We start from the raw sequence: 144,179 nt of genomic DNA on the forward strand, positions 1-144,179 counted from the left end.
GAGAAGGAGCGGGCTCTGGAAGCGGGGGAGCGGAGGGGGGTACAGCTAATCTGCTGGTGGTGGAGGAGCAGGAGGGGTGAGGGGGTGTAGGGAGATATGGGAGTCTGGAAATAGGAGGGAGCAGAAAAGTCAAGACAGCGATAGGTGAGTACAAGAGATTTGAATTGGATGCGAGCAGCGATAGGAAGCCAGTGGAGGGAGCGGATATTCGAAATGTTTATGTTCTAAACGTGTAATAACAACTAGTTGTGTGGACCTGGAATAAACGGCACGGTAAGGGGCTAGACATAGAGAGAAGTATGTTAGGAGTAGGTTCTTCAGGCTTATAAGGTAAAACTTAAAGAAACGAAATCAAGTAGACAAATGTTTGGCTTGTTCCTTCAAGTGCAATATTCTCCAGGATAAGGCACATCTGTATATTTATGCGGTAACTATTGCTTCACTTTATTGCATGACTCACACTGGCCAGAAACAGACAGACAATTTGTTATATACAGTAGCAGCTGTCACTGTTTTCTAGTTAGTATATTATTATTATTATTTATATCTTAGCAGACACCCTTATCCAGGGAGACTTACAATTGTTACAAGATATCACATTATTTTTACATACAATTACCCATTTATACATTTGGGTTTTTATTGGAGCAATCTAGGTAAAGTACCTTGCTCAAGGGTACAGCAGCAGTGTCCCCCACCTGGGATTGAACCCACGACCTGCTGGTCAAGGGTCCAGAGCCCTAACCACTACTCCACACTTTTATATTAAAGCATTAGCTTAATACAAATAATACATTGTGTCACTGTATTACAAAAAACATACTTGTGAAAAATATATGAATCATGAATCTGACCACCTTCAACCTCATACATACGAAACAAATAGGTTAGGGAGGCATTTTGATCTTGCCTCCAACTGTACATAACGAGGATGGAATTGTATCAAGGCTTTCTAATGACACCATAAACCCTTGACAGCAAAAGCTAAGACGCTTTTACAGCCAGTACACTTTATTTGTTTTAATTAGTTGTAAATTATTTGATGAATTTCCCAGGGTTTTCTTTTCACTGCTGAGCATTTGCATGCACTTTCTCCCGCTTCAGAAGTCTTATTTGATTATGCTTATTTTGCACAGCTGTTCTGTGGCATGCAGGTACATGCTAAGTATGTGAACTTGCCTCGCGCACTGAATGCATGCCTGCCACAGGACTCCCCTGGGTCCTAAACCCTGCAAGTACAGACGGGGATTGCAGTAATCACACACCGGCCATGAATTTTGTAGACATTAAAGGTTTGCTGACATAAGGGTGTTTAACAATAGAATACGGGAGAAAATCTGTTCGGGGAGATGTCCGGGAGAAGGGTACAAAATATGGGAGACTTCCGGTGAATACGGGAGAGTTGACAGGTCTGCAGACGTGTCTTTTACGGCTGTACTCTCCTGTTGTTTTTACAGCTGTAACTACTAATTATACATTAATTATTTGGTGCCAAACATGTTACTATTAGGTAATTATTTTAGCAGTACTGAAGAGGAACAGTACTAACTGTGTAATTGCTACATTTAATATAATTATTTTTTAAAGCTAAGTGTTACATTTTGAATATAAAATGTTGCTCAGCACTGTTAAAAGTAATGACCATACAGGCGAGCATTTGAGTAAAACCGAATCACGCAACACAGCATAGGCCTACCGTATTCAAGTTTGGAAGTCTTATATAAAATGGACACTGGATGGAGCTGTTTTATGAAATGTTAACAACAGCAGAACAACCTCTAGATTGAGACAAAAAGCTGTACGAATTTCAAGAGACCGACACAAAGATTTGTCTCATTATTATTATTATTATTATTATTATTATTATTATTATTATTATTATCATCAGTAATTCTTATCAGGAGTCTAAGCCGAATGCATACTTTTTATTGAAGTTACAGCAAATTTAAATAAGAGTACAATGCAAGTACTGTGCATTTTATTGTAAATACCGCTCTGACTGTTTAAAAGTATACATTGCAAAAACAGTTCCATTAAAAAAAAACAAATTTGCAAATACACTGTAAGTTACAGTATAGTGCATGTGCTGGACTGTACTTTTAAACCGTTCCAGCCACCCTGAACTGCATTTGTCCCATGATTGTACTATGCATTTACTGTAGTCTACCATTAATTGCCATGTTTCTTTATGTTTTACCATACCTCTCTGCTTTACAATGCTTACCTTTGCTTTACAATTTTTCACTATGCTTTATTACTTTAGTACTTTTTGTTTTTTACTATGGGAAACTTTTATAATGGATATACTGTACCATACATGCAGGCTACAGTACAGTAATAATAAACACAACCACTTCACAAGTGAAGCCTATCTTACAGAAACAGCCCTCATTTCCAAATGCATACAGAATCATTATTTAAAAATGTATTTGTCTTCAGACACAAAAAACTTCATAGACAACAAACATCACTCTCCCTCCCAACACCCTGTTGTGTGATCAAAATTAAATATCAGTATAAAAAATACCACTAGATGGGGGTGATTTACAACTTTGCATTTTTTTTTTTTACATGACAATCAGGATGGCAGAATATAATAATCCTAAAAAATGGTATTACTAAAGTGCAGTGGAAAAAGTGGCTTATAGTACTGTAGCATCTATGTCATCTTCATCCTATATTACAGCTGTCATGCAGTATATACTTTCTAGACAGCCTGACAATGCCTGCCTGCCTCACATACTCATGTGTACCTTTAGATAAACTAGCCGTGGCTGGGTATCAAACTTGCAACCTCTAGACCTGCTGTAAGAGGTTGTGTGAGATTTGGAAACATTAAGTATAACATGTCAAAGCAATAGAAAAATAAGAGTACAGTACTATTTCACCCCCTTGCATTTTACACAAGTAACACGAGCCAGACTTCCATTGTTTCAAAAACATGTTGTATTCTGCATAGGGAGAGAGAAAGGGAGATGGAGACATGACTGAAGGTAGAGTTCATACAAATTAGGGAAGTAAGGCAGAGATCATTGAGCTTACAGTAAACACGTGTTACTCAGACACAAATAGACAGGGAGTTTGAAGGTCAGATACAGCAGAATCTGTCATATCCGATTTAATTGATTCCAGGGGTCCATCGGATATGTAAAACTATCGTATCTCAGAGTGAGGCGTTATACTACAGTACATTGTAGTTGCTTTATTAATGTTGGGGCATTATAAATGAACAACGTCAGGTAAATCAGTGTATCTAAAACACCAAAGTACAGTACTGCATGTGTACTATACAAAGAATATCAAAACAAACCACTGTACTAAAGTATTTGTCAATTTACAAAACAGTATCCCAAAACAGTTGTGACCTGCTTTCTTAGTCTATGCCAGAGTAATCTGCCAGTTTTTTAACCCGAGACAAGAACAAGAACAAATGCACACAAACACAACCTGGATTTGGAGGTCAGCAAAAAAATCTTGTTTCAGCTTTTTTAGCGGTGCATTATACAAATCCATTGCTTCCTTGTTTTCTTTTATTTAACTTGGTTAAACTCGACAGTTACGTGAAGCGACAGCATGTAAAAAATAAAACTGAATTCCCAGTCTTATATATATTATTATTATTTATTTCTTAGCAGATGCCCTTATCCAGGACGACTTACAATTGTTACAAGATAGCACATTATATTTTACATACAATTATTTATTTTACATACAATTACCCATTTATAGAGTTGGGTTTTTACTGGAGCAATCTAGGTAAAGTACCTTGCTTAAGAGTATAGCAGCAGTGTCCCCCACCTGGGATTGAACCCATGACCCTTTGCTCAAGAGTCCAGAGCCCTAACCACTACTCCACACTGCTGCCCACAGACCGACCGACCGACCGACCGACCGACCGATTCTGTCCTGTTAAGAGCAAATGTACTGTTTTAGACCCTGAGGCAGGGTGCCCCTGTGTGTATTTTGTGTTTTGTGTTTTATGTTGTCTGTTATATGTATTATTATAGTGGTGCACAGAGTGTGGGATTGCACAATCCCTTCACATGCAGATTAAATGGGTATTTGTATGGGGGCATGGGAAGTGCACACATGAGTTCAAGTGCTGGGATTCAAGTGAATGATTAATTAGTAATTGAATCCCGGCACAGCTGTATATATAGATGCACGAGTCACTCACTCGGTTTGGGGTGTACAGTGAGGAGGTACGAGATTGAGAGAGGAGACTTAATAACAATAACAATAACAATTGCTACGTGGGCTGGAGGATCAGCACAATACTTGTTTTCGGTTAAGTGTTCGTTTTGTTTTGTTTGTTCAGTGTGTTTCTGTTTTGTTAAATCTTTTTATTTGTAATAAACCTGTGCAACATAGATTTCCCTTCATTTCACTCGCAGTGCTGTGTGTGTTTCTTCCGGCTCTGACGTCACCACTCAGGCCAGCTTGCCACAGACCCATATAAAATGTGCATTAATCCGTTTCCATCTGTACAGTTCAAGTTGTACAGCTTGTGTAAATGACACATGCCAGAGGTCCATCGGTTAATACAGGGTATTATATCTTGATTGGGTATGACAGGTTCTGTAATGTGTGGTTTAAGACTAGACTTCAAGCTGTTTGGAAAAATGTGTGTGTTTCCTTTTTAATTATTAAAAGCTCAGGCAACCATTTTATTAGTGGTAAAGGTGTTTATCCATCCATTATCACTCAAGCAAACCAAAAGCCACCAATGAAGAAACATTTTTATAAATTTTGAAACTTCTCAGTAAATATTGTTTAAAAAAACAAAAACAGGGGCTCCCAAGTGGCGCATCCAGTAAAGGTGCTCCACATGGAGTGCAGGATGTGCCCTATAGTCTGGACATCGCGAGTTCAAGTCCAGGCTATTCCTTTGCCGACCGAGGACGAGAGCTTCCAGGGCGCAGCACTCAATTGGCCGCGCACTACCCAGGGCGGGCGGGCTAGGACAGCCAGGGCGTCCTCGGCTCACCGCGCACCAGCGACCCCTGTCGCCTCTGGGCTTGCCTGTAAGCTGCCCAAGAGCTGCGTTGTCCTCCAGTAGCTCTGCTAAAACAATATATTTATATATGGAGAGGAATAGGTTAAAAGAGGAGTTTAACAAAACTGAAGTTCTTTCTCTTGAGGCACATCATTTGTTTTCTGTTTTCATTGAAAGTTAAGGCCCTGTTAACTGAATGTGTTTTCCATGAGAAAGATTATTGGAAGGATATTGTTAGACATCAGAAAAACAGTAATAGTACTGTATAACACTTAGTTTTACTGGAACATTTCACTTCATGTAAATCCAACTGTATTAGAACAATATAAAACTGTTAGTGCACAATGCACAATGTACACGCCTCTCCGGATCACTAAAGAAAACTAAGATTGTTATCTTGTGTTTGATATACAATTTAATCCTTATACTGTCTTTTTTTTTCTTCCCATGTAAATGAATAATATAAATTTCCCATCACAGGACTTTTCAAAACAATACAACAGTAAATGATAGTAGAGCAACTGTTGGTACTGCACATGAAAATGCCCGGCTATAGAAATGGGTTTTTAGTCTAGACTTGAAGACATTGACTGAAGTGACTTCCCTAATTGTGATGGGCAGGTTGTTCCATAATTTAGGTGTCATATGACAGATGAGCTGATCCTCTTGCTCCCATATTGTTCCCACTGTTTTTTTTATTATTTATTTTATTTAATTTATTTATTTTATCTAGATTAAAATCATGTTTTTATAATACAGCTTATATATTCTGTTTTGTTTTTATTCTGTTCTTTTTTTTAAAAAAATGCTTACTGTTGTTCAGTAATATGTATTGTTTTTGCCTTTGTAAAGCGCTTTGTGGCGACCTGTTGCAAAAGGCGCTATATAAAAATAAAATTGAATTGAATTGAATAATCAGTATTTTAATGCCGATTACATTTATAATCACTAAACCGGTCGGTTGACTGCTCAAAATCTAAAACATTGAAGCTGATGGCAAGGGTAACACCACAGTTACATAAAAAAAAATAAAACAAATAAAAATAAAAAAAGTCACATCCTGCGAGTGAAAACGTTACAAGTACAAACGTCTTATTAAATCTGTACATTTTTACACAGCAGTGACGTTTAGAAGAGGAGTGGTTTTATGTGTCAACTCCCACGTGCTTTTAAGAGATGACTGTCCAAGGAGAAGCGCTTACTGCATGATCTGTCTGATCTGACTCAGTAGCATCAGTCGGCTGTAAAATGCCGGTTCTCTAAACTGCAGAAAAGAAGGACGTTGCGGCTAAATCATATTGTTTTTGAAGTCTGATTATATTTTTGTTCCTGCCGGTGAACAATGGAAAAGCTGTCAGCAGAAATTTCTGGTGTCCCTCCTCTTTTCCACTGCGGTAGATCATTGTTTTTGATGCTGTTGTTGTGTAGGAGTGCAGGGATGGACCTAATGTTTTTGGATTTCTGCTAGAAAACACGCAGAGGACCAGCGTTATATTATTCGTTTTGCATTGTTCAACAGCAGATGTATTTGGTGTTGCCATTCAAGCAGAACTATGGTGAAATTGCAAGCGCTCGCACATTACTGGCCTCTCATCCGCTTTCTGGTCCCTCTGGCAATTACAAATATAGCCATTGACCTCGGGGAACAGGTTGGTAACATTTCCTTTATTTTATATATTCTTTTTCAGCAGTCACTGGACGTTCATGTCCTGTTTACCACTGTGAATTGTGCATTATTGTTATTTTTGCCGGGTTTTTTTTCTATTACAAACACACATTTACTAAATGATTATTAACGTGTTTATCGTATAGGATGTATTATGAGTTTTAACCCGCCCCAGTCCATGAATCCCGCATCATTTTGTAGCATAACTGCAGTACCGCTACCTCAGTCTATGTAGCAACGGATAAAGACGAACCATTGTTTTTGCATTATTATTTATTTATCAATTATCGAGGATCGTACTCCTTTTGGAAAGTGGGGGGATGTGAGATGCAGGTTTCTGATATTACCGTATAGTATTTAACAGATGACCGTGCAGTTTTTGACAGGTTGACCGTGCTGTCACAAAATGCGCACCAGCATTTTCCGATCGGCTCAAACCGATGGCTAGTGAGTTTTCAAACTGTTATCTGTAGTTTTGTTTCAATAAAACATTTTTTTAATGATCAATCCATTTAAGTAGATCTCAAGAATAAATTTGTCTAACAAAAAAAAAAAAAACGTCAATTGTCTTAATACATCTGGTGGGAAACTGCCGCCTGTGGACTTGACAAGTCCAATACGGTAGTGCTGTCTGCGATGTTCAGGTTCAGTGGGATAATCCTAGCTGTCAGGTGGAAATTCTGTATTTAGAAAATGAGGCAAACTCGTTTGACGTTCAATTAAATAGGCTACCTAACGGCAGGATTGCTGGAAATGGTTCAATCTGTTTTACTTGTGTGGTTTTATAGGCAGGTACTGTAATATCAAATAACCACAGTAGTACAATACCTTATTTTCTGTTTCTGAGAATATCACAAAGCTTCAAGAGTGTAATACCATCAGATAATACACTTAAATGATTACTTGTCTCTATGACTGATGAATCACTCTGACTTTGTTATATATTTATTAATAATATATATTATAGCATATATAATATAGCACCTGCACCTGAGCTCCAGTGGTCCCCCCAAAAAACCAGGACACTTTTGAGTTGGTGGATTTGCATTGAATTATATATTCTAAGAAATGTAACGTAAAAGTAAAGTTCAAACCCATTCAGACAGTTTCACCAAGTTGCTCGCTGGCTGTATGAAAGCAATGGAAGAAACTGGAATGGAGGCATCATTATATGCCTATATGGTAGCCCAATGCATATTTTCCATACATTTACATACATACATACATACATTTGAATGACATTTGAAATGTGGAGTTTCATAGATGTTACTGGTATTTCTTAACAGCTCTGCTGCTGGAGATGTTATGCTCTCAATAAGTGTATTGCAGTTTCAAGAGTTCTGTATTATTTGTTTTTTATTAGCTGCTGCAAATTATCTTGAACATAATTCGCTTTGACCATAGCAAAGGTTTATTATTCTTGCACCGAGTTTAACATACAGTGGGTGTTAAAGCATTGCATAAGATTCTTTTGTACCTCATTTTTAAAAACCTGTTTTCTCCCACACCCGTTTGCTAAATCAGAAGTTTACATGGTTTGTATTGTTAAGTCTACTGTCATCTTTGAAAGAGGAACATTTGTTTAAAGTACTGTACATTATTCATTGCTGTGTACAAAACCTTTACGTTTTGCATTAAAATGCCTTAACTTAATAATGAGATGTACAGTTGAAGGAATGAAACCTAGAGATTAGAATAATATTTATTATGTGGATTAAGATCTCTTATTTTCTACATAGACCTAACAAAACAATTCCAGTAGACCTCACCTAATATGTATAAGCATTACTTTGGACATCTCACATTTTGCTCTATATGTTTTGCTATATATGTTGAATGTGTATTTTATTTTGAATGTTATTTTTGTTTTCATACCTATTCGTGAACAGATACAATGGTGAACGTCTTTTGCACTCTTTTCAACACTGGTTCCTGTCACAAAGAAACGCAGGAGACACCCAAGTTGCTTCTGGGAGTAATCTGTTCCAAGCCTTTGAAGTTCAAAATGTACCCTTTGTTGCAGCCCTAAAGGCTGCTAACCACCAGACGCGATGCAGCAAGCAGAACTGTGCAGCGATGCGTCCAAATAAATAGAACTGAAAATGTCAATAGGAAGGTTATTTGTCGATTCATTGATAATCAAACACACAATCTGCTGAGTGCATTAACAGTTTTGTCATTGCATGATATATTATTATTATTATATCCAGTGCGAATATATATTGCTTTATAAAATGCAGATACATCATAGCAGCAGGGGCAGAGGGCGTGGCCCTGTGTGTGCGCCTTTATTTTTCAGCTAGACCTTACAATATGTAACACGTTAAAATAGAAACATATCCCAGGAGTAAAGAATAAGTTGTGTAGGACTTACTTTACCCCAGTGAATTAACTACAAAACAAAGGATGCCAAATAGCAGTTCAAGTTAAACGTTGTTTTGTTTATTCCCGAAATAAATAGTACATAAAGTTGACAACGCATTTTATTTATTTAATTTTTTTTCATTCCTTGCCATTGTCGTTTCTTCACAGTAAACAGTGGCCATCGACACATTTTCATAAAGTAATAACATGAGGTTTACTTGTGCCTTTTCGTAGCTGAACAAGCAAACGAAAACTGAAATTTAACTTTAAACACTTCAAATTAAACAAACATGGAAATTGCGTTGTAAAGTGAATGGGGGGAAAAAACACCGTTTTGGTTATTGTTTATTACATTCCACATAACATATTACATTCCACATAAATTCGCAACAATATGTGTACATATATATATATATATATATATATATATATATATATATATATATATATATATATATACAGCCTATATAAAAATCACTATACAACATTTTCAGGAAGTTGGGTACTGTTTAAGCAAGGCATTTCAGAATGACCTACTTGCCTTTTATCTGTCCCAGGAGATTCTGGCTTGCTCTAAAGCAGCACAACGCATTTTTGTCCCAGATGGCTTTCCATAGAGATCACACTTGTTTACTTTTTGCTGTCTAAAACTTTTAAATAGAGGCTCAAGAGCTGCTGTGTTGATTCTGTGGTTTTTAAAATATTTTAAAATATTTTATACACAGCTCTTTTTCATTTGCCAGTTTTTGAAACTGTTGCGCAAATTCTGGTGAGATGGTAAATAAGTTAGTTTGAATATTCAGATATTTGTCCCAGCACTAGTTTTAAAGTATTCAGAAAGAATCCATGCTAGGTTCAAGTCAGGAAGGAGGGCTATTGCATAACTACACTGGGATCAGGGTGGTCAACGTGAATTGAGTAACCATTTCCAGTGTTTTTCAATTTTTCAATTGGATATACACGAGTTCATATTTTTTTGTATCGGGGGGTGTTTTATTGGTGTTTATCGGTTGAAACCAAAAATCAGAAGCCCACGATATATAAACAGTCCTATTATGTTTCTATGGGCTTGCCCTTGCCTCTCAGTTTGAAACAGTGTGAATGGCTTGGTCATTCTGTCATTGGAATTGAGTGAATATTGGAATTGAGTGAATAAAATAAATTCAATTCAAAGGTTTATTTCAGTTTTCCAAGAACTGTTTAAAGAGCGTCCAAAATGACCCAGTGTAATTAAGATAACAATAGGAATGCCATTCAGTAGTGCTTTCTGTGGGAACATCACTGTGTAGAACAATGACTCATTTTTATGGACAAAAGATACAAACAACAGGGTGCAAACATACAGTATAAAGTAATACTGGGAGACAGGGCTGGTTGTTTGAGCCGTTTTGAATTTTAATTGTCAAGGTTAGGTGGTTGCTGGATCATCTTTGCTTGCTCAATATTTTTTTGATTTTGTAGATTGAAATAATGTTGATGCTCGCAGTGACTTCTGACCTGCATAATAACCCAGCAGTGGGATAAAGAGTGTAGTGGGATTGGATTACTGTTTTATTTGGCCAGCTGTGAAAGTGCAGGGCTGCCTTTTATTATTCAATCATTTAGACTGGCTCATTTAAGTTGTTTGACTGCTCAGTATTGTCCTTTGAGAGGAACTCATAAATGATATGATCTTCAGTAAGGTGTGTGTGCAAATTTATATTAATTGTATTTGATCTAGTGATGTGTTATATGAATATTACTGTGGGTGACAAATATTAAACAAGCTATGAGATTTCTGATTTAAGATTTGGTTTAGACAATCGGTAATTATCATATTTTCTTGGTGGCTGTGCTGTGGGGATATTCCTTGACTGTGATGTGTGATTTTGTGGAAGGGTGTGGGTATTCACTGACACGGGAGATAGAAGAGTGTATTTGACAACACCGCACAGGTGACCAGTTTTATTTATTTATTTTGTTTTTTTTTCAAGTGCTTTAGTTTAGCCCGCAGAGGGCGCCGTTTCCGTGGCTTGAATACCAGCGATGGTAGACAGGGCCACAGGAATACCCACAGGTAAACAGACACGCTGACGCACACACAGGTGCTCTACAATAATAACAACAAAAGGCGAAATCAGAAAGAGAAAATAAAACACAGTAATCAAAAACTACAAAGAAAAGGTGCTGCACTTGGCAGCGTTACCCCGACCGTTGCAACCCGCACAGCCCAGGTCCCCGTCCTACACTTCACCGCTCCCTCAGCCTGCTTCCTATACACGTATGGGGTCTGCCCAAGGTTTCCACACTCTCAATATATTTAATTTTCTTCTCTTTGGGGTTTCTTTTTCCAGCGTTCTCGGTCCTGGAGCAGAGCTTCCGCTAGCTCATTGTTTCGTCGTACAGGGGCAGAGCTGAGGGAACAACAGAACGTTATTTTATAGGGCCAGCAATCCCCCCAAGACCCGCCTCTCAGCCACTCAGAGAAAGGGAAAGCCCACTCACCCTCTCTCCCAGTGCTATGACTGACAGGCAGATATTGCAAGGCTGCTGCCCTCTTCCTGCAGCGCTATGAACGCACCAGAAGAGTCAGCACAGATCTCCCCCCTGTTACAGATTAAAAAAAAAATGTTATAGGCCAAAATGTGCACAGCAGGGGCATTAAGTGAGCTTGATCCACTTGCTTGAACTAATGTTAGTACACTTGCAAATCCAAATTGCGGAGGACCAAAAGTTGATTCGCTCATTGGGATCATCACAGTTAAACTAGATCAAATTTAGTACTGATTGTAGCGTACTAAACTAGCTCCTTGAGGTCACAAAAAAGATCCACCTGAAGTGGACACATTTTTATTTCAATTTGATCAAATTTTGCATTTGACTTTTTTTAATTTAATGGTTTCATTGTTAATTTTTTGTGTGAAGCGCTTTGGAATCCTTGTGATGAAAGGCATGAAATGTGAATTGTATTGTATTGCACTGAAGCTAATTTCACCAAAAGATAGTGAGAGCCGTAGTTAATTTGTCAGGACGAGAAAGATTCTAGTTGCATGTAATATTTGCAATTTCAAGAGTTTGGTAGCATTCCTGCTTGCTGAAGCAAGTTAGGTTCAGGGGTTTTGTAATCAGAGATTTATCAACACTGCATTACTGAGGTTTTTTTCTGTTGGTGTGTGGTTTTTATTTGTACAGCTGACTGTCTCATACAGGAACACTGTATATCTGAGTACTCAAACGTTCTCCAGGAAAGAGAGAATGTCTCTTATAAGAGCGGTCAAAAAGCGCAGCTGACCTCTAAAGCTCTCGGGAGGTGGATGTCAGCTTGAATCGTACAGCATCCTATACCATATTCTATGTGTCAAGAAAACTGGAAGAAAACTGGCACTACTTCACAATTTTTTTGTAAAATAAAACCCTTAATTAATTTCTTCTTATTACTGGGGTTATTTATATATGTTTTTATTTTTTCAAAAAAGACTAGTAAATAATAATAATAACAATAACATATCCTTTTTTTTAAAGAAAAAATGTTGCCACCAATTTTTCTGAACCTTCTCAACATGTAAGGCTTCATGTCGAGTTGTACATCAGTGGGGATGTTTTAATTATAAGTTGGGCTCTGTGCCAAGGGATGGTTTCATTTCTCCAGGGGTCAGCTGTCTGTTCCATGATCAGGCAGTTTCCCTGGGTGTCAGTTTTAATCTCACACTCAAGTGCTAGTGCTCAAAACAACCTAATCAAAAGCTACTTTTAAATGTATTTGTGACCCCAATACCTGATTCATCTAACTGCTTTTACCAGCCCCCACCTCCCCAATTCCACATTATTGAATTTCTAAATAATTAATGTCACATATCTTGGCAAGGGCACCATTTTTCTGGGGAGCAAAACCGAAGACAGCTGTCGGTTCAAACAAACCTTGTCTTCGATGGCACAGATCTTACACATTACCATCTATTGTATTACTCTTAATTATTATTATTATTATTATTATTATTATTATTTATTTCTTGACAGACGCCCTTATCCAGGGCGACTTACAATCATAATAGGACTACCATTACTTTCCAAATGGTCACAATGCTTCGACGAAACCTTAACAGTAAGCAGATATTTGTTACAACCAAAAATTAGAAACCATAATATTATCACAACAGATGTCTTCTAATATCATACTGTGGTATACCTTGGTAAACGCAGAGAACAGTGTTGCATATTGAAAGCATGATAAAGCACAAGTAAACATGGTATAAATAACACAGAAGTATGGGGTAATTCCTCAAGTTGACTAAGGAGAGGTTGCAGGAGAGGTTGCAGCCTACAGTAGGGAAAATAAATGCGGGTTTCCACACGGCTTAGAAAGTCATCAATCTCTCTCCACAGTCATTATTTATGTGACACACTCTATAGGAAGTGTGCCTATAAAACATAGTACCACTTTAAAAGGGTGGGTAAATCGCATTCTCACACTAACAGGCTGTACAATTTACCAGAAACTCGGATTCTTTTGCATGGAAACATGTCTGGAAGTCACACAAGGCCAAATTGGGAGTCAGACAGAAACATTTAAAAATACCATCCCGTATTTTAATATTCATTAGGTTATTTGCATGGAAGGAGAATTTCTCTGGCTTAAAAAAAGCTACATGGAAACACAGACACAGAAAAGTACTACCAAAATAGAGTGAGAAAAGATTAAATGTATTTTTTTGTTTTTCCATGGAAATTGCCCCACTGAAGATATTTTGGATATTTTTATTATTATTTATTTGGCCAAAGCCTTTATCCAAAGCGGCTTACAGGTGTTACAATCCTTTGTGTGACCATGGGCCCACAAGTCACTGCTGCATATGAGCGATCAACTTATGCTTATAAAGAGTGATCTGATCACTGGCACTTCCTCTTCAAAGTACACTATTTTTGTAATATTACTAAACTTTTACCAAGCAGCTCAGAAGGTCAGTGCAAGGACTCAGGAGTTGGTTATGTTTGGTTTATTTCCTTTTTCAAAAAAAAGTGGGGAGGGGTCCTAATACGCTTTCTGTATCCTATTCTGCAGTAACTCGACAAAATAATAAAAGATTACCTTTTCATAGCCTATACGTTTCTTTGAACTTTGCCCAAATACAGCATGCATTAAATACAGCTACAGCTCCCCACTCTGCGGGTGTGAAGAAAACAGAATTCAACTCAGGGACCTTACTATACTTGAGCGATTATGTCATGGCGTAGTTTGCGCTGTAAGTAACTGTTTTGCTCACAGCAGATATTAAAAGTCTGTAAGGCGGGTTGTTTATGGCATTGTGGTTGACGAAGTTGATTTACAGACAGATGGCGTGCAATTTATTGAGTTTATATTTTAATAATAGAGCAGACAGTTTTGTCTATATTTAGCAATTGATCCTCTGAGCATTGGTTTTTAGAATCCATTGTAAATGTACAGTATTACCTGTTCATCTGTTCAGTATCACTATTATTATTTATTTCTTAGCAGACACCCTTATCCAGGGCGACTTACAATTGTTACAAGATATCACATTATACATTTTTTCACATTATTTTACATACAATTACCCATTTATACAGTTGGGTTTTTACTGGAGCAACCTAGGTAAATTCAAGAACTACAGTTATACACACTATAGTTATACACACATTACTGGCTATAGTTTACGCTCTCAGGATTCTGTTACTTTGGCAGTCCCAAAGGGCCGCACACGAAGATAGAATTTGACAATCTCTCCTTTTCTGGCTATAAAGATCGTATTTGGGGATTGCGTAGAGCCTCTTGCCATTGTTTTTCCTTTAGTCCACATTAACATATAGATATGTCATATTTATGTTGTTGTTCATTGTAGGCTGCAGACTAAGTTTGAACCACACATGTATTTATTGTGTTGTTTTGTTGTCTAACAGGACCCTCTTCTAAATGAGGCCTTGTCTCAATGGGTAAATCTCTTCTGTATAAATAAAATAAAAAGAGCACTTACCTCGCACTGACAAATGAAAGAATGCTTTGTATATATAAACAGGGTTGGGCTATTCATTCAGGGTGGCAGGCTGTAAAAGCAGTTTGTGTTATTTACTGCTGCCAGAGCAGAGCTGGGTGAATCTATATCTGTATCTGTACCACTGAAAGCTGCATCTCCCATCTAAAACCAGAGGCCTGTTTTGTTTATTTTGTGTTGGAAAACAATAAACAAACTCATCTGCATTTAGGTACATTCATTTGTTTGTTTTGATGCCCGATTGCCTGTTGTCTCAGTAGATAAAACTATTCTTACTAATTGACTGTTATACGTTAGAACAAATTATTGAGGGTCATTACGTCAGACCTGTGGCAGTAAAGTATTTGCTATTTTCAGAAGCTGTAGGCATTGCCTACAGTTTGTAGACAGGTCTGGAGCCTCAGGAAATGAAACATTTACCCAGCCCACCCTCGTCAATCTTGCCATCAGGTTTACTTCTGTGAGGTTGCTTGTTTTGTGAGATTAAAATAAAAATACATGTATCTAAAAAATAAAAATGTCATGGGGGCCACACCCTGCCGAGAATGTTTTTTTTCTTTTGTTTTGCTAAAGTAATTATAGTAATTGTCACTATGATAGGTAATCCCAATGGTCCTTAGTGTGAGGGATTGGATTAAATTGTTGTTTCCAACCTACATAAACTAAATCAATATGTGCCCCAATTTGGCATTTTAATGTTTTAGGTCCTTGGTCCTCCATCACTTCTCTGGTCCCCTCCTATAGGCTGTGTTTTTATTTTCAGCAACATAGGAGTTGTGTGAATTCCTGTGGCTAGTTCTTAATTCCATTAACTTACAAAAGCTGTGTACTTTAGCTTTCATGTAAAACATTATGCTGTTTTGTCCCTTTTTTATGTTGAACTTTCCAGTCACGCAAAAATGCATTCAGTTATTTGAATTTAGCCACAGGCAAAAACAACATGCATCCCAATATACAAGCTTACATCCAGATGCTTAAAAGACAAACAACCTGAAACCTGAAAATACAGTATATTAAATCTGGTGCCTGCAGTGGAATACCATCTGAAAAATAAAAATCACTTTATTGACATATGCAATTGACTGATGCATTTTAATTAAAGGTCTCTTCAACTTCATGCATGATTTCTTGCATGAAACTCACTTGCAATGAAAAGCACAATTTTGATAGCAGGCTACAGTGTAGATATGATGTAAATGATTAACTCATTTTGAAAACTTGCACATGCAACTGTACCATTTACACTGGGTTACTTGAGAGTGTAAACTGTATTATCTTCATAATGATGAGCAAAACTATTGTACTTACGTAAATATGTTCAAGATAGAGACAGCTTGTTCACCTGTAAAAAGATCATTGTGAAATACACAGTGCCAGACACATGCATGTTTCAGTTGAAATGTCTATTACTGGAAGTACTGCAGCAACAGCAGCTTACCAGTTTGCTCACAGAGCTCAGCAGGTTTTATGCAGAGAGGAACTTTGTGTCCATACAGCTTAGTTTCCACGCAGCTTAGAAAGTCGTCATTCTCTCTCCACATTCATTATTAATGTGACGTAGCACACTGTGGCGGGGTCCACCTGCCCCTGTTTGTATTTTGTGTCATTTGGAGTTATGTATGTATTGGTGCACGGGGTGTGGGGGGAGGGGGGGGGTGAATATAGAGGTGGCAGGGAGGGAGTTAAAAACACGTTGGAATGTGGCTGGAGTCATGAATTGAATAAATAATTAGTCATTAAGGCTCCAGCCAAATAAGGTGATCATGGGTATTAGCATGGTCAGTGTGTTAGAGGTAATGCTGGTGTTAGAGGTATGTGGTGAAGTGTTTTTCGTGTTCTGTGCCGTTCATCCTGTGTTATTTATGTCTGTGAGTGTTTTGTATAGTCCTTTTGTTTTGGCCCTTGTGCCTTTTATTTTGACCAGTGTGTTTTGGTTAGTGTTTTTGTACCGTTTTGTTGGGTTGTTTGATTTAAAAACGCAATAGCGTGTTTAAACTTTCCTTCTCTGCCTCCTGAGTGTCTTCCTGATATTCACACACACACACACACACACACACACACACATACCACTCGCATTTCACATGCTATAGGAAGTAAACATCTAAAACATTGCACGACTTTAAAGGCTTGGTAAATCACCTTCTCACACTAAAAAGCTGTACAATCGACCCGTTTTTTTTTTATGGTAACATGTCCGGAAGTCTTACTGTACATTATGCTCGAGACTTCAACAGTAAAAATTCCATTTGTGATGTAAACTTGTGACACTTTCTACTTGAAATAAAGGCCCTACCAAGCAATTCTTTATTGTCAAGCTTTTTTGACCAAATAGGAGGAAAAATAATAAGAGTGGCTTAGAGACCTCTTCATTCAGTATTATATATATATATATATATATATATATATATATATATATATATACATTATACCATTTATTCTGTGTTTTAGATTATTGTCATTTGACTCATAAAAAGTGTTTTAGAGTTGTTTTAAGCAACGTTATAAAAAATACTGAAGCTACTACAAATCAAAATAAAAAAAAAACATTGCAGTAAATACATAAATAAATAATGAAGCCCTTCTTTACACTTCCTATTGTTATCTTCGTCATTGGTCATCGGATAGCTGATTGCTTTAACCAAGATTGTTCTGTACCCCTTAGCAGCAACATGCAATTTGTTGTACACTAGCTTAAGTACCATTTATCATGGGTACCTAAAAAGTCATGCTTGTACCAAAATGTGTGTTAAATTAGTGTATCTGTATTACTGCTGCCGTAAATCTTGCACTACCACTGAAGGATTCAGATTTAGGTATTTTTTCTTCTTCTTCTTCTTCTTCTTCTTCTTCTTCTTCTTCTTCTGTAGTGGAAAGTGTGATTTACTACTAATATTTAAAAAACATACTGTACTAAACATTTTGATTGGATAATTTTTATATCATTAACCTGAAGTGCTGGTACAGTGTTTTATCTCAGTTAGTGGACTTTAAGTATCAAATCTGCTGAAGCTACTGTCATGGAGTGACCCTAAAACCCGTCTTCCCTTGTACAGGGTGCGAGCACCTTTTTTGATTTGAAAGGTATATGTGGCCGAGATGTCTGACTCTTTGATAGAAACAGTTTAATTTATTTGTAGTCTTCCCAAGCCCAGCTAACAAGATTTAAAGGCCCTGGTTGCCTACACCTCTGCTGTGCGAATCTTGACACTACGGTTTTGTAAGAAAACTTGTACATGTATATGTCCTTTGGATGAAACGTGTGACTCTGCAGCAGCATTTGCATAGATCACCATGTCTTTGTCGTGTTGGATAAAAGCATCTGCTAAAACGAAAGTACTACCAAAATATAGGGGGCTGTGTGATCCGGTGGTTAAAGAAACAGCCTTGTAACCAGGAGGTCCCCAGTTCAAATCCTCCCTCAGCCACTGACTCATTGTGTGACCCTGAGCAAGTCACTTAACCTCCTTGTGCTCCATCTTTCAGGTGAGATGTAATTGTAAGTGACTCTGCAGCAGATGCATAGTTCACACACCCTGGTCTCTGTAACTATCCTTGGATAAAGGCGTCTGCTAAATAAACAAATAATAATAAAGGCGCCTGCTAAATAAGCAAATAATAATAGCAGTGTGGAGTAGTGGTTAGGGCTCTGGACTCTTGACCGGAGGGTTGTGGGTTCAATCCCTGGTGGGTGACACTGCTGCTGTACCCTTGAGCAAGGTACTTTACCTAGATTGCTCCAGTAAAAACCCAACTGTATAAATGGGTAATTGTATGTAAAAATAATGTGATATCTTGTAACAATTGTAAGTCGCCCTGGATAAGGGCGTCTGCTAAGAAAATAATAATAATAATAATAATAGTGAGAAAAAGGTGAGACTATTTTTCTTTTTCCATGCACCAATGTGACAGGGTATTTTCTGTCCCTCTCTGCTCTGCATTGTGGCTATGTATATGCACCACACTATTTTATTTCTACAGAAAATAAAATGTATAATATGGTATTATGTGGAGCCTTTGGGTCTTCCCAGTTCTCTATCACGCTCTAAAAATAGCCTCCTGCAGAGAATTAGAGAGAATTAGAGAGAACAGGCAAGACTCACAGCTCTTTTGTTGCTAAGTATGCTTAGCAATGGAATGTATTTGTGACATGAGAGGTATAAATATGCATGTTATTTGAATGATAAAATATATAGCGGATTGGGTGCTTTTTTTCTCTTCCACTAGCACCGTTTGCTGCTTGTTTTTACTTTAAAGGTACTGGGATTCCATTTTTAGTTAACTACGATGTGCTGTTTAGCTTGATGAGTAGAAGCCATTCAAAAGAAGAAGCATTAAAAGCACAGGTGTTTTACATTATATCAAGCCTGGATCCCAGAGGAAACTTCAAACAGTTCAAATATAACTGGTTAGCAATACTAGTTGGTTTCCCCTCAGTCTGGACTGCCATAGGGTGGAGACATGTGGAATTGCTTACGAAATATTAAACTATTTTAAATAATTTTAAATAATTTCACTGGTAACAGCAAAAATACATATTTTGAAGCAAAAACACATAATTTGAATGCATTTCCTCCATTCTTTAACTCCTATTTTTTGAAAAGGAGAAACAAACACCTTGAGCGGATTATATCACTTAGTTGTTTGGTTCCAGTTTGATAAAATTAACAGGTGTATTTCCATTTTCAAAAGATCAGCGTTCTTACACGTGGTTTTAAAGAATGTAAGATGACTTGGCTGAGCAGGTATCCTGGGGCCACCTGGATGTCTGGCACTCTGCTTTTAAAAGTGTATTGCTGGGAAGAACAAAGTTAATTGGTTAAATCCACAGCTCTTGCAGAAACAAGGAAATGGTTTAAGCCAGAGAAGCTCAGCAAGCAGTTCTACACTGACCTGAGTAAAAGTACATTAAAACACATACATCACTGTTTAATTGCTGTCAACTGACAAAAGCTGAGTGGGTGTGCGGCTATATATAAAAAAAAACGTATTTCTGTATATGTGGAATATATTAAAAGTATATATGGGTCAAGGTGGGATGTTGCATCATCAAGCAAGCTCTAGATAAAAGTACAAAAATAAAAATGAGTATGGCCTGAGTGTTCGCTGTTCTTTACCACAGATTACTGTGTTATTTTCTCATGATCACAGATTGCTGTTATTTCCTCATGGTCACAGATTACTGTGTTATTTCCTCATGGTCACAGATTATTATTATTTATTGTTATTTATTTCTTGGCAGACACCCTTATCCAGGACGACTTACAATTGTTACAAGATATCACATTATTTCACATTATACACATGATACAGATTAGTGTTATTTTCTCATGATCACAGATTACTGTGTTATTTTCTCATGGTCACAGATTGCTGTTATTTTCTCATGGTCACAGATTACTGTGTTATTTCCTCATGGTCACAGATTACTGTGTTATTTCCTCATGGTCACAGATTATTATTATTTATTGTTATTTATTTCTTGGCAGACACCCTTATCCAGGGTGATTTACAATTGTAACAAGATATCACAATATTTCACATTATACACATTATACAGATTGCTGTGTTATTTTCTCATGGTCACAGATTACTGTGTTATTTTCTCATGGTCACAGATTGCTGTTATTTTCGCATGGTCACAGATTACAGTGTTATTTTCTCATGGTCACAGATTGCTGTTATTTTCGCATGGTCACAGATTACAGTGTTATTTTCTCATGGTCACAGATTGCTGTGTTATTTTTACATGGTCACAGATTGCTGTTATTTTCGCATGGTCACAGATTACAGTGTTATTTTCTCATGGTCACAGATTGCTGTTATTTTCTCATGGTCACAGATTGCTGTCTTATTTTCTCATGGTCACAGATTGTTGTGTTATTTTCTCATGGTCACAGATTACTGTGTTATTTTCTCATGGTCACAGATTGCTGTTATTTTCTCATGGTCACAGATTGCTGTGTTATTTTCTCATGGTCACAGATTGCTCTGTTAGTTTCTCATGGTCACAGATTACTGTGTTATTTTCTCATGGTCACAGATTGCTGTGTTATTTTCTCATGGTCACAGATTGCTGTTATTTTCTCATGGTCACAGATTGCTGTGTTATTTTCTCATGGTCACAGATTACTGTGTTATTTTCTCATGGTCACAGATTGCTGTGTTATTTTCTCATGGTCACATATTACTGTGTTATTTTCTCATAGTCACAGATTGCTGTGTTATTTTCTCATAGTCACAGAGTGCCGTTATTTTCTCATGGTCACAGATTGCTGTGTTATTTTCTCATGGTCACAGATTACTGTGTTATTTTCTCATGGTCACAGATTACTGTGTTATTTTATCATGGTCACAGATTGCTGTGTTATTTTCTCATGGTCACAAATTGCTGTGTTATTTTCTCATGGTCACGGAGTGCCATTATTTTCTCATGGTCACGGAGTGCCATTATTTTCTCATGGTCACAGATTGCTGTGTTATTTTCCCATGGTATACCACACCAGACTTTTGTAAGGGATAGGACACCAGCACTACTGTGCAGTGCATACAGAACAATGATCAATGCTGTGGCTGTGTCTTTTGGTATTTTCTAAAGTGATACAATATATTGTTAAATAAAGTTAAAATCTACTGCTCAAAGTGCTGTTTGTTCTGTGTATTCCCCTTTGGAAAGAGATGCCGTATGTGCAGCACGTGTCTCTGGGTATGAGAACAAAGGGAGCATTTACAATATAGTATCCAAATTGGTGTGGTTATTTGTTTAATTGTGTGTTCCTGAGCAGTAATATCATTTAACAAATAATTTTATACCACTAATAACCCTTATTAAAGTTCCCCACAGTAAAAGCATAACAAAGTGTAATAAAGCATGGTAAAGCATAGTTAAGCATTGTAAAAGAGAGGTAAGGTAAAGCATATAAAACATGACAAACTATGGTAAATGCATAGTATAATCATGAGAAAACTGCAAAATTACCTTGGTAAACTTTTATAAGGGAAAGAATGCCAGGTATGTCTGACAGACACAGTGGGGGCTGCAGGCTGCTGTGAGTCAAGAATTATTGCCCAAATAAAAATGCAGTGCAAAGCTATCGTATAGGCATACATTTCTGTTAGGTTCTGTACATTTGTTTTTATTGTAAGTGTTTTTTTCTTTCAAAGAATCTTGGAAAAGTATAAATTAAACAAATGCCTTGAATAGTTCATGGTGCCTCATGAAATAAACTTTTATAATTGAAACCCTGCATGTGTTACTGTATTTTTTTTTTTATTTTTTTTTTTAATTGATGTATGTTTTCAAAAATAGATTAATCTCCTAAAATAGTCATTTTTTTTACGCCCTTACCTTTTTTTCTTTGCAGGCCTTGAATAGGGGCATTGCATCTGTAAAAGAAGATGCAATTGAGATGCTGGCCAGTTATGGGCTTGCCTATTCCTTGATGAAATTCTTCACAGGTCCAATGAGCGACTTCAAGAACGTAGGCCTGGTATTTGTGAACAGCAAGCGGGACCGCACCAAGGCTGTCCTCTGTATGGTCGCAGCGGGCACTGTGGCCATCATTTTTCATACACTCATAGGTAAGTGCTATGAAAATGCTGATGCTCAAGACAACAGATGGGCAAGTCATTATTCATAATCTCCCTGTTAATACTGCGTACTGTTAAATTTAGAGTAGGCCCCAATGAAGATTGTTAACATTGCAGTGCACAGGTGTAGAGGTGATGTGATTACAAAACAGAAGACAGACAACAAAGTTCACGATCCAAACAGACATTTAACTTTGTAATCCCGGTCTGGCGACCGCAAAAAATAATAAAAATAATGTGTATTGCACTGTTCTAAACAACGGGTTACAGTCCCGAAATAATAAACACACACAAAGACACACACGCGATCACAAGTCCAGAGTGAGTGCTAACGTGCAAGTGGTGAAATACAATTTATTAGTGTACAGTTGTGAAGTGTTGTCCAGGTTGGTGCTGGCCTTTAGCGACGGCTCCCGGTATGTGTTAGCCATCTAATAAGCCGTCTAATAAACAGACATGACAAAACAAACAAACACTAAACACTCTTACAATCTTAGTTCTCCTTTAGAGGTTTGCTCGCAACCATAACCAAGGAACAGATCGCTTAGCCACGTCCCCTTTTGTACCATCAGTCACACCCCCTTGGTTAGCGAGTGCAACCGTTTCTCCTCCAATCCACGGTTGCCACATCTCTTCCCTTCTGGAGCGATGACTTGGTGTACCGTGGCACCGCCCCCTTTCTAGATGGCCGACTTCCACCTTTCCCTGGAATGAATGGTCAGACCTTCAAGTCCGGGGCACTCTGTTCCCTTTACACAGCGCCCTAACAGGTCGGGAGGGAGATTTATAACCAAGATTCATTCTTTCTCTGTCACAGGGATGCTCATGGTAGAAAGTGAAGACTTGATTTAGTTCTGTTGGTTTTTACAGCTTATACCAACCAGGAAGATGCCATCATTGAATATTTCCTCCTAGCCATCACATTTGTGTTTTTAAGGTGATATGGATTTCATTTTTTCTTCTCCTTCTGTTTCTATTTGCAGCTTATACGGACCTGGGGTATTACATCATTAATAAACTTCATCATGTAAATGATTCAGTGGGGAATAAAACTAGAAAGGCCTTTCTGTATTTGGCTGCCTTCCCACTGCTAGATGCTATGGTGAGTTACTGTTTACCTTTACTGTTCATGAGGAAAGGTTGTTCAGCAGTTTCTGCCTTTCTTGTATTTAAAGTGAAAGACCCCTTTAAAATGAATTATTCTTATTATTTATATATCTTGACTTTTCCAAAGACTGGGTTTAAATGTGGGACGAGATAATAGGCACCCAGGACATGACAAAATTGATCACTATGACCACTATGTCCAATTATGTACATGTAAAAATAAAAATGTGACATACAGCCAAACATGGAGCCTCCATGAACCCCAGATTCTGATCCTCTTAAGGTCTTCTTTCAGTTTTATCAAAATCGCATGAGTGGTTCTCTAAACTATATAAAAAATATCAGTGTGTGATACAGACAGGCAGTTGGACAGACATGCATACCCTCAAGATTATGATACATTAGGTTACTTGGACAAGTGGTTATCTATGCAAAACTATAAAATTACATACTGTACAGAAAGTCAGTCAGATGGACAGAGATTCATGCAAATTGTAAAGTGTGATCGCCCTTTTTTTTTTTAAACATTTTTACTGGTCTGACCAGTGTCAGGCCGCAGACGAATCTCTGACAGACCAATAGGACATGAACGATGCGCACTGAAACACTGACATCAAGGCTTTTATAAAATACAGTGAATCAGTGAATGCAGTGAAAACATGTAAATATATAAGTCATTGGTTTCGCAGCAGTAATGTGATAAAAAAAAAGAATCCTTCTGAAATGGGTGGTCATCCCAACTATCCTCTCCAATGGAAGAATGTGTGGTTTGAATATGCATACTGCCTGTGTGGTTTGAATATACATACTGCCTGTGTGGTTTGAATATACATACTGCCTGTGTGGTTTGAATATACATACTTGCTATGTGGATTGAATACACATACTCCCTGTGTGGTTTGAATACACATACTGCCTGTGTGGTTTGAATATATATACTGTCTGTGTGGTTTGAATATACATACTGTCTGTGTGGTTTGAATACACATACTGCCTGTGTGATTTGAATATGCATACTGCCTGTGTGGTTTGAATATACATACTGCCTGTGTGGTTTGAATATGCATACTTGCTATGTGGATTGAATACACATACTCCCTGTGTGGTTTGAATACACATACTGCCTGTGTGGTTTGAATATACATACTGCCTGTGTGGTTTGAATATACATACTGCCTGTGTGGTTTAAATACACATACTGCCTGTGTGGTTTGAATATACATACTGCCTGTGTGGTTTAAATACACATACTGCCTGTGTGGTTTGAATATGCATACTGCCTGTGTGGTTTGAATATACATACTGCCTGTGTGGTTTGAATATACATACTGCCTGTGTGGTTTGAATATACATACTGCCTGTGTGGTTTGAATATACATACTGTCTGTGTGGTTTGAATATAAATACACATACTGCCTGTGTGGTTTGAATATACATACTGCCTGTGTGAGTCATGTGAAATTAGCCTATTCTTTGGTGGAAACTTCAAGTTGTATATCACCCTGGAAGCATTATTACTAATTAATTACATTTATTTATTTTTTTGGCTCCTCATGTCTATGCTCATTATGTTGTTTTCTGTATTTTGTCTAGTGTGCATGCTCTGTTCCAGGCAGAAGAACAACCCCCCGTAGATATAACAGTGCTTTAAAGTTCTACAGCAATTAATCTCATTACAGATTCTTAAGAATGGTGTGTGCAGCATTTATGAAATGTTCCTCTGTGACAAAACTAACTAACAGGCATTCAATTCCAATTAATTTAAAACCATGAAGAAAAAAACACACACATCCATCTACAGTATGGAGATTTTAAGCTATTTAATGTTATGTTCAAGGATAAATGATCATATAGTACAGTATGTATAGAGGATGCATAATGGATTTCAGTGATAAGCCTGCTGCCATCAGCGTGTTTAAGTCATCTGGTAAAAAGCCCCTTTTTGCTGAGCAGCTGGCCCTATTCACAAACAGTGGTTTGAAGATCCACACTGTTATGACCATTAAAGTAGACCCCATTCTCTTTTCCAAACTGTCCCAGTACAATGAGGCAGTAGTTGTTACATGTTACAAGTACAACCATTACAAACTGGGAACACCATTCATTAAAACAATATTGCAAATAATGACTGTACAGGTATCAGGTAGTATTTAATCTAGTGACCCTAGTAGCTTTGTGCTTTGTTTCTAGTACATTCCAGTTCCACACTGTTACTTTTGAGTATAAATACACTTCTGCCTTTCTTAGTATATTTATATTTTACATGCCTTTGATGGATTTAGCACTGCTGAAAAAAAGGAAGCATCATTCACCCCTGAGGAACTTCCTGTCCAAATGTTTTGTTTTCTCACTTTTTTACTAAGATTGTAGTATCATACATCTCTTCAATGTACTACAGTGTTAAATCATTCATGTATTTGAGCCCTTCTACACTGATCTACCCAGAGCTACGCTTAAACTCTGGATGACAGATATTGAATCCTAACCTAAGACCTGTAAACTTTAACACTACTCCCCAAACCAACCAAAGCAAAAAGAGGAATTCTTTCCCATAGACTAAACTGGAAAAGCGTTCTGCCTTGCTTGATTTCAGTATTTACATAAATTCAAAGGTGCAATCGGATACACAATACTGGAGATTCACAAAATCAGCAAGAAGTAATGAGTTAAGAAAACTCAAAGTAGTTTCTTGTAACAGGAACAGTAAGACACTGGAGAAGCCTTTTCTTTTATTTCTTAGTAATACTTGGATATAGGTCATAGTGAGCATCTCTGTATTTAAAGTGTATGTATGAACAATGCCTTCTGGAAGTGCTCCATATCGCTGCACAACAGAATTGTTTTCATGTACAATACCTTACCTGCTGTCATTCAAGACTCTTGAAACCTATGGTTTTCTCAAATACCTTACCTAAATCCCTAAAAGAAATTCACCAAATGACCCATGAATTTTTAATGTGTCAAAACCCTAATTTAAAATGTTCTCTTATCATTGGCAGTGGGTCTTTTTCGCTTGTGCTGGGAGTAATGGAATAGGATGGCACTTTTACTGCACTGTACTCACCCTCACTTTGTGATTTTTGTCTTTTGTTTTTTAAAATCGTTTCCTCGTGTGAAGACGGATACCGCACTATTGTATTAAAGCGTAGAGTGAAAACAACATTGGAGACATATGGACAACTAAAAAGATTATATGAAATACATTTGTATGAAATACATGTGTTATTATATTTGATAGACCTATTTCTTTCCTTACAGGCCTGGACTCATGCTGGCATTTTGCTGAAACACAAGTTCAGTTTTCTAGTGGGATGTGCTTCTATCTCTGATGTCATAGCTCAGGTATGGTGTAAGGTACTCGGCAGAGGGACCAAACTAATTAATTCAGGTTTTCTCTAATATTAAAGATAAAAAAAAAAGCTCTTGGTAAAAAGCCAACTCTCTTTTAGACATATTTTTATTTTTTTTAACCAAAAAGCCATGCCTAGACTGTGTACATTGATAGTGTTGTATGTTGATGCTGCATATACATTACCCCTAAACTGAAACATACATTGGATTCTATTAAATGCACAGTACTGTATTTTTAAAATACACAGAACTGGATTCTCAAAGATGTTTTCTCAAAATCTTCATTAGAGTTGTGTCCCGTGTTGTTCGTATCACAGAGTTAAATTTTTAAACATATTGCCAACTATTTTGAGTACATCATGGGTCATAAGAAATCAGCCGTGGAATACATTTCTCAACATTTGCTTGTGAGCATCCTCCAAGAGAAAGAGAATGTTTCTTCTAAACTGCTCAGTGTATCCAGATCATGCTCCCTCCTGCAACAAAGTTGATTTTCTGTTCTCACAATGTGCTACTTCATTTCAATTAGAGTGCCAGCATTGTTGCAGGAGGGAGCATGATCTGGATACACTGATGTTGTTTTTTTTTCTCCTGGAGAATGTTTCTGATTACAAATATTTAAAAAGTCATTCCGTAGTTAGTTTACCTGATGTGTGAATGAAAAAGGTAAAAACAATAAACAAAAGGTAAAAACAAAAGGTAAAAAAGGTGAAAAATGTATCACTGCAATACAGACCACATGGGATACAGCAAAGGTAAAATAATGTTAAGATACATAAACAGTGTCTAAGTGAAAGGTCATGGGTGCGCTAACTGAAGACAATTTGATAGTATTTGAAGAAGACCGTGCTTACCATCTAGATGAGATCACCAGTCATGACCTATCTAACATTGCGATACAGTAGGAGTAGGTTTGTTTTGAGCAGTGCAGGGTAAATTTTTGCTCAGTTTACAAAAAGGAAATTGTATTTTTCTAAATGTAGTGTCACAGACATAAGACATTAAATAAAGCAGGAACCCAAGGGAAAGATTTTATTATAAAACTGCAGCAGCTAAGCTTCCAGAAATGTTGCCTTAATCCGTACAGCTATGGCCAAGTTTTGCCTCATCCTATAGAATTAACTAATTTGGCCTCACCCTATAGAATTAACTCATTTTGCCTCACCCTATAGAATTAACTCATTTTGCCTCACCCTATATAATTAACTCATTTTGCCTCACCCGATAGAATTAACTCATTTTGCTTCATAGTGTCAAATGAAACCTGCTGAATAATGTTACACTAACATATTGAATTACATACCACTTTGTAGTTTTCCATATACTTAATAAAAAACTGACAAAAATTAAAAAATGTGACATTTTGAAATCTAACATGAAATACTGTACTACTATTATGGCTTCCGATAGACTTTTGCGACATCATTATGTAGTTTCTTTGATTACATCATGTTAAATAAAAGATAATTTTATGTTCATATATTTTATTTTATTTTTAATTACCGGTATGTCTCAATCTTAAAATTCTAGGTGATGCAAAACCTTTGTCCATAGCTATAGCTCCTGCTATTTGCAGGGATAACAAAGAATCATAATACACAGATGTCTCAAAGTTCTCCTCGTTCATATTTGCAAATGTGTTCACTATTAGAGGTACGAGATCATGAAATGTTCTGGCTATGAGTACTTCAAACAGTGGAGGATAACTCAGTTTGCATTTATCTGCCAAGGGGGGTAATTGTCCTTTCAAGGCCTGAGAGAGTTTGGCAAGGGAGATACAGAAATGTACTACAGTTGCACGAGGAGTCCTACTGAATATGCAGCAGAGTGTAGAGGTTTGGATCACACATCTCTCGTGCATTTTATGAGACCCAATTTTCTTAGAAATGCTTCTGATAACTTCCAGTCTGGCTCTTGTCGCAGCTCTCAGATCCTGTGGGCTAATATATATGTTTCGGCTTCTCTTACAGATTGCTTTTGTAGCCATTTTGCTTCACAGTCATCTGGAGTGCCTGGAGCCTCTTCTCATCCCTATACTGTCCCTCTATATGGGAGCCTTGGTGCGCTTCACCATTGTGGGCCTCGGCTACTACAGGAACATCCATGACACAATCCCTGACAGCTGTGGGCCTGAAGTTGGGGTATGATAAACATCACAATCATTAATCCTTCCACCCCAGTTTGGTATTGACTTTTGTTCAGTATTCTTAACCCATTAAGTGCCAACGTCCTCATTATATGGAGCAGTTTTAACTGGCATCACCGTACCTGTTATTTTAACTTACTTACATTTAGCACTTAATAAGATAAGCCAAGTTTGTATTCATAAACACAAAACTAAGGCGTCAAAGCTTTGTGAATAAGGTGAAGTCAGGTAACAAAATGGGATATGCTTTGTGTTTGGAAATCCAGCAGTATAACGGGGTGATTGTCCAAGCTTACCCCCACCCACAATCACATTATTTACTCAGGACCACAGAGGTCTTTAAAACGCAGGAAAACAGCAACCTGGTAGTGTTCACAGGTATAAAAATAATCCCCAGCCCACCTACTCCTAACAGGATTAATTATTCAATAAACACTTACACCTGGAGTGATGTTATACAACAATAAACTCTTATTTAGCATTCATACTTTTACAATAAAGCATTCATATATTTTATGTTAAATATATTTCTTCTCATTTATACTGTACATATTTGTTTAACCTGCATGAATATTGTCTTTGTTTACAAACATGATTGTTATATTATATTGTTTACTCATTATTATTATCATTGTCATTATTATTCTTTAGTCCTTAAAACTATTACCAGTAAAGACTGAACATTAGCATTACCACTTCTCTTGGAAGATTACCAAACATATGGCTATAACAAAACCCTTGTCCCACATGTATAGCTACGACAACTTCATTAGGGACGTGCCCCAATCTAAATACAGCAATCCACTGTCATATATCAAACACACTTGATCAACAGCATGCACAATACATAATATACCCACGGCTCTATCGCCAGTTGAATAATAATCACAATAACAGGAAATATTACATTTTAAAAATACATTTTAAACATGTTTTTGATAAAACATATTAAATCATTCATTAAATATTATGTGCATGTTGTGTAAATATAATTTGTCTTCTCATGTTTTAGGGAGATGCCACATTCAAAAAGATGCTGAATTTCTGGTGGCCATTGGCATTAATCCTTGCTACCCAGAGAATAAGCAGACCCATTGTCAATCTCTTTGTATCTCGTGATCTTAAGGGAAGCTCAGCAGCCACAGAGGTAAGTGAGTTTTCAGAGGGCGGGCACACCAGTCAATAGACTGCAGCTACAGTGAGATTAATAAGGAAAAGCAACCTGGTGATTAGCTAGTTGGATAAACAATAATTAGTGCAAAACAAAGACATAATTAAACTTAAGTAAATTGCTAAACGTGTTTCTGGTTCAAGTTAAACACTAGAAGTGGTTCAGCAATGTTTTGTTTTAGGCGGATCATTTTTTAAGCAGCTCTTCGTGTGTTTTTTTACTGGGATGGGGAAAACCATGTCTAGAGCCGAGGGTCATGCCAGAAACTCCCCTAACGCCGCTCAGGTAGAAATGTCTCTTTTACTGTATGAAGAGTGACCTCACCATTGCCAATCCACCCTTCTATGTAGCACCTGCTATTTCTGTCTTTTCTGTCTGTCTTTTTAAAAACTTCAAACCATTATATGTAGGACACACTGGCAGATTTTTATTTGAGGGAAACCAGGAATGTATCCAGTGCAAACCAAGTGTGCTTGCTTATCTTTACTTGCTGGCTGTCTAATGGTATATCTCAGCTAGTAAGACATTATTATTATTATTATTATTATTATTATTATTATTATTATTATTATTATTGTTATTATTATTATTATTATTATTATTATTATTATTATTGTTATTATTGTTATTATTATTATTATTATTATTATTATTATTATTATTATTATTATTATTATTAATAATAAGAATGTATTTATTTATGAATGTATTTCTTTATTGAAAACAAACAAATAATCACTGAGTAGTCAAATGTATAGAATGTTATGTGGTCACATGACCAAGCTGTGTGGGAGTTATGTGCTGAAGGATTTCAGTGATTTGCCCTTGAAACCAGCTCATCCCTCAACTGTGACTATATGGACCAACAAAAAGACATCATGACAGATCACGCCTGCAGAAGTATGCAACGTGTTATGACAAACTACACTGGCCTAAATCACATTAACCTTCAACACTGGACAAGACACACTTGGGTCGATTGCAATGTACTACTTACTCAGACCATTATGGTACTAAATTCGAGTTTGGTTCAACCCCTGTTAAACCATTAAATTGGTCTGAATTAAACCCAACTCCAACGTACCAAACACTGAAATCAATTAATTGGTTTAGTAAGACCCACTTAGTGGTTTATTTTATACCCGTTTTAAACAAGCTCTAGTGAAAGACTAATGCCACAAATGAACTGTTCCTTGTGAATTCATCTACACAGTAAGTACGTTGTATCTTGATTTAATATTGATTATGCTTATATGAAACCTAAAACAAAATGTAATGTAGCGTTTAAATGACTATACTGTACAAAAAATGCTATTTTGTGGTTAGTGGTATACCACATAGTCCGGCTGCATGCATGCATGCATAGTGACACCAATGCCATTTAGCTATAGCTGCACCTATAGAATTTTACATACTGTTTTGGTAGACACTGTTAATATACATAACCCCTTTTCATGAAAATCTAATTTTGCGCACAATATAAAATAGACTGCAAAATGGGCTTAAATGAAGCCACTGCTGGTTCGTTGAAGCTGAAAAAGCCTGTTGACACCTTGTGCTCTAAATTGGTATGTTGCAATTGACCCACTTGTGTCCACTCGTGCTGGGAGCTTCAGGGTCCTAGCAGGCTAGTCACTTTTAAGTACTTTAATTCCAGTTGTATTCTAAACATAGCGTACAACTGGTAACCTTGGCCTTCCTGTGTTGTCTGCTTTCCTCATAACTAGCCTGTTTCATTCTTGTTTAGGCCGTAGCGGTCCTGACAGCAACATACCCAGTGGGTCACCTGCCCTATGGCTGGCTAACAGAGCTGAGAGCAGTCTATCCTGCATTTGACAAGGTAAGCTTAATTAAAAAGCATTGTGGCATCATCTTAATGTTTTTCTACATGTATGTGCTTATGTTTAAAAGCTAAGGGATAATGTTGTTTTTTAACGCGTCACATTTCTCTTTCTGTTTTAAATATTGCAACATGCTTTATTTGCCGACATAGATAACCCAAAATATTAACAATATTTAAACTGCATGTTAAAGATCATTCTGTAGATTTTTTTTTTATTATTATTATGAAAATTACTGTTTTTATATTTTTGGTAAAAAATGCCAATACCAGCTTTATCATACTATACATTTTTTAAAACAGTATATTTTGGTGTCAGTAATTCACTGAATCTCATGAAGGAGAGCACTAACTTTATCCTTCAAATATCAATATCCTTTATCTCACCAAGGAGAGAACATCTTGCTCCAGTTAAAGCTTTAAATATGCAGATGAGCCTGGCTCGTTTGCATAGCAGTTAAGAAGCTTGCAGTGTCTGGGTTGCCAGTTCACGCCCAGTCTCCGCCCGTTACACATAATATAGAATTTATGCTTTGGCTCTGTTACTTGAACCTGGCACACAAAGCGTTAACTGTATCATCTTTCAATATTATAATTTATGTTACCTATTAAATGAATCGTTATCCAACAGTATCAAAACCAGAATAAAAACAGAGCTGGTAGGTAGAATTTAGACTGTTGGTATGAAACAAGGAGCTACATAAGCTACTTAATGTGAATGACCTCAATGATGGAATCAAAAAATAGCTAGTAATGGTGTTCTCTGTTTGTCCTAGAATAATCCCAGCAATAAACTGGTGAACAGTGGAACAACTGTCACCAAAGCACACATCAAGAAGTTCACCTTTTTCTGTCTGGCGCTCTCAGTGACGGTAAGTTGGTTTTCTGATGTGCTTGGTACAGTAATGCTTTCTAGTGGGTGGAAGTTTGCATATGTGACGCATAGCATACTGTGTTAGAATAGCATTTAGTGTGTGACATTTTGAAAAAAAAAATTGCTTTTATTCAAAAAAGGCAAAAAGAAATCCAAATTGGCTCCAAAGTAATCTGAACGAGCTCATTCCTCTCAAATGTGCCCAAATGAAACCAAAATGGGACAGATTTGATGAGAGTCCCAGAGGTCAGTCATTTCTGTTGAAAACAAATGTGTCATGTATATAATTTTGCAACTTCTGGTCAGCAATAACACTCGCCCACAGTCTTCAGTGTGGTGCTCCAGGTTGTGTTTTCTGTGGTGGGATCTTACAACCCATCATTTGCAAGCAGAGGGGGCTATCTGTGGGTGTGATGAGCTTCTATAACTAGAATGAGATACTGTAAGGGAAGTTTTTTTTTACATGGTAAGGGGGTAAGCCACTTCCTGAATTTGCTTAGCTTAGTAAAAACAAATTATACCTTCATAATTATAGTGATGAGTTTAAAACAAATGTCCTGTACCAGTGCTTGATAATATTAGAACGTTATGTCATGTAATACCACGCACGTGTACAGCTATGGGCAAACGTTTTGCATCACCCAGAATTATAGGATTGAGACATAATACAAAATAAACTATATGAACATAATTTAGATATTTTATTTAACATTGTCTCATTAAAGAAACGACGTGATATTGCAAAAGTCTACCGGAAGCCATAATAGTAGTACAGTATTTCATGTTAGATATATGGAAAACTACAAAGTGGTATGTAATTCAATATGTTAACAGTATTCACACTTTTGTTTGCCAATGTAGACACATGTACTCAAAGGCTTTGGCTATTGCTTCTTTAGTGTAATTGTGATTTCAGCTCTTTCTGGGGTAGTCTGGCTCCTTCCCTCTGGATGACAGTTAGGAATTGACACTCTCCATGGGCCATTGAAAGTTTTTACTTATTTTACTTCATAAAGCTGATTTTGAGATGTTACGCTGTTGCTGAAGAGGTTAATGACAGTCTAGAGCAGTATCATAAAAAACAAACTGGATTTTATTTATATAAAAACCACAAAATTAATGAGCTTCCTTTTAGAAATGTGAGTGCCAAAGTGGTGAAATGAAGAAGTCTAAATACTAATGTAATATTGGAAAAGGCAGTTACAACACCCTCATAGCAGTACCGCTCTTTAATTGATGTTTTTCATTTGTGAGAGTCTCAAAGGCTGACTGATCATGTGGAAACGAGTAGCAAAAGGCAACTGAATAAAATATGAATTTACATTTGGCTTTCAAAAAACCTGCTCCTCTTTCCTCTGTGTCTGCAGTCAAGCAGTATACTCTACGGTGTTGATAAACCTCCAGAATTCAAGGGCATTACATTAATTTCACTTCAAAGATAGAAACAAGCAACATTACAATGTATTAAGAGGTTTGTGAGAATTTTTAGGTGGCTGATATACTTTATATGCACCCACCTGTTCTCCCAAAACATGCAGAAAATAATTAACAGTGAAGAGCTCCTGTAGTCCCAGTGATGAAGAAAATGTCTGATACTCTCATACTCTAACTGGTAGATGATTAAATACACGTACAGTACAGATACTCTCATACTCTATCTGACGTTTCCTCTGTGTCAATATGGTACTCCCTCTTCATCTGCCGCTACATTATGTGTGATCGGGGGTAGCACCGAATAGTAGACTAGTCAAATAGAAACGTGACAGTCAACCTCAGAAACTGGTAGCCAGCTAATCGCACATCACGTAATTGTGAAGCATATGGTTTTAGGTGGTCTGAACATTAATACAGCAAGTTTTAAGAAACCAAGCAGTTTTAAAAAAACAGTGCACAGCAAGGTGTTATGAAACAGTATGTTTACACAGAGCACCAGACATATTTATCTCAAATATTTGACTCTGTCAAATTGGTAGTCATTCTGCTCCTATGGGAGATATTTCGTGGCTTTATGTAAAATATCATTAAAAAAACTGTAGTCTATAAGATTAGACCTGGGGAAAGATAACTGTTTGCAAGTTTGTTTTATGGAAGAAATCAAAACCTCCCCCTGAATTAAGTATTTAAAAACAGACAACCACTGCACAGAGACAGAAATAATTTGTGCATCAGAGCAGTGGACCAGCAACAGACCCTGCTGGGCCCTTCATAAAGTTTTAACTGAAGAGGTTTTGCACAATAACTCCACTCAACACAGCAGTTGCTCTTATAAAACCTTCCCAAAGTAAAATCATAGCAAAGTGTAATGAAGCAGAGGGAAAGCATAATAAACCATTGTACAGTAAAGCCCAGAGACATGGCAAAGTGTGGCTTACTATGGTAAATTCATAATATAACCATGAGAAAAGCATGGGAAAACTGCAAAATTGCTTTGAAAATGTACATGGTAAAATTTTACTAGGGTGGGTATGCCCTTTCATCATTTTTGTAACACTTATTTTTATATAAGACACACTGTTACAAAAAACGATATTGAATAGGGGATCTTACTAGGGATGAATACTGTGTTTCCCAAAAGGAAACCAACATTTTCATAAAATTCCAAAGTGAACGATACTGGCAAAAGATCAAATGTAACCAAAAATGAAATTTGTGCACAATGAAGAAGTGTTGACAGCCTCTAAGGCAGCATCATTTTCGGAAGACAGTTCACCCCTTAGTAATTGAATATAGTAACATAAATCCAAAGTTATGACAAGACACCTGATTGATTCTGACAGCCCCAGTATCGATAACCGTGGTTTCATACTTAGTCTGTGTGTTCAGATATCCAGAGTGGGGTCAATTCCTGTTTTTCAATTCCAAATCCTTTTTAAAATCAATTCCCAATTCCAATTTCTACAAAAGAATTGGAATTATAATTTAAATTCTAGAGACATAATATTTGTTGTTGTTGTTCAACTGCTTTCATTTGAAGCAAATTTAATTGACTAACAGTGACTTAAGTAATTGACACTTTGAGAAGGTCATTTTAGCAGAATACTGCTTGATCAATAATGTGTTGGAATTGATTAAAAGGACGGAATTGGAACTGGGAATTGATTTAAAAAGAATTGGAAATGGAATTGGAACAGGAATTGCCCCCAACCCTGCAGATGTCCAGAGCTGTTTTATTAAATACATTTAGTGTGTTAACTTACACCTAATAAAAAAAAATAATAGTAATGATGCTAAACTGAAAAACAGTGAAATACAAAAGTATTGAAATAAATAAAATGTTAGTTGAGGTCCTGATCCAGTGTGAAACTGGAACAAGCAGTAAAGTGGGCGAAAAGGGAAAGGCATGCTGCATGGACCAACTTGAGAGTAATTTGAGGTCGCTTTGAAGTCAACATGTGATTAAATCATTTCAATTTTGAAAACCATGAGCTGTAGTTCTACTCGGATGTGACTTGCACGTGATTTGCCACTTCTAACCGTCCGTGGCAACAATGGGAGGGTACCAGGAAAATATTTAATATAAGTTGAATGTCTCTTAATATATTATTTGATTCTTTCTACATTGTATCTAATTGTATAATGCATTAGTATGAGTGATCCAATTACACTGTATTCGGCACGTTTATCACAGTTAAAAAACTAAACAAAAAAAACACATGTGTAATAATGGTAGGTCCCGTTCCCTTGGCTGCAGAAATTCAGTCTGATTTTTTTTCCATTTTAAACTTTCATTGGATGTCAAAAACCAAACCGATCATAACTGACTTGCATCCCTAGTTATTATTTTATTATTATTTATTTTTTTAGCAGACGCCCTTATCCAGGGCGATTTACAATTGTTACAAGTTATCACATTATTTTTTACATACAAGTACCCATTTATACAGTTGGGTTTTTACTGGAGCAATCTAGGTAAAGTACCTTGCTCAAGGGTACAGCAGCAGTGTCCCTCAGCTGGGATTGAACCCACGACCCTCCGGTCAAGAGTCCAGAGCCCTAACCACTACTCCACACTGCTGCCCTATAAAGGACAAAAGGGATTGAATGGTAATTCATTCTGGATATGTAATACTATAAAAAGACATTTTTTTCAGTAATGAGTCTTGAAGATCTTGCTGGAGAAAAGAGGGCAACAATTAATATGTAAGCCAGTTGTAAGAAATTCGGGTTGATTACTTAGATGTTTTTTTTCTTTTCTATTTCTTTGCTTTTGTTTCCTTCTGCAAGTCTTGCTTCTTGCTTCAGTGTTTACATACCAAGAAGCCCCTTTTGAGCAAGGCAAAGCAATGCTCAGCACTCTCCTCACTCCCATCACAGACAGAGCACACTATCACAAAGGAAAACAAAAATTATCTTTTGATTGATGAATTCTACGACTCTTCTAACTAAAAGTGGCTGTGTGGCTTTGCAGAGAACAGGAGTGCGGGCAGATATATTGTTGATTAACAAATGCACAGTTTGTGTTACGAATCCACATAAAACTGTTGCTTCGTCAATTAAACCAGAGTCGGAACAATTCAACAGAAAAAACTAATACCATTTTATTACACAACAATCATTTCAATAATTACTTAATTATAGTATTACACATTTCAAATGTAACACTTATAAAAAAAGGCTTGCGATTTCAGTTTAGCATTTCATATTGTTTGCTAAAAGTTATACAATACTAAGTAATACATATTGTCACAATTTAATTACAAATTGTGACAAAGCTTCTTTATTTACAGTATAACTTTGAACTCAATTCTGGGTTCCTAGCACTATCTTTGGTGGATAAAGCATTCTTGACAACAAAGGACAGGTTTAAACAGGACGGTACCTGTATGTTTATTTGTTCTGCGGTGTCCCATTTCCAGTGTGAACATGGCTTCTTTAAAAAAAAAAAAAAAAAAAATCCTTGCTCCTGTTTTGGAGCCCTAGTATCAATTAGGAAGAAATGGTTTAATTAGCATAAACAACAAAGTGTTGAATTGGTAAGAAAATAATTCACAGAACTCGAAATAGTGAATTCTTTTTTACCGATTTTAAAAAGCTTGTCATTGATTATGTGTTACGTAAACGCCAGTGCTTGTAACTGAAGGCTCTACACTACAGTCTTGCAAGAGTGATAACAAAAGTGAATATCTATCAGTACCAGTTTTTGTGATTCATCTTTAACTTAAAGTCTGAAGTACTTAATGCTGTTGTTGAAAGACAGGTTGCATTGTAGAGGTAGCACAAATTATATGGAGTTAATATATTCATATTTTATATCATGTCAGAAATATGTATTTGTTTTGTCTGTTTGTTTCTATGCACGACTTTGAGGGTTATAACTTCAGTAAGCCTTGGTGGATTGACCTGAAAATGTGTGTGTATAGCTTCATAAGGATGAGTGAACAAAACAGATTTGTACACCAAACCGCCCACCATAAGTTAGTTAGGGTGTTTGCAAACTCACATTGGCTTGATTTGCCGTGTAGGGTAAGAACTCTTGTAGTTCAGTTCTGTTATTTCATCCTGTTGTTATACCTTTTAAGAGTGATCCACTGAAACCCCCCTTGCTTTACTGGCTTATCTGAAAAATAAACTGTATTGGATTGCATTGTATCACTCTCCTGAAGTAGCTTTTGTTGAATAACATTCAAATCTGAGTCTAGAGTTCATTGAGGTCAGTCTTCAAAAACACAGACCTGAAATGCAACGGGCAGGACATGAAATGTGAATTTCAAAGGTAAATACAGTCTCTTTCAGGAGGCGTACACAAACTGCCCGCCCCCTGCCCCTGTGCTGTTGTGAAGCAGCTGTCACAGAGATTTCTCCTGAAGAGCTGAGATGCTTGCACCACATGGGAAGCATATTGTGCTGCTAAGCTATATTTTAAAGTACCTCACCAGTATAAACAGGCTAATGTAGAACCAAGGTTGTTGACCGGTAATGTAGAACAAAGGTAACTTCCAAATGTTGTTTCAGTCCCTGTTTAAAGTTTTTCAACAGCTGTCGTGGTTGCCAGGTAGCATTTTACAGTGTTTGCTTTGCGCAGACAATGAATTAACCCAAAGTGGATAGCAAAGTAAACAGCTGGTATTTCAAACCTGTCTGCAAGTGTAGGCAGGTTTTTATAAAGGGCGCTTCATTTTTGGTGTTTGTTTTTTGAAGAGAGCACAAAAAAAAAACCTCACCTTTTTTAGAGTGACGCATTTGTTTTGAGCAGGCAGGGTTCTTCATTGGAACCTGTGAATTGTCAGTTGTCAGCACTCAGTGTGATTATGGGCAGATACAGATTAACGACAGAAAAGCAAGTTAGTTGGATGGAAAACAAATCTATCAACTTCAGAGTTTAACCCTTGCATATTTTTGTAATTGCAGTTGCTTGATTTAAGCTTGAATTTATCTTTCATGTAGAATCAAGAACATACTCCTATCTTCAGTATTACAAACACCTTGATGTTTTCATGTTCTTTTTTGTCCCGCCATATGCACAATAAATCTTCTAATATGGACCTAGGGGGACTTTCTACATGTCTTTCCAATTCACTTTCCGATAGGGCAGGTGTTGGATATTAATAGCATGTTTACTATCTTGGATATCTCATTTACGTTTTTGCATTAGGTTATACTGTCTCTACCAACCTGTTGCTGAATAAACAGGTTTTAATGGTGTTTCAATGAATTACACTCAAAATAAATTTGTGAAGGTCCTGTATTTTGTGTGCACCCAATATGTAAAATATCATATTTGTTTAATTAAATCGGGGGAAACTTGGATGCTCTTAAGGGAATTAAAATGTAGGTCATGGTAACATCTGAGATTGGTTGGGTTTCTGAAGGCGGTATCTTCAAAACTATCCTAATTACAGCAGATTAAACTTGGGGTGCAAGATACACACATTGAAATGTTTCCAGGCAAAGTGTGCTTGCTTAACACACAACATAGACGCAGAAGGACAGTGGGTTTTGAAAATTGCTTTTAACCGATGACTCAAATGTGTGCATGTCTTGATGTGTGTTATTAGCAATATGATCCAATAGGAGATGTAAAAAGAAAAGGATCTCTATAGTCTATCATATAGTACTGTGGACTCTGAGGTACTGGTTACAGTACATCATGTAAAAGACCACTTGTTTCTGAATGGTAACAAAATGACAAATTAAGTGTTTGAAGAGAAATGTCTGTCAAAACAATTTCCAAGTACTATACAGAGAATTGATAAAAAACACTGTTGGAAGGGAGGCAGGTATACATACTATAAATATGAAATCTGTATCTGTGTTTACTAGAGACAATGCAGACCTAGAGTATAACAAACACATGCACAGCCAAAAGGGTTACTGTTTATGGTTTGGGTTGAGGGAGAACACAGCTGTATTTGTTATTAGTTAACTCAGATTCATAATACAGACATGACAGGGGTAAGAACAGTGCGTGCACTGGATCACTGAATGTGTAGACATACATTTGCTTTTATGTAAATAAACAAACTCAGATGGCGTATTTAGGTTCTCAGAGGGTGAACTTGAGATGGCTGGGGCCCAGCGGGTGTAGAATGCAATAGTCCAGGTTTATAACTTGCTATAAAAGAAAACAAAAGGTGTGAAATACGGAGGTAAGTAGAATATTGTAACAAGATTACATTACATTTGGTAGACCGGCTTCTTGCTGCAGATGGGAAAGGTGCAATGTATTTTTCTGCCTTGGTTTAGATGAAGCTTAATACATAAATGTACATTCTTTAAATATTTTAGTATAGTAAACTAAGTTCTTTTAAGGATCATCGTAAATGTTTTAAGGAAAAAATTAAATAACGTTTTTGTTATCGTGAAGGTTTGCATCAACGTTTTTTCAAATCAAAGCAGATTTAAAAAAACAAAAACAAACAAACAAAAAAAACCACTAACTGATATTACTAAATGCTGTCAGACTCTGATTACAACCCCAAACCCTAAACATGTCCTAAATACCTAGGATTTTGAGTTTTCTTGTGCGGTTAGGTAAGCACTGTGAAAAGGGTTTGATGTTAATAGGGCAAAATCGCTTTTGGTTGTGTAGCAGGCAAAACAGGAACAGGGGTTTAACAGCTGCTGCCTCTGCCAGATGTGGAATCCTTTTCCTGTAAACAAAGAGTGATCTGCACATGCAAAGCTGAGAATGGGGCCCAGACGAACCAGGGGGGGCTGCCAAATGAATAACAGGGCTGACCACTTCAAAGCCAAAAGAGGTCAAGCTAGAACAAACCCTGCAGGATCTCTGTCTGGCTCATGGGCAATGTACAGTACTACTGTTCAGCTAGCTGTGTTGTAGCAGTGTTGCATAACTAGTTGGTTGCAGTCTACACAGAAAGGCTGTTTACAGCTTCAAAAAAAGGAAATAAGAAAGAAAAGGAGACTTGGATGGACTTTTGGGTCCTATTTTTTTTTTTATATATATAATTTAGTCGTTTCCAATTAGTTTTTATTATTTTCTCCCCAATTTGAAATGCTCAATTATTTTATTATGCTCAGCTCACCGCTACCACCCCTGCGGTGACTCGGGAGGGGCGAAGATGAACATACGCTGTCCTCCGAAGCGTGTACCGTCAGCCGCCCGCTTCTTTACACACTGCGAACTCACCGTGCAGCCGCCTCAGAGCTACAGCGTCGGAGGACAACGCAGCTCTGGGCAGCTTACAGGCAAGCCCGCAGGCGCCCGGCCAGACTACAGGGGTCGCTGGTGCGTGGTGAGCCGAGGACACCCTGGCCGACCTAACCCTCCCTCGGCCAATTGAGCGCCGCCCCCTGGAAGCTCCCGTCCACGGTCGGCTGTGGAATAGCCTGGACTCGAACTCGCGACGTCCAGGCTATAGAGGGCATCCTGCACTCTAGCGAGTGCTTTTACTGGATGCGCCACTCGGGAGCCCATTTTTGGGTCAGATTTTATACAAGAACAATACTTGTTGGTTGCATAATGCTGTACAGTTACAATTGTGCTATTAACTTCTGTAGAATAATAATATTAATCTGAAACAAAGCAAAATACCTCTCTTCTTGGGGAACTAAATACTCTTTTCTAACATACTCCTACCTACAACAGGACGGCTGAGCCGTTTTCCTGTGATTTTTAAGAATTCGTAAACCTTTATTTACCCTACACTCTGCCACGCCACTCTCATCTTTATCCTTCTTACCGCCCACCTAGAGCTATTTATACTTTAACAATCAATTCATTTGTTTATTTTTTTATCTTGCTACCTTGTTGGCAGTTAAGCTAAGGTGTTGCTCTGAGCTTCCTAATTTTGACAGACAGTGGATACCTAGTGGTCATACATACATACATACATACATACATACATACATACATACTGTACATACATACATAGCTGCAATCAGCTGTAACATTGTACAAGGTTACAAGGTCATAACTTTGTTTATGAGCAGCACACATTAAAAAAAAAAAACTTGTAATAACCATTATGTTACATTTGGAGATGTATCAGCAAATAAACAATGTGCAAGGTAACTGAGAACTGCTCAGTCTGAAGAAGGTAAGAGCTTGGCCAACAAATTTGTACGGTAGTTGTACAGTAAAAATGCAAGCAACACAAGCCAGTCTATGGTGTTGAAGGAGGACACTGAAGCCAGTAATCCACCCTCAAACACCTGAGTCTGGTGTCTGAGCCCTCCCTGTTTTCTTTGTTGTAGAGCCCTGCTTCAGTTCCATCAGTATGTGGCCTTAACTGGCCCTAACTCTGCCCTAAAGGGTGCAGCAGTGCTGCCTCATAGTCTGACACGTAAGCCCACCTCCCTCTTTTACATGCTGATGGACTGGATCCCAAACCCATCCTGTGTGTCACCTCTCAATAATGTAACATAAAAAGCACAGTCTTAATTTACCAAAGTTAACATAGAGGCAAACATATTGTTAACATAGAGGCAAACGCCCCCAGGCAGGGAGACGAGTGTCCTAATGGTGTACTTGTACTGTCAAACTGCTCCATATGTCCAAAGACTATAGGGGACCCCTGGCACTCTACCATAGATGTTTATAATAAGATATGATGCAATTTATGATCATGTGAAGAAAACCATAACACCTGTAAACCATAAATCTGCATACCATTAACAACAGTGCATTGTCATTATAGCTGGTATTTGTACTTTTTTATGCATTTCTGGGAGACCAAAGTTGCCTTTGAAACAGGAGTCACCAGTAGGGTTATACCCAAAATGAGTTCACTGAGGCTGTTTGGCACAAAGTCAAGAAGTTAGAATAATCATGCATGAATTAGAAAGATCACCAGGTGACCAATTCGTTACCCATTGATTTTTGTGGAGAGAAGATTGACAACCCAGCAGTATAAGGTAAAAAAACTCAATATGCAAGATAAATCTGAGCTACTAAAACAATATTGCTTGACCTTTCATAGCCTACAATCAGTGCATGCAGGCTGAACCTGGTCTTATATGCCAGAATGAGATGCAAAAAAAGATGAAATCTCTGAAAGAATGAAATCTTCTGCAAACAGAATCTGCCTTTTAATGTGGATTCGTTTATAGATGATAATATATATATATATGTATATATATATATATATATATATATATATATATATATATATATATATATATATATATATATATATAGCACACAATAATATAGTTCTAGGCTCAGATTTGATTTTTAGGGTGTATCCTGACTGAGATGATTGATTCATGGGAAGTAGACTGGAAATGATATTATAATTTTTTACTGCATCCTGTGTGCTTTAATAATGCCTAAATACATTAGGCTGGACAAATTATTTTTAATGTCAATCAGACATCCTTTATTTCTGGCATTTATAGCGTATTATTTATAGCAACCTGAAGCCTGCTACTGTGATAGAACTTAGATGAACATTTATACAACATTCTTTTCTAATTGGCATGTCCATTTTTTCAGAGTAACTTCTCTCAAGACATTAGTTCCAGTTGAGGAATAGTCACGTATCCTCCAGAACGATGTACACACCTTTCAGACTTGTCATGTTGAATAAGTCTCACCCTGGCCATTGTTATGTCAGATATTGCAATTTTATTCACCTACCATGTATTATGCTTATGTGAGTTCTAGGGTTGTGCAGGTTTCCAGAAACACAAATTATAGAAACAAACTTTCAGTAAGAGGCAGCTGTAGATTGCTGTCAACACAAAATAAAGGTTTGCAGACTGCTATAAACACTGACTGGAATAGCAAATAATTGCTTCCTGATGCTCAAGACAAGTGTATGTTTGTCTAGAATCAACCAAATGCATACAGTAAAATAATCCTTTGGAAATGAAAAGCTAGCAGGAAACTAATAGCACAATATGCTCTTCAGTATAAATGAAGATTTTGCGAAGCTATATAAAAGCATAAATGATATCTGAATATATTTGACTTGGATGCAAGCTCATTTGCAGATGCAGCTTACACTAAAACCAAACTGAATTGAACTTGCCCATAGCTGGTGCAACTGAGCTCTGCTCTTGTTCAAAAGGATGCATGGGAGTCTCATCCACAGGATATGAGCTCAAACAGGAGGAGACATTGATTGAGTTCTAGCTCAGAAGAAAGAGAGCCCTGTGCTAAACCAGTAACACAACGTCCTACAGCACCTGACGGTCTTTGAAGGTCACCCATTCAAGTTCTGTCCATCCGAGATGAGGTGTTGTTTTTGTATATGTTTCTATGCTTTGTCTGTGTATTTTCTTTAACTCAGTGTAAAGGCAAGCTTGTGGAAATGTACTGTACTGATAAAGACATTCCTTATTCGGGTATGATATATTGTCAGTGCTTAGTAATCTCTTGGACCAATATATCGTATTAGCAGGTGTGTGTCAAGTGCATGGATTACGAGTATGTTTATCTTATAGAAAATTACAAGGACCAAGAGAGAAAAGGTACCTCAGTATACCAAGCTGTACTGGAGAACATTTACAAAAAGAAATAATTGTTGAAGAATGATGTAACCACAGGATAGGTATAAAAAGGCTTATTTAGTGCTCTTTTATTAGACCAGAGGAAGACGAGAAGACATTTTGGTGTGTTTTAGCGCATGTTAAAGTTCAGTGTAAATAAGAAAGTAAGAGAGACTGAAACTACATCGAGTGCAGAGACTGTATGAAACCACAGATTAAAATGAAATGTCTCCTTAAAAAAATCATCCCGCATAAGAGCTTGACAGAGCGTCTGTAAATCTAGGGAAATATGCTGACATAGCACGTATGCAGGCATGTGTATTTATCTTTCTAAAAAGATCAGCTTTCAAATGTTACAGAATACATGTCAGGGGTTCCATTTGCATTAAACAGTCATGTGAGTGAGAGCCCAGTTACACAACAGGGATGGAAAGAAGACTGAAGACTCCTATTGCACACCAGCTTCCTCAATCCAGGTTTTAAAATGAGCCTGATTAGCCACAGTGTATAAGTAACAAGCCCAAGCCCAGGTGTGTCTCCTAGTAAAACCGTTAATCAAACTGCTATGCAATGGGAGTCTTTATGTCCATCCCTGGACAACCTTGTGTGCTTCAGATGGCAGGTGTATTAAATTGTTTGTTCAGCACTTGTTTGTGACACCCTAGATGATTAATGGTACAAACAAGACAGTGGGCTAATGCACATGTTGTAGTTTAAATCATTATGAACTTGTATAACAAAGCCTTGGTGTTTCCTCTCCTAGACAAGCTTACAGTGGAATACTGTACCACAGTGAGAGCTTAACAAAGTGTAGAAACACATGACACAGAGAAGCCTGTGCAAGAAATCACAACTCAATTTTGTAAAATATAATAGAAACTATGATTAAACACAATAAAGCACTTTAAATTAATACGATTAACATGGGGGAGGAGGGGGGGGGGGGGGGGGGGGGTATTTTTCTGAATTTACCACGAAAGCATTTATAAACGTTACAGGCTGCCCTTAAGCCAGGATAAAGTAACAATAGTTACAGCCAAGCGAATGTGGATCCACTAAATCACTCACAAATGCAGTTTGCAACTGGAGTTATTTCTCATAAACCCCCACAGCCAGATTCACTACTGAACCTAAATTATTATACACTGTGCCATCCCTAATGAGGTAGAACGGAGCAGGCCCAGTGTCTTGTAGCCAATGGTAACACGTGGGCTCCTGGGATCTGTAGGGCTGCATTATTAATAGTGAAGACATCCTTGCAATTATTTTTCAAACCATGACTTGGAGTAATACCCACTCCATGGCTGTCATCTGCATTATTGGTTATAAAAGAGGATTTCTCACTTATATTGGGACCATCAAATGTCTGTGAAGCTGATGTTTTCTGTGTTATTTCATGTGATGTATGTTATGTGTTTTAATAATAATAATAATAATAATAATAATAATAATAATAATAATAATAATAATAATAATAATAATAAAGTTTTTCCTGTATTAAAGATTTAACTGTAAAATGAGATTTACAAATATGAATTGGAATAAGTTACATGTTTTGTGTCCTTTTGAACATGTTGATGTGAAAAAGCATAATGGGATGGAGGTTGGAGAAAAAATAAGCCTTTACAATTGGATAAGATTTTTTTTTTTTATCTCCTGGCTGAAATTTTAAAATGAGTTTTAATAGAAACATTTTAGTCCTTTATTTGTTTCTCGTTTTCCAGCTTCAGAAGACAATGAGAGCACAAATTACCAAAGTAACTGGATACTTTGTACCATCTACATTATCTAAATCTTTAATTTCGTACCTGTTTAATATTCTATTAAGTATGTGTATTGTCTATCATTCTCTATTCCTGACCACATGTGGTGTGCAATGTAAATCAGAAATGACAGCAACAGTGATCATTTTTCAAAACACTTCATTTCAGAAATTCAGCTTTCAAAAGTAGTCTATGCATGAACAGCAATAGAGAAGGATGGAGAACACACATTTCAAACATGTAGAAAAAATAAACATGAGATTGCAGAATTAATATCCCTTGATTTTAATTACATCGTAATGGCAATGCAATGTTTCTGTGGTATTAGCCATTGGTTAACCATTGTTTATTTATTTATATATATATATATATATATATATATATATATATATATATATATATATTTAGACACACCCCAATGGTATGACACTGGTAATCCACTGCAGAACCATTATAGTAAGTTTCTGAAGGACAATACCTGGGTAGTATGATGGCATCCCAATCATATTTTTCAAAAATCTCTGTAATAGCAGGACTGGCAGCCAGAATACTTTGCCTATGGCCTGTTTGTACACCCCAGGTTCAGGTGGCATCACTGACCCATGTTTTTTTTTCCAGTGATGCAGCAGTATGATGCAGTGTTGATCAAGATGCTTTATCATTGCAGCTGTGCTGTCCATTGAAATGAAATTAGAAGGGATTAGGGATTTATCTGTATTGAAGCTGGCTATTCTCTAGATAACTCCTATGTGAATGCAGCTTCGCAGTTAATAGCGGTCACTAAACCGGGTCATTTGAGAAAGAGGTCGCTTCCCTTAGGTGAAGTAAACACAGTTTGTTTTGGCATTTATTATAGGCCAACAGATATAAACAAAAAAATGATGTCATATTGATATATAAACTGACTATTGCTTTTCATTATGGGGCAGTTCATTGAAAATGCAAAGGGAACTTCCTCATTTAAAAAAAAAATGATGATGAGAACATTGTAATGTACCTAATGGCTGTACTCATCTTCTCTCCACAGCTATGCTTTTTGGTGTTCTGGACCCCACATATTTCTGAGAAGATCCTGGTGGATATTATTGGGGTGGACCTTGCTTTCGCTGAGCTCTGTGTTGTTCCTCTTCGTATCTTCTCTTTTTTCCCAATACCAGGTACAGTGTGTTCCATTCGATTGCGTTCAGACACCAAGAAAAGGCTTGACAAGAAATGGGCCTTGTGCGTCTTCCCAGTCTCATGAAAGTATCGATGTAGCAAAAGCTTGGTTTTAATGTGATGAAGGCAAAGAGTGCAATGACTTGTACTTGGCCAAACTGAGGTGGTTGTAAAACTAGACCTAAATACTGACACAGATGGGACCATTAAATGCTGTTTTACATACCTGGAAATTTAAAAATGCCCTTAAGAGACTCATGCTGCTTATACGTTATGCACTCTTAATGATCTAAACAGCAGCAGTATTTGGACTCCTCAATGTTTAGATTAATTTCCTATCTAGTTTATTTATTTCATCACTGTTGAAAATTGTATATGCATTGTCTAGTTCCACTAGAGAGGTGATTACACCGTGTAACAAATTTTTTATTTTTTTTTGTTCCTGGGTAGTAAGTGTTATTTCCTAATTGCTTATGCCTCAAAAGTATAGAAAATGGCTATTATTCCCCACAAACTTTGCTTTTGTGACCAGGACAGTGATATTTTGAAATTTACCTATTTCCAATGAGAAAGCAGGCGAATTTGTGTCTTTTTGTTCACATAAAGTCAGAAAAAAACATATGAATCCAAATTAACATGTATTTATACTAAAGTAATACAAAAATGACTACAAAATATTTAGAAGTGAGTAGTTTTTCGAGATTTACGATTATACTGTAAATCACTTTCACGAATCAGCCCCCAAATGTAGTCTCCCATCATGTTCTCGTTATACTGTCCTTCACTGACAGCTCATCCAGGAGCCTCAAAGCCGTGCTGCTCCATAATGGTAACAAGTACCCGTCTCTTCCCCTGGCTCACTCGGTGCACCTCAAAGAGGATTACAACAGCATCAAGACCTTGCTGGATGCCTTGAAGTATGATGAGTACGGCTGGGACCCCCGGAAGGTGCTGATGCCACCACTGCACATCAAATTGGGCCTTATGAAACAATTTGTCAGAGCTCTAGATAAGGAGTCGGCAGCCTTCAAGTACCTTCAAGACTTCTTCCCTAAGCTGTCTGAGGCAAAGGTCAAAGCCGGTGTCTTCGTCGGACCACAGATAAAGAAGATCCTGGAGTGCAATGAATTCCCCAAGAAGCTCACTAGTAAGGAGAAAGCGGCTTGGAACAGCTTTGTCGCGTGGTTTGGGGCTTCCTGGGCAATCACAAGGCCGAAAACTATGTGGAGCTGGTTGAGACTCTGGTGAAGAACTACGGCACAATGGGCTGTAGGATGTCCCTCAAAGTCCATATCCTTGATGCTCATCTTGATAAATTCAAGGAGAACATGGGAGCGAACTCGGAGGAGCAAGGTGAGCTCTTCCACCAGGATATACTGGACTTTGAACGCCGCTACCAAGGACAGTATAACGAGAACATGATGGGAGACTACATTTGGGGGCTGATTCGTGAAAGTGATTTACAGTATAATCGTAAATCTCGAAAAACTACTCACTTCTAAATCTTTTGTAGTCATTTTTGTTTTACTTTAGTATAAATACATGTTAATTTGGATTCATATGTTATTTTTTTCTGACTTTATGTGAACGAAAAGACACAAATTCGCCTGTTTTCTCATTGGAAATAGGTAAATTTCAAAATATCACTGTCCTGGTCACAAAAGCAAAGTTTGTGGGGAATAATAGCCATTTTCTATACTTTTGAGGCATAAGCAATTAGGAAATAACACTACCCAGGAACAAAAATTGTGTTACATAGTGTTACCAATGTACCCAGAAAGACTCATTCCTCGAAGGTGCTCTGCTACAGCCATTTAGCATGGTGTTTGCTATTGTCGCCTTATACCAATGCCGCAATTTACGTGGTATACTGTACTGTATAACCTCATTTTATGTTTGTAATTCTTTTTCCCGTCTCTGTGCAGTCACTATGCGAGCACACCTAACAGGCTGGTTGATGACACTAAAGAAGACCTTTGTACTGGCCCCCAGTTCAGTCCTGCGGATCATTGTTCTCATCACCAGTCTCATTGTGCTTCCTTACATGGGGTAGGTACAACGACAACCGGCACAGTGTCCACTACTGTAAGGTTGTGTCGTGGAAAGGAATAACATTATTCGTCTGACAAAACAGATCTTGTATGGATTGCAAACAAGAGATTAAAATCAATGCATTCACATCCTTAGGTTAGATAACTATGTGACCAATCGTTTTGTATAACGAGCTGCGACTCGATGACACACAAGCCAGTTACATAATAGCATACAGTATTTTATTTACAGTCAATTTGAAATGCACAAAAAAACTAGCTGCCTGGTGACTTCAAGATATGCTTGTAAGGGTGAAAATAGGTTTATGGAGACTGGAGTAAAATACAAAAGCAATACTGATATGTTAAAAGAAATAAAACTGTGTTAGGAACAAAGTCGCTTTATACCCCAGATGGAATTTAGCATTTGCTGGCCAGAAAGCCCTACTCCTGAACATTTTTTATAGTCTGGAAAATCAGTGACTTAAACAAGGAGCTGATGACAAAGACCTGCTCCATTGCCATCACTAACATGAAATTAGAAAATGTGGAGTACATTACTAAGCCAGACTGCATAGGAGACCTATTCTAAAAGAGGCTTTTACCAAATGGATTTTTCTCTGTGGGAATTAACTACTTCCAGGCTAAAATAATATTTCTTTTACTATCGATTTGTGAAAGCAGTGGTGGACAATGGGGTGAAAGAAATGGTAGGTGACGAATTGATGAAATGGGTAAATAATAACAGAGTGGCCCTTGGAAGCTGGAGGGTTTTAGGAAACTTGTGAAAACATGGACCTAGACTAATTTAGGAATGGCTACATTTTTGTCTTTATTTCTGCAAATTGTGTTTATTCAACTGCTCACTCAAACCATAACCAAAGCACTACAAGTTGCACACAGGAAAATAAAAAATGGTGCACCATTTCAGAATCGGTCAAGCCCTCCGTGCCATCTATTGGCGGTATCTACTGTATTCCCCTATGTCCAACTGATCCTGAAAAATTATACAGCCTTTAGAATGCGCAGCAGGCTTATACAGGAGGCAAAACATTGTGGAATAACCAATCATCACCATTGTGTGAGTGAAATAGGTCTGGATATATCCCAGACATGTGGATGTGGGGGCTCCTGAGTGGCGCATCCAGTAAAGGCGCTCCGCGTGGAGAGCAGGATGCGCCCTATAGCCTGGAGATCGCAGGTTCGAATCCAGGCTATGTTATTGCCGACAGTGACCAGGAGTTTCCAGGGGGCTGCACACAATTGGCCAAGCGCCGCCGGGTAGGGAGAGCTTAGGTCGGCAGGGCAATCCACGGTTCATTGCGGACCAGCAACTCCTGTGGCTGATAGGACGCCTGCGGGTCTGCTGTGGAGCCATTCAGATCTGTGTTGTCCTCCGGCACTTTAGATCTGATGGCTTCACTGTGGATCTGCAGTGTGAAAAAAGACGTCTAGGCGGGCACACGTTTCGGAGGACGCGTGTGTCAGCCGCCATTCCCCGAGTCGCGCGGGGGGGGGGTTGCAGCGGTGAACCGGGATTAATAAAAATACAATTGCCGATGCCAAATTGGGGAGAAACCTCAGGTAAAATCATTGGCAACGACTAAATTTAAACATGAGTATGAGCACAGTTATGCTTCCAATGCATTTTGAATGCATGCGCTCCATTTATATAAATCTTTACCTCCCAGGGAAATTGGTTTGCAGTGCCTGCTGTTGCCTACTGCTTTGACCATCACTGTGTGAAAGTAGCCTACAGGGGTGAAAGAGTGAAAGGGAGAATGGAGCTGGTGTAAGTTTCACCTTTGTGGACTACTCTTATTGAAAGAACCATTTTTAAATAATAAACCACAGAGGTTTTGCAGAGCTAAGGTAAATTACAAAAATACAAGAAACTCTGACACAACATTGCTCATTGTCCAAAACATTTGCCTGCTTGATAGAAAAGCCTTAAAATCCTGAAGTTTAGATTTGTTTACCTGGCAGACTATCTTGTTATTAAGTGGAACATTTTAAATAGGAAAAAAACTGGTCTGAAACCACAATCCATCGTACTGTATATAGAAACTGGTACATAGGACTTGCCTCATACTGCCCTCTGGCTCTAAACGTTAAGTAAATAAATCTTTGACCCTGTAAGTTTCTTCCTACAGACTTGTATGAACTCAGCTTCTGTAAGTGGTGTTTCTGGATCTTTATTAATTGTAGACAAAGCCTACCCCTCTGGGCATGATGGTTAGTATTGTTATTTACAATGTGTTAATAATATGAGGCGTTACTGTGTGCCAGCACAGGTTTGGAACTGCCCCTTAGCATGAGAAGACACATTAGGTCTCTCAAGCAGTACTTGAGAGACAGGAATTTCTACAGTATGCACTTACAGATCATGGAATTTTCCATAGAACATTCTCCTCTAGATACTGCCTTGGACCTCATTTAATTAGGGATTCGTGGACAAGAATACCACGATGATTTCAACACTCACATTTTCTAAGGTTTTTCATTGAACAGCCTAAGTGTCTTAAATTGTAATATCATTTATCTGTGCATAATATTGACTTATTAAATCGCTTTTTACACAAGTCGATACCATTTTATTACACATTCATAACTCAGTTGCTTGGATAACGTTCACTAACACAACACGCTGGTAAACCACTCTTTACAGTGAGCCAGACCCTAATGCAGATGTTGCTAGAAGTTTCCACTTCCTTTCCATTTACCTTTCCGTTGGTATGCAGACCTTTCTGTTTTATAATGATTATAATGTTTCATTTGCAGGGTTCATGGAGCCACTCTCGGTGTCGGTTCCCTGCTAGCTGGTTTCTTGGGGGAATCCACCATGGTAGCAATAGCAGCCTTCTATGTATATCGGAAACAGGTACAACAAACCACATGTTCTTATTTTAACGTGACTGTAGCTAACTAAAAAATATGTAGGTTTCAAATAGCAAACATGTATTTTTATTTTACAATAGACACTAGGATAAGTTCTGAGTTAGCTTGCCTTCATTTCAGGAAGTATGTTAGTGCCTTACTTCCTTGGTCTTTTCACCCCAGCAGTGTCGTCTGGGTCAAAGCATGTTACTGGCTGAAAGCATGTCAGTCAATAAGGGAAGCAGCTGATTGGCTATTGCCAGGAAAGAAGCCATTGTAGGGTTGGGGACAATGGCACCCGACAGGTGAAATGACCCAAGTGCAAGATAGTATAAAAGCATGGCTTGGCTAGGGCAGCAGTGTGGAGTAGTGGTTAGGGCTCTGGACTCTTGACCGGAGGGTTGTGGGTTCAATCCCAGCTGAGGGACACTGCTGCTGTACCCTTGAGCAAGGTACTTTACCTAGATTGCTCCAGTAAAAACCCAACTGTATAAATGGGTACTTGTATGTAAAAAATAATGTGATAACTTGTAACAATTGTAAGTCGCCCTGGATAAGGGCGTCTGCTAAGAAATAAATAATAATAATAATATTTGTTTTATGTAGTGTAATAACAGATGTGATGTTTTAAAATCCATATACATATTTGCTATGTGTTTCTTTTACAACTGCACATTTTAGACCAATATAATAAATGGATGCAGATGGTGAATAAAATATATGTACCTATTTTGTTAACAACAGTTACTTAAATTCACTGCATAGCAAGCTAGTTATTCGTGTAATTAGATATTAAGGTGTAAAATGTAATAGTTCAACAGTAAATTTCACATGTTCTAGTTGCCTATAACATTTATTAAAAGTTTTTATAGTATGTCACACAAAAAGTGCAATTTTTGGCAAGTTTACTTTTAATAAAGATGTCTTACTATGTCTGTGCATTTTCTAGTAATACCACAGAAGTATTAAAATAACAAAACTCTACTATTACTGTAATTATGTTTTACTTGTGAAGGCAATCCCTGTTGGTAACTGACTGGATTGGCAATTTAGGCCTTTAAAATCTGCGTTGCTTACTGTACTATAGACATGCAGAAGTGTTTAAAATAATCAGGTGTGGGATCCCGAGTGGCGCATCCAGTAAAGGCGCTCCGCGCGGAGTGCAGGATGTGCCCTATAGCCTGGAGATCGCAGGTTCGAATCCAGGCTATGTCACAGCCGACCGTGACCGGGAGTTCCTAGGGGGCGGCGCACAATTGGCTGAGTGCTGCCCGGGTAGGGAGGGCTTAGGTCGGCAGGGGAATCCACGGCTTACCGCGCATCAGCGAGCCTTGTGGCCGATAGGGTGCCTGTGGTTCTGCAATGGAGCTGCCAGATCTTTGTTGTCCTCCGGCACTATAGGTCTGGTGGCATTGCTGTGGATCTGCAGTGCGAAAAATGACAGCTTGGCAGGAGCACGTTTCGGAGGACGCGTGTTCCAGCCGCTGTTTCCCGAGTCGGTGGGGGGGTTGCGAGCGGTGAGCCGAGGATACAGATAATAATTGGGCATGCTAAATTGGGGAGAAAACCGGGGTAAAAAATTGGCGACGACTAAATTTATATAAAAAAAATAATAATAAATAATAATCAGGTGTAAACTAAAGCTGAGCTCAAGTAATTTGAATCTTACTACAAAAAAGTCCAGGCAATGATATTCATTTATTGTCATTTCTTTTTATTGTAAGAAGAAGAAGAAGGAGGATAGCGATGATGAGACGGCAGTGGAGGGAGAAGACTCAGCTCCAATGAATGAAGTTGGGCCCAGGGAGGAAACTGATGACATTGTGGAGCTGAGGGAGGAGGACAAATAAAGAGAGCAGACTGCAGGAACAGTCTGAACTTGCTTCTGCCACCGCCCGCTTTCTCTCCCCCAGCTCAATGTTGCTCAAGTCCCATTTCTGTTGTGTACAGTGGAAATGCTTGCCAGGGAGGATACAGCGAGGAGGCCTTTGCTTGCATGCGATGGCTGTGTGTTCCGTCAGTTTCCCTCGCTGATGAGAGCCGTGAACAGGCCACGGTACACCCCCTCCCCTCAGAGTTTTGTAGCTTCCAGCGGATACTGTCTTCTCAAGACAGAAAAGATGATACCTGTACCAAAGCACTGTCGTACATCCACCTTTACCTTTCTCTTCTCTGCTGTTATTTTGCGCTGCCATCCTATACTTTTAAGAAAACACAAAAGAACTGCAAGTGTAAAACTTTATATCATATCTTTATTCAGTTGCTTGAAAAAAAGACTTCTGATTGTGTATGTAGAAGAAAAAAGAAATGTATTGAGGTCTCTATATAGACCTGTGCGCTTTTATTTGCCATAGTGCTGCTAATTACCAGTTACGCTGTAGTTGGTAAAAAAAAAACTGGCATAGCAGTTAGAATGAGGCTTATTTTTTTATTTTTATTTAAGTACCAAACTCATTTTCTGAAACCATGAGTACTTAGGGATTTGGGAGTGCAGGGTTTGTGCTTAACTTAAATTACATTTAAAGGGAGTTTTTAAATAATATAATGGTTAAAAAGTTGTAAGTGTTTAAATATTGTTAATGGTTTATTTTGTAAGGGTGAGATATAAATGCAATGGCCGGGGTCAGACAGCCAAATGTTGGCTTCTTGACTTTTTATCATGTTTGTCAGCACAAGTTTCTTGAATCTGAGAATCTATTTTTTTAATAGATATAACATTAAGCTGTCACTCGTTAAAACACACATTTACAGCTTAGGAATGCCCCTGAACTCATAAAGTATCCAAAGCATCTAAATGTGCTATTATACACTCGTGGCATACAAGTGTATTTCATATCCCTGTGTCTACCACACACTGGGCATTAATGTCTAGACATAACATTGCTTTGGTGGTCTTAAGAGGGAAAGACTTTATGTCCCTGTGCTTAGAAATAAAGAGTATAAATGAAAACACCTTTTTCTGATTTTAAACGGTGATAAAGTATGAAGTGGTATTTTTTTTAATGTTGAAAATCAAGTTATGTGCTTTAACCTAACCTGTGGACTACAGAGGATTTATTCAAAAATGTTGTTTCGGGGAATATGGTTAGTATTAAAAAATCAAAATATTTTTCAGTTCTAAATATTTATATAAAGTAGTAGCTAACTATGCAGATATATTTGATCAACCTGTATACACTGGGATAAGCCACAGCTGGATCAACCACCGATCCTTGGTTAACCTAAAAAATAAGGGGGTGAGGCATTTCAGGGTGAGTCTCTTGATACTGTTAAATAATCAAACATCCAGCTGTGCAAATCCATTTAATTTGGATTCTCTGTAGAATTTTGCTTAAAATTTGATAAGGCAATGTCTTTGAACATATGGGGAAATTATATACAGGAAAAGAACCCAGCAAATAGTATGGCCCTGAAAGCAGACAGCACACATCAGACACAGTGAGGCAGTGCACCTAGACCATGGAATCATTGTCTTTATATATAATGCAGTTTTAAACTGAAAAAATAACGGAAACAAATACATAAAGCAACTCAGTAGTTTTCCACTATATTCCTGAACTCCAGTCTGGTAGGTGACGTAATCACACACGAAGACGTAAGGCCGATATACGCTCCTTGCAAAGGAGCTGGCTCTTTTTTGAGTAAGAGTAATAATAATAATAATAATAATAATAATAATAATAATAATAATAATAATAATAATAATAATAATAATAAACCAGTCATATATGCTTGTTAATTAACATTACTGTTATTTACCCTCTACACAAAATCCAATACATTGCCAAACATCGCTTTTCTTTCCTCCCTTTCCTTTACCCCAAAAATTACCAGTATTAGTGTCAGATTCTCCCATGTTTTTAAAATAAAATAATTGTGTAGCTTTTATTTTTAAATCAGGAAAATGTATATAAAATAATTTAGGGCTGCAACAAAGTGAACATTTTGACCTTTGAAGGTTCGGAACACATTACCGAAGGAAGGTTCGAACCTTCGATGATATTTGCATAATTTACTGGTGACGTCACCATAGCTACTTGTTTATATTTGATTGAAAATCCTATTATTTTACAGGTAATCCATATAAATGGAATAAAACCTTCACCTGTAGTTTAAAAATACGTTATATAGAACAGTAATCATGTTTTTATAATTTAAATAAAAATAAAAATACATATTGTTTATTTACATGTAATTGAAGATGATACACTTGCACAGTTTGCATTCAACTTTTTTTTGGGTCGCCTGGGCATTTAACATTTAACCATATAGAGTTGCTACGTATAACAATTTGGTAGCGGATTTTAATACAACAACTTTTGTTTACGTAACATGCATTATACAAATGAAAAGATTGAATTTTGCATGTGAGTGACATTTAATGTGTGATTTATAGTATTCATATATTGTCAAACTGGTTCTGTTAACAGGACAAAAAAAACACACACAGAGTGCGTCAATGACGTCTGACGAGCCTTCAAAGGTTTAACACAATCTTCGAATCCCTGGCTAGCGAACAAACCTTCAAACACAGCCCTAAAATATTTAACTGATGTGACTTGTCCAAGCCAGAGGCCTAACGGTTTGTATCCTGGCAACGCTGTGATGTTGGCTTGTTCCACAAAACCATGCCTCCCCATGGAAAAATGATCCATATGAATGTTAGGATACAGTATGAGCTTATCTGGCTTTGATGCAATATCTACATCAACGGGGCATGCTTCTGATCAGGCGGCAGAGGACGTCTTGTGGATCTTGGCCCATTCTTCAGTCTTCAGGTTTTATTACAGGGTGCAGGACTGTGTCTATGTACCATAAAGTGGTAAATCCTCTCCTTGGAAGCACAATAAGATCTGTGTGACTGTCTCCCCACACCATAAGTGAGTCCCCTCACACTCGTTCATATCCAGCGATACTGAATTAAGCAAATTGTCCTCATCTCAACAGCTGTAACAATTTCATGATGATGCCATATTTACTGTTTGCTCCTTTCATTTTTTGAGTAGTGTGTGTGTGTGTGTGAAAATGTATACAAAGTGATTCTAAACATGAACACATGCATTAGGATGACTGGTATTTCATACCCATACCAAATTGCTCCTTACGGGTCTGAAACTCCACCAAGGGACCCAAAGTGGGGATATGGTGCAAGAGGAACCAAAAGCAGTACCTGGGTAATACAGTGGACTAGAAAGCAAGACTATAGCATCTATAACAAGTCATTATAGTAAGAGGATGCAGCTTTCAAGGCCTACAGCTAATTAAGTAATTTCGTAAATCGTACCTGTTGTAGTTTGTTGGTCATATATGTATATATATATACATATATAAGTTTTGAAACAAGCACATGTACTTCAGAAAACACTAAAGTATGTTCACAAATCATTGTTGTATACAAACAATATATTCCTACTAAAGCTAGGGCTCGTTATTTTATTTACATTTTAAGTATTTTTTTATTTTTTATTTTAAATTGTATTACTGGTGTAACCACCTTCTTTCCGGGACAGACCAAGCCAGTGTTTCTGAAATTAGGACACCAGGGAAATTTTGTGCAGCCACAGCAAACCTCAATAACCCCCCAATAGAACCTCTTTATCAGCCTTTCCTTGGGGGTGATATCAGTACTGCTGTGCAGCTTTCATTCAGCACATTGCACTGCTGTTTTCATAGGCTTGCATTTCGATTCCTCCCACTGCTTCATGTTACCTTCTATTGGCCAGCCACCACTAAGAGACACACCCATCCAAGATATTACAATAAACCACAAACTAACATGTACACACTCCTCATTCCAAAACACAAAAAGCTGTCTGAAGGCCTTGCAAAATCCCCTTCTAACACCATTTTACCACTGAGAACTTCTTGTCATTTTTGTACGTTTGTATTTGCTAGTCTACTAGAGCTAGAAAATGTAGTAATCAATCTACAGACATGACAACCAGGCATCCTTGCTATAAGACACAGTGTGAGCCAATGGTAATCCAGCATACATTAATCACATGCTTTTGCTGTAATAAAGTGTCTGCACTTTGTTTTTCAACTTGTCATTTTTGCAGCAGATTCTGTTTACTGAAGGTAATGTACTGAGTATTAAAACGCCTGTAAAAGCCACAGTTTTAGTCACACAAACGGTAGTACTTCATTATTTTATTTTATTTTTGATTAAAAATGAAAATTCTTTAGATTACAAGAGACCACCTAATCCATCATAAACCTATAACAACAGTTTTGTTTACAGAACTAATATATATATATATATATATATATATATATATATATATATATATATATATATATATATATATATACACACACACACATATATATAAATTAACCAAATTTAGATTGTACTATTTGCGGTTGAAAGGTCTTTTAAATGCCAATGAGCAATCTTTATATATATGCCTGCCCCCAGCATACTCATATGATAGGGAAACTAAGACACCTTGTCTGAAAAAGGTTTAGCATATCCAGTATCTCCAGCTAGTATATCAGACGATACGGTAATGTAGCATAAACTAGTCACCTAGATCTGAGTTCTATGCTAATTTAAAAACACTGGCATTCCACAGCATCACATTCATGTGTTTGTAAAGAATAACTTCAGAGCAGTATATTTATAATATGGTGATGGGAGTAATGCTTGAATCTTGTAGTATTATGTATTATTTATTCCTGGAATATTTTCACCATTTCAAAAGTAACTGCTCAGTGTTTGTGATGTGCATTAATCAGGCTGCTGGTTGACAGGCTGTTCTGATAAATGTGTACTGTTTATAAAAACAACTTGAGGTTGGTATAAAACCGAGCTGGAACGGCTTGTTCTGTCTCACAGTGCTGCCCAAGGCAATATGAACTTTTCCTGACCTGTGTTGTTATATACAGATTTAAAAAGTCAAAGCAGAAAATATTTGATTTTGTGTCAGTGTCAATATTGTGTACCTCATTGCTGACACCTGCAGGTGGGTCGGGGCAATGGTCTTTGAGTTTAAAGGGAAAAATACTGTTCTTGGGTGAGATCCATCATACACATTCTCTGCTTGTTAACTAACACTGCTTTTAATGGAATCGCTTTTAATGAAACGAAACACTAACATTGCATAAACATTTCAATTTCAGTTTCAGCTGGTATGTGAATCTGGGATATTAATGCTTACAGTTTTTTCCCCCCAAGGGTTTATGGCACAAACGTTTTGGTGTTTGGTATTATTGTTTATAGCCAAATAGAGATTATGAACATTTACTTAATATGTGCCTTATTTGTGATGGGTTTATGTTCAATTTAAGTGGAATCTATTTTATTCTATTTTTCATGGCTAAAAACAGTGTACGTTTTTATCTAAAATAATATTTGCTTTAGCGCTTTGCTAATGCTGTTCAACGCACATGTTAGAATGCCATTAATCTGGTTTTGGAACAGATTCGACAGACAGCTTTAAAATCACATATCAAAACCGCATTTATGACAAAGCAATGAAAGTGGATATTTATACTTGAAAAGATACAAATTATTTATGCTTTATATTGTTTTAAAGTAAGATTTAAAAAATACTCTTCAGTCATTTACTGGAAGCAAACTCAACCGACTGCTAGGTTCCTACATGCTGGGTAACAGGTAGTGCCTCAATAAGGCAAACGCTTGCTGTATTTATTTATAAGTAATACAAAGAAAATGTATATTTATTCTTTCAGAACTGGGAATTTTCATGAGGAACTACAGATTACATAGCAGTGGGTAAATTTCACGGAAATCATGAAATTTGTGATAACCGTGAAAAAAATATAGCCTTACAAATAATATCTCTCATAAAAGCACAGAATGCTTCTTTGCTGCCAGAGTTATCTTTCAATAACGTGTTATGTTGAGTGCTGTTTAATAAGGTCCTCATGAGGATTAATGATGTCAAGCCATGATGCACAAGTATACTCTGGTACAGTACTTACAATGGGCAGACATGAGTCTGACCTGAAAGAAATAAAGTTCATATTTCATACCAAGTTAAGAAGAGACAAAAATTATAACAAAAAATAAATAATTACAAAAATGAATGATTGTGCAGTAAACCATTGTAAATCTGGGTCGACATTATCAATACCTTTTAGAATTCTGAATACTTGAATCAGATCACCGCGTAGTCTTCTTTGTTGAAGACTGAATAGATTCAATTATTTTAGCCTGTCTGCATACGACATGCCTTTTAAACCTGGGATAAATCTGGTTCCTCTTCTTTGCACTCTTTCTAGAGCAGCAATATCCTTTTTGTAACGAGGTGACCAGAACTGAACACAATATTCTAGATGAAGTCTTACTAATGCATTGTAAAGTTTTAAAATTACTTCCCTTAATTTAAATTCAAGACTTTTCACAATATATCCGAGTATCTTGTTTTGCCACTCCTCCTATTTTTGTGTCGTCTGCAAATTTAACAAGTTTGCTTACTATATCAGAATCTAAATCATCAATGTAGATTAGGAATAGCAGAGGACCTAATACTGATCCCTGTGGTACACCACTAATTACCTTGCTCCATTTTGAGGTTTCTCCTCTAATCAGTACTTTTTCTACATGTTAACCACTCCCTAATCCATGTGCATGCATTTCCTTGAATCCCTACTGCGTTCAGTTTGAGAATGAATCTTTTATGCGGGACTGTCAAAAGCTTTCTAGAAATCTAAATAATCCATGTCTACTACCAGAATCTACTTCGGTTAGTCTCTTTCATACCTTCATAGTTTGCTTTTCTAAAATTGTAAACCTTAGCTTTAGTCATTACTTTTTGGGTTTTAAAAGTCACTTCAAATGAGACCAAGTTGTGGTCTGAGTTTGCCAATGGCTCTCTGACCTGTTTTAGTTATTCTGTCTTCATTATTTGAAAAGACTAAATCAAGGCATGCCTCCCCTCTAATCGGTGCCTTGACAAATTGCGTTAGGAAGCAGTTATTTGTCATTTCCACCATTTCAATTTCATCCATCGTGCTCCCCACCGGGTTGGAAGTTGAAATCCCCCATTAGTATGGCTTCTCCTTTGCTACATGCATTTGGAATGTCATTGTATAACAGATTATTTTGCTCGGCGTCTGAACTTGGCGGTCTATAGCATGCGCCTATTATTATACCCTTTGTTGCTTTTATTATACCATTCATGTTGCTTGATAATTTATTAGCTACAGATTGTATCTCATAAAAGAGAATGAAAACCACGTCATAAACACAGGCTTGTTCACAATGATAATTTTGTTAATGTTGTTTATTTTCTGTCCACACTGAAAAGGATGTAAACTCTGCTTTGTATGACTGGGATAGCTTAGCACTTCTCCAAGTGCCGCTCATCAATGAGAACCCGGTGGTTGCTTAGTTACAGTGGGCCATATTTTCTAAACATTTACTCGAGTCTTTAATGAACTCCTACTGATTTTTACAAACCCAGTATCCAACATGCAAGTCGTGTAATTGACGGTCTCTTAAGCACTCTCCAGTTATTTGTTACATTACTGTTGAATTTGCATCCTTAAAAAAATAAGAGTTAAACACTTGGATAAAACAGCTTTCTATAAAATAAAATAAATTAAATGAATTTACAAATTCAGTATAAAATATGTGGTATAAATAGGATAGCTAACTGCAGGCTAACATCACTTGTTAAGTAAATATAGAACCTAATAACCTGGAATCAGCTATCCTATACATTAAGTTAGTATGCACCAGCTTCTATGTAATTCACGGTTTGTATCCATTATCTAATACCTTAAGATTTCAGCACCAAATAGCTGCTGAATTCTTTATCCACAAACAGTTTAGTAAGTAAGGAGACCACGACTTTATTTCATTTTCCAGTTTAATCTTCTTACTATGAATGAGGTACCTGCCCATAAACTTCCTTTTACTGTGTACATTAGACAAATCCATACATTCATTCTTACACAATAAATCATTTCTCATTTATCAGTATCATTATTCATTAAAGTAACACGCAGTTTACAGCTTGTATGTATTACGGGGAGAAGAAGTGACCTTGTTGTTAGCTCAGAATGTTTCATTGCTGCCAGTCAGTTATCTTACAATAATATAGGGTGCCGTTTAATAATGTCCTCATGAGTGCTATTTAATACACATTAAACCCTGATGCCAAGAAGTGCACTCTAGTACAGTACCTGCACAATGCTGACCTAAAAACAAATCTGAAGGAAACAGAATAAAGTTCATAGTACATATATTTAAAACATGTAGGAACTACAAAAAATAATTTATTGTGCAATAAATCATTGTAAATTGAACTATTTGTTACATAATTAAAGTAGCATAGATCATAGCTTGTTTGTTTTAATTATATATATATATATATACTATTTTACAGAGTGGGTCTTAACATGCTTTACTATTACTAGAAGTCAAAACCTGGCTACAGAACACAGGGGCTCCACTATACTGAAATACACATTCCTAAGAGTCATTGAAATCAAGTTATCAACATCACGAAAAAGTAGATCATGATGACCTACATCCACTAGACACAGAGCAGAATTTCTTAAAGGGCTATGCATACTAAAAAACTGGAAAGGGATACCCAGTTTATAGCCTTCACTAAATTAAATCAATGAGGCGCCAGTACCATGAAATATATTTACAGTCTGTGAAGTAACTTCTTGTAACAAACAGACATGTAAAGTTTTTAAAAAAATGTGTCAGGAGTGGTTCTGAAGATGTAACCTTCATAATCCAAACAGATAATAGGACATTATCATCAAGAATGTGTGCCAAGGACAGTTCATACCAAGTTTAATTACAACTGGGTGAACAAGTAAAATGCATGTACCATTTGTACACACTGTACATACAGACAGGATCATCTTTATATCCCCATATTCTGATACACTCAATTACGGAGGCTCAAGAATATCTTTACAAAGTCTAAGTGTATAAGCGGTTCTCTAAAATGTAAGTGTCACATACATGGGCCTCCATTATATCCCTGCAGGGGACGTTAAAAAAACCCTGTCAAGAAATTTGATGTTGAAAATGACTCCAAAAATACATCGTTGGCAGGCAACCATTTAGCGAAAACGTGGGCCCATTGATCATACGTATACACTGAAATTAAGAACATGCATAATTAACAAGCTCCAAATCTTTTCCTTGTCTCCTTTTAATTATTAACAGCTGCAATGCAGCTCAAGCCATGCTAGACTGACTCCTTCACTGCAGGTGAAAGAGCAATGGCAGGAGCGAAGGCCGAGAGCTATAACCTGGCTGTGTCTTGCTTTTGGACCGGGACATTGTAGTGTCTGTCATCCTCTGTGATGAGCGAGACCACCGGCCAATCTTCCTTGTGATCATCAGGGTAAAATGTGAGAAACTCATCAGTTTCAAATTTGTAAAGCCTGTACACATTAATTGTCAGTTCCAGTGCATAGCCCAGGAGAAACATCTCGACCTATAAGAGAAACAGCATTTTGTCATTAGATCAGGGCAGCAGGTGCTGGGTCTGATTGCCCTGAACTGCTTTACTTTTGTATATCAAATCTGTGCCAATTAAAATGGCTAGTATTTTTTATTTTATTTTGCATTAATGAAACTTAATGTTAAAAGCTGTAGCAGTCACCACACCTGTAATTACATTGCTGTTTAACCAAATATATTGATATAGGGCTAAAATCTCAAAGCTATTTAGTCCAATTCATCATTTTAGCACCATTTTTTCAGAAAGGAATACCAATAAAGTTACCAAACCAGATGAACAACTAAGCCTTTCAATTAAGGGGCCTGAATGACTGTATTAAGTGGTTTGTTATTTGCGTAAGATGCCTAATTGGTGTTTTTCCCCCCATATTGAAAGAAAACGGCACTGAAGGACAGTGACAAATTGCTGCCTGACTGACCTGCTCGAGTCCGCCGCTGAAGCCCACTTGATTGAGGTGGTTGCTGAGGAATGTGCAGGGGGTAACAGAACTGTCCCGAGCAAACAAGAGCCAGCAGAAAATGGGCACGTCCTTCTCCTGCTGCATGTCATTGTACAGTTCAATAGCAGTATTCAACATCAGCAATTTCACAGCCTCCAGCAAACTGTACTCCTCCTCTTCATTCCTGAAGATCTCATCACACACGGCTTGTCTTTCTTCTGCACTGGAGGATTCCACCACAGCCAACCACTTTACCAAGGAAAAGTAAGAGAACATGAAGGAGCTGTCAGTGGGGGTTTTTATGATTATCGGAATGCTTATTAAAAATCATCGACCAATAATGAGAAATCCACTTCATTCGTGAGAGGACTTCATATTTCTGTGTGCAGGTGTTTTGTTCACAGCAGTACACAACACAGTCGATCAGGGGTGGCCAAAGCTGGCCCTTCCACTGATGGTCTTTGTTCTAACCCTATTCTAAATTATTTAAATGAACCAATTAAACCTCCATCTAGACCCTAAAGTAGTTGATTCTCATGTTCCCTGTTAAACCTGGAGTGGAATAGCCTTCCAGGACCGTGATTGGACACCCCTGCAGTAGATTTGTAGATATAACGGCATCAACATGACAAAGAAATGGAGACACCTAAAGCAATTTTCAGTACAGTTATCAATTTTGATATCCGTATATATGATTATTATTATTTTTTTTTTTTTTTTATAGAAAACTTTACAGGGTACATTTCTGAAATGGAACAAATTTGATATACACAGGATTTATATAAAAAATCAAAACAAACAAACAAAAAAAACCACATTTGGTTAATATGGTCCTATAGGTTTTGAAATGTCTTACGCTTGCACTGCCATGTGTAAAGAGAACAGCTCGGCAATGCTCATTTGACTACACTAAACTAATAGAACAATAGCACCTGAACATAAAAATGTAGTACCAAACCATGGACAAGTTTATATTAATAACAACAACAACAACAACAACAAACTTGAAACCTTGTAGGCCACTGTTAAACATCTAATCAAACTTGATAAAGCACCATCTTAGAATTAGCTATTCAATTAAAAGGAGTTCTTCTGAAACAATTAAGCTGGATTAAGAAGAACAATATTTTTACAACCTTTCTCTTTAGAAGCTGCATGTGTCCTTTTAGCAATTCCATCCAATTTCCATTTGCATACTCTTGTGTAAACCTCCACTGCCTGAGCCAGTCATAACAGGAGGCTAACTTTTCAGGCAGCTGAAAAAACAGAAAGAAAAGTTTTCATCAATAAGCCATGTTTTGTTTAACTTAAATTTTCTAGAATGATCATTTTTAAAGAAATGCTCAAATGAGTTCAGTATGTGTAACACTGGCAATATTTACTTATATTAGGTTAAATTAAATGGAGAATAATGCATGGGGTAGTGTGTGATATGAGAATTTAATACCCACCCAAGGGATGGGATGCTAGCCAAGCATCCCACAAAGGGTGGGCATTAAATTCTCATTTATCACACACTACCCCTTGCAGTATTTTTCTAAATCGCTGGTGAGCATTTTTTTCCTGCCAGAGTTCTAAAGTTCCGTGTTGCTTGGCTGTTGTGGGGTGCTTACTCTGCTTGGTCTATGTCAGCAAGTTATTACATAATACACTCCACCTATAAACTGTTGTGGAGCTCATTCCACTCCTTGACCATCTTCTTTATAACAATCCACAGAAGACTAAATACAGCTTTCCACCCAAAAAGCAAGCGTGTGATGAGGTTTGCGACATTGGAACAGAAAATACTGTATAAGCAAGGCACGCAACCAGCTACATTGACTGCCCTGCCCGGTCTCCAGAAAGACACAATATGAGTCTTAAAGCTCATGTAAGGGACCCCCATAACAGGCAATGCTGTCACAGTGTATCACATACTGGCAATCTGTAAGAATGGAAGGAGGTTTTTTCAGGAACAAGGCTCGATTCAGACCTACTTCCACATATGTAAAGGACAGTGACAGATAGTGACTCAATAATAAGCAGTACAAACTGATTTTATTGTCCTTCGGTAGCAGCTATAAGGTAGAATGGTTTAATATTGCCAAGGATCCGGATATCAATAACAGTCATTTTATGAAGTCATATTAAATGAGTTTCAGTAATCATTATAGAACAAAAAAGGCGGCAAATTAGTTTTGAGATACAACACAAGAATACCATGCATTTGGGGCTCATACCTGGATAAAGTCTTCTCTCTGAAGCCAGGCTGGCACTTCTTTACTCTGGATCAATGCCTGGAAAAGTGTTGCCCGCAGTGCACAGTAATTATCTCCTCGCACTCTCCGAAGCCTACTGAAACTTTTATGAACTTCTTCATAGGCCTATAGATAAGTCAAGGAAACAGCAGTTACCTTTCCCCTCGCTATACTGCAGATTCAAATATATCGCGGTCCTGGAGTTGGCTCCCCATTTTTACTGTCTAACTGCATATGCCTTAGCTGCAATATACATAGACACTTAGAATTACTGTCTGTTTTATTTCGTACTGCACATCACAAAACAATATACAAAACAATTAAAAACAAAGCATTAATGTCGTACTGTTATCATATACACACGTATTGCACAATAACACAAAGCAAATTAAACATCTACTTGCTGAAGCGTTTTTTATTTTAGCCAACGAGATGTTAACGTGTGGCAAAAGCCACAAGGCAGTGACGTCAGCTCCCTAGCAACAAGCCTCCTATGTTGTTGGGAATTGATTATTTCAGTGCAGCGGGTTTGTGCATTTGAGAAAGGAGAGGAAGACTCATGAAATTAATTGTAGACTGAAATTGATAAGAAGCAATTACCCTCTGTTGTACAAATTAAAATGGTGTGCTGCTTTTATACGAAAAATGAGAAAAAGCGGGTTGTGTAGAGGATTTATACTGGACCTTGTATTTGTTAGCCTATTTGTTTTTCTATGGGTCTCTCGCTATATCGCAGCCCTCGATATATAGCAAATTTATATTGGACCCCAACACCCGCGATCTATCAAGTGGGTGGTGTAGTATGTTTGAACAATAATAATACAAAAAATATTTAGAGCAAGCAGTATCCTGGTGTGCATGAAGATGCATCAAGACTACACCAGAATTCTCAGCTGACATTAGCAAAGGAAACCGGAAACAGTTTACCTGGCATATCAGGGCGATGTATTAAAATAGATTTTCTAGTTCACTAGTTTTTGACCTATTTTCATCTAAGTCGTCTCTGCTGTCTAACGGAGAAAATGCCAAATAAGATAAGAAAACCACTTATCCTTTAGCAATCCTTCAATATGTTAGCAACTGACGTTGATACTGAATACTATAGTTTATACAAAGAAGACTCCCTGTCTGTCAAATGCGTTGCTTCTCTGAGGGTCTGGCAACACAGCACAGGAGTATAGTTATGGATTGGCTTTACTCTGGCATACATGGACACAGAGGAATACAAATACATATAATTGACTAGGCTTGTATTTACCATATTTAGATCCACTAGATATTGCTACAGTATATTATAATTATAGGAAGCTGTGTGGTCCAGTGGTTAAAGAAAAGGGCTTGTAACTAGAAGGTCCCCGGTTCAAATCCCACCTCAGCCACTGACTCATTGTGTGACCTTGAGCAAGTCACTTAACCTCCTTGTGCTCTGTCTTTCGGGTGAGACGTAATTGTAAGTGACTCTGCAGCTGATGCATAGTTCACACACCCTAATCTCTGTAAGTCGCCTTGGATAAAGGCGTCTGCTAAATAAACAAATAATAATAATAATTATAACCAAAGTGCAAGACATATACAAAGTTATTGTATATGGCATTCCAACATAGGTTTGCTAATTGGACCCTACACTATATTCCTATTTTCTTTCCAGCTCACCTTTTTAATCTGTGCACTTTTGGCAGTGTTCCCTCTCCACTCATTTTCACTGTATATCAAAATGTCCACTTCTGGAGAGATGCTGCACTTATCTTGTGGAAAAGAAAAGAAAAATGAAAATTCGTTGTAATGTAAAAATCAGTCTAAACTTTCTGCAGCATAAAAGCAAATGATGATGTATAGTCCATCCCTGAATAGGGTCTATTATTCTTTGATATTACTGTTTCAATATATCTGATCACTGAAGCAAAAAAGATGAGCACTAAGTTTCTAATCAGCTACATTTTAGAATACAATGCAATGCTAAAGAAGCACTCACCCATAAAATCATCTACACCCTTAGCTCCATTTTTTTCCAGCTGATCCTCTTCTATCTCCTCGGCACCACGATACAGATCAACTTCACTGGGAAGAGATCAGTAAGATTTTTTTCAAAAGCGTGATCCAAGCTGGGGGAGAAGCATTCTCCTCAGGGATATATGTACAGTCGACTCCGCATAATTGCATGGGCTTGGGACTGGTGTGAGGTCATACACATAACCATAGTGAGGGAATACAACGGGATACAACGACAATAGGTCTATATGTACATGTATATATGACTCATTTTGATCAGATTCATAACTATTTTTCCTTTATATTTTATTACAAGTAACTTAAAATACTGAACAAGTTCAGAAATAAACCAACTTGAAATACGTTATGCACTCGATACAAACACTATTCTCTGGCAATGCACGATATGAAAAGTAAAATAATGTATAGTATATAACAGCCTGCATAAACTAAGTTATTGTAATACAGTACAGTAAAACACAAGTTAAACAGGTGTGTACAGTACCTTATTATAGATCTTGTGACTACAATGTAACAAAAAAATATTTGATGGAAGTATGCACAGTATTCGGCTGAATTGCTGATAAACAACTGTAAATGCCATTGCCATTTTCTGTGTCTTCTTTCTTGCTGGCTTTTCTCACTGTCGTGCCATTCCTATGCACTCTACATCACTACTATTGCTGAAACACTCAAACGTTGTTTGTGCAGTGATCCAAATGAAAATGAGGTGTACAATGGACTTCGGGACCACGCAGCTTCATGCAATTAAGCGAATGACGCATTTAGCCGATATGCATTTAACCGGCTCATACAATCATAGAAAATGATGCACTAAAAAACACCCACCAAACATGATTCCCCTTTAGGCTGGGCAGTGGCCTTCACTAAAGGTTCTCCTCCTAAACTCCTTCAACTAACAAAGCATTTGGCCTCCCTTTTATACCATGTGGCTGGCACTTGATTGATGATCAATTATTCAATCAAGACCCAGCCACATTCTACATGTTGATTTGGCAGGGACGGAATTAACCCCATCCCTGCCAAACTTAAATTTAAAATAATAAATCTTTATTTACACAGGCAGGGCTTCCACCCTGTCACAGTACAAGTATCAATACCTTGCGTTATCCTCATCTTCGACCGCAGCACTCATTTCTCTCATGGGTTTTTCATCCAAAGATTTCAGAGGTTTTGGGGCACTGGGTTTTTCCTGGGTTACACTTTGGCTCTCCAGTTCCATCTCTATGCTGGGTGTCCATTGTGTGTCTTTCATGTCAACAGCACTTTCCTCAACTTCAGCTTTTTTGCCTCCCTCTGTTAGATCCTCTCCAATGTCTTCCAGAGACTGTACTATATTTACCTCCACAGCACTGTCCGGTTGATCTGGACTTTCAAATGCTTGGGTATCTGCAGTGTTTTCTTCCACAGTGCAGCTGGGAATACAAGGTATAGTTTGACTGATTAAGAGACCAGATCTGTGGGTGAAAAACAATGGAAATGCCCAGAAAAATACATTTTTAATGTAAAATAATTTTAGACATTTGTTTGTTTGGTATTTACTTTGGACTAGGAGAGATTTATATATATATATATATATATATATATATATATTATTATTTTTGTATTACACCAACAATTCGTTTCTCCAAACCCACAGGTCTTGGTTTGATGTGACATTCTTTGAATAAGTTTCTAAAACTGTGTTTCTATGTGTTTTTGGGTGTAGATACTGTGAAGACGGTCAACCACATTTTACAGCAGCAAACCCACCCCATATCACTCTGTGGATAGGATTGTGTGTGTCTATTTTGTTATGCCCAGGTATTCTGAACATACCTCTCATTCCTCTCAGACTCCTCTGTAAGTCTTATAGCATCGCTTTTAGAACTGCAGGCAAGACTGCGGTAATCTTCACCCACTGCCTCTGTTATGGAGCCGCTTTTGTCTTCCTGCACTGCATCACTGACTAACCCCGCAGGTCCATTTCGCAAATTATCAATGCAAGCAGTTTGATTTATTTTCTCAATCGCAGGAAATTTCTCAGATTTAGTCCTGCAAAAATAATTTTTTAAAAAAAATGTATAAATAAAAGGTTATAAAAGTATGAGTACCTCATTCACGATTGTTATACAGTATGCCAGTCCACTGCATTAATGATATGGTGATTTATGAAATACAGTCGTTCTCTTAATTCTGGATACCCAAGTAAAAATAAAACACCATGCTTCTGTCAAATTGCTGGTTCTCTAGTTCTTGTTAAAGAACACATGGATTTAGTACTTGATCATAAGGCCACACCGAGGTAATCTGAAGTGTGCATCCTAAAAACAAAAAGCATTATCTGATTGATCATTCATCGAGGGAGCTTTCCTTGAAAGATGAAGAGATTCATGTTTGTTTTCTGAGTGACACAGCAAACAGGTAGAGAAATCAAGAAATCTCACTAGTTTCATTACCCCATATCCACCTTATATTATAGGTGGCCAGGGAACCAGGCAATTGCAAAACAGACCTTAAACAGCATAACCTTAGACTAAACCTTACTCTGCACTGCTGGCAGGCTGCTTGTGTTCTTCCTGGGTTACTGTGGCTTCAGTAACACTCCCTGCAAAAGCTGTATGTGCTGTGTGCTCCGGGCCAGCTGCCAGTGTCTTCCGCTTTGGCAGACTGATAGATTCGCTTTCTTGGTGCACAGCCACAGTTTCAGAGCATGCTGGCTTTACTACACCACCCTCTGCCACCCTGTCGACTGGTGTGACTCCTTCATTATTCTCCTGGCTGGGAAAAACAAAGTGTTAGAGAATCCCAATTAAACCATGCTGATATTCTGCAGCCAATGGAAATGAACAAGACCGATTTCAACCCACTCCCAGTCAGGCAAGACACTAATGTGGTTGGGTATGATAAAAATTGTAATTTCATTTCGTTGCATACAAATAACGTCAAACTTCAGCAGAGTAGGTGAATAATAATAATAATAATAATAATAATAATAATAATAATAATAACAACAACACCAAACAAATATAGTCTGTAAACTGAAATGTATTCAATAAGGTAAGCAATAAAAAAAGAGATCATAGTCAAGACAAATAAACTTTAACCTTACCCAGGAATTGACCTGCATTGTTGTAACTACTAGCAACACGTTAACAAATTAATCGAATTGTTGAGAGCAAACCACAACATTTTACTTTGCGCTACAAACATCATAAGGATTTTTTTTTTTTTTACAACCCAAGTGACATACATTGCGCATTGAGTTGTTATATTGAATCCCTAGCAGATACACTAGTATACACCTTCAAGAGTCCAAAGTTCCACCTACCGAATACATTGTAACACCAGCAGCACACTCAAGTCTGGTATTTCAGTCATTTTTGACTTACATGTACTGACAGTATGAAGACATCTCTGTGACAGCCCCCCTCCTCGCTGGTGAAATATTTTACGTGTATATTTATTGTGGAAAAATTGATAATATTGTTAAACTAAATGAATACTCACTCAGAATTCTAACTCTTTAAAGATTAAAACAATGCCAATCTCGTTTTTTTTTTTTAAGTGAATTCAATCGTTTACATGAATTTGACAACCTCAACCCAACACTCACCTAAATTAGTTACATCGTTTTAATTCCACTTGTGAAATGATTAAGAATTAAAAACCAGACTACCGTAGCTGTACACGTAGCTCAAAAAACAGAATTTCACTTCAACCTCCCGTTCTCTGCACGAACTGAGTTTGAACGGCCTTTATAAGTTTTTCAGAAGTCCCAAACAAAAAAGAAATCTAGTCGTCATGTAAAACAAAACGAAATTTCACGATGTAATTGCCTACTTTGTAGAAATTTCCTAAACTCGGTAAACTCTTATCAAAGCATCAGGTATTAACAGGGATACGCGGTGTATTCTAGGATTTGTAGTACAAATCGCATTAAATTGCAGGACAGAAATCATCCTAAAAACTACAATCCCATCTTGCTCAAGCCCATGGTTCGCATAGTTTACACTACCCCTATTGCAACAAGAGAACCATTTTCTTAGTTCCCTTTGTTTACTTTTTCGATTTGTTATGTAAATTCAACTACCAGAAAAAATTGAAGGTTTTGAGTTGGTAATTCTAAAACCAATTCCTAATCCCTCCCCCCCAAAAAAGCTTTGAAAACGACAATTTGGTAAATGCAAATGAATGTACTTTCTATAATATCTGTGTCTGCGATAGAGACAAACGCTCTTTTTCGGAACAGATAAATCCATTGCTTTACACAATACATGTAGGCCCTGGAGCTCAGCAGTCCACTTGCAGTAACATCAATTTGCCAGCAGGTGTAGGTATTAATTAAACAATGTTCACTGTGGAGTCTCGGGACAAGGGGATATTTAACAGTCTTTCTACAAAATGTTCCACGACGTTTGATATATTTTACTGAGTTCAATTCACATTTAATAACAAGTCATACTGTCTTAAAATTTCGTAAAAGTGTCAGTCAGCTGTGATGATAGATTAGATTTGTTTTGTACCTCTTGTCATGAACACCATTATAAAGATGTTCATCTTCCTTATCTGACTGTAATGGAGCGTCTGTTAATTCCCCCCGTGCCTCTGCTTGGGTCTCCACATGATTCTTGGAGGTGGAATCCTGCTCATTTTCAACTGTAACCAACAATCCTTTCGCTTCTTCCGGCTGGGCAGGGGGTCCAGAACAGCAGCCTCCCATTTCCTGTTGCTGTTTTATTTATTTCAAACTGAGGGAACGGGGTCCCTCATTACACTTAAAGAAAAATAAATAACAGATCATGAGTAGATAAAGCATTGCCTTTCGTAAGCGAAGCTCCAATAGTTTGTCTTTTAAAATGTAATGTGTTCAGTCGACTCACTGCGTAAAAGAAGTTTGGAATGGGGTTGGTTTCAATAATTTCCAGTTGATTTATGACCCAGGTTATGATAATACGAATAGCATAATAATTGTGACTACAGTATTTTGAAAGAGAGATTTCACGAGTACCGTACAGAACGGAGACGGTGTTTAATTGCTATGAACAAAATGGGGCGTTCTTTAACCAGAGAACATTTACAAATCATAAAATATTTACAATTTCATAAAATAATAAATGCGCTCACTCTATTAGTATTAAGCATAGGCCCAATTACCATTCTTGACCGGTGACAGTCAAAACGCATAACAGAAGTCTGGACAAACATACTCCCCGAGATCTACGTCACATACTATAAATAAACTAAGAAATATTTGCGGGCAAAAACACCCAGAAGACCAATTTCGCTACAGAAATGTTGGCGACCTAGGGTGACCACCCGTCCCTAATTGGGCGGGACAGTCCCGAAATGTAAAGATCAAGTCCCGGTCCTGGGCTTAATGCCTCCGGGACGGCATTTGTCCCGAATTCGTAGACACAGTGCAATCTTACAGTTTAGCGCCAGTCAAACCATATCTGTTTATAGCGCATCACAGCACCACCCCTGCCGCATTATTTTACAATGCCTTACACTCGCTCGCTCGCCACTTAAAACAGCAATAATAATAATTTTAAAAAAATGTATGTATACCAGACGCGCCCCCAGAAACCTTTCACATGGTACGCACGACTGAATTACACCGACATCTCATGCAGATAACGACTCTGCATCAACATGCTGTAAAGTGTTTCAGTCAGTGCTGCATTTCCGTTCTTTCATGAGTTTCCCTTTTTCAAAACGAATAAACACAGCGCGCTGCCATCGAGGCAGAACAGCAAGTGACAGCCAAATAATCCACAACAATAAAAGCAACAAATAAATCTAATTGAAATACAGACTTAAAGGAAAAAATAGCTCACACATATTTTATGCTGGTTCCATTTCTAATCATTTTACTCTCACAATCAAGGCAATTTATCATTACTCCTCCCCCGGAAACAGTAAAACAAAAAAAAAAATGTAAATATACCCCAGCTTAAGAAATGGAAGGTGTCCCGTTTTTGCATTTTGAAAAGTTGGTCACCCTACCAGCGTTGCCCTGAAAGTTGTATACTACTTCATAATACTGTATGTACAACATGAAGACCTGATGTTGTTTAATATTACTGTATGTGCCTTCAAAAAATTTTTTGAGTGCATTTATACAGTGTATTTACACACAGGCTAACGATAGGTTATCACTGGGTTTGAAAGAAAAAAAAAGACACACTACTGCATACACAATATAATTTACTGACAGGAAAATTAATATGAAAATCAATCAACCCAAACTGTTTCTAATGCAAGAACTACACAAACAACTGCAGAGACATTTAAAGTGCTAGGCAGTTTATAGGCCTACTAGGGCAATATTAACTCCAAAACAGAACTGAATGCAAATTCTGATATCATAGTAAATCAACAGAAATACTACTAGAAAGTACTTACCAAAGTTAAAACGTTTTTTTCTTTTTTTTTTTTTTTTTTATAGCATCTTAAAATCAAACATTCTATTTTTTAATTTACAACAGAGGGTCACAGAAAACCTATGTGGAATGTTCTAAAAAAAAAAAAAAAATAGCCACAAACACAGAATTATACTATACCATAGCAAAACATGAAAATGGATACAGTAGCCCCCCCCCCCCCCCCCCCCAACTATTAAAAATGTCGTCACTGACATTACCCTACCCTGACAGCAATCTCGTGTCATGCTAAAGTTAGCTGTGCCTGTTCCAGGAATAATTATTGATGCCCCCTCCCCTCTCCTTTTTTTTTTTTTTTTTTTTTTTTTTTTTACCAAACTTTCCAAACCACCTTAATACTGGTAAAACTGTTAGATATTGTTTTAAATCATGTCAGGGCAGCAGTGTGGAGTAGTGGTTAGGACTCTGGCCTCTTGACCGGAGGGTCGTGGGTTCAATCCCTGGTAGGGGACACTGCTGCTCTACCCTTGAGCAAGGTACTTTACCTAGATTGCTCCAGTAAAAACCCAACTGTATAAATGGGTAATTGTATGTAAAAAATAAACTGTAAGTTGCCCTGGATAAGGGCGTCTGCTAATAAATAAATAATAATAAATGTCTTTTCACACTTAACAATTAACCATTTTAATCCTTGCAATGCATTCAAGTTAACCGATGTTAATAACTCTTTGAGAGGAGCCTGCAACACTCATTTTTCAAAATGTATTAATGCAAACAGAGATAACCCCGGGGTCCTCTTTTCACTAGTGATAAATGAGTTAACCCATCCCCGATTGCAGCCCCTCATATCGAAGACACACCAGCTAAGTGTGCGGCGTTGCTTAATTATTTTGAAAGTAAAATTACAAATATTATGGATCATATTTTTCAGTGTGGTTCTGATCTTAATGTGCCGATTAGACCAATGACTTATTTTATGGAATCATTTTCCCTTGTCACAATACAAGATCTGAATAAGCTGATGCAGATACTCTTCCACTTTTTTTTTTTTTTTGATCTAATTCCAATGAAAATCCTCAAAGGCATTTTATTATTATTATTATTATTATTATTATTATTTAAATTTAGTAGTTGCCAATTGACTTTACCCTGTTTTTCTTCCACTTTGAAATGTCCAATTGTATTTTAGGCTCAGTTAGCACTGACTCGGCAGCGGTGAAGACGAACACACACTGTCCTCTGAAGCGTGTGGGGTCAGCCGGCCGCTTCTTTTCACTCTGCAGGCAGCCATGCAGCCAGCCCAGTTTACAGGAAAGCCCGCAGGCGCTCTCCAGGGGTCTCTGGTGCGCGGTGCGCTGAAGACACCCTGGCCGACCTAAGCCCCACAACCGGGCAGCGATCGGCCAATTGTGCGCCGCCCGGATGCGCCACTCGGGAGCATCAAATGCATTTGTAGTGATCTATGCGACTTTGTTTTAGAAATTATTAACAGGTGTTTGTCAACTGGAACAGTACCAGCTGCTTTTAAAACAGCCTTGTTTAAGCCATTACTCAAAAAATCTAATTTAGAACCTACACTTTTGAGCAATTTAAGACCGACCTCCAATTTACCTTTCATAGCTAAGATCTTGGAGAAGGTAGTAGCCAATCAACCTAATATATTTCTTCATAGCAATAGAGTTCTTGAAAAGTTCCAATCGGGTTTTTGGCCTGCTCATAGTACAGAGACTGCACTGGTTACAGACTCTGGGTATATTTCCATTCTGGTTTTATTGGACCCAAGTGCAGCATTTGATACTGTTGATCATACCAGTTTAATGGACTGCCTTAAAAGCTGGGTAGGGTTATCTGGAACTGTACTAAACTGGTTTACTAACAGACTAAATTTTGTTACCTTGGGAGATTCAGCATCAGGATTATCTACAATTACCCATGGCGTTCCATAATATTTTCTTTATACATGCTACCGCTGGGAGGAAATATTTTGTAAACACAGAGTACATTTACAAAGTTATGCAGATGACACACAGCTTTATATTTCTGTGAAACCTGGAGATACCTCTGCAGTCTCTGGTTTAATTGAGTGTCTGAATGATGTAAAAATCTGGATGTCTCAAATTCTTTTGCAGTTAAACTCAGATAAGACAGAAGTTTTGATTTTGGGTTCTCAGCAACAACTGGAATTTGCCAATTCTCTAAAAATAGAATTCAGCCATTTAAATTCAAACCCAAAATCAGAGGCCACACATTTGGGATTCATATTTGATTCTGATTTGTTTTGAGGCACATATCCATGTCACCAGTGTCTTTTTATCACCTACGAAATATTGCAAAGATTAGATCTAGTAGCAGATAGTTTTCTTAAAGAAAAAAAAGCAATACATTTAAATACAATCTCAAAAAATCTCACTTGATTCTTATGAAACACCACCCCTAAATGTGGTTAATTTGAAATATTGGTTGCCAAACTAGTCAATTATTTCAGTAAGCTCTATAAACATTTGGTGCAGACAGCACACTTTGGCACACAAGGTCTTGATCTTTTAAAATCAATTGAAGGAATACATTATGAAATCTACATGTTCATATTTTTTCTGACCCCTCCCCCCCAGAAAACACCACACACAACTGACAAAAACTAGATTTATACTTTAGTTAACTGATGGTGTTGGATTTAGAAGAAAATATTATTGAATTTCCCACATTACTTCGTATGTATTTATAAAATAACATACCAGGATCAAGATCCTTTTTATAATCTTTTATTTAAAAAGATTTTATTACAAAACACATGTAACTGGTAACCAGTGCAAGCTTTGGAAAACTGGAACCTCGAGATTTCAGAAACACACTTGGCAGTTTTTATTTCCTTTACTTAACACATTCAGTTCATATACATTCATTACCAACCATTTGCACAACTTTAAAGGTTACAGCTGTTATACAGCAACTGCATTGCACCGCCCCCCCTCCCCCCAAAAAAACCAAAAAAACAAAACCTATACCTTTAGTTTTGCTTACTGCATTATTTTTCTTAAGTCACATGTAACCTCTACCAGTAGATTCTTTACAGTTCATCTTTACTTCTCTCTGACAGAAGTGTTGCATGCTCTTTCAAAAACTTGCTCAAGCTTTCGACGTCTCGAGTTCCACCTTCAAATTTGACAGGGTTCTGTTTGTTGTTGCTGGGTGCAAAGTAAATAGTGGGGAATCCTTCTACTTTGTAGTTATCATTAGGTATGTCATTGGCAGTGGAATCCATCTTGGCAATAACTAGATTTTTCTCATGCTTGTACTTCTTTCCCAATTCATTATATTCTGGCTCCAGTTGTTTGCAGTGCCCACACCACGGTGCGTAGAACTCAATGAGGACATCTTTCTTTTTATCCAGGACGATTTCCTCAAAGGTTTTTCCCACAACCACCTTCACTGGGCCTTTGTTGCTCTTGGGCACTGGTTGAGATTTCACAACAGCTTTTAATTTTCCTACAGAAAAAAATAACATAACCCATAAGCAGTCAATAAATTAAAAGGGTTTATGGCCACATACAATTGTTATTATTTGTTTTAAATATCAGTTTGCAGACAGCACCTGGCTTTTATAAAGACACAGTGATAAATGGTTTCAGGGTGTGAGGAGGTTTGCGGCCTGCAGCTAATACCACCTTTGGTATATGAAAAAGTGGTTTGTCTAAAATTACTCGATAAAGCCAAGTGGCTAATTTCCTGCAGTTATAATTACCTTAAGAATGCTTACCAACAGAAAATTAAATTACATTTACTTGTTTTATATAAACTTTATAGAAGCTCAATCAATTTTTTTTTTTTTTTTTTTTTCAAAAAAAGAAGAAAAAAAAAAAAGAAAATCAGCTGAAGTACATAAAACAGACTTTTTTTTTGTAACCACAAACATCTCTCCCTTTTGGCGAGAATTGGAAACTCAAGTTCCGATTGCTGCAATTCTCGTATCTATGGACAAGCATGGCTTTATAGATACAGCTCAACAGTACGGTTGCATACAACAACTAATTAAATAAGATCATACCTTTCTTGAATGCCATGACAAACTCCCTCAGAACATCTGAATCAAATTCTTCAGGTTCCATGCTGTATTTCTTGCCTCCATCTCCCAGAATTCCAACATTCACCTCCTCCCCACTATCACTCAGGCCCAGTGCTTTCAGCTCTTCTGCATAGTCCTCCTCGTCAGCTATTACAAATGTGTATTCTGGGAAATCATGGGCTACCTCCAAAACTTTGTTACGCCAGAACTGAGTGGCTGGAAGAATGAAAAAACACAGTGATAATTACTATATAGAGGAATGGGCTTACTGGCTGATAGGGTCACTGACCTCAAAATATATATGTTCTACTTTATTTGCTGCAACAGACAATGCCCCAAAGCACTGAATTTAAATGAATACCGTAAAATGTATGAAAAACTTAATGCAGTATTTCTATTATCTTCTTAAAATATAATGTATGTATCTTTCAGAATGCACATAATACAGAACATCTGTATGTACACACACTCACCAACACGATAATCATAGCTGAAGTCAACACCATAGTAAATAACAACCATTGGACGTTTGGTGTATCTCTTGCCATCGTTACTCTGCTTCCTATGTCCAACCAATGGCAGGGTATGTTTGTCAATGAACTCCTTCACTTCTGCCTCGGTGGTGGATTCCTATGAAAAAAAAAAAAAAAAAAGTTAGATTACTTTCTCCTTGAAATCATGGCAGCAGTGTGGAGTAGTGGTTAGGGCTCTGGACTCTTGACCGGAGGGTTGTGGGTTCAATCCCCAGTGGGGGACACTGCTGTTGTACCCTTGAGCAAGGTACTTTACCTAGATTGCTCCCGTAAAAACCCAACTGTATAAATGGGTAATTGTATGTGAAATAATGTATAGTGTGATATCTTGTAACAATTGTAAGTCGCCCTGGATAAGGGCGTCTGCTAAGAAATAAATAATAATAATAATAATGGCATTTCTAGCTCCCCTCTTCTCCATTGTATCTGCCTTATTTTCAGTTAGTTTTCCTTCCATAACAAACACAGGGAGATTTTAAAGTCACTTGATCCAGTTGAATAAATATTATGCACACTTACTTTAATAGTTAAGATATAGGATTTGGGTTCAAATTTGGAATGGAATTTTTCAGGTTGCATCATGACCACTTGTCCTGCAGAAGCTTTCAAATACTTTGCGATTTCATTACTGAAGGTGTGGTGGAACTTGTAGTCTTCTCTCAGGTTGTTGCCTAAGAAGCAAATGGGAATACATCAAACTTAGCATATATTTCTATAAAATACTCCACAGTAGTTAACATCAAGGCAATATACCTCAGTACAACTGGAAGCTAGACATTCTGGGGCCACAGTTTGAATTTAAACCTTCCCGAATCAAAAAGTATTGAAAAAAACTTTAACATACCTGATCTAAAGCATCTATAATGTTCCACATTTATTGTGAGACTTCCATTACAAGACTTTCAGAAGCTTCATATACTTACATGTATTTCGGTAAAGTTCCAGAGCAGCATCCTGATCATCAGCAAAGACACCAACAATAATGACATCATCCCCGTCCTTAACAAATTCCTGTATCTGCTTTACAGCCTGGATGTGTTTGGTAGGAGGCCCAGCCTGCTCAATCATATAATCCACAATGCCTTAAAAAAAAGGAGGGGGGGAAGAAGAGAGAGAATTAATACATGCAAGTATTGATTTATTCACTCAATTACAGGCAGTTGTAGATGGTGTCAAAAGGGAACTGCTTCTATGACCCAATAGAAAACAAAACAAAAAACAGCAGATAGTTTTAATTTAGAAACTACAGGTCCTATTCCTTAAACTTTTAACTCTGTATACTTTATCCATTCTTAAACATTTAACTAATATGCTAAATGAAGAAATAAAAATGACAGTGGGATGATCATTTTCATTCATCTTCCAGAAACATTCTAGAAGGTTCTGTTGCTAAAGACATTACCATGCTTTTCTCTTGGTCCATTGTATTCAAATGCTTTGCCCTTTCGGAAGATCTTCAGTGTTGGGTAACCAGAGACTTCAAACCGTGTGGCAACCTCAGATTCTACCGTAGCATCAACCTTCGCCAGTGGAATGGGTGGAGTGCGCTTGCTGAGCTCCTTGGCAGCCTTTTCATACTCCGGAGCGAGCTGCTTACAGTGTCCACACCTGTGATAACAGCAGCAGTCAAATATCCACCACACAAATGAGCAAGACAGTCAAACTACCTATATAACAATGAACAATGCACAAAAACAAGGACTGACCGGCCTATTCTTCCTGCAAACCAAACAGAATGGCTGCATTACAGGAGGGATATAGGGACACTGCATTGAGAGTTCAATGCCCTGTTTACCAAGGCATGTATTTTAAAAACTTCACAAGTTGGGGTTAACACAGTGGAAATACTGTTTTTAAAAGTTGTCCTCACTGCCTTGTGCGGCTGATGTGAAGGTATTTTTTTGTTGTGCTGATATAATCCAATCACATAGTTTTACACAATCATTTTCAAATCTTGGTAGGGGCTCTCTAAAGTCATTTCTTTTTTTTATTGTTGACTTATTTTAAGAGTAGCCTACCCAGGCCACATACCGCTGTCATAGTACAGCTGCATAGCATACAATCTGGGCAACAATAGTTTTCAGTGTTTCTTTAAATGCCCATAAAATCTTTGTGCATTATAAATGGGTATTGTATTTGTTATTTCTCAGCATCAGAATGCGATGTAGTTATTTCCATTGCGATTCTCGTCACACAGAAATGAACATTCATAGATGCGACTACTTGGGAAACTTTAAAAGTAACTCAGTGTACACAAAGATACATTTATAGTATCGGCAATTTAAATTTCAGGTATAATTAAATCATGTAACATAATGGCACCAGCGTACAGCACTTGCACCAATTTCTGAAAATACATGCCCAAGCTGAGAACTGGTATATGATGCAATTGAAATATGTTTAAGAACACATATTCCCAAATCCACTGTCAGATTAAACAAGTCATTTGGAGCAAACTCTCAATTTGCTCTTCATTTAGACAGTAGCCCACATCACAAAACAGGAAGCTCACACTGGCACAGGCTTTTCCTGGCATCTAAGAAACTGCCTCACAAGAAAACGATGCATGTCCATTGGGAGATTCTTACCAAGGTGCATAGAACTCCACAAGAATGATGTCTGCCTCGTTGACCACCTCATCAAAGTTGTCATTGGTCAAGACCATGGTGACCTCCGGTGGGGGAGCCCAGTCTGGCTGAGCCACCTCCTTCACTTTGGCAACAATAGCTGAAACAAAATATGAAGCAAGTCAACCCACGGCTTTATATATATCTGGAAAACACATTTTAGACATTTTAAATACTAACACACTGAAATACTCTGCAGGGACCAACATTAAAATACTGTGTAGCTAAAGCAGGTGTATACAAATGTATTGCTGAGTCATGTACTGCTAAGATATCATCTCATTATGTGAGAAACAATATTATCAGCATAATAAAATAAGGTTTTCTACTTTTATATCCAAGCTGGTACGTCACAAAAGGGTTTATGTAATATAGTACAAAAAAAAAAAAAAAAAAAGGTTAACTGCTGTAAAAGCAGAAGACAAACCTTTTTCTGATCGATCTCCATCATAATCCACTGGCTGCCCTTTCTTCAGGATCTTGAAAGTGGGGTAACCGCGGACTTCAAACCTGCTGCCAAGTGCGGTCTCTGCAGTAGCATCAACCTTGGCTACAGGGATTGGTGGATCGTTTTCCTTCAGAGTTTGTGCGATTTTTTCATACTCAGGAACAAACTGCTTACAGTGTCCACACCTGAAAAATACACATTTAGGCTCATTCCAAATTGTATGGACTTTACATATACTGGACACACTTGGGTTGTTTAACAAATTTGCAGTACTACGGCCCTGCCTTTTAAAATTAAGCTACCACCACGGCGCACTACTGGAGCACATGTCACGATTTTAGAAGCGACAACTTAGTCAATTCATGACTTCAATGCAGAGATACTGGGATATGATGCACTGTCATTAATATTTTCCACTTGTAAAACCACCTTTTTGGAAGCATACTTTTTAAATTGACATATCGAAATAGTAACATTTGATAATTCAAAAGATTTGTTGATTATTATTTTAAGAACGTTTAAAATACAGGACAGATCACAGAAAAACTCTTCTGGTTGCAATAACTCTTGAGCGGGACGTCACAAGTCTTACAAGATGCATTTCATAGGAAAGAATCAGGTAATTCCTGTGTATTACAGAAAAATGTGATGTAGTTAATTTGTTAATGCTGATCTCTGCGTTTACTGATTTACACACAACCACAAAGCCCTGCAACAGAGAACAAAGAGAAGGCTTGTTTAGCTGAGAGGAATGAAACTGTAAAACGAAACCAAAAACAAGTTTGCTAGCTTTAAATGGTTCAAAATTAAATATTCTCTGAAAACTTGCCTTTGACTTTGCAATTGCTTCAATAGGCAGTGTTGGCTACAAACATTACATGCAACGTGCTACTGTAATCTGATTACATTTCAGTTATAACTGAAACGATTACTTTTTCAGGAAGGTGAAGAAATGTGGTAACGGATTACTTGTGAAAAAATATTGTAGTTACTTTTCATTCAACTGTGCAAGTTAAACTTGACAACACATGAACGCGCTTTTCTTATCACCTTACTAGAAAAGTGTCAGAGAAGGCGACGAGTGGGTTTGATAGTTCACCTGACTAAAAAAAAACATATCTGTAAAAAAGTAAACTGTGTCTGAAAAGTACTTTAATTAGTTACATTATTTTCAAAGTAATGAGAACATTTGTTCAAGTAACTAACAGATTACTTTAAAAGTAAACTTCCTCATACTGAACACAGCAGCATAAACCCCCAGCGACACTCACCATGGTGCATAGAACTCCACCAGCACAGTATCCTTATCAGCTACAAATGTGTCAAAGTTAGAATCTGTCAAAATCAACACCCCATTTTCTTCTTTGGCATCTGTATCAGTGTCCTCCTCTTCATCTTCATCTTCACCATCTTCCTGTTCACCATCTTCCTCCTCCTCCTCTGTGGCATCTGTAAATGTATTTATTTTTTTACAGCGAGTCACTTTCCACTATCCATCTAACAAAGAGCCTAAGTCTGTCTTAGTATGTTTATCCATTAACTAGGACCCCGTTCACACTGCTGTGCTGGCCCAGGGCCGTCTCATATTTAGGTCTGCAACCCCGTTCACATTTGCAGTTTAAGGTGCCTTTGCGTGTTCACATATGTGACTGAAAAGCAGCTCTAAAATGTGGCGAATATCTGATTTATTTATTTATTCATTTATTTTAAAAAGGGAACAGTCTGCACGCAGAATGGAAGAGCTACTGGGATATACAGTAATCCTTGATTTGTAGCAGATGTTTCTTATCAATATATATTTTTTCAGTGCAGCACAGTAGCAATTTTATGGTATAATATATGTATTAAAAAAATTGACTACGTTGACAATGTTATGGTGTGTAACGGAGTGATGGTCCGAGCTTACCCGCACCCACAATCACATTATTCTCTCAAGAACACGGGGGTATTTAGAACACAGGAAACAGCAACTTGCTAGTGTTCACAGGTATAAATATTTATTTTTGTAATGGATACTTCACTCAGATTGCAAATGACTAACAGGTTGTACATACAAGGACGCACATTCACAAGACAAGCTCACAAATGACCACCTAATAGTACTACTGCTCCCTCCTAAGCCACCTAACAAGTTCATCCCGAGTGCTACAGTTTAGTGAAGGCCGCATGTGTACGCGAGTACAAAAATTATTGTAGATAGTAATTCATAGCCAGCCAGCATTTTTGTAAATAGCAACACATGTAATGTACAATCAAATAAACATTTTACTTGTGTCATCGGTGTCAATTTCAGGCGGAGCTTCATGGTCGGCAAGGTGACACAGCTGAGAGAATTTTTTCCTCTGTCATCCGGTCTGTTGCTGTCAGTGTCAGTTTCTCAGCACACAGTACAGTTAGTTGCTCAGTAACGAGGTGCAAACAGATGATTGATCGATCAGAGTGTTTACGAAGGTGCTTTTTTATAAAAAAAAAAAAAAAAAATCTAAATATATAATGGTGTTTTTTTTTTACAAAATAAAATCTACGTCTATTTTTAGGGACACCAACTGTTGTTGCTGATTCTAACTTAAGCACTTCACATCAGGACTAGCACACTTCAAAAGGTACTAGTCCTTTGGACTAGTAGCACAATATTGTTAGTTTCTAACCCTGTGTTATTATCACCAGGCCTCATCTCCACATCCACAGGTACTGTGCATCACTATAGAAAGCAGTAGGAAGTACTACAGTAACTCCATATAAATGCAGAAACCATGCAGTACCACTACAGTTGATAAGTATGGTGGCCTTTCAACATGGTCTACAAGTTGGGTCTCCTATCATTTGTACATAAAATCAACAGCATGCATATACACTGGTTATGCAGGCTCTTAACCTACAGCCTCTGTTTCTCCCCCCATTACAATTTATTTTTGTTTGTATACACAAACACACACACTATATATATATATATATATATATATATTGTTTTTACAGCATATAAATATATATATAGTTGAGTAACAATTACCTTTTACGTTAACCTTTTATTTCAAGGCAAGTATCACAATAACATTAACTTTTTATCATCCTATTAGAATGTTTTTTAAAAGCATGTTAACATCAAACAAACAAAAAAAAAACCCTTACCGGAAAGAAATTACTTTAGTAGTGAAAAAAACTGATTTGACTGGATATCATAAAAAACAGTAGCTTCCATAGTGCTTTTCCAGATAACTATACAACTAGTGCCAACACCTCTAGTCATTAAATATAGCTCAATCAAATCAAGCCACCAGTCTCTTACTGCTTTGCATAAACTTCATTTTATTGTGACAATGCTACAGGCACACAAAAATGAATTGAACTACCGAAAAGGTGAGTTTCACCTTGATAAAATGAGAGAGTCACTGAGCCACTCACAGCATGATTTACAAAAGGGGCAAAATAAGAACTAGGTCGCAAAGCGATTTCTAAAAGCTGATTTGGGTCTCAAGTATATGGCTTTCAAAGGGTTTAGATGAATGAGCCGTGTATTCACTTGTTGACGCTTAAGAAATATAAATCAAGTGAGGTGGTTACATTAATCATGCTTTAAAAATCGTTTTGCTGCCTAGTTCTTATTTTGTCCCTTCTGAAAATCATGCTGTAATCTTTCATTTTGCACCATTAAGTTTGTCTTATATATATATATATATATATATATATATATATATATATATATATATATATATATATATATATTATATATATATATATATATATTAGACCTCCACCTGTGTTCAATCTCAAGGGGCCGTATAATTTTGTCAGCAAATTCGCTCCACTGTAAACTAAGTTAGGACTAGTGTGAAACGACATGTCAAACTAGTAAGGAAAGCAGCACTCAAATCACTTACACACACTGGGTTTTCATACAAAATGCGACTCAGGCGGGGTGCGACGATTTGACCAGAAGCCCACAAATACTTCCGGCTCGTGTGTGTGTGTGTGTGTGTGTGTTGTTTTTTTTTTCACTTCTAGAGCACCAAAAGTGAAGTTAGCAAATTTCCTGGCAGATCTATCAGATTAACGATTCTAAAAATATAATGCTGGCACGGTAACAACAATTCAGCCTTGTTTTGCAAACATTCCCATGCACATTCCTACACTGCATTCAACAAAAACGTTTCAGAAAGTGAAATAACTTACCATTTTCTTCACATCGTGCAAAGCTTGTGAGTTGGGCTATGCCAAGCAGTGCCAGAAGCAGCAACGCTTTCTTTCCCTTCATTTTCACAGAGTATCTAATCTATCCTTATTGCCTCCTCGACGTATCTGGTCCACTAGTCACTGTAATCTACGGCTGCTATAATTGGTTCAAACCCACACAATATTTGCTACGTACTCAATACAAATCGCTGTGAAATCAATGCTGCTTATTTCTAATGCACCAAATCATACCGCTGTCACTCTAATAACTAAAGACCTTTTTAAAATCATTTATAGCCACTGTTTGAATTTAGGGTGTTTAATTTGAAATTGTCTGAGGTGCCGCTGTCCCATTGGCTGTTTGGTACCACCAATCCAACTGTGCCACTCAGAACAGAAAAATCGGGACGTTGAGCAAGGCTATTGGCTTCCAAGAGGGCTTGTCGCAGAACATTGGCTAACGAGAAAGAGAGTGCCCTGAGAAAATTCAGAGGAAAGAATAGGGTGAAACAATTCAGCCTTTATTTAGTCAGAGTTCTTGGTGTCAGATACTGAGTTTGTCAGACACAGTCTTTCCTTTAATTGCTAAAATGTATTTTTAACGGTCTATTTAATAACAAAACATAATAAAGTGCCATGTATTTTATATATATGGAGGTGTACACGGTGCAGGAAAGTGAGCTGTAATCAAATTGCGGTTGTCAGCAAAGGGCTGACGTGTGGTTGAAAGCCAGTTCCTGAGACAATCACTAGGTAGAAATGCCCGCAACCTCCAGGCGTTTTACATCTTCATATGTCGAAATAAATCATGATCGCTGTTTCACAACACTTTGAGGGGAAACTTTCCTAGTAGAACAGGTAGGCAACTCTTGGCTAATATAACTTTGATATCTATAAGGAGGCAGTAAGCCTTTTAAAGTTAAAAAAGAGAGATCATTTATTTTTTAAGTTAAAGCAGTTGCATCTAAAAGAGTAGTTCAGGGAGAAAATATAGTTGTATTAATATTATTCCAGGTCTCCATTTTCTGTGCTAAAAATCATTTAGCTTTAGTTATTTTCTTTGTACTTACAGGACACAATTTCAACTGTATTTCACTATTGCTGCATCCTGGTATGGTGACTTTTTTTGTAAGGTCACACAATTTGATAGCAGCTAGACCTTTGTACTGAGTTAGAACCACAACAAATAAAGTGATTAGGCATCATACCAAAATAGATTGCTGTGTGAGACACAGAATGTGCAGAGAAAAAGACCTTACAGTGATACCCTTTCAGATCACAGTGAAGTCACTTTGCAAATAAAACAATGTACAAGAAATAAATAAGCGATCTGTATCTAAACATCTAAATCCCACAACAGGACCTACTAACAAATCAGCCAGTGTGAGTTTAAAAAAAGACTGAGGTAGGAAATTTCAGCAGGAATAAAAAGCTAGGCATTGTTATTTAAAAAGGAAGATTTTTTTGTTTCAATTTAGAGATTCTTGAAGGATCCGATAGTCTCTGCTTCAACAACTCTGTCCGGCAGCCTGTTCCAATGGTTCACCACCCTTTCTGTGAAAAAGCTCCTTCTCCCCTCGGTTCTGAATATAATAATACTTTGTTAAACCCCTTGACATTTTTAAATATATTTAAAAAGTCTCTGGCTCTCCTCCTTTCTAGGCTATGCAGATTCAGCTCTTTCAGTCTATCTTCCAATGACATACCCTTCAATTGTGGGTTTAATCGTGTTGCTCTCATTGTTATCTATGCTTCTCTTTTCATAATGTTTTATATGCTGTATAGTGAAGGGCTTTTTAAACCTTACCAATAAGATTAGATTCCTGAACGGCAGACACTGGAGTAAGAGACTGTTCCGAAAATGATGTGCACCTTTATGTATGCACAGTGCCTCAAATAACAGGTATCCCTAACACATATCATATATCTTAAACATTGATTTACTTTTAGAAAACAGGTCTTTATAACTATTGGCCAGTGATTTTATATAATTCGTGCCAAAGCTGTGCAATCTGGAAGATTATTATTAAACTACTGGATATCAATATAATGCTAGCCAGCTGTATGAAAGCAATCCTGCCAGATATACTGTACTACCAGCATCTGCTGGCGTTCTGGTGATCAGCAATGCTTGGGAATAGGAACTGACATTTACTTGTTTATTTCTGGTCATGAAAACCTCCAATAGATTTATACAGTGGGTCCAAGTATCAAACTTTATACTTAGGAAAAAGCGATTTAGAAAATATACATTTGATTTGATTTCAAATATTAATAATGATATGGTTCAATCCATAAAAAAAATATTTCACCACATTTACCCTGGCAGATTTTTATATTGCACCAAAATACTCATTCCCAGCAAGACGTTGTTTGAACACCCTCTAAAAGCTGAGGTGTGTTTTAGATCCAGAAAGACTGGCTGGGCTACAGTCACAGAAAGTCTCTGAGATTAATGGTTTCATTCTGTTACAATAGCAGAAGGAATGTTGTTGAGCCAGTCAGCGGGGTGTTCAGATCTAGACTGAGTTGCTGTTGTTGCACCTATCCTCATCGCACCTGACTGTAACCAGGGTCATCACAGGGCCCAACTTACCGCTTAAATAAAGTCAAAGATGCTGTAATTACACCGGCTTCACATTTTCCTTTTACATTTATTTTCATTTGGCATTTCCCTTAAACATGCCCCTTCTTTATACAAATACTGTTCATTTGTTTATCAAAGTCTATGAAATATAGTGTGAAATAACATAGCAATAAATACTATTATCAACCAAACCCCCTTTTTTTTTCTTTAGCATTTAGTTATGACACCTTAATGTATAGGGATTTGCAATGCGCAATGCACGGAAGTCACTTTCTGTTGCTATATTTCTTAGATGCTATTATTTTGTTCAGAAATATGTCAAGCAAATGAAGCGAGCGTCTGGCAGGTGCAGCTGCTTCTGGTTCTTTGCTGTGGACAGAGTTAACAAGTCTTCAGAATAATGAAACCAGTACTTTAAGATGATCTCGTTTCTGTACACAAGGGAGGACTTGACAGCCTTAGACTTCTTTAATTTCACACTGGTGCCTATTTGTAGCTGGGTTGTCTACAGAGTGTAAATCTCTCAGATAGGATTTTAACTATTATCTTGTACAGCACAGTATAGTGCTAAATTAAAACTTTGCTCCATTATATCATCTCTAAACCATTGTGCATAAATATGTAATTTTTGTTTAGCAGCTCAAAGTTTAGTCTGACTATAGTTTTAAAATGATCATCCACCTGTACGCATGCATGATTTTCGAGCATGATTCCACTCTGATATTATTAGGCACGACTGTATTTCTTAAAGCAATAGAAAGTTATACCAGTTCCTTTTGGATCATTTTTATGTTGACTTTAATAAAAAACTTTATCATTGTTAGTTATTATCTTGAGGTTAATGTTCTTGATGCTGTGCTGAGATGGTAAGTAAATAGTAATGTGATAAACGTTTACAGTGCAGACTGTTTTGGATGATTTATAATAACTTTGCCGAATAGAATGCGAATACATGTCTTATTTTGATTCTGTGCATCCAAAGACTTGTAATTAAAAGTTTTAAGATTTACTGTTTGGTAATGTGTCCTAAACCAGCAGTTTGTCAGTCTCAAACCGCCGTGACATAAATGATACATTAAATAAAGCGATACTGGAGCCGAAATCTTCAGATAAAAGTGGTACAGTTTTAAAAAAAGGTTGAAAACCACTGCACTGACCCATCATTCAAACCGATCTGTAATTCCCAGTTTGCCATCAGGTATTTCCAGCTCGTTGAAAGGAAAGACAGGCATATTGAAGACTCAATATGACACTGTTGAAAGGAAAGACAGGCATATTGAACACTCAGTATGACACTGTTGAAAGGAAAGACAGGCATATTGAACACTCAATATGACACTGTTGAAAGGAAAGACAGGCATATTGAACACTCAATATGACACTGTTGAAAGGAAAGACAGGCATATTGAACACTCAATATGACACTGTTGAAAGGAAAGACAGGCATATTGAACACTCAATATGACACTGTTGAAAGGAAAGACAGGCATATTGAACACTCAATATGACACTGTTGAAAGGAAAGACAGGCATATTGAACACTCAATATGACACTGTTGAAAGACAGGCATATTGAACACTCAATATGACACTGTTGAAAGGAAAGACAGGCATATTGAACACTCAATATGACACTGTTGAAAGGAAAGACAGGCATATTGAACACTCAATATGACACTGTTGGAGCAGGTTTAAGGCACTATGTCATCGGGAATATGGCTTCTAATCTTGTTTTTTCTTCTACATTTTCAGATAAACATTTTGGGTCAGATCAGCTTCATCTTTACACGACTGAAAAGTCAATAAGAGGGCTGAGCCTCACCCATAGAGTTAAGCAGAAAGTAAAGGAAAGGGACCCAGTTCAAAGACAGGGGCTGGACAAAGATCTATAGCACATACTTTCATGTAAAAGTATGATTCTCACATGACTGATTAAAGCTGTTACACAAATGGTGTGTGCCTCCCTGTTACAAGTTAGTTCAGTTATATGGGAAAGACAGAGGGCTGTCAGTGAAATTATGGAGGAACATAGTAAACAGATACCAAGAAGATACATTTTAATGTAAAACTGCAGTATTGATGTACTTCCAGACAGAACTAAATTATTTACATCCCCCACCCCCATTTACAGAAATATAACTTTCTCTTTAGAAAAAGATATTACATTATTTTGTGCAAAACATTGTCGGACATACTGTAAATACTGTAAACTATAAATGTAACCCATCATGGTTTTAAAAGTAAACACAATAACCAAAAAGACCCATATAAATCTTGACCTTTTTATTTTAACCACAAAAAATCTGTTACCTTTATATTGCATTTTAGTAATAACATTTAGTTACTGGTTATTTAATTAGTTGTAACCCGCTCCACCTAAAAAAAAAAAAATTGTATTCCCACAGTGGCAATGCAAAGTGGTAGACTGACTTTATAAGAATCCTGTATTAATCTTGATGAACCAGTGGGAGGGAATAGGTGCCTGGGGACTATTGAGTTTATATCATTTCTGTTAAAACTATTCAAATACCAAATCAAATTCAAATCCAATTTAATAAAGAGTTTATCACTATGAGCTATAAAACAACACTTTAAATCAATATAAAAATGAAAAATCCACACAAATCCTTCTTCTAGAAACTGCAAATTATGTAAACATGTAAGGGAATAATAATATTAAATGAAAAAGTATATTTGCTTATTATATTATTGTTAAAATAGGTGTAACACATGTTTAATCATATTTTTACAAAGCATGAAACACTTTGTATCTGTATCAGGAGTTGCTGTGCTGTATAATTTCTAATGTTAATTGTTAGAAAGCAATAAAAATATATAAAAGCCCTTTTTCTCTTACTGTGCCAGAAAGCTTGTCCAAATGGACAATACTTAATTTATAAATGGCTTTTAAAACTCTTGAGCCTGGTGGTTATTTAATATAATATGAGGAGGCTGTGTGGTCCAGTGGTTAAAGAACCGGGCTTGTAACAAGGAGGTCCCTGGTTCAAATCCCATCTCAGCCACTGACTCATTGTGTGACCCTGAGCAAGTCACTTAACCTCCTTGTGCTCTGTCTTTTGGGTGAGACGTAGTTGTAAGTGGCTTAGCAGCTGATGCATAGTTCACACACCCTAGTGTTTGTAAGTCACCTTGGATAAAGGCGTCTGCTAAATAAACAAATAATAATAATAATATACAATACATATCACATGATTATCTTAAAAAAATAAGCTAGTGAATGATAGGCTGCCAATTAAAGCAGCCAGGAAGATCAAGATGGTCACAGTTTGCTTCCAGATCTGGGTTCAGCCACCCCTGGATCAGGCACTTATCCCAGAATATCAGCCTGTACCACCCTCTGTTTTAACATTCCTGTTATTCATTGAGTTCAATACCAAAATGTTTGTTTGGACAATATTTTGTAAATAGATTACATTGTGATTATTCCCAAATCAAGTTTCAATCCATTCCATTCTAAATAAAAAGGTCATCATTTGTACAGATAGCTGCAGTACACGATTTATGTGGGTAGAATAAATGAGCTCTACTGCTCTCTCCCTTTGGTTACTGTAATGCACAGATTATGCAAAAAGGCATAGATATCTGGTCACCTGTCCACTGGCAGGTTAGGGGAAGACCATAGAAACATAAAGTCACCAGCACTGTCTTAGTGACTCCAGTAGAGCAGTGAGCTCATTCTGCAGATCTGAATCTTGTGCGTCCTCGGGAATCAAAAAGTGGCGATCAGCTTTCTTTGGTTTCTTTTTTTGTTTATCTTTTTTCATCTTGGCCCCTTCCTGCACTTTTTGCCCTGATCTCTGACCTTCGGTGTTGCTGTACTGTGACGATCGCTCAGGGCTTGACAGTTTGCTTGGCTGATCCATTGTCTCTTAAGCAGATTCGGAGGTTTTCTCTTCAGTGACATCACCATCCTCATCATTATCGCCAGCCCCACTGCCTGTGACCTCAATGGGGCACTCTAAGGGCTTGTTGATGGTGGTGTGAGATCGTTTAAGCGGTTTGCGGCTCCTGCTGTACAGACTGGCAGACGTGGACCGCTGCTGGTGGCTCGTCCTGCTTTTGATTGACTGCGTAGTCAGCTTCTCGGGACACTTGGTCCCGCCCAGCACGTGGGGTAAATCGTCTCCGAGTTTCGCAAGGTTATAGTGATCTGGGTTTACTGCACAATTTGTCTGGCAACTGCTGCATTGCTCTGGCAAACTACAAGAATCTGACATTGAAGCACAGGACTCACTTGATGGATTTGTACTTCCAGGGAGAGTAACACTGGGCTTTGTAGAGTCTGACAGAGAATCTTCTCTATCTTGGGAGTGGGTATGGCTGGACTTGCAGTTCTCAGAATTGTCAACAGATGTCGCTGACGGGCTGCCATGGTTTTTCAGATGCAGATGGCGAAACATTTCAGCTTCAAGCTGTGATCTAAAGTAAAGGGAGGTGTATCAGTTTTTTTGTTTTTTTTCTCAAATTCCTACTTAAAAAAAAGATTGGGAGAGGACAGCAGGTTTGAAGGTCCAGTTTGTCTTCCCTAGAGAAGCTCATTTTTGTGTTACTTAAATGTAGCTTTTTTACATCAAGAGGCCTTGTTTATATATATATATATATATATATATATATATATATATACAGTGCCTATAGGAAGTCTACACCCCCTTGAACTTTTTTCACATTTTGTTATGTCAGTGCCTCAGAGTTTCATGCATTTAAATTAGGATTTTTTTCCACTTATCTACACACCATACTCCACACTGTTAAGGGGAAAAAAGTTTTTATTGAGAAAAAAATTATATATTAAAAATACAAAACTGAAAGATCATAATTGGTTAAGTCTCCACCCCCCTGAGTTAATACTTGGTGGAAGCACCTTTGGCAGCAATTACAGCTGTGAGTCTGTTGGGATAGGTCTCTACCAACATTGCACACCTAGATTTGACAATATTTGACCATTCTTCTTTACAAAACTGTTCAAGCTCTGTCAAGTTCCTTGGGGAGCGTTGATGGACAGCAATCTTCAAGTCATGCCACACATTTTTGATTGGATTTAGGTCGGGGCTGTGACTGGGCCACTCAAGGACATTTACCTTTTTGTTCCTTAGCCACTCCAGTGTAGCTTTGGCTGTGTGCTTTGGGTTGTTGTCATGCTGAAAGGTGAACTTCCGTCCCAGTTTCAGCTTTCTTGCAGAGGGCAGCAGGTTTTCCTCAAGGACTTCTCTGTACTTTGCTCTATTCATTTTCCCTTCTATCCTGACAAGTGCCTGTGGCAATGTGCCCCGCCCCTGTGTGCATTTCTGTGTTAATGTTGGTGTATTGTAGTTGGTACACGGGATATAATGTAGGTAATGAGCATGAGTATTTAAAATGTATAATTGTATTTAGGCACGGGATTGCACTTCACATGCATTTAAAGTATTTAATATGTGAGCACGAGGGTGCACATAATTAATTCATGTGAGAGAGAGAGAATATAAAAATAATCAATTGCTATGTCGTGCTGGAGGACCAGCACGGTACGTGTTTGTTTACTGTTTGTCCCTGTTTGTTAGTGTCTCTTCGTTTTGTTTGTCTGTTTATTTTGGCCGCAAGTGCCGTGTCCTGTGTTTTGTTAAAACCTTTTAATTTATAATAAACCGGCGCAAGCAAGCACCTCCATCATTTCACCTCATCTGTCCTGTCTGTGTTATTTATCTTCTGGTTCTGACGTCACCACTCAGCCAGCCGTGTGACAGTGCCCCAGTCCCTGCTGATGAGAAACCACCCCATAACATGATGCTGCCACCACCATGCTTCACAGTAGGGATTGTGTTCTTTGGGTGATGCTCTGTGTTGGGTTTGTGCCAAACACAACGCTTAGCATTTAGGCCAAAAAGTTCAATTTTAGTTTCGTCAGACCACAAAACTTTTTGCCACACGGCCACAGAATCTCCTGAGTGTTTTTATGCATGCTTCAAACACAATTTTCAGTTTACCGGGCTGCCCATGGCTAGCCAATTCACACATTCACACCGACTGCAGTTTTTTAACTTGGAAGACAGATTATACAATTATTTATAAACTTAATTTAGTGAGAAAATAGCTTTTCTCCCAGTTGCAATAGAAGGTCCAGCTTCAGTTGCAAAAATATTCAGCAGTTGTTCAGTGGAAGCATTTGATGCAAAATTTGTGACTAACACCGATGAGCCGAGAACCTGTGTAGTTGCAGAAGTATGAAATAACAGGGCTACCAGACATAACTGTCTGGTTCTGGGGCAGGGTCCAGTAATAAATATAACTTCCATTTGTCCACAGATGTCCTGAAACAATAACAATAAGAGATGTGAGAGTCACTGACAAACAGCTACATGCCAGCCAAATTAAAGTTTTGGTTATTATAGATGCTTGTGACAGAAAGACAATGATTCTTGGTGGTAAATCTCCCTCTCGACCTGTGAGGGTACTAAGTAACGGGAACAGAGTACCCTGGACTACTTGGCCTGACACTTCGTTCCGAGGCTTACATAGAAGTCGGTCACGTAGAAAAGAGACGGAGCTTCGGTACACTAACTCATTGACCCAGAGGAGAAATAGTGTGGCAGCTGCAGATCATAAAACACAGCTGCAATTGTGTACCAAGGGGTCATGAGTGACGGTATAAATAGGGGTCAAAGCAATGTTATCTGTTCCTTCGTTTTGGTTATTATAAAGTGACCCGGAAGGACCTGTGTTTGTTGTGGAGATAACCGTGAGTGTTTTGTTTTGTTCTGTCTATTTGTTACTTTTATCACTAGACAGCCAACACGTTCCGGAGCTGTCGCCAGAGGCCAGCACAAACCGGGAACAGCACTTCACTTGTTTCACAGTAACTTGTATTGTACCACAAACACTAATTCACACACTAAAGGGACTTGTGTATGTGTTTTGTGTTTAATGTGGGGATACAATAACGGGACTATTATTTTGGGAACAGCTTGGGGATTATAAATGTAAGTAATACTCGTTGCTGTATTACTTACCAGCATTATTATTTACTGTTTGTTTCGCCGTCAGGCACTGGACAAAACAAATAAAAACAAACCTTTTCACCTGGATTACAATTGTCTGTCTGTTCTTTAATCACCTGCACCTGCACACTATTAACCACTTTGCTACAATGCTAGAAGGTGTTTTGGCTGGTAAAGGAATATCAGTGACAGACACTCTACTTGCCATTAACCATTACCATGATGCTCTCTCCTAGCACTGGCTGCTGTGGAGTTTCTTTTGTTACCACATGTATCTCTTTGACCACAAGGGTTACTGTAGTACTGCTGAAAGACGACACACGATTGGAGGCTCTAACCACAACTTGCAAACATCCCATCTGATTGAAAATAAAATCCATGCTCACTGGGTTCCCATTCACATAGCTACTGCGATTGAAAATAAGGGTGCCATTGGTAAAAACCTCCAGAGTCACGTTGGTCCCAGACAGCAAAGCAAAAAACATTGTTGGATGATGATTCACGGTCACCATACCTGGTATGTCAACTACAAAGTCCCCAACCAGATCTTGAACTGTGAATTCCAGGCCATCACTAAGGACAATACATTATTTTCTGCTTTGACAGTAACCAAATAAGCACCTGGATGACTTTACACATGGGCACTTTGTGACCCATCAGTAATAATGCTTGAGTTTATGTTAAAGCTCCATGTGTAAGTGACATTTGTTCCAGTGACCACTCTAGCACTGACAGTGACTAGGGTACCACTAGGTATGCACTCCGGATTTAGCCTACTGAGATAACATCCTGGACCACTAGTTCAGTCTTAAAACGAGGCGTCACTGATAGGGTTGGACGCTACAGCCTGCAGTATATAAAACCCTGTGTCTTGAAATGCATGTGTCAGAGACCAGTCTGAAGTGGTTGTATTGTATAGTTGTCCTTTCTGATGTTCCAACTGACAGAAGACCCAGTCCTATCCGCGTAGCTATTGATCAACAAGGTAGTATTGACTCCGGAAGGGATAACTTGGTCCCCAAACACTGACGGAAAGACATTCTTTATGGGCTCGTAAACCCGTAATTCTTTGGGTAATGTTGCATTTACTACCCCCTTGTCAGAATATACAGTGACTGAGATGTTAAAGCTGCAACCAGTGCTGTACTGATGGAAGACCTGGGTATGAAGGAAGCAGTACTGCCGACCGTAGCTCTCCGCCAGCTGTAGGTGGTTCAAGGTCTGGAAGGCAGGGGAGTCGTCACTGAGCTGGTGGGTGTGGCTGATGCCAGCCTCAAAGGTGACATGAAGGATCAGAAGCTGGCATACCGTGGTGAAGAGCTCCGTTTCCAGTGATATTTTGCCCCACTGCGACTGCATACCCACTGTGGGTGTCAAACGTCAAGTTAGAGAGGACCATTGGCACAACTGCCGAGAGAGAGAGAGAGAGAGAGAGAGAAAGAAAGAGAGAATTTTATACATCAGTTTGAATGGATCCCTAAACAAAAGTTCTACCACTTTACTGGTGTAATTTAAACATCTGATTTAAGCTACAGGACAAATAATGTATACTTTGAAAACAAATCTGGCATTTTTTTCTTAAATTCAATCATAATAAAGACGTGTGGCTTATAAAGCATATTTGATATTGAATCTAACAAATGGCAACTGATAATGTGTTTAGTTCATAGACAGATTAAGATTATCTATATTGTTTAACGATAGTTCTACTTTGCCATAGTAATGTTCAGTGGAACATGCCCATGAGATGCATTTAATTTAAAATGTATTAACTTTGCACAAACATGTTGGATCTCCCTGGAATTTAAAACATAATAAATATCCTGTCACTCCTTACCTACAGACTGTTCCAAAGGACTAGCTAAGGACTAAGTGTCTCATAATCACAGAACTTTCTGTCTGAACAAAACATTTCACGTAATAAATTCACCAGCTGCAAGATGAGACATCTACAAAAGGGTTCAAGGAAAATTAAATTCTGTCTCATCTTGTCTTGTTTTATGGCCTTTTTACACACGTCTGAAATAGATTATATATTCGAAATGTTTTTTTTTTTTTTTCATAAACTGAATTTCTCCCAAAGCAATGCCATTGCCCATAACTAACACTGTCTTTGTAAAACACATTTCTGACTAAACAAAAGAAGAAAGCCACAATATGAAATTCAAATGGCAAAGCAGATCAGTTGTGTGTTGAGAAAAAGCCAATACAGTATTTGGGAAACCAGGTCTTACCTGTTGACACAGTTTTTAGATGCTGAAACATCAATGTTATTTCAAATGTTAAAGTTGTTTGCGGTTGAGCTGCTACCATTATGAGCGGTTTCATCAAGTGTAACAGAGCTGTTGCTAATTTGGTTTTAAAGGAAGTTACCAGATTTGTTGGCACAATAACGTGTTTCTTCTGACAAAGCCATTATCCAGTACCTGCAAAAAAAAAAAAAAAAAAAAAAACACTGAACAGTTCAAGATTTGCATATTTACAGGAAGAGAGAGTCAGAAAGGGTCAGGGTAGCGGGTGTGTGGTTGATTGGGTACCTGTGGTAGGGTGTGGGGAGACAGACACAAAGTTCAAATATGAAACGCCGACACAGGTTAGCTGGCAGGTGTTTTGGTTATAGTTCGGGGCACTCTACCAACAATGGTATTGTGCCCCGTCTTCATACAACACACACAGATGTGTAATCCAAAGTAACAATAAGTGAAAATGCGTAAGAAAAAAGTAAAACAAAATACTTTAAGGAAAAACTACAAAATAAAGTGTGCGGGTTTTTACAGCTGCTCGTTGCTCCCCTCTAGTGGTGGGAGCCCCGAGGAACAGGCACTGTTCTGTAGCCTCTCATACACTGTGGAGCGGCTCAGTCCCGCTAAACTCGCTAACTAAAAAATAGAAGTACAGTAAATAACCCATGTGGCTTGCTTGCACCCCGGGTCTGTCAGCCTCGCGCTGAATTGCCACTCCGTCTCTCCGAGTCGCTGCTCCAGAGCCTCTGCTTTTCAGGCTTCTGCCGTGAAATCACACTCCACCATGTTTCTTACATGAGCCAGAGAGGCTACAAAACAGCGCCTTTTTATTAATTAATGCACCCGTGTAGTCCCACCCCACAGCCAATGACAGAACGTCAGCCGATTTCCTCACAGCTGAGTCCCGTCATAACACATTGCCTGACAGCGTGGGAAAACACGGAGCATACGAACCCCCTACAGGCTCCCGCATGCACCTGACGGTCAGTCCAAATCCCTCCACTCCACAGTACCCTTGTGTATTTTTGACTGTATAAGGATGTTTGGCTATAATCCTTTACTGGGGAACTAGTTTCCCTAGCAGGCTGGTGTAGGAAGCACTGTTTTATGCTATGACATGTTCTGCTTATTTAAGACTTTATGTTGTGTTATTAGTTTGCCTCATGTTAGGGTTGAATAAACCAGACTGAAGGTCTGATGGAAGCACGGTTAGGTAGACTGCATTGGCTCTGAAGGAAGCATGATATTACCATCTGCACTACAGGGAGAGAATAGGGACAACAGGCCCCTCATCCCGCTCTGTATAAGGGCTATAATACTCATTTATCCTGCCTGCAAGAATGAGTTAAATGGCTATGAGTCTGTTTCTTGCCAGCTCCTTTATATCTGGACTGTAACTCTGCTATCCACACCACAGTCCAGTTTAGTCAGCAATGGAAATCTTCAGAAGAGTTACATTTCCAACAAACAGCTAAATTAAATAAATACCATTTTCATACACTTTTTTTGTATATTATATATATTTATTGTCACGTAGCATACATAAGAAAATAATACATCTCGTTGTATCATGATGCAAACTAATCTAAATACCAAGATTCATTACAAGGTTCTCAAGATATACATAAAAATAACTATAACATGCAAATAGACATACAGTCACTCTGCTGTATACCCCGGTAATTTAATAAAAAATAGGAGGAGTGGCAAACACTGTTGCAGCAGCAAAGGTCATTCAAAATGATCTAGACAGCATTCAGAACTGGGCAGACACATTTACATTTAATAGAGAAAAGTGTAAGGTACTGCACGCAGGCAATACAAATTTGCATTATAAATATCATATGGTAGATACTGAAATTGAAGAAGGAATCTATGAAAAAGACCTAGGAGTTTATGTTGACTCAGAAATGTCTTCATCTAGACAATGTGGGGAAGCTAAAAAAAAAGGCCAACAAGATGCTCGGATACATTGTGAAAAGTGTTGAATTTAAATCAAGGGAAGTAATGTTAAAACTTTACAATGCATTAGTAAGACCTCATCTAGAATATTGTGTTCAGTTCTGGTCACCTTGTTACAAAAAGGATATTGCTGCTGTAGAAAGAGTGCAAAGAAGAGCAACCAGAATTATCCCGGGCTTAAAAGGCATGTCGTATGCAGACAGGCTAAAAGAACTGAATCTATTCAGTCTTCAACAAAGAAGACTACGTGGTGTTCTGATTAAAAAAACAAGGACCAGGAGTCACAAAACTGTAAACTTTCTTATGTTCTTATATATATATATATATATATATATATATATATATATATATATATATATAAAATAGAAGTTTGGTGAAGATTGGATGCAAAATCAAGGCCGTTATCGTGTTCACCATATAGAGTGTGACAGGTCAGCTGTGGGTAAAGGATTATAGCCAAATAAAATATCTGTAGGAGGCTAGAAATGCATGAAGAACGTTTGGTGAAGATTGGTGTAAAATGAAGGCCGTTATCGTGTTCACCTAGTATCGCTGGACAGACAGAAGGACAGACAGACAGTCAGTAAGACAATAACTTGTGCTAAGTATATCCTTAGCAATTTTCTTCACAATCACAAACAGTCAGACAGAGAGACAGACAGACCTGTATTTACCTCCATACCCAGGAAATACTTTCTCTGCTGTTTATAGTGTGTAACTTAAATGTACATTTTTTTTTACTAGCGGGGGTTATTACTATTACTCTTGCCCACCAATCCAAAACCCTATGAGAGCCACGCAAAGTAAATGAGCCCTCTTCCCTGGATGAATGGCCTTGATGCCATAAGAGGTTCCTCTAGGAGGTTTGAAGGCATCTTGTAAAACTGATATGCTGAAAATAAATACTTCAAGATCTTAGATTTGGGCTTCATTTCCATTTCAAGACACTGTTTTGAACAAACAGAAGGACCTGCCAGTTGTCCAGTGAGAACTTCATATTGTCCAACTGCAAATCCAAGTGAGTTACCATAGTAACAGCCCAAATACCAGCTTGTGTCTGCAAAGGTTTATTATTATTATTATTATTATTATTATTATTATTATTATTATTATTATTATTATTATTAATAATAATAATAATAATAATAATAATAATAATAATAATAATAATAATAATGATAATAATAATAATAATAATAAAACTGAAGGATAATGCATATCCCACTCAGTAACATGTTACTCAAGTAGTCTTAATTAAGTTACAAGGAAGTCTGTCCAAAAATAATGGGTTTACAAATCTAGAATAAAACTATAATAATATAGACATAACATTTGACTATAACTGATACACACGTAGAAAGAGCATCCCAGGCATCACCAGTAACACAACAGACACATTTCCATGCTTTAATTGTAAGTCTACAGAGTAAACTGGGAGGAAGATGGAGCTGCGTTTAAATCAGCTACCGAAATTCTATGCGCTATCTCAGGTATTCAAGAGTGGGGCAGCTAAACAGCATAGGCAAGAATCTCACTGTCTGCAATTATCCGATAGCTTACACTCACTAAACGATTTAGGTAAAAGAGATATTGCTGAAATATGGGTCAACAAACCTGATTAAAAAAAAACATGGCTAAAACCTTTTGCATTGATGGATGCATAAATAAAATTTTCTGGACAAGTCAAGTACTCAGCTTTGCTAAAAAAAATAAATAAAAAAAAATCCAAGAATGCTGCATCTTCTGGGTGGATAGAATTCAAGACAACGTTGAGGTTATTATGAGTTATATGTATGTTGCTTACATGCAGATGACAATCCCTTACTTTTCCATACTTAAGAATTACATATTCACCATTTCCAGCCCTTTAAAAACTATAGCTGCAGTAGTTTTATAACCACCAAGAACCACTGACAGGCATTCTTTTGTGTCTGAATAGTCCGTTTTTGCAGTTGTTGTTTTTTTAACTAGGGAATGAGATATACACAGTTTATGAACGAGAGGAGGCCATTCAGCCCATCTTGCTCGTTTGGTTGTTAGTAGCTTATTGATCCCAGAATCTCATCAAGCAGCTTCTTGAAGGATCCCAGGGTGTCAGCTTCAACAACAGTACTGGGGAGTTGGATTCCAAACCCTCACAATTCTCTGTGTAAAAAAGTACCTCCTATTTTCTGTTCTGAATGCCCCTTTATCTAATCTCCATTTGTGACTCCTGGTCCTTGTTTCTTTTTTCAGGTCAAAAAAGTCCCCTGGGTCGACATTGTTTATACCTTTTAGGATTTTGAATGTTTTAATCAGATCGCCGCGTAGTCTTCTTTGTTGAAGACTGAATAGATTCAATTCTTTTAGCCTGTCTGCATACAACATGCCTTTTAAACCCGGGATTATTCTGATTGCTCTTCTTTGCACTCTTTCTACAGCAGCAATATCCTTTTTGTAACAAGGTGACCAGAACTGAACACAATATTCTAGATGAGGTCTTACTAATGCATTGTAAAGTTTTAACATTACTTCCCTTGATTTAAATTCAACACTTCTCACAATATATCCGAGCATCTTGTTGGCCTTTTTTATATCTTCCCCACATTGTCTAGATGAAGACATTTCTGAGTCAACATAAACTCCTAGGTCTTTTTCATAGATTCCTTCTTCAATTTCAGTATCTCCCATATGATATTTATAATGCAAATTTTTATTGCCTGCGTGCAGTACCTTACACTTTTCTCTATTAAATTTAATTTGCCATGTGTCTGCCCAGTTCTGAATGCTGTCTAGATCATTTTGAATGACCTTTGCTGCTGCAACAGTGTTTGCCACTCCTATTTTTGTGTCATCTGCAAATTTAGCAAGTTTGCTTACTATACCAGAATCTAAATCATATAGATTAGGAATAGCAGTGGACCTAATACTGATCCCTGTGGTACACCACTGGTTACTTCGCTCCATTTGAGGTTTCTCCTCTAATCAGTACTTTCTGTTTTCTACATGTTAACCACTCCCTAATCCATGTGCATGCATTTCCTTGAATCCTTACTGCGTTCAGTCTGAGAATTAATCTTTTATGCGGGACTTTGTCAAAAGCTTTCTGGAAATCTAAATAAACCATGTTGTATGTTTTGCAATTATCCATTGTCGATGTTGCATCCTCAAAAAAATCAAGGTTAGACATGATCTCCCTTTCCTAAAACCACGCCGACTGTCTCCCAGGATACTGTTACCATATAGGTAATTTTCCATTTTGGATCTTATTATAGTTTCCATAAGTTTACATATAAGAGAAGTCAGGCTTATTTGTCTGTAGTTACCTGGTTCAGTTTTGTCTTCCTTTTTGTGGATCGGTATTATGTTTGCAATTCTCCAGTCTGTCGGTACAACCCGTGTCAAGAAACTGCTGCATGATCTTGGTTAGCGGTTTGTAAATAACTTCTTTCATTTCTTTGAGTACTATTGGGAGGATCTAATCCAGCCCAAGGGATTTGTTTATTTTAAGAGCTACTAGTCCCTTTAACACTTCTGCCTCTGTTATGCTAGTTATTTAAAACTGGATAGGAACAGTTCGACATGTGAGGCATGTTGTCCATATCCTCCTTTGTAAAAACTTGTGAAAAGTAATCATTGAATATATTTGCTAATTTTTTTCTTCGTCTATGATTTTGCCATTTGTGTCTCTTAGACATTTAAACTCCTCTTTGAATGTTCTCTTGCTGTTATAATATTGGAAACATTTTGGAGTTGGTTTTAGCCCCCTTAGCAATATTGAAGCAGAAACAAATACTGAAAAGTCAATAGTAGAATGTGTGTATTTAGTTTAGTTATTTAATATTTTGATAAAGTCTGACAGCACTAGAGATAGAAAGTATCTTTGCTTATCCACAGAGCAGGAGTAGCACAAGCAGTGTCAGTGTAAGCTTTCTCCATGCCCACCCTTTGCCTCTTGTGCGCATTGCCAACTGCACAGAGTTGTGTGTTGGTTTTGTAATGTTAACCACTGTCTCTTGAGGGCCATGCTGGTAGTTAATGTGTCTTACTACAATAATTAGTAGGAATGTAGTACCTGTATGCAATATTTCACATTTAGTATTTTTATGTCAATGTTATTGTGTATATTATTACAGTAGAACCACATCAACATTTTTTTGTATGAATAGGAATTCAGACTAAGGGGAGCTTATTTATAACAGAAATGTAATTCTGCTGTGCAGTGTTGAGAGTGAAGGGTGTAAGAGGACAGTTTGACTGTAGTGTTTTCTTTATTGTGTTGTTCTCCTAAAAAAGTACACAACAGTGTCCGATAAAAAAAGAACAAAGATATAAACATTTATTATTTACAGACATTAAATATAATCTTACCAAGAACAACTGAAATACTGGAAAATATTGGCAAATCACCAATATATACATAATCTGTATTAATGTAAACTTTCAAATGAGCACAGCAGAGACAGTAAAAGCAAAGCAAAGAAAACATTTCTTGACTGCTGATAAACGATACCCAAAATGTACGTACTAAAACAACCCAGAGTTTTCTATTTCATATACACTCCTGAAAGACATTTTGCTTTAATAAAGTGAATTCCAATTCCAAGTTTTAATCATGCATGCGCTGGTATAAAGTATTGCAGAGACACATCTTCATGTAGTAGAATAAAGTGAACAATCCTTTTGTTGACAATATCTGTTGAATAGAACAAACAAAACACATCATGAAAGATGTGTCGCAGTCAGTAACGTTTAGCATTTGTTTTAAATGGTGCAGTGATGAGGGAACCAGAGTTTCAGAGGAGAGAGTATGAAAACTACAGAAGTCGGTGTACTGGCACGTTTTTCATATTCACTGCTGTTGACTTCCTTATTATGAAGAATTTCATAAATATAAAAACTCATAAACAGAGGCTTTGAAAAAAATCTTCAAATACAGTTTGTGAATAGGGCTTGGAGGTGTAAAACAAAATAATTTTGAAGTGCTGCCACAAATCTGACTTTGCTTTCAACAGGCGATGAATAAATTGGAATTGTTGGAAAACTAAAAATGAACTTACTACATATTACTTTGCTTGGATTCACTTGCTGACAAGCAAGAAATTGCAGAAGTTTCCTAATGTCCACTTTTACATCCATCATTGTCTCAGGGTCTCTATCCTGGGTGGAGTCTTGGGATCCATTATCACCTAGTTTTACCACTCACAGTTAGTCATTTGTACCAATCAAAACTACAATAAAACTCACACACACTATGGTTGGATAGAAACACAAGATTTATCAATGCTTACCCCATGAAGGGTTTCCAAGATCTTTGAAATGCGTGGTGACAGATACCAAATCAGTTTCAATCTTCAAATTCATCTCCCCGTTTAAATTGGCTTCCAGCACCTGCAGAGGTGACAGTTTCTGACTCTTAATGCAGTAACATGCACGGATTTAAAAAGCAGTTTAGCATAACAATCATTCCTATGGTTTTACATTATCTGGAAAAGAAAGCATGACTGATGGTCAAGCCCATTGATCATGCCACAGCACTTTAATGTTTCTTCTCCTTATTCACTTCCTGTCTTAAAGATAATAGGACCCTACCTGACCCCACATGGTTTCCTACATGAAGCACAGCTTTAGCTGGAGTCCTATTACATGTAACACAGGAAGTGAACTTGTCAACAAATAAATCAAGTCTAGAGGAAAAAAAAAAAACTGAGCCCAATTTTTAACAGTGTATGAGAAGACACAACTTCAATTAACAGTCACAAATTAATGTTAAAAATCATATTAATGTAAATGTTATAAAATTATTCATTTTGAGTCCCGGTTATCACACCTTTAAAGCCACAACGGAAAAGAAAAATGTACAGCAAGATGGACGTAGCATATTCTATGTAGCCTCATTATAAAACTTACAAGAAAGTTGGACAGGTTCTTCATTCTCTCCACAACATTCTTCATTGTTTTCAGTGGAGGCAGATATATACTAACCTGGGATTTTAAAAAAACACAATGTGATCATAAGCAGACCGTTTCATAAGGAAGACTCTTTAATCCTAAAATGCCAAAAATATTTTGCTATGAATACACTTGTTAAATCATCTATAAAACTGTCAGAGGCAGAGCAGACCGTGACAGTGGGTGAATTTAAAGTTCCTGTACAAATCCAAAACATAGATTCCTGATCAAAGATGGAATGTTACAATGGAGTCCACACGAGCAGTATTGGAATGCACAGATAAGTACAGCCTTTAGAAAAGCAACTTCCTCTGTTATAAATGCAAAGCTGAGACTTGAGGTATGTTGTCAGCAAATGATGAGCCTTGAAATTGTTTTAATAATAAATGTATTAATTAAGCAATAGAACCCTGCTTGGCATTTGATGGTGGCAACAGTGTCCTGACCATAAATCAATATGTGTTTGAGTGTTAGTGTGTTTGTGTATATATATATATACACACACATACATACACATACAGTGTCAGAATGTTTGGAGATAAATCATGTTACTCGTGCTTATGATGTGTCACAGCAAAAATGAAAGTCTGTTATCCCTGTCGTAGCAAAAAATAACCTCTTATGTCCATCATAATAGGGGTACATTTTGCTCCATAGCTGGAACTTATTTTACTATATTTCAGATCAAGAAGTACTGTAGTTATTCATTTTTTTAAAACACATGCATGAAAAGTGAAATGTTTACAAAGATTTATCATTCACTTCAAATGTTTTAAGGCCTATCGAGACCCTTGCAATATAAGTAGAAACCATCAAAATGAAAAAAAGGGGCGTAACTGAGTCAATCTGAGAATTACACCAAATCAATGAACAAGGAACAGGAACCAGCAAATAGTACAGCGCCGAAAGCAGACAGCACACGTAACAATCACAGAGAGGCAGAACAACTAGACTAAGAAATAAATGTCTTTATACATAATTCAGGCCTAAGTGACCAAATCTATCACTTCGAACAGGACATGTTGCCACCTCAACAGCTGCAGCCCAAATGAGCTTCAAAACCATTCCCACAACCCCTGCCCTCCCGAGGAAACAAGGAACCAATGAAATTAACGTTACTTCGGTCATTCAACAACTAGTAAGACACTGACATATTAATAGATCACTGCAGAAGGAGAAAGCAGTCCCAATTTAAACTAAAGAAATAACGAGAAAAAAGAAAAGAAAAAAACAAAACGTAAAACATCCCAATAGAAGCGTTGTATCTAATATGCCCGGACTCAACTTAAAACATCAGATTGATTTTTTACACGTTAGCCTGATCTCTTTGAAGGTGAACAGGCTATGGCTAACTTATAATAAAATGTATGTTTTCCATTGGGCCATCGCATATCCTCTATATACCTTTTTGTTCTGTGGTGAACATTTATCATATTACTCATCTAGCAGAAAATAAGTCTTCAATCACTCACATCGAAATCTGGCACACTGGGCTCCTTGAAATCATTCCAAAGTTTTTTGGGTATAACGCCCACAGGAATGTCATGCGTGACAACTCGACTGACTCTTGACAAGGATGGCTTTGGGAGGAGAAACTTCTATTAGCACTTAGGTATTACTGCAAACTGGTTGAACTTGAACTTATGTATACAGCATAAATGGTCTTACAGGCATCAATGAAGTTTGGTGAGTTATTTAAATACAATTCATCCAACCAGTCACTCAATCATAAATTGAGGTGAAACTACAAGAAAAGTCATTAGACAAGCATTTCTACAATTAGAGGGAGGCTAAAGGAAAATCTCCTGTTTCTTTTATTGAGCAGTGCAATCAAAATTCATTCGTAATTACTTTATAACAGAATGCGGAACATTTAAATGGGGATTTGTCCTGATTATCTAGCAAATTTAAATATTCTGGCTCTCATAGGCCACAGAAGTCTCTTTTACAGGTGGCAAAAAAGCCACTGAGCAAGATTTCAGCTATCACCCTGAAGAAGAGATGCTGTATAAGACTGGACTATGGGCCTGTTTTGTGGCTCCACAGTTGCAGCACATTTATACAAGCTGGAAATACTTGTTAAAAAGAAACACTTTAAATAAACAGATTGGTATCAGGTCTTAATAATGCTTCCTGTACTTATTTAAATGTGTTCTTTCTGAGGCTCTAAATAACATTTTCTACAGAACATAAAACGGATGGACTCTAATACCTGTATAAGTTCAACATTTTAACATTTTTTTCTTTGTTTGTTTGTTTAGACACCCTTATCCAGGCAAACTTGATATCACAAGATATCACATTATTTTTACATACAATTACCCATTTATACAGTTGGGTTTTTACTGGAGCAATCTAGCTAAAGTACCTTGCTCAAGGGTACAGCAGCAGTGTCCCCCACCTGGGATTGAACCCACGACCCTCCGGTTAAGAGTCCAGAGCCCTAACCACTACTCCACACTGCTGCCCTGTTGATTTTTTTGCAGCTAAACTAGTGAATATACAAACAAAATTAATATCCTCTTTTGTTTCACAACATTTTATAATTGCTAGTTAAGCAACTTTACGTCTTACACATTAAAGAAAATGGCCTAAACATTGAAAACGTTTGAAAAAAAAAAAAAAAACAACAAATGCACAAAGAAACAGGATTGTCTTAATAGCTTCCGAATTAAAGACTAATTTTAGAACAGCTGTTTATTTACGAATCAATCTGTTAGCGATCACCTTCCTGTGCTTATTATTGATTTCTGCACTTACCAGTTCAACAGCCAAAGTAATACAAGGGCAATGCTTGTTTGTCAGCTTGATCTTAAGTGACTTGGCATTGTGGGCTGTTTTCAAAGCCCTGAAAAGATTCTCAGCAGCCAAATCCATGTAGATCTCATTGTGTTCAGTCGATACCCCCTCCAGCTGAAACTCATCAAAAAAGTTTCCCTGTCAAGAGAATAAAGTTAATTACAAGTGGAATGGCCTTATTTGTTTGAAAATTACACATGACCTTGAAACTGATATTTAGTAGCAGCTGTTATATCCGATCCTGTAAGAGACAACACCCTCTGTTAACCGATGGACCTCTGGCACGTGTCGCTTACACTGCTACCAACTAAACAGTACAAATAGAAACTGATCAATGCACATTTTATTCTGGGTCTGAAACAGTAAATTCACCTCTTAGCAGGAACAAAATTGAGGCCCAAGGGATTAATGGTGTATGCAAAGTCTAAAAATTGCATTAGACACTTCAATAGATCAATACATCATATTGACTAATCATCTGTGGTCATAATAAAATTACCTGGGATAACTCACACCACATGCTGACACCCCCATTGGCAACTTTATCAGACAGGATGAAATACAACTTGTCTGTGGTGAGTCGCAGTGTGCATGTCTTGGTTAGTTTGGAGATTGTATTCACCACACCTAGGACAAAAAAAACCAAAACAAAAAAAAACAGAGGTCCACAATGATTCCCAGAACAGTATCCCAGCATGTACAAAGGGTGTTCCAATTTTGGACAGCATCCACGATTTTATGTCATATTCTATATTCATGTCAATATTCATGGTCATATTGAGAATTATTTGAATAACTAAATGGAAGGGACTTGTTGCAGTCCTGTTGTTTATGGAAAAGACTTGCATAAATACTGAATATGAAATATATATATATATATATATATATATATATATATATATATATATAGCAAGGACACCATAGCTGAATAAAAGTCCCTTCTGATTGCTTGAGGCTGCAATCATGAAATGAAATGTACATTGTCAAGAGCCAAGTGCTCTAGTCGCCACAGACCTCGTAGAAGTACAGTGTACGTCGAAACACAAGAAGCAATTACTCCAGTGTTAATGCAATTGTTACTGGTATCATATTTTAACATATACCGGTAGCTTAGATCTTCTTAAAAAATATATATTTCAAGCGGGGTCGACACCAAACCAAACCATTTTCTTTTTAGGAATCACTGCCTATCGAAAACGATTAATTATTTACAATCTTACATTTTAATATGCTGATTTTAAAATCGAGTTTCAACAACATTAAACGCACACAAAAAACCTTAAACTAATGTTTATTTTACATAAACATCCACAACCCATCTGCAACATGATTTAAAGTTACCGAACATAAATACACTTTCAAATTCACTCACGTGTAAAATGGTTAAAGCAGCCTATGTCGATCATTTTAGCTCGAAATCTCATTTTTATGTTCTTTTGTTGCAGCTTTAAACAGATATATTTTATGAGCGTACTGTCTATTTATTTTGTATGTTTTTCAGGACCATTCAAAATGTGGCGCGCTGTGCTGCACTCATTTGAGCCCCCTCTACAACAAGTTCAAGTATTATAAATACTGTAGTAAGAAAAAACAACTTACGGATGATACTACTGTCAATATATATATCACACACACACACACACATTATATATATATATATATATATATATATATATATATATATATATATATATATATATATATATATATATATATATATATATATACACACACACACACACACTTAGGGCTATTAAAAAAGAAAACAAATAAAATAAAGAAATAAGCTGATTGGACCTGTTGAACATTTATTATTAAGGTTATTGGAAGAGAAATGTTTTATTAGTACTCTGGAAATATGACTTAATTTTGTATTTCGTAACAAGGTAATAAAACCTAGTATTTAACTCTCTTCTGACCGTTCATAAATCAACTCAATCAAAACGCCATTGGACGGGTGACAGTTTCTTGTGTCATGTTTGTGAGCTCGTATATGAGCAGTTGAAAACTGCTTTTGAATATGGCTCGTTGTATGTTTTAGAATGGATATTGGCTCTGTCTCATCTGTATCCCGTTCCTCAAGAAACTTATTTTCAAAGTGATTAAATCTGAAGAACGCTATGTAATATTCATACAGTGGAAACAGGCCACATGAGGTGCTGTGCACTGTGGCTTAACGTTGCGCTCGCAGTAAAACCTATGGGTGAAACTGCTATACAATAGAAGGCTTATTTCCATCCTTGCCAAATCTAGCACCAGCCCCACCCGAGAAAGTCGTGCCACCTTGATGAATATTACTGCAGTGGTATTTGCCAACCTTCAGAAAAACGGAATCACTTTGAATTCATGTACACCATGTCCAAACATCGGTAAATCAATGCTATACTGAACACTTACTAATACTGTCTGTAGAATGATGTCACTCTGTTTGCTTTACACAAACGTCAGACAGGAGCCAAATAACCTCTTAAGTACCCTGAATTCTGGAACTTGTAAGCTTTTTTTTATTTATTTTTTTTAGCAAGCAACAACTAAGGATTTAGTAATCGACCTGGCGGTATTGCGCATTACTATCCTCATGCCCACCGGAAGTTCCAATAAACCCCTCCTCCTCACGTGATAATGAGTAGAGCATAAATTTAGAACGATCTGCACGCGGCCATTTTGTGGGCGAAGGCAGTGCAGTGCTTTTCAGGCTTGTCCTGTTGGTTCGCAGTTAGGCGTTTGTCTTTTCTCTTTTATTGTTGCAGGTCAACAAGAACGGCATCAACGCGCCGAGACATTTCATCTCAACACAGTTGTCATACTAATATCGCATGTCCACTATCCAGAACCTCCAATCTTTCGGTAAGTCATTGGGATCTGCCCCCTACCGCCGCCACAACTACCTCTGTGTTGGCGCCGCGGGTCAGTGTACTTTCTTTGTCTGACCCGATAGATAGAACAACCGGTGATTATCTTGTTCATCGTCTTATTTTTAAAGAAAAGTAACAAATGCCACTCTTGATTAGTAAAGGAATGACTAATTAGGTTAGTGATAAGTTCTGACAAGTCTGGCTTGGAAGTAAATTACTTTGGGCCTACAACTATTGTTTTCTTAGGAAAGCTACATTATTGGCAACTAGCACAGCTCCTAGTTTTATATGCTTATTGTTTTCCCAGTTTATGGATAAATGTAGTGTGTATAATTTGTATCGAATGCATTTTATTGCTGTTAACCGGAAAATGCTTTACTTGTATCAGTGGTAGAAATCAAAGAGATATATATATATATATATATATATATATATAAATAAAGTAAGCTGGGCAACTAACTTGTAACGAGACCACATTTGGACTACTTTGTTTGAAGCATTGTACATTTTGAGTTGTAATGCATGACTTGGGTGTGTGTTGTTCATGTCGCTCATTAAAACGTATTCTTTTATTTTGAAGATCCCTTTGCTGATGCAACTAAGGGTGACGACTTACTCCCGGCAGGGACTGAAGAATACATTCACATAAGGATACAGCAACGTAACGGCCGTAAAACGCTGACTACTGTTCAGGGAATTGCAGATGACTACGATAAAAAGAAACTCGTAAAAGCTTTCAAAAAGGTAGTTTAATAAAGTACCATATGTAGACTATATTTAATAAATTACGTGTGCCTTTTGTTTTAGTTCCGTGTTAATAACAAATTAATTTAACATCAGTGGCCACCGATTCTGCCGTTTGTTTTAAGGAAGGCAGTGTTGAACCTTTGTTTTATAGCTTGTACTTAATCTGAAAATTAAGAGAAGGTTGTAGGCGCAGCACTACGCATTTCAACTTGTGTATAAGGTGGCTTAAGGATTGTCAGCTTGCCATTTTTGATTCTATACTGATCAGTATTTATGTTGTGTGTTTCAGTAAATGTTTCCAATTATATTTGCTTGCAGAAATTTGCTTGTAATGGTACTGTGATTGAACATCCTGAATACGGTGAAGTGATCCAGCTTCAAGGTGATCAGAGAAAGAACATTTGCCAGTTCCTCCTTGAGGTGAGTTGTTTTGTCTTTCATTTAAGATGTTCACTTGATAATCTGTTGTGTAAGTAGTGTGGTTAACCAAGTTTTTGAATGGATGTAATACATAATGTGGCTTGTATTTTCTGGCTTCTAATGGGCTACACCCATGACCTATCCACCCAACATAACCTCCTAGAACTGGGGGAAGGGCAATATTTAGATGGGGCACATTTATAAATGTGGTTATCTGTTCTCGCTGTTGCACTTAAAATGCAATATAGTTAGGGCTTCTGATTTTTGGTTTTAACTGGTAAAAACCGATAACTCCCCTGGTACAAAATAACAGTGGAAATGGTTACTCCATTCATGTTGACCACCCCTTTCCCATAAAAAAAAACGACCTTTCCCAGTGCAGCTAGGCAATGACCTTCCTTCCTGACTTGTAACTATCATTGATTTGTTCTGAATAATTTAAACCCACCCCAACTACATTTCTAGTGTATACTCTGCTTGCGAGATTTAAAATGAGATTAAAATTAGGAATTTTGTGGGATTTAAAGCTGCATTAGTTAGGATACAAAGGATTTCAAACAGAATTGCAAATTGTGGTGAAATGTGAAAAAAAAAAAAAAATTCCACACACAAAAACCCCAGAACAATGCCTGTGACCATAAAGATTTTGTTGTGGAAGACGGCAAGAGAAAGAAGGTACAACTTAAGTGTGCAAGTACTGTCTAGTTACTTCTATACATATATTGGGAAGTAACTGAATACAATTTCATACAGTATATAAAAAAGCGAAAGCCCTGGGGGTATTTTTTTTTTTTACATAACTCAAATAGCAAAAAATAAGCACCAAAAAATGGAATTATTAAACTGAAAAACAGAAGCCCTAAATATAGCCTTATATATTGGTTTTGTAGTTAAGCTTGCGTGTTGTGTTTTAAAACATACAAAGTATAGACTAAGGACTGCTATTTGGTTTTGGTTTTGTTGCACCTTATGCATAGTGATGGTTGAAGAAATAAATAATAAAGGTGTATGGCTTTGAACATTGCTGTGGGAAAACTATGAAGCTCAAGATTTAGTACAAAAAGTAAACGCAACAGTATTTACACTACAAATGGGATCTGTCCTGTAACTGGAATTCTTGATCGTGAAGGTTGTTTACCATGCTTGGTGTTAATCTGTTTTGCAGGTTGGCATTGTCAAAGAGGAGCAACTGAAGGTTCATGGATTTTAAAACTATGCAAACATTTTTGCAGTAAAGATATTTTTTCTTCAGGACTGGCCAACAGAATATACTGAACAAAAAAAAAAAAAAAAAAGTTAACACCATTTGTTAAATTGTAATCCTACTGTAGGTTCATCCTCTAGGAGAGCTGTCATCCAGCCAGAGGTGACTGAAAGCTGTGATTTTAGATTTGAGTTCTGCAACACTATCTACCCTTTGCAGGAGTTGTTTCTTTACCAGGAATCTGAGTAGGTTAAGCTGAAACCTTTGCGGATAAGCCATGCCACACTGGAGAAGCCTGCTCACAAGTGAACGTAACCGTGCACTTGGCATTTTGAAAAATGGTTATATGCAGCATCTGTATGCCACCCCAGTGAAGGAGCACCAGTATCCTGTGACCGCTTCCAGGAAGCAGAGATTTGCAACAGGTCTGACCACACAACTTTGCATAGCTACTCGAACCCGTGTATCTCCACAGACGGTGCTACACCGAATGAGACAAGCTAGACTAATGGCAAACAGACCTGTAAGGCATTCCTCAAGACTCATGTCCCTTCCCGCTAAACAGAAGTGCCCTGCCATGGCCAGAGCAATCTCCTGACTTGTTCCCACTGGAGAGAGTTAGATGCTGTCTTCACTTCTCCACACTGTAATCCGAGACAAACCCTGCAGGTGGAGTGACATGCCATTCCTCTTTGTTGGGTCCAGGGACTCGTCACAAGAATGTGATGTTGCTGCACGGCCCGAGTTATTTCGAAAGGTGGGCACACCCTGCAAGTGTGACTTCCAAAATGCCCTGGTGACTGAAATACTATTGCAGTCGGCAGAGTAATAGAGCTTCAGTTTTGAACTACATGGTAAAATGAACGTTTTCATATGTTGCATACAACAATAAACGTACATTTGATATTTAGTACATACAAATGCCAAATTGAGTGTTGCTAAACTTTTTTTTTTTTTTTTTTTTGTTCAGTGTATCTTGGCTATATCAAACATGCATATTTACAGTGAACGGACTTGTCACGTGTGAACATTCAGTGTCTGATGCCCAGTGTGCATGATTATGAAAGATGTGTTTCTTGTAGGCTGGTAATGGATAAGAACTGCAGTAAGATGGGTACTTGAGCAAACTAGGCGCCCCCTTTTTTTTTTCTTTTTTGTTTTTAGAAGCCATGTTTTAGTCCTGACCTGTTTTAATTTCCACCCTTTTTAATTTAATGTGTTGAGCCATGTTGTATAAACAAATTTGCAAATAAAATCAGGTGTGAATTCTGTCTGCCTTTATTATTATTACTACTGTTGTCCCTCTGCAAAGCTCTTGTTTTGAGAATTCCAAACTTGAGTATTTGTCTATCTTTATGTCAATTACAAACACCATAACACATTGAAGGAGGATGGTGGAGGAAGCTTAACATTATGCTGTACTATGTTTTTCTAAAAACATATTTCCCACATTTCAAAACCAATTAATGTAGAGTCTAAACAACTGCTCTTGTCCCTTTTTGTAGGATGTATCAGAATTAAAAAAAAAAAAAAAAAAAAAAAAAAAAAAAATCTTCTGTATAAGGGGAAATTAGCAGGTAATGGGTGTAATTCTAGCTACCCTGGTCTTTTAATATACTATTATACCATCTCTGCCCTATCTCACTAATTCAGAGAAGTTGAACCCTTGGTTATCATTTACTTCATGTTTTAATTACACATTATGTAAGTAGTGTTACTAAGGTATAAATTGCACTGGTTTGCATTTAATTGGTTATTGTCTACATCAATGAGGTTCTAGCATTTTGAAATTGGTGCTAATGGACCAGACAACTGTTCACCGCACTACTACTTCACCTGTCTGACAAGTCTGCCAGGTTTTTACATTTTTCTAGACCGGATTACTGCTCTAACCACTTCAGAAAGATCTTGTCAAGCTCCTCATTTTTAAATGCTAAATTTTTAAAGAAAGGGATGTCACATTGAGATTTAAAGAGGTTTAGTTGTGTGAGCAATAGTTAAATCTTTTTGAAACCCTGCGGTGAACTAATCCTCCAATGATAGTGTTCTATTTTAGGATAAAGTTACAATTGAGCTGTGCATTCCCTTGCCAGATGATAAATACTTGAATTAAAATGAAGCATCACACTTGTGGCAATAACTTAAAGGTTACTGAAACAAGCAGAGCCTCTTTCATTAAATCCCTCACTATCTGCATTTATAGGAGGATACAGGATATATGGTTACACTGTCAAAACTGCGCTTAAATATGCCAATTCAATAAAAAATATTTTTAAAATGGTTTATTGACTCATCTTGCACACTGGCCATCCATTTACTAGGTGAGCCCCTCAGGGACCCCACCTAACTTTTAAAACTCATACAAGCATTGGGTAATGTCTAATATATAATATTGTGCCTTGTTCAGTAGCTGACATGAAACTGAACAAAAGGAAGCAATAATAATAATCAACCTAAAACATGTTCAAGGGAATTACTTGAAAGTCTGAGTATCTGTACCGTCCTAATAATAAATCTGTTACATTTTCAAGGTATTAGAGACCCTATTGTGTTGCTTTACAACCTAAGAAGTGGTCTCTCATAATGTTCACTGATCTCTCCCTAGAGAAGCTCTGAGGTTCTGCTTGAAGGGACAATGGTGATATCTGGGTTTCAAAAGTTAAATAAATGTAACATAATAGCCAAAAATGTATGTGGTGTTCTGTCACAAGTTAAATGAGTTTGACAGTCTTACTCAGTTGACAGTCCACATCACAGACTAAACGTTTTGGCACAAATGATTTGAGGCACCATTGCAAAAGGGGAATGTATTCCTCCCTTTGGTTTCTCAGAACATGCCTGTGATATTATTGCTACAATTCGAGCACTTCTCATTACAAATAAAATTAATTGTAATTCATATTATCTTTCTTATAACACACTGTTCCAAAATAAATTGATGTATTGACAAATATTTTTGTAAAGTACTGATTTTCACAGAACAGTTGGAAGCCTTAATATTACCTGCAAAATAATATATTTAAACAAGAACGCAGATTTCCGAGCTATAACCTGGCTGGCCTTGTTACCGTAGAAACAAAGGACATCATCGCATAGTCAGGATTTTAGGGGAAGTATATATTTTAATACAGGGATACAATGAGTTTGTGCATTCAGTTATTCCAGAAAACAATCAGGCTTTTTTTTTTTTTTTAGCCTAAAATAATCACAAAATAGTAAAACATTGCTATATTCTAAATAAGAATAATAGTATTCCACCATCTAACCAAGTGTGTGTGTGTGTGTTTCAGAAGAACTATGCCTGGAAAAGGATGCCCTTGGCTGGCACTTTAACAAATGTTGTGTAGTGTTTATTCTGGCTTGGGATCAAAGATTTCCAGCAAAAGCTAATGTTAAAACCTTTGGAGCCATTAGAGGTGATCCTCTTAAAGTCAGGAGAGTCAGAAAGCACCAGATTGACTTCAAAGAGGACAAATCTAAGTTGATTTGAAATTGTCACTTTTACCAGAGGAGAGCCTCCATGTGAAAATGAATTTGAACTATAATTGTCATATAAAGGAAAATAGAGTTTATTTCATGCCTTGTGCAGAACTGGTTTCTCCCACAACTCCACCTTATGTGGCATTTCAGACCCATCAAAATCCTTAAATTGCTACCACCTCTGTGCTGTGTGGTATAGTCTGAGGAGGGAGCCAGGAACCAACATATTCAGGATACAGTATATGCAGGTTAGTCACATAAGAGCGACCGTGCGTCTTTCTTAAAGACTTGTCATCTGGATCACACAGATTCTTTTTTTTCTTCTATTATCTTATTTCCTAATGTACTCCTTGTGATACTTGAGTTCTGGTGGGATTTTTTTGTCTTCCTACAGTGATGCTATTTACTAATTGAGCTGTACAAGGGAAGCCTGTTTTTTTGTTTTTTTTTTAATTAATTTTTTAGTATTTTTTCTGCTTATTTCTGTAAATTATAGTTTAAATATACTGCCAAAACTAATCACATGCTCATAATCACATGCTCATTTTAAATAATACACGCTGCCGTATCTCATGCCCGCAGTTCACATTGCAAAACCTTAAACCACCAGATTCATATAATTGTTTTAGCTATTATATATGTTGGGAATATACAATACAAGACCCCGTTCCTGAAATACAAATAGTAACAATAATAAAAATAAAAATGGATGTGTCATTTTTGTCACAGTTTAAAAACAATGGTAATCAAAGGGTTAATGGTTTACATGTTGTAGTTGTTATTTTGATGTTACTTTTTGGTGTTATGCAACTAATGAATGTAGTAGAATGTAAATGTTGTCTTACTGTGATAAAATATGATTATAAAATAACTATAGAAAATACAACCTCCTTATATTATAATTGTATTTATTTTGCACCTTACTTATTTAATTCCTGGCAGTTTTTTTTTTTTTTTCTGTTTTTTCCAGCAGGTAGCCAGCTGTTGTTTTTTTGTTTAGTTTACGCTACTAATATTTTTGTATCACTACTGCACAACCACATATTTCTTTTTGTCATGACACAGTTTTTCCTCATCTGAGCACCATATACACACGGGGGAGGGGGAGGGGTAATGTATTTTCCCTTTATAATTAAGTTAGGCTAATTCCATTGATAACTAGCCTTTCCTGGTTCTTTCTAATAAAAGGATTGGATGGCTGAGTAGAATGACAAGAAGATTTTATTGTAGCTTTTAAGATTGGTGCTTTCTATGGTTAAGGAAATAAAAAGCAATACAAAGGAAATTACTAGGGGTTTTGTTCCGGTTTGTTGATTTGTTTCGGCCAAATGTGTTTCCAGTCCACGGTAATTCCTGTTTTCTCATTTTGTTATTGTATATCTGTGAAGTACAATATATAGATATGTTGTAGATTTTCAAAGTTTTTTTGATATACTCTATGTTTTCTTGTCCGTTTAAATCTAGAGTAGCAGCCACACAAAGTGGAGCTCGTGTACATTGTGCAGGTCACGTAGTGTGTTTAATAACGGAAGCTTGTTTTTAATTCCATCTCACGTGAATGAATTCTAGAGGGAAACTGTTTTGTACTTAAGTACTTGCTGTCCACATTTGTAAGAAATCATAATTAAAATGAACAGAATTGTGTAGTCCAGGTGAAAACTGAGGTACCACAATATGTTTATTACAAAAACAGAGGTAGCATGTGTAACAGGGTGGAGGCTGGGCGGGAACCGGCGACGTCTCGCACCGCAAGCGAGCGTCTTAACTACGATGCAAAAGAGCCAGGCCTGTCTGCATTCAGGGTTTTAGAGCTTTTAACCTCATCTCCTTACATAGACGGGATAGAATCCGTAACAGCAGTGTATCACACAACAGTACCGGTTGCAAAAGCTATTGCTATATTTACAACAAAAACAGAGATAGCACATTCTGTCTGTTTTTTCCTTTTTCCAAAGATGGCTAAATGTAATTATTTGTTAAATGTTTTCCTTAACATTCCCTCCAACACAAAAGTGGTGCCAATATAGGCTACCACTAATTCCAAGTAGGCCTACTATTAATATGCATTTTGTTTTATGGCAAATGTTACAAATGATAAAAAAAAAAAAATACATATTATGAATTATGAATAATTTAACACAACTCTGCCTTCTTGTTTATCCCAATGCTGTTCTCTTGTAACCTTTTGGTAACCAGTTTATCTTTGCTCCAATCATTAGAATTTAAAAAGGGGAATGGACTGGTATTCCGTGACCTTACCTGGAGGTCAATGGTGTCCTGGTATGTCCACAGACTTAGTTTGTGAGATATGGAGAGTGAAGGATAGATGTAAAACATCATGTTAGTATCACATCTTGCTTTTCAAAAATGTCACAAGAGATCACCTAGAATATCTACATTATAACAGCACCATAGTTCAAGAAATACATTTTCACCCAAAAAATTCAAATGTGTGTGTATTTGGGATATAATACTAATTCTACATGTTCTAAATACCTTTGCCTTGTTTGTTCTCATAATTCTTGTAATAACGCATCTATCCACCAGAGGGAGTGATCAGCTCATGTAGTAACAGTACTGTCTATGCTATTACATTATTTTTCCTGTTGAATATCTGGAAAATTCGATTTAAAAAGGACATTTTATGAAAATCCATATTTAGTGGCTTTTTGTTTTGTGGCTTTGCACACTTTTATTGAGACACTTCAAAATGTATGGACCAAACAAGTTTCCATTTTTATCACTTTAGACAGTGTTTTATCAATCAATCAATCAATCATGCAATCAAACATTATTTCATATAGCGCCTTTCATAGTGGATCACCATCACAATGCACTTTACAAGATGCAGTAACAACAAGAAAATCCATAATACTTTAAATACAGAGAAATGTATAATACATGATATACAGTAAATAGATAAATAAAAAATGCATAATACATGAAATAGTAGCAGCAACACAGCAGCTAACAGATATCAGGCTTAAAAGAGCATGGAAAGCAAGAGAGAACAGGTGGGTCTTGAGAGCTGATTTAAAGCGAGTGACGGTGGGAGCATCACGCACCAAAGCTGGGAGAGAGTTCCAAAGAATCTGTCTGCTGTGTTACCTTCACACCTGCTTTGTTATTTGAGATCCTTTATGACATATATTTGTTAAGTAGCGATGGTAAGGAACACAATAAAATCACTTTTAATCACATCTTTAAACAGATTATTTCTTCATTCAGATGTTGCTGTTTTTAAAGCTCTGACCTATATAAATATAGCTGGACGAAAACTACTACACACATCTAAACTACCTTATTTGGTAGCATTTCTCTAATGTCTTCTAAATCTTTCCTAACCGTCCATTCAAAACCTAGTGACAAGATATGTCATTTTAAAGGTACCTTAGGTTATTTGTTATGAAACGAGAGAGAGAGAGAGAGAGAGAGAGAGAGAGAGAAAAGAATCAATCATTTTTTTACCTAATTAGATTCTCCCATGGAGAATGCTGGTTTGCTTACAATAACACAGTACTTAATTAAGTTAAATAATTAGCAGTCCAGGTGTGGAATTAATTGAACAAGATAAATATCTTTCCAGCTGGAATATGTGTGTTGCAACCTCGACATCTTGAGAGGGTTTACTTTCTTCAGCATGAAGGTATTTAGCACAGTGGCCACTGAACGACCTGCCACGTGTGGATCAGTTAATACACCAGGTAAAGCACAGATCATTTATATTGACGATTCAAAGACATGACAACATATTAGAATTCAAAATGAACCTTAATTAAACAATGTGTCCAACTGAAACCAAAGAAATGATAAAGAAAGTCTATTCCCAGATTACATTCATTGTTAGATGAATGATAGCGAGAAAGAAAGAATGAAGTCCTTTGCTCTCTTGTGATGCTGGATTCAGAGCTCCAGGATGTTTCAAACACTTTAGCTCTGCCTTCTGTTAAAGAAAAGTGTCATTGTTCATTGAGTCACCCTTATAATACATGTACTAGTGTGCTACCCTCAGACACCCTTGCAGAAAGTCTAACCGACTAGCACAATTGGCCAATGAAAAATGTATCAAGGTGTTTACGACAGAAAACACAATGCTTTTTTTGTAATAGCAAAAATAACATAAGGTACTTTTACAGCCTCTGTGACATGTTACAAAGCCAACACATCGGTAAGCAACGACAGTGAACACAGAACACACTTCTGTCTTCTTGCAGTATGACAGCAGCTATTGTACAAAGTGCTATTCTGCTCGTATTTGAGGTCATACAGTGCCTATTCAAATTAGTCAGATATAACAAAAATATATATACATTTTTAACTGATAGAACATTCAATTCCCAAAGGCCAAGGAATCCCACTTTTCATAACGGTCACCAAAATGAAGAACATTTACTGCACTGCATTGGTATTAGGTGATCCACCTACAGTTTCTGCATTTATTCACCTGGTCGCATTATTCATTTTTTTACCCACTGTATTTTTATGTGTAATATATGTTATGTCAGTAAAATAACAGTAAAACACATTTATTAAGCTTGAAATGCTGATTCATATTTTCACTCATTACGCTAAGTGTTTAACAATATTAGAAAAGCAATATATAGTTTATACAATGTGAGAAGCAGCTGTGTGTCTGTAAAGGAATCTGCGAGAAAATAAAGTTGTTGGTAGTATCCTGTGTCTGACAGTGCTGTTCCGTCATGCTCTAAACAGGTATGAACTTTGAAGGTAAACGTGATGTATTATGTGAAGTAGTCTTTACGTAAGTGACAACATCTTTCAAAGAGAATGACAAAACAAGAAACACATAAAAAAAGTGTTACTTGCTGTGTTATTTCAGCAAAGTTTACAGTGACAGATTTACATTGTATCCTGGTTAAAAAAACAAACAAAAAACAGCATGCGCAACGCAGTGGTGTATTGTGTAAGTACAACATGCCACCATTTCACCAGACTGCTAATTCTTTTACTCTGTACAATAAATACAGATGGTTTGTTTTTGTTTTGCTGATTACTGTGGTTCTCTAGGCTTTGAAAGCTTTTAAAAGTGCAATAATCAGCAAAACAAAGACAATGAGTGCAGCACTAACAGTGAGCGCAATATCTTAAACAAAATGATGGGATAACAATGTATATACTTTGTAAGGGGTAGAAATACAAACAATGTAATTTGTGGTTGCATTTCACAATGCTATAGCTTGTTAAAATGATTGATATCTAAGAACATAAGAACATTTACGAATGAGAGGAGGCCATTCGGCCCATTTAAGCTTGTCTGGTTTCTTGTAGCTGATTGATCTCAGCTTTCTCAATTTGGGTTTTAAAGGATCCCAGTGATTCTGTCTCAACAACATGACTAGGTAACCCATTCCATACCCTCACCACTCTTGACAAACTCTCTGGAGTTCTATTTTAGCAGCTCAGAAGTATTATATATTGTAGCGTCTTCTGGGATAGAAATGAGACTGCAACCGTGAGTAGATGAAGGCTCAAGCCGTTTATTTTTGTAGAATAATAAGTGAAATAAAATCATAAAGTAGGGGAAGGGAACTGGGAGTCGAAAATGAAAATACATGATTGTAATTGTCTGTTTTAATCTCCTTTTTCTCTATTTGATCTATCTCCCCCAAACACAACCTTCTCTCACACTCTTGTCTCCCCCAATCTTCCGGTCGTTTCCACGCACCCCCTTATACCTGCTCACTCCCTCCGCCCTTTACTCAGACCCCCATCTCCACGTCTTTCAAGTCAAACCTGCACCCCAATTCCCCTACACACACATCCACACACAACATGCAACCCCTGCACGCATACACACACAATGCAACCCCCTGCACGCACGCACACACACACACACACACACACACAACATGCAAACCCTGCACGCATACACACACAATGCAACCCCCTGCACACATGCACACACACACACACAACATGCAACTGCTGCATGCATGCACACACACAACATGCAACCCCTGCACGCATACACACACAATGCAACCCCCTGCACGCACGCACGCACGCACACACACACAACATGCAACTCCTGCACGCACGCACACAGACACAACATGCAACTCCTGCACGCACGCACACACACACTACATGCAACTCCTTCACGCACGCACACACACACAACATGCAACTCCTGCACGCATACACACAACATGCAACCCCAATGCGCATACACCCACCATGCAACCCCTGCATGCACACACACCCTCTACATTACCCTGATTCTTCCCCTCCCCCCAGGATCGCTACAATATGATCTTGTTTCTTGCTGTGAGGTTAATTTAAAACAGTCATTTTAGGTCCAAGGCTATGGAAACCAACACCGAGCAATGCTTATTTTGTTTATGGTCATTCAAGGTGCATGCAATGCTAGAACAGAGCATTTATGTATGCCACTTTCTAAATCATTTAATAAATAGAACTACTAGATTATTTTTCCAATTTACATACAGAGCTCTGGATGCTTAAGTACAACGTGAAACCTTAATTCGCTTTCTTTAAAGCTCTGTCACATCTTTGCAAAGCCAAATAACCTTCAGTATTAACCGCTACCTGTCTCAAGTCACAGCCAATCAAAATCAGTTTCCTGGGAAATGTAAAATGTAAACACACACACAATAAATAAATAAATAAATAAATAAATAAATAAATAAATTGTTAAGAAAATATGCATGACACGCCCTTCTTTTAACCAAAGGTGATTTATGATAAGGTAATATGTACAGTTCACCCTGTCTTTTAGAGTATATTTTGTGTATCAATAAAGTGATACAATCTGATGAGTAGCTAATGCAAATTGATTTGCAAAATGCAGTAACAACATTTTTTTCGCTATATGAAACTATATTTTACTTACTATGTGGTTAAATTCATCCTGATCACATGAAAACACCGGTATTTATTAGGTACGTTTAGGTACATTATTATTAGAGCTTCTAATAATATAAGACTAAAGAAATTGCAAATTGTTTTTACCTCTTAAGTTTTTTCATTAATCACCTCTAGATGGCAAACTATTCTTGCTAATCCTGATTAAAATAAAAGCCAATCTCATGACATATTGCCTGGATAAACACGTCCCCCTGCTAATGTGCAAGTGATCTTTTTGAATAAATAACCCTTTGAGAAATAAGCATCTTTTTCATTTATTGCTCTATTAGGAAAACACTTTTTCAAGAAGTAGGTAAAATTTTAGTAGACTAGAAAGAATGAGGACAATAGACAAAACTTGAATACAAAATTGATGTCATTTCTGAATAGCATATGTGCTTGTTATGCTAGTTGGTCGCCATATAAAGGTTCATTATCTTGTGTACTTTAATGGTGCTCCATTTATATGCTTACAAGAGAGTCATGTGAATCAGCCCCTATTAGACATCAAGAATTGTATTTACACTGTACAGTAATAATAATAATAATAATAATAATAATAATAATAATAATAATAATAATAATAATAATAAATCTGTAGGGAAATGGCAGCCTGCATTAGGAATACTGTGAATGTCAGGAGAAATGGGAGTGGAGCCCTGTGTTGATAAGATTGACATAATTATAATTAAACCTGAAAACAGGGGACACTATGTTTTCATGGGTTCATATGTTCTTTAGTGGCTACTGTGAGTATCTGCCAAATTTTGTTATGTGGAAATATGTCCCTTTAAGTGTTGCATTTTACAGGGAAAAGGATGCTTCTCCAATTAACATATTTAGTAAGTGTCAGCTGATCAAACAGTCAATACAGGACATTGACCTTTTTCATCTGTGAACCAAAGGACATTGAAGAGGTCCTTTGGTTAATATATAGTTACATATGTTATAGAAAGTCTGCATTTTCCGTTAATTCTATATTTGCAAGGGTGAGTATCCCTGTGTTTATATTGATGGCTCTCCAATTTCTTGCAGCATCCCATGTGTTGCAGCTAATATGAACAGAGAGGGAAATTCTAGAGTAATAAAGTCACAGATGAATACAACCCTATAAATTCGCAGGGAAAAGGTTTAGTTGTTAATAGAGTCATTTGCTCTGTATGACCATTTTTACTTGTTAGGACTGGAAGCAATTCAAACAACATTAATGATAACTATAATAAGTAAAGGAAAACCTAGCGGCAATAATGTATACCTGTGCATACCAAAATTAAAAATTGGGATGTGATAAGGAAATTAATAATTGAAGCCATTGGTACAAGTCCCGTTTTTTATAAAAAAACAAACAAACAAAAAAAAACACGTGACCATCTGTGATTTTAATTAGCGTTTACTTACTTGGAAGACTGTTAAATGCAGATGCACTTGCATGTAATGGGGCTGCTAGGGGAGTGTTGTTGAGGGACAGGTTAATGGTAATGCTCGGGCACATGGAAATGTGAGAGACGTATTGAGGTCACAGAGATGCTTTAAATTGGCACATTTTGAAAAATATCACCCGAATGTGATGACTGAAACAGAAAACGATGTACAAAGTGAATCTAACCAAGAAGTACATTACATTATTAGGTTAACTTTGATATTCTGTACCCGTACCAAAGATGTGTGACACAGTGCTTCATGATTTCTGGGTTGCATATAGTTGATATGTGATATTGCTTCTGTGACTAGCAGACACATTTTATGGGACAAGGAAATGCTGCTCTAGCTGTTCATACGACAAACAGGTCAGCTCCACAGCATAACATTTCCATGTTCATAATACACTGGCTATATACAGGGTACAATATTACAAGCCTATCTGCAGCAGCCCAATAAGCAGCCAGTTGCTGACTTAAAACCCCTATCTAATATACAGTAGCTGTCTCAAAACCTTTTAGGTTTCTCTCGATAATGGCTGAATGAATTCCTTTCAGATTTTACGAAGCGATGACCCATCATACAGTACTTAAACGTGTGCAGATTAGATTTTGGGGAGGATCTGGTGGCCATCTTCGGCTATTTATTCAGCAGGTGGGCTCATCATTTTGTTCACTACCTTAGACTGAAAAACATCCTGTGGTATAAACGGGTTGTAAACTGTTTAAAAACAAATCAATGGGTGAGTAGTCTAGTTTATTATTGTGCAAATCACAATATGAATTCCACCCACTGTGCCACAATGTTGCAGTGACAGGTGTTCAGAAGAGATATATCATATCTCCACACTGACACTGTCACTCATTTGTGACTTAAACCATCTGAGGCCCGCATTGCTGCACAGCTGCTACATCTACTGTAAAGACAGCAGCGCAAGCAAAACAAGCAGTGATATCTTTTTCATTGACGTTTCCTTTTTTTAAAAAAAAAAAAATAAATAAATAGAATATTGCAGCTCTGGGAAAAAATTAATTTATTTCTATCAGTCATTTTTCACTATAAAGTAAAATGTTCTATTTTATAATGTAATTCATGTAGACATGTCCACCCAGATCCCCTTAGAGAATCCTGCAAATGCATATTTCAGTCCCCAGATAGTACGAAAACCAAACTGTAATTATAAAATTAGACATTTTGACAAGAAGTGCTTGGACTAATATGTTGGCTTAATGCAAAATTGAGGCTCATTCAATGATAGAAATGTCACTGCTGCTTTAGAGGAGATTATTAATGTTACAAACGGAAAATCACATTTTATTAGATAAATAAAAGAGCTGACATCGAAGTATAAAAAATAGAGATTGTCAGGAACGCTTTCTAAACCTCAGTGAAAAACACAGGCCATATTTCTTTGAAAGCATAACATGATTTTTATTTGAACATTTTTGAACAAGTTATGAAACAGAAACCAATTTGGGTTTCTTAATTATCTTCCTGCAATGAAGTTATAACCTTTTAAACATTTCTATTCTAAAGTGAGTGCTTAAAGCGTTACAGACCCCCTTGCATTTTTTTTTTTTAACAAGAAACACATATTTTGCTGTATCCTGTGTAGCCCATATTGCAGCAATATATTTTTCAACATGATCCTGATTTTATTCACACATCATAGGTAAATCAGCCAGGGAATTACTTTTTTCTAATTCTGACTCTGAATCATTCACCCGGAGTAAGATCATTTTCTTCTAAGTGTTGCAGTGTATCCAGAGTCTCCCTCCTGCAACAATGCTGGTTCTCTGATTGAAAGGTGGGAACAGCATTGTTGCAGGAGGGAGCATGTCCTGCATGCACAGTGACAGTGATCTCTGTGAGAAATTCTCTTTCTCCTGGTGAACGCTCCTGAGTAAATGTAGAGAAATGTATTCCCACTTGATTTGTGCACATTTTAAACCACAGGGCCTGTTATTTTATACAGAATATCATAGAGTGCTGTGTTATAACAATATTCCTAATGTAATTTTCTAACTTTTCTATAATAGTATTCACTGAAAACTTTACTTCTCTTTGCTTAAACCCATATCAACATGAGATATTACAGCCACTGTCAGTTATTTACAACTTGGCACTTTCATTTTGAATTACAGTTTCTTACAACACTTTTAGATTTCTAAATCACAACATTAACACAGATGTGCAAAATTATACTTTCATCAAACAGTACAACAGCCTTTTTTTTTTTTAAAAAGGGACTGTGGAAGATTTCAACTTCAAAGTTTTAATCAATGCAGTCCACCACATCACTTTGGGCATAACTAAACCATTCACAGCTATTGCACACAATGAAAGCACAACCATCTATAGATGTAGCTGCCAATATTTTCTCATTTTAATATTCATCTATTTTATGTCAATGCAGATTACACACATTAATGGTTCCTGAAGCACATTCTTCAAAAAAAACAAGCTCATCCAGGTTCTGTGACAGGAACAGGGCTGGAGAATAAGAAGACACCGAAGACCAGAGGTTTTGGGCTGAAATGCCGGTTTAGCACAATTTTATTGAATATCGACTGGACACTATTTGAAATGTTCCAGCTCAACTTTGGAATTTTCTTTGTTTTCTCTTTTCCCCACTTTTGTTTTACAACAATAAATGAATGTTTTTCTTTCTTTAACAAACAAAAAGAACGGAAAACAATAACTGTGAAAAACACTATAAAAACAAAGATGAATGTGGCTTGGCTTAAACATGGTAACCGTCCCACACAATAAGTAGAGCTACTTCTCTCACTATACTTGTCTTGTCTTCACTAAGCTTTCCCTACGCACCTTTACAGCATTGCTTTACTACAACAATATGTTCAGTCTTAATTCTCTCACCATTACCACAGACACTCACTACTTTCCACAAAAATGGCCTCTCAATCTGTCTAAACCAGCGGTGTTAAACTCCAGTGCTCGAGGGCCGCAGGGTCTTCTGGTTTTCATTCCAACTTAAGCTCTCAATTAACATAATTGATCTAATTATTTGTTCAGTTTGACATATTTAATATTTTTCAAGGTCTTTTACAGTTGATGGTTTTAAAAATGCACTTGATTCCAGGTACACTACCTATGAAACATTTTTAGGCCCGAAGAGAAGTGTTAAATGTAATCACATAATTAGACCAATTAAGTAATTGAGAGCTCGGGTGGAACGAAAGCCAGAAGACACTGCGGCCCTCCAGGAACTGAGTTTGACACCCCTGGTCTAAACAGACTTTTTATATCCTCCCACCTGATCATTGATTAATTGAATTCCCCACCTTTCCTACTAAAAGCACGGAATTTACAATTACCCAGTTACCCAATTAACCAATTACCAATTAACCTGAACACATTTCTTTTTAACCTGTGACTTGCCAACTTTCATCAGCTCCCTGCAGTCCTTTCAGGTGCTTAACAGCAGGCAGGCTTTGTTCCTGGTCCACTTTGTTTACGCTGCAATAACCACTGCCTGCCCTACTGTTACAGGTTCTTATAGGGCCTTCTCTTGAAGCCTTATTTTGATTAGGTTCTGTAAAAAAACAGACGGTTCTCTGTAATAGGTTCAATAACGAACCGTAGGTCGCATGTGATGTGACTTCATATCAGGAACCTCTAATCAAGGGACTGTCAAGTTCTGAGTCTATGTGTGTGACACACTGCTGTGTTTGTTGGACTCTGATCCCTGAAGGTGAAACAAGTATATCAGTTACATACAATGACATTAGGATTAAAGCAATACGTTATACCAAAGGGATACTTTATTGCATGCATTATTAAAATGTTTAATTCTATTATGTTTGATTTGAATACTTTTCTATTGCTGTTTTTTTCTTTATATTCTTGTTTAGCAGGCTTACTAGATAATACGTTTTTCAGAAGCAGCCTCTGTTGTTGGAATAGGACATTAGTTAGTAAACCTGGAGGCTGTGTGGTCTGATGGTTAAAGAAAAGAGCTTGTAACCAGAAAGTCCCTGGTTCAAATCTCAGCTTAATTACTGACCCACTGTGTGACTTTGAGATAGTTGCTTAACCTCCTTGTGCTCTTTCAGGTGAGATGTTGTTGTAAGTGACTCTGCAGCTGATGCATAGTTCACACACCCTAGACTCTGTAAGTCACCTTGGATAAAGGTGTCTGATAAATAAACAAATAATAATCCATGAATTGTTAAAAACATTTAACTGATAACAAATTAAATAGTGTAGATGACATAAAGTATACCTTTAAGCTATTGTCTTGTGTGTGAAAACCAGTTTGTGCCCAACCTCCACCCATGGTTTTTATTTATTTTATTTTTTTTGCAGACTCCAATATTGAGTCCAACACCTGGATTCGGTCATGATTCCTACTGAATTAAATTATTTATTAATTATGATGAACACCAGAAAACAATTGGGAGCTAGCCAAAACAGAAGACAAATCAAATAAATCAAAAATAAAGAACAGAGACGCCATGCTGAATGTGTACATGCTCAGATTTCCCACCGTTGCAGGAAGCTGATAAAAAATAAAAAATAAACCACAAAGGATCATGGTCAAGACAGGAAGTTTACCCCAGTAGGTAATAAATAAAAGGAACCCGAGTGGCTGAAAGTTTGTTTGACAGTTGTGCACCTCCCATACACTCTACAGGCTTCATCTGTTGTAATTTCCATCCCCTGGATTGTTGATCTGCAGCAGTTTATATGTGCAGGACGGTATAGGGAGGAGCTCAAGTGCCAATGATAATCAAGATACCAAAGTACTCGTGCCACATGAGGATAACATCCAACAGTGTGTGCCTATGACAGTTCCAACCTGATACTTCTTTATCTGGTGCTACTTGTGTTTTTTATTATTTTTTTAGAAAGGGCCTTCAATTCAAATTAGGGTGTAGGTTTGGATGCAATAATAGCTGAGACTCATTACCCATTATTTTGGCACTGCAATATGTCTGTTACCAAACCAGAATGTCACATCTCCATAGGCTGCCCTATAAAGTGTCTGTCCCCTAACATCTACAATTGTAATATATAGGCAGTGTGGTCCAGTGGTTAAAGTCTAAGGCTTGTAACCACAAGGTCACTGGTTCACATCTTACCTCTGCCACTGACTGACCCTGAGCAAATCATTTAATCTCCTTGTGCTCCATCCTGTGGATGAGATGTTAAATCAATGTCCTATTGTAAGAGACTCTGCATATAATGCGCAGCTCACAGTCTACCTCTGTAAAACGCTTTGTGATGGTGGTCCACTATGAAAGGCACTACATAAAAGTAAAGTTATTATTTTATATATATGCAGTATATATCTCTGCTGTGTCCCTCATCCATGTTGCTCCGGCGTGTTTCCTAATTTCATCTTCCCTCTTCCTGGAGGTCTTTTTCTTTCTTTCACTTAATGTAAAGTTTTACCCTTAACAGATGAAAATATCCTGTACAGTTAATTACAGAACAAAAAAAAAATGTATACATTTTTTTTTTTTTAAATGAATATTACATGCTGAAATTCTGAGTTTATTATTATTTAACATATGGTCTTTGGTATGTTAGACATTCATGCCTATTATAAAATCGTACAACAGCTGGAACAACTTGTGCTCTGATCTTTGAAATATTGAAAATCTGTGTACCTTTAAATGAGCCATTTTATTTCCAGTTCATTTTTTGTGCTTTACTTTGGTGAAACACGTTTCGCTGCTGTAGCCAGGCTCTGGGGGTGCTGTGTTGCAAATCAGTGGTCTAATCCTGAATAAATAACTTTGATTAAATAGAAAATAAACACGAGTATACATCTGCTGTTTTCTTCTTCTGTTTCCTTATTCCATGCAATTCATTTCAATGCATAACAGATAGCTTAGTGCTTAGAATAATACTAAAAACTACCATCTAAAAGTTCTCCACATCTAGTGATAGGATTTTGATAGTAATTTCATTGGATTATGCAAGTGTATAACTATCGGGAATATGTGGAAAACACAGTATATGACAAAGGTAAAGTCATGTGATTCTTGTAAAACACTACTGGGGTTTCTGTGACACTTTAATAAGGATCTAAACAAAAATACTGAGAAATACTGAAACCCCCCCCCCCCCCAAAAAAACTTCAAACTGAAGTGGACTTCAGCCATTTTAGAAATGATTTCTATGCAGAAATGGTTGTACCGGTGTAAAACAACAATGACATAATGTATTGCATACTGACTTGGTAAAGTCTTCTCGTAATTTGAATCTAGACCTTAATTGCCATGAACATTGCATCCAAAACTAACTTGCTTTTCACCAAAATATTCACATGTTTTATCACCTTAATATAGTCAATGTTAAAAGGAAGCCTAGTAGGAAATAATAGCCCATGAGACTCTGATTTGGATATGGCATCATAAACAGGGCATGGAGTGGATCCAATCCCTTATTGTCTACATGCCAGCAGTGATTAAGGCCAAGAGAGGAACCAGTTGTCCAATGAAAAAATAATAATTTTGAATTGCTTTATTTTGAACAGTGTTTAATGCTATTTTTCTTGTACTGTAAGGCATTTTATTGTAATTAAATAAATAGTAAATATGTACCACAGTTTTATCCATTAAAAAAAGGAGAGTCTGTGATTGTACCTCGCACTGATGGTTTCAGTTGTAAAATATTTTTAAGTATGTTACATTTTTATATTAATTGTAATATTCCATGACACTACCATAGCACTAACATTATATTTAATAAAACAGATATGCTAGGAATGCTAGAGATGATGAACAAGTTACAGGTTTAATGTATTAGGCAAATACCACCAATATAAATGCAGTTTACAGATGGTAACCTTCTAAGACACAAAGTAAAATTGATTTTAAATGTCATGCAAAACAACTGGTATTATCTTGATTCCCTTGTTTCTGACTGCACATAAGAAAAGCCTTTTAAGATTAAAAACTAAATTGCGTTGTTTTGATTGATTTGTATTCTACAAAAAACTGAACAAACACAGTAAGCACCAGATCAGTTTATTCAATAGATGCAGATTTTTGGTCGCGCTTGATTGGTTTGTTTTGATCACATTGTGAAACTGCTGTTACCTGGTTTTATAAATAGACTGCGTACATTTTGTGGAAAGGGTAATAAATTGATATGTAAATAATAGTATAGTATTTTAAAATACTTTTCTCAATGAACCAATATGTATATCATTTAACTGTTTCTCAAACCTTTTATTTAAAGTGGTTGGATCATTATCCCAGGTCCTATAGAAAGAGCACATTTGGCATTGTGTACAGCTAATAATTTTTGCTTAAAATGACAGTTTATGGGCATATGCTCAATAACTGCCTTAATAAATGATTAAATGGAGGGAGTGCTGGTAAATGCTGCTGGGGTTATTAATACTTTTCGATCACTGAGCGATGCAGATGCCACTAGGAATATGACCGTCATCTAAATATGCAAAGTGTGAACTCTTTTGTTTCCAATTGCAAAAGTGACTTACACAGAACTCGGCCAATTAAGTCTGGCGCGTACCAGGCAGAGACACAAGGGCATGTGAGTTTTGCCCCAGAAGTGTAGAGGTTAATGGGAATTTAAAACAGTTGTTTCTCAACTGGCTCTTTTTTGAAGTTAAACTTAAAAAAAAAGTGGACAAAAGTGATTTTAAATAGCATGGAGCATGACTAATGACACAAGCATGTTAAAATCATTGCAAAAATGTCCTTGGAAGACAAATGAATTTTCAGCAGAATAATTAACTTAATTAACAAATTTGCATGCATATTCATCAGGCTATTGAAGTCTTTCCAGCTCAGCTTGATGAACATTGGTGTAATAACCATCTCATTTACATTCTGCGATCTACTGCGATTTGTAGATTAAAACACCCACACCCACACACACACACTTTTTTATTTCACTTATTCTATACAAAGTCCATACAACAAATGCATCTACATGATCTAATGTATATTAAATCTGAACAACGTTAAAGCTTTATCTGGCTCCTAAGCACATCCTTGCATTTCAATCCAGGTCTGTGTTTTTATTAAGAGCCCTCCTGCTCTCTTGGGTACATCTTGGCACAATTTCTGACTCTCAAATCTCCTGGGTGGCCAGACTGCATCATGTAAAAATTGCCATTTTCCTCTATCTCTGCAGGGCAATCTTTCAAGGCAATAAGGTGTGACGCTTCAAACTGGCAGCTTGGCAGCAATGCCTCCGGATACCAGCACTCAGAAATCAAGGGCTGGCATTCAGAAAAAAATAAAAGAATTGCGGCATCCAGATTCTAGAGAATTCTCGATTTCTCCTAAAGTAAAACATGAACACCGTACAAGCAAGCAACTTCAAACTGCAGTATCTTCATACTCATTTCATGTAATAGCTGTGTGCTGCATTACATAATTAAAAAAAAAACTGTACATTTACTAATAAAGTAAAACATGTTTAGACATGCTGTCCCCAAAACCAAAACCCTACAAGGAGGCACAGTTTTCCTTATCAGCTGACAGTCTATAAACACTGGTAATGCTCTTTTTCATGTACTGTATTATTCCTTTTTTTCTGAGTATATTAAAATATAAAGCCACACTTGAATAATTAGGTGGCTTTGGATACTGTAAATGTATATTTAATGTTTTATGGTGTTCAGGAAACTGCAAAATTATACTTTACCATTTTATTTTCCCAGGGTACTGTATTTTATTGATTTAGGAGCTGGGTTACAGAGTGTTTTCCAAATCTGTTAAGCAAAGGTAGCAACACAAAAACTTTATAATACATAAAATACACATTTTATATATTTTAAGTCATCGCAGATTTTTAAGGTACTCCTTTTATCGTACAGGGCTTTGTTCTTCAGTACAGATCCAACTATGGGGGCAAGTAGATCAAAAACTTCCCTGCAAGGAAGTATGTTTTCATGGCGAAGTTTGCAAACTTCCCCCTTGAAATGAACTTCCCTCCAAGTGGATCAACTCTAGTTCATGCAACTTCTCAGCAACTTTCCAAAATGGTAGTCGGTCAAATAAATTGTCCAAACTTCCCTGAACTTCCTATTAAGAAAATGTACCCCAAATATTATTATTATTCGTTTATTTAGCAGACGCCTTTATCCAAGGCAACTTAGAGACTGGGGTGTGTAAACTATGCATCACCTGCAGAGTCACTTACAACTACGTCTCACCCGAAAGACAGAGCACAAGGAGGTTAAGTGACTTGCTCAGGGTCACATAATGAGTCAGTGGCTGAGGTGGGATTTGAACCGGGGACCTCCTGGTTACAAGCCCTTTTCTTTAACCACTGGACCACACAGCCTCCAAATAAAAGTAGGGAAGTTGATATCAGGAAAGTGAAACATAAACAAGCCTGGCTTCTACAAATATCTAACCATTCACATTAAAACAATAAAATTTAAAAAACACATAAAAAATATAGCACTGATGACACAGTGTTCATCATCATTGCATGCAAGTTTTCTCTAACTACGATGCATCGCACGGCTGTTTGGATGCAAAAGTAAACCCATTTCAGCCTCAGAACCTTGGAGGACTGGGTGGGGCCAACATGAATTACCTTTGACGTATTAACCCCCACCATAGTTTAAAAAAAACTGTAAGGTTACTAGTTGTAACTTTGCCTCTAGCAATTGTTGCTAAGCGATTCAAAACAACCAGAAATCAGCACAGAAAAAAAAATATTTAATTTTGGTTTTAATTGAATGTCATGGAGTTGGAGGACATGACTGCAGTTACCATACAGAATTATAAACGTTTTCATAAAGCTTTTTCAAATGGCCCCAGGGGAAATACTGTTATCAAGAAATTGTTTTTGTTTTACTATTGTACATGTGCTTCTGCAGTATGTTGCCACTATAGAATATTACAATCTTTATGTATTCGCCTATGTTATAGTGAGAAAAGGAAGGGCAATTTGAACTGCTCACAGTAACTGTAATGCTGATTTTTGATTGATACATACCTGTACTAACAATGTCAGTTCAGCCTTCCTCTTTCACAATTTTGCCAAATCATATCATGGTGAAGACAATAACTGGCTTAATTAAACTTTAATAATACACTCCTAGTCTCATACAGACATTTCAAATTGATTTGGCTGTAATTTGATACATTTATACAAATATTTTAACCAGTACATGCACTCTTTCACAAGTGACCAGAAGTGACTTTATTCAGTGAGGACAGCAGCTGGACATGTTCATTTACATGAGGGACTGAGCGAAAGACGGACCAAAACAAAACTAAAACAATGTGAAAGGTCTTGAAAACTATACCACGTGATTGCTCTGTCTCTATAGCCTTGAGTATGCTAGATTTGTCAACTGCAAATAGTAATTTACTTTAAAAGAAAATATTCACACAAAAAAAACACTTGAAGAAATAGGATAAATATGTTTCCAGCATATGGTGTAGGCTACATAACATCATAGACCAAACAAACTACAGCAATGTTAAATAACTATATTATAACAATTTTTAATGAAAGTGAACTGGTTTTGAAATTGTCAAATTTCCTGTACAGTACACTTTCACTTTTACAGGCCTATTTTAATAATCTAAACAGTGGTGATATTTAGATCCACTGATGTTTAAATCAAGTGAGTAGAGCCCAGTTCGCTTTACATTTAACACAAATGGTTAAGGATCCAGTATCTTGGTGCTTAGATCATGTAAATCCAGATCATCAAGTGCAGTCTAAACTGGTTTTACCCCAATTCGGCTGTTAAACGCATTTTCTCCACTAGCCAACAGACAAAAAAAAACAGTAGCCCATCATAGTTTATTTTAATAAACTTAACTGATACACACTGCCAGCGCATGTTTAAAAAGGCACTGTATACAATATCAATATATAACATTTAGATTTCAAGACCACATCACTACCATACTTTGCATACAATATTTTCTAAACAAAGTTGTTAAGGTAGGAGAAAGGCAGAAATAAATCAAGCACATCCTATCGACTTAATTTGCTAAACTTAAATAAATGACCAACAAAATAATAATATACCATACAGGCGAAATGAGAGTGAACAAATACTGTGGGAAGGGCTACAATATTATAAATATGACTTCCAACAAACACTATCAGAGAAAAAAAAAATAACCTAGATTTGTGCCCAGAGAAAGGAAGTGGTATCATAATATGAAACTTTGAAAATATATCACACTTTACTGGCACTACCATTGTCACAGTGCAACGAGCATACGGTCGTGCAGTGTCTTCTGGGAATAGTAGTTTATCTGATACATGCTGCAAGGGGTTTCCAATCAGCAGAAATGCAGAGGAAAACGTATGTCAACAACGCTGGCTTCGATTAAATTTGGTTTAATGGGGACTAAACAGTCATAGGATTTTCCACGCTATCAAGCACTGACACAGTTTATTTTTTGTCTACCGTTCCATATGTTTTTTTTACATTATCCTACCGTGACAATGGATTTCTTCTTCTGGTCAAAATCTCCTTCCATCACTCGATTATAATCCCTCATACTCAGTAAAGAAGTGATTCAGCAGGGGGCAGGAGGGTTTGAGTTGCTCCTCCAATTAAAACCAGTGATCAGACTATGTCATCTGCCATTTCTACTACTGTACTGTGTGTGGTTATAGCAGATAGGAGTTTGTAACGGAGGCTTGCCTCTTCTGATAAAAAAAAAAAACTATCTGGGAGGGCTTGACTTGCTCCTCCAATTAAAATCCATGCTCAGGTCATGTGATCTGTTACTGCTACTGCTGGACTTCATTCACGCAGCGGCCATGTTGGATTTGAAAACGAGTCTTGGTGTGCAAGCTACTGTCATTGCCACCGCAGCCACTGATATGAAGAGTAAATCGATGATTTGTGTAACCAATAAAGCAGGAAGAAATTGATAACTGGCCAAATAATGATGCGCAAATTCCTAAAAGCACACAACAGAAAGGGTACAGCAACTAGATCGAGGGTTATATTCATGAAATTGAAGGTGGATTAGCAAACGTCTTATCTGGCGATCAGAAAGGGAATACTGTACTGTGCTGTGCTAACTTATATCCTCAAAAAAGTGTTTATCTGTCAGTTCGAGAACGTTTAATTTAACTAATATGTACAGTGTTGATATTAAGTACCTGTTTGTGCATTGTTTCTACGTGTATTGGTATTAATCATGTGTTTGTACATTGTTTCCTACATACAGTTAAGAGGCAGGAGAATGCAACGTGTGACAAACTGTATTGTACGTATTCAAACACATTTTGTATTATTTTAACATGCGTTAATAAACACTTTTATAACCCAGTGGCAGAAGCTCACACCCGGGTATATTGCAGTGTTACCACTTTTTTGTGTAACCTGTTTAATCATTTCTCAACTGTAAAAATATCTGCTGTACTGCATATGGACCGCGATATATCAGAATCCACAGTATAGCGGGGCGATATAACTGGGGGTGATTAATGTGTTGGTGTGGGTTAATTTAAAAAGAATGGGATTAGTTTGGGGGTGTGGTTGAAATGATTTGTTGTATTTAAATGTATTGTTTGGTTTGTGTGTTGATGGTGATTGGCAGGGATAGTGTTAATTCCTATCCCTGCCAAAAACATGTGAGAATGGCTGGAGCCTTTATTGAATAATTGATGACTAATTTGGCTCCACATGGGATATAAGGGGATAAAAAATAATGTGTTTGGTGGGTGTTCAAGAAAGAGGAACGTGAACAAAAATAACAAACGAAAAGGAAAAGAAAAAGGAAAAGGTAAAGAAAGCGATTACTACTAGTGCTGGGCAGAGCAGCACGGTATAAATAAGGAGTTGTATTTAACTGTCCAATCAGAGAGTAGAACATGAATGATTAGCTGATTCACGCTTGACAGTGTTTATGACCAGCAGTTGGAGAGCGTACTCAGCGGAGTGACTGAGAGTGTAAGTTAAGTACGTAATACATACCTAGATTTTAATAAATTGTTTAAAATAAATTAGTCTTATATATGTGTGGCTATGTGCCCCGCCCCTGTGTGCATTTGTGTGTTATATGTTGCATGTAGTGTGTAAATGTTGGTGTATTGTAGTTGATACACGGGATATAATGTGGGTAATGAGCACGAGTGTTTAAAATGTATAATTGTATTTAGGCACGGGGATTGCACTTCACGTGCATTTAAAGTATTTAATATGTGAGCACAGGGTTGCACATAATTAGTTCACGTGCTGGGCTTCAAGTGAATAATTAATTAGTAATTGAATCCCGGCACAACAGTATATATAGATGCACGTTTTACTCACTCTGGGTTGTGTGTTCGGTGAGTGGAGAACGGGTGTGGAGAGGAGAGAATTTAAAACAAAGGAAAATCGAAGTATTTTTACTCACCGTGTTTGTTTGTCTGTTAGTCCACTGTTTGTTTAAGTGTTAGTCGGTTTTGTTTGTCTATTTATTTTGGCCGCAAGTGTCGTGTCCTGTTTTCTGTTTAAACCTTTTATTTTGCAATAAACATACTGAGGGCAGCCATTGCAGCTCAGTTTCACTCATCACTACTGTGTGTTTCTTTCTGGCCTGACGTCATCCCTGCAGCTAGCCTGTCACAAGTGGTTGTCAGAAGCGGGATAACAGCGCCCCCAAGACTCAGGCCAGAAAGAGTACTGCGGGGAAAAAATAAATAAAAAATTGATAGCTATAGAGACGGCTGCAGTGAGCTGGAGGATCTCCTCGGGGTCCTGGAGGACCAAGGCTGGTGCCTTGCTTGTGGAGTATACGGGCACACAGTGGTTGTCTGCCCTTTCCAAGAGGAGGAGGAGAAACCATCCCAAGAGAAGAAGGTAGGGAGAAGGACCAGGAACAGAACGGGGAAAGGAAAGCTGCAGCTGGAGGTCAGGGATGATGGCTGGGAGGTTTTTTTAAAGAACCTCGCGGTGGAGTTATGCCCTGGCAGTGGGGCTTATGGGCACACTTTAGCCATATACCCCATGCAGTATGAAGAGGAGGAACTAGCGCCCAGACGGGGGGACCGCGAGTGTCCAGTGCCCAGACAGGGGGACCGCGAGCGTCCAGCGTCCAGACGGGGGGACCGTGGGAATCCAAAGCCCGAGAGGCAACTGTTCCCATCTCCACCAGCAGAGCAAGAATGCCTGCTGTTCCCATCTCCACCAGCAGAAGAAGAATGCTTGCTGTCCCCATCTCCACCAGCAGAGGAAAAATGCCTGCTGTCCCCATCTCTACCAGCAGAGGAAAAATGCCTGCTGTCCCCATCTCCACCAGCAGAGGAAGAATGCCTGCTGTCCCCATCTCCACCAGCAGAGGAAAAATGCCTGCTGTCCCCATCTCCACTAGCAGGGGAAGAATGCCTGCTGTCCCTATCTCCACCAGCAGAGGAAAAGTGCCTGCTGGTTGCACCTTCAGAGCCGCACCAGTCCCCTGCAAGAGAGGGAGACCCACACCAGTCCCCTGCAAGAGAGGGAGAGCAGCACCAGTCCCCTGCAACAGGGGGAGACTACACGCTGCTCCCACCTCCGTTGCTAGACTACACACTGCTCCCACCTCCACCGCTTCCGTCACTAGGAGCAGAGCAGCAAGAGCTGCCTCTGCCTCCACCACCTCCACCGGCAGGAACAGAGCAGCAGGAGCTGCCTCTGCTTCCACCACCTTCACCGGCAGGAGCACAGTAGCAGGAGCTGCCTCTGCCTCCACCACCTCCACCAGGAGCAGAGCAGCAGGAGGTGCTTCTGCTTCCATCACCTCCACCGGCAGGAGCAGAGCAGCAGGAGCTGAGGCATCGCCTGGGGCTGCCTGGTGCTCCTCATCGCCTGGGGCTGCCTGGTGCTCCACATCGCCTGGGGCTGCCTGGTGCTCCGCATCGCCTGGGGCTGCCTGGTGCTCCGCATCGCCTGGGACTGCCTGGTGCTCCGCATCGCAGCAGGAAGTACTGTGGCCGGAACCCTACCAAGGGGAGCTGCCGGCTACGAATAAGGGGGAGGAGGTCCGGAGACCACAAACCCCAGCAGCAGTTTCGCTACTAGAGATCGTGGGGGAGGTCAGGAGACCTGCTCCCACTGCAACACTTGCGCTGCAGGAAGTACTGTGGCCAGAGCCACACAAAAGGGAGCTGCCGGCTTTGAAGGAGGAGGAGGTCCGGAGACCACCAACCCCAGCAGCAGTTTCACTGCCGGAGATCGTGGGGGAGGTCTGAAGACCTGCTCCCACTGCAGCACTTGCGCTACAGGAAGTGCTGTGGCCGGAGCCCCATGGGGGGGATCTGCCGGCTACGAAGAAGGGGGAGGTTGGGGGACCACCTGGCCCTGCAGCTTTTCCGCTGCCAGGACTGCCCCGGCTGAAGGAGTCAGCACTGGAACAAGTCAAAGGTTCTTCACATCATGAACTGCACTTGAGTCAAATTGAAAAGAAAGCCTGGAACCCATGAACTCCTTAAAGTCCCTGCTCTTGGTTCGGGACTTTGTGCTGGACTTTTGGGCTTTTAAGGGGGGAGGTGGCCGTTGAGGCCATGTGTGCTGCACACAAGGGGGGGTATATGTGGCATTGTGCCCCACCCCTGTGTGCATTTGTGTGTTATATGTTGCATGTAGTGTGTAAATGTTTGCTGTATTATAGTTGGTACACAGGATATAACGTGGGTAATGAGCACGAGTGTTTAAAATGTATAATTGTACTTAGGCACGGGGATTGCACGTGCATTTAAAGTATTTAATATGTGAGCACAGGGTTGCACATAATTAGTTCACGTGCTGGGATTCAAGAGAATGGGTGTGGAGAGGAGAGAATTTAAAACAAAGGAAAATCGAAGTATTTTTACTCACCATGTTTGTTTGTTTGTTAGTCCACTGTTTGTTTAAGTGTTAGTCCTTTTGTTTGTCTATTTATTTTGACCGCAAGTGCCGTGTCCTGTTTTCTGTTTAAACCTTTTATTTTGCAATAAATGTACTGAGCACAGCCATTGCAGCTCAGTTTCACTCATCATTACTGTCTGTCTGTGTGTTTTTTTATGACCTGACGTCATCCCTGCAGCTAGCCTATCACAATATGTCATTAAATATTTTATATAATCATGTCGTCAATAAAAATACATTTTTAAATACATTTTTAAATATATGCCTATTTTCTGAAACCGTGACTGACGCTACTCAGGTAACAAGCGCTTCAGTCGTATCTATGTCTCTGTCCCCTGAACAGCTGTGGAAAATCAGCTGTGATGAGCAAAGTACAAAGGTGTACTTTATTAATCGCTTCAAAAATTGTGTGAGACAAGATTTGTATAACACTTCCGTTGCCACAAAGATAGGATAACAGAAATGTAGCTGCTTTTCACAGGTTAGGTGCTTAAAAGATTTACTGTGAGAGCTTTCACAATTTCTTAAGATTATATGATTAAAGACACAATATGATTAAAGACACATTTGTTAGGCATCTTGGCAAGAAATCCAGTAAAACAGTAAATTACTAAGCTAGAAAAAGGTTTCTTCTTCAGCTTTTTTACTCATTTACTAAATAAAGAAAGCCTTATGAGAGAGATTATGCAAATATATCAATATTTGTGTTATGGTTATAGGACTATAGTGCAGTGTAGCAGGGCGATTGCCCTGCACGTGTGTATTTAGTGTTGGTTATATTATTTGTATGTGGAATGGGTTTATTTTGTGTCATTTTGGGAGCTGATTTGTTTAATTGAATTATTGTTTACAGACGGACGCTCGATTGAGACTTGCTGCCTGCTAGGCTTGGTTGAGGGGAAGGGCAGCAGGTGATTGGCTGGGCTGGACCTCAATCAGCAGGTGGGCGGGTCTTGATCGAGTGTCCGTCAGGTTAAAAACATCCGCGGGAGATGGCTCAGGGCTGCTGCAAGGCCTGCCGTTTTCACGGCACCTTTGATTTATAGTTTGTGGGATTGTGTTTTATTTTGCACGTTTTGTACAGCTTGATGTACTGTCGCTGGTAACGTCACATGACCACCTTTATTTTACTTTCGTTTTGTGTTTGTTTGTTTGTGAATAAAACCTGCGCGCCTGTGCCGGCGTCTTCAACAACACCACGTCTGTCTCTGTATGCTTGAACAGCGGCTACCCACACGCGTGACACGAGGAAGACCCTGTCACATGCAGTAATACAAATACAGCAGTGCCTCTTGGTGTAGCTTAATCTATGGCCTGCAGGTTGCAAAAAACAGAGATTGTTTCTGGCTGAGGGGAATATTTGGTTATAATGCCTCAATAAGGATTAATTACTGGTTTAGAAAGACATATTTGCAGTGAGCCTTCAGTATCATAGTTAGAAAAAGTTTTATCACACCATAGTAAACAACTATAAAACACACAAATACTGTAAACATAGGGGAATTAATTTGTCTCCATTTTTGTTATCTGTTACATTAGGCTTTACTATTCACAAAAGTGTTTAATTTTTTAGTGTGAGAGCCATTTTCATTGTTTGCAGCATATGCTTACTTTTTACCATGCTGTCATAATGTGCTGTAACGGCAACACTTTTCAAACATCTTTCAAACAT

General features: G+C 37.5%; 5 protein-coding genes and 1 long non-coding RNA gene across 17 annotated transcripts; 2 read left to right on the forward strand and 4 right to left on the reverse strand.

Moving 5' to 3' along the window:
- Nucleotides 1-6,164: 6,164 nt before the first annotated feature.
- Nucleotides 6,165-56,922, forward strand: LOC117399490 (progressive ankylosis protein homolog B). Of its 2 annotated transcripts, none has more exons than XM_033998717.3 (12): nucleotides 6,165-6,645; nucleotides 22,375-22,591; nucleotides 23,584-23,702; nucleotides 26,966-27,049; nucleotides 29,029-29,199; nucleotides 30,217-30,351; nucleotides 32,123-32,215; nucleotides 32,992-33,087; nucleotides 47,775-47,904; nucleotides 49,831-49,954; nucleotides 52,717-52,816; nucleotides 54,537-56,922. In XM_033998717.3, the coding sequence occupies exons 1-12, from the start codon at nucleotides 6,550-6,552 to the stop codon at nucleotides 54,660-54,662; spliced, it is 1,491 nt and encodes a 496-aa protein (XP_033854608.2). In that variant the 5' UTR covers nucleotides 6,165-6,549; the 3' UTR covers nucleotides 54,663-56,922. The 2 variants fall into 2 exon arrangements, with proteins under 2 accessions (XP_033854608.2, XP_033854609.2); XM_033998718.3 differs by having other exon boundaries at nucleotides 54,540-56,922.
- Nucleotides 56,923-63,120: 6,198 nt separating this feature from the next.
- LOC117400509 (ubiquitin thioesterase otulin) lies at nucleotides 63,121-74,917 on the reverse strand. Of its 9 annotated transcripts, none has more exons than XM_034000582.3 (11): nucleotides 74,780-74,917; nucleotides 73,466-73,716; nucleotides 71,487-71,720; nucleotides 70,779-70,994; nucleotides 70,061-70,417; nucleotides 68,923-69,008; nucleotides 68,604-68,695; nucleotides 66,933-67,076; nucleotides 65,850-65,969; nucleotides 64,693-64,962; nucleotides 63,121-64,247 (listed from the first exon to the last, which is right to left on the reverse strand). In XM_034000582.3, exons 2-11 carry the CDS (start codon nucleotides 73,660-73,662, stop codon nucleotides 64,053-64,055), a joined length of 1,911 nt encoding a protein of 636 aa, XP_033856473.3. In that variant the 5' UTR covers nucleotides 73,663-73,716; nucleotides 74,780-74,917; the 3' UTR covers nucleotides 63,121-64,052. The 9 variants fall into 9 exon arrangements, with proteins under 9 accessions (XP_033856473.3, XP_058879057.1, XP_033856474.3 ...); XM_059023074.1 differs by lacking the exon at nucleotides 74,780-74,917 and adding an exon at nucleotides 74,511-74,742 and having other exon boundaries at nucleotides 68,941-69,008; XM_034000583.3 differs by lacking the exon at nucleotides 74,780-74,917 and adding an exon at nucleotides 74,511-74,740.
- Nucleotides 74,918-78,071: 3,154 nt separating this feature from the next.
- LOC117399571 (protein disulfide-isomerase A4-like) lies at nucleotides 78,072-87,521 on the reverse strand. The gene is made up of 10 exons (XM_033998846.3): nucleotides 87,167-87,521; nucleotides 84,268-84,445; nucleotides 82,976-83,181; nucleotides 82,510-82,648; nucleotides 81,324-81,529; nucleotides 80,845-81,003; nucleotides 80,441-80,592; nucleotides 79,862-80,018; nucleotides 79,371-79,604; nucleotides 78,072-78,811 (listed from the first exon to the last, which is right to left on the reverse strand). Exons 1-10 carry the CDS (start codon nucleotides 87,246-87,248, stop codon nucleotides 78,393-78,395), a joined length of 1,932 nt encoding a protein of 643 aa, XP_033854737.3. The 5' UTR covers nucleotides 87,249-87,521; the 3' UTR covers nucleotides 78,072-78,392.
- An 8,493-nt stretch (nucleotides 87,522-96,014) lies between these two features.
- LOC131736967 (uncharacterized) lies at nucleotides 96,015-99,776 on the reverse strand. 2 transcript variants are annotated; one of them, XR_009328564.1, is made up of 3 exons: nucleotides 99,655-99,776; nucleotides 98,983-99,174; nucleotides 96,015-98,155 (listed from the first exon to the last, which is right to left on the reverse strand). It is a non-coding gene; the product is annotated as an uncharacterized LOC131736967 (long non-coding RNA). The 2 variants fall into 2 exon arrangements; XR_009328563.1 differs by having other exon boundaries at nucleotides 96,016-98,155; nucleotides 99,122-99,174.
- A 5,409-nt stretch (nucleotides 99,777-105,185) lies between these two features.
- Nucleotides 105,186-112,182, reverse strand: LOC117399475 (checkpoint protein HUS1-like). 2 transcript variants are annotated; one of them, XM_059023080.1, is made up of 8 exons: nucleotides 112,081-112,182; nucleotides 110,183-110,310; nucleotides 109,645-109,821; nucleotides 108,357-108,464; nucleotides 106,843-106,917; nucleotides 106,224-106,323; nucleotides 105,993-106,121; nucleotides 105,186-105,628 (listed from the first exon to the last, which is right to left on the reverse strand). In XM_059023080.1, the coding sequence occupies exons 2-8, from the start codon at nucleotides 110,201-110,203 to the stop codon at nucleotides 105,546-105,548; spliced, it is 693 nt and encodes a 230-aa protein (XP_058879063.1). In that variant the 5' UTR covers nucleotides 110,204-110,310; nucleotides 112,081-112,182; the 3' UTR covers nucleotides 105,186-105,545. The 2 variants fall into 2 exon arrangements, with proteins under 2 accessions (XP_058879063.1, XP_033854575.3); XM_033998684.3 differs by lacking the exon at nucleotides 112,081-112,182 and adding an exon at nucleotides 111,056-111,231 and having other exon boundaries at nucleotides 105,187-105,628.
- Nucleotides 112,183-112,325: 143 nt separating this feature from the next.
- On the forward strand, nucleotides 112,326-116,178 carry LOC117399476 (eukaryotic translation initiation factor 1b). Its single transcript, XM_033998686.3, has 4 exons — nucleotides 112,326-112,530; nucleotides 113,119-113,282; nucleotides 113,604-113,705; nucleotides 114,871-116,178. Exons 1-4 carry the CDS (start codon nucleotides 112,500-112,502, stop codon nucleotides 114,913-114,915), a joined length of 342 nt encoding a protein of 113 aa, XP_033854577.1. The 5' UTR covers nucleotides 112,326-112,499; the 3' UTR covers nucleotides 114,916-116,178.
- The last annotated feature ends 28,001 nt before the right edge of the window (nucleotides 116,179-144,179 follow it).

Source organism: Acipenser ruthenus, chromosome 4, assembly GCF_902713425.1.
Source record: "Acipenser ruthenus chromosome 4, fAciRut3.2 maternal haplotype, whole genome shotgun sequence".
Classification (NCBI taxonomy): domain Eukaryota; kingdom Metazoa; phylum Chordata; class Actinopteri; order Acipenseriformes; family Acipenseridae; genus Acipenser; species Acipenser ruthenus.

Coding starts and splice junctions, on each gene's coding strand:
- LOC117399475 (XM_033998684.3), bottom strand. CDS start 111,107: ATGAGATTTCGAGCTAAAATGATCGACATAGGCTGCTTTAACCATTTT. Junction 106,918..108,356: donor CCAGTGTGCCAGATTTCGAT/GTGAGTGATTGA, acceptor TTAAAATCCCAG/GTTAGTATATATCTGCCTCC. Junction 106,324..106,842: donor AGAACCTGTCCAACTTTCTT/GTAAGTTTTATA, acceptor TCACCTCTGCAG/GTGCTGGAAGCCAATTTAAA.
- LOC117399571 (XM_033998846.3), bottom strand. CDS start 87,248: ATGAAGGGAAAGAAAGCGTTGCTGCTTCTGGCACTGCTTGGCATAGCC. Junction 81,530..82,509: donor GTGGAGTTCTATGCACCTTG/GTAAGAATCTCC, acceptor CTGTTATCACAG/GTGTGGACACTGTAAGCAGC. Junction 81,004..81,323: donor TGGACCAAGAGAAAAGCATG/GTAATGTCTTTA, acceptor CTTTTTTTTAAG/GCATTGTGGATTATATGATT.
- LOC117399476 (XM_033998686.3), top strand. CDS start 112,500: ATGTCCACTATCCAGAACCTCCAATCTTTCG. Junction 113,283..113,603: donor TCGTAAAAGCTTTCAAAAAG/GTAGTTTAATAA, acceptor ATTTGCTTGCAG/AAATTTGCTTGTAATGGTAC. Junction 113,706..114,870: donor TTTGCCAGTTCCTCCTTGAG/GTGAGTTGTTTT, acceptor TCTGTTTTGCAG/GTTGGCATTGTCAAAGAGGA.
- LOC117399490 (XM_033998717.3), top strand. CDS start 6,550: ATGGTGAAATTGCAAGCGCTCGCACATTACTGGCCTCTCATCCGCTTT. Junction 27,050..29,028: donor TCTCTGATGTCATAGCTCAG/GTATGGTGTAAG, acceptor CTTCTCTTACAG/ATTGCTTTTGTAGCCATTTT. Junction 33,088..47,774: donor GTCTGGCGCTCTCAGTGACG/GTAAGTTGGTTT, acceptor TTCTCTCCACAG/CTATGCTTTTTGGTGTTCTG.
- LOC117400509 (XM_034000582.3), bottom strand. CDS start 73,662: ATGGGAGGCTGCTGTTCTGGACCCCCTGCCCAGCCGGAAGAAGCGAAA. Junction 70,995..71,486: donor CAGCCTGCCAGCAGTGCAGA/GTAAGGTTTAGT, acceptor TTATTTTTGCAG/GACTAAATCTGAGAAATTTC. Junction 64,248..64,692: donor TCAGCGGCGGACTCGAGCAG/GTCAGTCAGGCA, acceptor TTTCTCTTATAG/GTCGAGATGTTTCTCCTGGG.